The sequence below is a fragment of the Haliotis cracherodii genome, unplaced genomic scaffold (genome assembly GCF_022045235.1).
Source record: "Haliotis cracherodii isolate W230 unplaced genomic scaffold, xgHalCrac1.p SCAF_9, whole genome shotgun sequence".
Classification (NCBI taxonomy): Eukaryota; Metazoa; Mollusca; class Gastropoda; order Lepetellida; family Haliotidae; genus Haliotis; species Haliotis cracherodii.
Window position 1 is genome coordinate 40,246,776 of NW_027266343.1, and position 127,701 is coordinate 40,374,476.

The 127,701-nt window shown below is 41.6% G+C and overlaps 3 protein-coding genes across 4 annotated transcripts; 1 reads left to right on the top strand and 2 right to left on the bottom strand.

Annotated features, from left to right (window-relative positions):
- Window positions 1–6,501: 6,501 nt before the first annotated feature.
- On the bottom strand, window positions 6,502–12,348 carry LOC139452463 (uncharacterized). The gene is made up of 5 exons (XM_071233953.1): window positions 12,278–12,348; window positions 10,564–10,894; window positions 9,637–9,766; window positions 8,836–8,981; window positions 6,502–7,540 (listed from the first exon to the last, which is right to left on the bottom strand). The coding sequence occupies exons 1-5, from the start codon at window positions 12,346–12,348 to the stop codon at window positions 7,235–7,237; spliced, it is 984 nt and encodes a 327-aa protein (XP_071090054.1). The 3' UTR covers window positions 6,502–7,234.
- Window positions 12,349–15,264: 2,916 nt separating this feature from the next.
- LOC139452817 (3'-5' exoribonuclease 1-like) lies at window positions 15,265–33,205 on the top strand. The gene is made up of 7 exons (XM_071234441.1): window positions 15,265–15,399; window positions 20,248–20,423; window positions 21,421–21,631; window positions 22,273–22,356; window positions 29,174–29,283; window positions 30,645–30,746; window positions 32,373–33,205. The coding sequence occupies exons 1-7, from the start codon at window positions 15,280–15,282 to the stop codon at window positions 32,800–32,802; spliced, it is 1,233 nt and encodes a 410-aa protein (XP_071090542.1). The 5' UTR covers window positions 15,265–15,279; the 3' UTR covers window positions 32,803–33,205.
- An 8,704-nt stretch (window positions 33,206–41,909) lies between these two features.
- On the bottom strand, window positions 41,910–119,715 carry LOC139452183 (probable E3 ubiquitin-protein ligase HECTD2). 2 transcript variants are annotated; one of them, XM_071233544.1, is made up of 21 exons: window positions 119,416–119,715; window positions 102,270–102,592; window positions 92,476–92,578; window positions 75,798–75,887; window positions 73,597–73,658; window positions 71,324–71,344; window positions 69,491–69,536; window positions 67,593–67,702; window positions 66,396–66,544; window positions 65,844–65,967; window positions 61,964–62,060; window positions 59,581–59,688; window positions 59,170–59,302; window positions 58,286–58,374; window positions 56,657–56,818; window positions 55,291–55,365; window positions 54,661–54,748; window positions 53,641–53,747; window positions 53,010–53,125; window positions 51,123–51,263; window positions 41,910–50,217 (listed from the first exon to the last, which is right to left on the bottom strand). In XM_071233544.1, the coding sequence occupies exons 1-21, from the start codon at window positions 119,623–119,625 to the stop codon at window positions 50,097–50,099; spliced, it is 2,475 nt and encodes an 824-aa protein (XP_071089645.1). In that variant the 5' UTR covers window positions 119,626–119,715; the 3' UTR covers window positions 41,910–50,096. The 2 variants fall into 2 exon arrangements, with proteins under 2 accessions (XP_071089645.1, XP_071089646.1); XM_071233545.1 differs by lacking the exon at window positions 71,324–71,344.
- Between the last annotated feature and the right edge of the window lie 7,986 nt (window positions 119,716–127,701).

Consider the following 127,701-nt stretch of genomic DNA (forward strand, 5'->3'; position numbering starts at 1 on the left):
ACCCCCATGCCATATAGACCATTCATACAAGTTGACAAACAATGATAAAAGCATGCAACGAACCCTCATGTTATAAAATTGCATGGACACAAAATAGTCATAAAAGGGGAAAATAGAGTCCCACATTCACTGATATTGCTTTTCCTATTGAGTATTATATGAAACAAGTAACAAATGTACAGAGAATCATTTCCTTCAACACCACATGGGAAGGACATCTATTGCACAAAATACACACCATGGACACAACAACAAACAAGGTTGAACACACTGGCAAAAAGATGAAACATAACACTATTTACAGCTACATATATATTTACACAATGAGGCTGACATTTCTTGGAATATCTGGTATCAATACATACAGTGAGTAGGTTTTTCGCCGCTTTTAATAATATTCCAGCAATATCACGGACAGTCTAAAAATAGGTTAAGACCTTTACCCGTGTGGGGAATCGAACCCAGGTTTTTGGCGTGATACGCAATCGCCACATTAATATAATGACTAAACAATATTATGATACATTGATTATTCATATAATCGAGAAATTTAGAAGCAGTATTTGAAAGTACAACATATAACAGTCTTGCTGAGCTGTAATAAATCATTGTAATACGCTATCTTTGCTGTCTCTCAATCAAAAGCTAGTAGTACTTCTGTTGCCAAAGTACTGACTATACTACTCAAAATAAGTTGAGGACCACCTGATTCTTTCATATTACAATCGTATTATGTCATGACAGGGTCCTTTACTTATTTCGAGTAGTATACATGAAAGAAGGTAATGTTTTCAAGGTCTACAATCATACACTGATCTACCATATCAACCTTTTGATATATCCAATTTAAATGACAGCCCTATCATATAATCATGATAATTGATTACTGGTATATACTGTACAAACAGGTAGAGATTTCAAGATATATATACATTTAAACAGACTTGTAAAAACCCCTCACACAGGTATAAACTCAAAACACTTTCTCACACTAAAACAACAACTCCTTTTTCATTCACTCAGTTATGTTTCCAGTTTTGTCAGCATACCGGTATTCGCGGGTTTCAAAGTGGTAAACATCTGACACCCGCAAGGCTTCATGTTTTCCTCCCACATTAAGCTGACAATCTGTGATATAACTGGAATACTGTTCAAAGTGGTGTTAAACTCAACTGACTCCCTCACTCACTCACCCACTCACTCACTCGATCAAATTTGGTCGCACAGACAGAAATCCCAACAATTCAATGTCACAGGGATGGAAGAACCCTTGATTGTGGGTTCGAATCCCAGTTCGCCCCGATTATGTTTCTAGGTTTGTCAGCACCATACCCGTGCTCGTGGGTTTCACCGAAGTGGTAAACGTCTGAGACCTGCATCACTTCGGGCTTTCCTCCCACATTAAGCTGACACGCCGCTATATAACTGTAATACTGTTAAAAGCGGCCTTAAACCCAACTCACTCACTCACTCACTCACTCACTCACAGGGATGGAAATTTACTCATAAACAAAACAAGCCCACAGGGTTTCTGTGGCATGCAAAGGTTACTAGTTTTATAAAGTAAGAAGACTTTCAAATATCAAATTTAAAGTCTTATGAAAATTATCAGCTTCAAATGACTGAAAAGTAGACTTATTTTCTTTCTTACACCTGCAATTTCGTACTTCATCAAATATACAACTATGGATAAAATGATTGAAAAAAACCAACAGATTTTCTATGTATGAGCAAACCTGTGATCCAAATGAATATTTAAATACATGTTTGCATTGATCTTATCTAGAACTCCTAATAGATTCAAACTTCCTGTTCGAGTATTAGTAAAATACTTCCTGAATACCAGGAACACAACATACTCAGCCTTACATATGCATTTAGTGGGTCAAAGTCACAAACATGCAATTTTAACGAGAACAAAGTCTGCTTCTCAAATAAACGCATACTGTAAAGATTTTCTTCATTTCTAAAATGATCCATATTGTATGGGTCAAACTGGGCTCATGAACTAGATAATCAACTCCTGCTCAGATGAACAAATACACATTAGTAACTATGGTAACACAAAATACAACAGAAAGAAAACTATACACCTTGCATGTTTTGTCAAAAAGAATGGTTGGAATTTTCGACATAATCGCATCTCCTGAATATTGTCATCACAAACAATGTCAGCTTTACATCCCTCTATTAAATCTGAACCAGACATCCCCTGGATCAAAGCATCCACAGTCAGAAATAAATAGCAATCTCTTTCAAGGTAAACATAGAAAACTAACACAAAATAGAAATGAAACAATAAAGGCACAGTTTCACTAGTTGGTCTATAGGTGCAGGGTGTCGTGGCAATATCTGAAAGTTTCTTAAGTCTTGCCTGGAACGAAGTGCAACGGACGGAACCCATTCAATACTCCAAGCTTGATATCTTGATGTGAAAAGGTATGCGATCAACATGACCTTTTTTCTTTAGAAATAATATCACTTCCTTATCCAAAAATATCATTTGCAAAACATGAGCATATTTTTATGTTTGAACTGAGAACAATACTTACAACGGCAAAGCCAGTTGTAGAGTTTGAGCATGGCATGCTACCTATGTTACTTGACACAGCAAATACAGGCTATATTTGCAGGTTTAATACTCATTTCATACCCTGTCATTTTGCATCCATACATTTTCTTATGAACATACACTTTGTTTATTCGTAGGTATGTCTCTGTCAACTCTGCAAAGTTGGAAAGCAGAAGAGCTCTGAGTAAATATTATGAAGTTATTGATGTTTAAAAAAACATGACAGCTTCAGGGGAGGGGCATAAAAAAACATGACAGCTTCAGGGGAGGGGCATAAAAACATGACAGCTTCAGAGGAGAGACATAAAAAAACGTGACGGCTTTAGGGGAGGGGCATAAAAAACATGACAGCTTCAGGGGAGGGACATAAAAAAACATGACGGCTTCAGGGAAGGGGCACCCAAAAACATGACAGTGTCAAGGGAGGGGCTAAAAAGAAATGACAGCTTCAGGGGAGGGGCTAAAAAACATGACAGCTTCAGGGGAGGGGCATAAAAAACATGACAGCTTCAGGGGAGGGGCACCCCAAAACATGACAGCTTCAGGGGAGGGGCATAAAAACATGACAGCTTCAGGGGAAGGGCATAAAATCCATGACAGCTTCAAGAAGGGACATAAAAAACATGACAGCTTCAGGGGAAGGGCATTAAAAAAAACATGACAGCTTCAAGAAGGGACATAAAAAACTTGACAGCTTCAGGGGAGGGACATCCAAAAACATGACAGCTTCAGGGGAGGGACATAAAAACATGACAGCTTCAGGGGAGGGACATCCAAAAACATGACAGCTTCAGGGGAGGGACATAAAAAAACATGACAGCTTCAAGAAGGGACATAAAAAACTTGACAGCTTCAGGGGAGGGGCATTAAAAACATGACAGCTTCAGGGGAGGGGCATAAAAAAACATGACAGCTTCAAGAAGGGACATAAAAAACTTGACAGCTTCAGGGGAGGGACATAAAAACATGACAGCTTCAGGGGAGGGGCATAAAAAAACATGACAGCTTCAGGGGAGGGACATAAAAACATGACAGCTTCAGGGGAGGGGCATTAAAAACATGACAGCTTCAGGGGAGGGGCAGCCAAGAACAATCTTAAGATAGCACCAAATTCTATGCAATGAACCTGATCTCTATTTTGAACTTGTACTTCTCTTATATCATGTATGCTGCAAAATAGAGAAGAACTTGAGGTGGGTTGAAATAAAAATGGGATTGTAATGTTTTGTACACGTCAATCTCATTAAAATCAGATCTCAGTTCTCGCTACCGCTAAACAAAGATCTGAGGACATCCCAATAGGGGTCACGTCAGAACGACCTTTCATCCGACCAATCAGGGCGTCTCTTACCAGATCATGAAAGTGACAGTCGGAATGTGATTTCTAAAAACAGGGTATTCCGAACGATAGGTGCGGGCTTAATGACTGAATCCATACAATCTACACCATCTATAAGCCATTCCAGAATGTTCTTTTCTTCAGTTTTCAAATTTGTAAGCGAGAATTTGTCGAAATATGTTTCGAAGCGTAGTCGCCAGTTTGAAATTAGTGCCACAAAGAACAAGAAAGCTGTCTTCTGATTGGCTAATGTAGACTTCTTGTCAGTAATTCCATTGGTCGGTCAGAGTTCACGAAAGGTCGGTCTGACGTGACCTGTAATGGGATGTCCTCAGATCTTTGTTTAGCGGCAGCAAGAACTTAGATCTAATTTTAATGACATTGTGTACACGTTTGTTAGTTATGGAGCCACAAACATAAATATCACACTAAAGTGTATTTGAGTATTGGACAACTGTGACATGAAAACATCATCATGCAAAAACGTAACAATGAGAATGAAAGTGAAGTTACATGATCAGATATGTCTTCCTGCCTATTCGTCATTCAGCTGACACACATTAAACACAATACACACACATAAATAACACAGGGTCAATGAACACACCTACTTGTAAGGAAATGAGCTTATTGGACGGATTATCTCATGTGAAGCTAGATGATGTGTGATATGATTTCCTGCCTCTACACCTACACCTACATCTACATCTACATCTACATCTACATCAGCCTTCTGTACACCATGGCAACGTGCCGGACATTATCAAGAGAGGAACACTGATGTATACTACTCAAAAGATGTTAAAGCACACAATGGCAAACAATGGCAAACAATAGCCAAAAAACACACCCTGGCCTACTTGGCTCCACTCACCTCATACCGAAAGAACTTTTTCTCCATTGACCCAAATGCTGGATAAGTAAGGATAAGATATATACTTCTTTATTACAATTAGGACCGACGTTTCGGTGTAGGTTCTAACACCTTTATTACTTGCCTGATAGCAGTGTTAGAACCAACACCGAAACGTCACTCTTGTAATAAAAATGTTGTTCATCCATATATCTTATCCTTACTTAGTACTCCAACTTCTAAATGCCTCTCAAAGAAGTCACAAGACTGGAGTAGGCTCAGTAGCAGGTCAGGATTACCCTGCCTTCTTTCTTCAACGTGATCGGCTTCACACGACAGAGGCATTTATAGGCTTTGATAAGCACTGGCTTCTAATCCAGTCAAGCTGACAATTCCAATTTTGCAACTCATCCGTAGGAAAAACACACAAGCTTTCTCTTCAATTTGCCTCCAACATAAAAACATGATCGAAGCCAGTTATTCTGCGCAGCTCTTGGGTTGTCGGCTTTGCTGTGCGGAGCTCTATTATTTCGGTTCGAGAATTGAATCATGCATGAACCAAAGGTGTGAGGTCACACACAGAAATAATTTCATGCATGATTTAAATACACCCAGAACTGTATTGTCCTGGTCCTTTATGGACCTCCATGCCATGCCTCTATAGCAATATGAAAAAATCAGGGGGTGCTTAACTTCTTTTGAGTAGCATAATTATATTGATAGAAATACAATAAAATCTGCAATGCTGCCATGTGTATTTCATAGCAGAGGGAGAAATATCTGTGTGTACACAGATCATAATTATGTGTACTTTGTTTAATATTTCAAAACACACATTGGATGGTGCACATAAATGAACACACGTTCACATAAACCACACAATGTTTGCCTATATTTGTATATCATCTTTCATAGCAGTGGCAAAAAAGTAAGCACAATATTTACTGCTAATCCTAATTAATAACACAATTCTAACTGTCTTGCATCTACTGTAAATCTTGAAATTAATGCGTCTCTAAAATAATACGACTGCAGACCCCAAGCCAAAAATACGACTCCAAATCAATGCAACTTCCCCAACTCCATCCCCAGTGGAATGATACATATCCTTACCTTTATCCAATCAAACAGCAAATAGCACTACTTATTGCACTGAGTTGTTGGAAAGTGCACGTTAAATTCCCAATTTAAGCAAGTAAGTAAGTAACTGCTGTACAAAGTACGCAGTGAGGCCCTCTTATTGTTCATAGTCATTTTTTAGACATAGATGCAAAGTTCCATGAATGCGAACAAGGACCACTCACATCTTTTGCATTTAATTCACGCTAGCATTAATTTCAAGATCGACAGTATTTACTACACAGTCACAGGGTGCATCCTGTCATCTATACCCTACGTACTGACCACTACAAACAATATAGATGGCTTCATGTTAGTGACAATAGTCACATATCATAACGGCATGTTTACTTCATCAAACATATGACAACACAGTAAAAGTATGAATACCTACTCTACACATGGCTAGGGTGTACGAAGCACCAAGTTCGGGACTACAACTAGTGCAAGTACTCAGTAGTTAACGCCATGCTAACTGTCCTGTTAACAAACATACAGCTACCACAGTAAAAGTATAAATACCTACTCTACACACGGCTAGGGTGTACGAAGCACCAAGTTCGGGACTACAACTAGTGCAAGTACTCGGTAGTTAACGCCAAGCTAACTGTCCTGTTAACAAACATACAGCTACCACAGTAAAAGTATGAATACCTACTCTACACATGGCTAGGGTGTACGAAGCACCAAGTTCGGGACTACAACTAGTGCAAGTACTCGGTAGTTAACGCCATGTTAACTGTCCTGTTAACAAACATACAGCTACCACAGTAAAAGTATAAATACCTACTCTACACACGGCTAGGGTGTAGGAAACACCAAGTTCAGGGCTACGACTAGTGCAAGTTTATCTAGCAAGTTAACGCCATGTTAACTGTACAGTTAACAAACATACAGCTACCACAGTAAAAAAATGAATACACATGGCTAGTTTGTACGAAGCATGTTTCAATATATACAGTGGTAGCACTAAGATACCTTTGTTGAACAGGTCAAAGTCATCTACGGGTGCCAAGCCAACCTATATCTGACGGTAATATAACTCTCATTTTCTCAAAATAAAATAAAATAAAATATATTCTTGTCCTGATAGGAAGATCAATAAAGGAATCAACATTGCAGTTGCAATAAGGTGTAATGGATACTTTTGGCATCCAAAAGAAATATTTTAGAGACAACAAGAGTTGATCGATATGGCCCGTCTAAGGTATCACATTAGGGCCACATCTACAGGATAACAAAATTAAGGCAACTGCTTTCAAATTAAATTTGGTGATTTTGAAACAACAACATTATGCTGTTGTAGTTATGGTGTCAAGCAACAGGTTTGTGTTATCCCGCAGATCCTGACCTATGTTATTAGCACATCTTCATCTCCTTGCCTGTCACACTCCCCAATCCTCCGATACATCAGGGCCACATGATTATCTCCCCTTGCATTCTTCCGATGCTGCATGAGAGCCAGTAGAATACCAGCACCAACTCCGAAGCAGAACGTGAGAGTGATGACAGTTCCTGCAATGATCCACTGCTTGTTGCTGCTGTTGTTGGACGATCGCTGCTTGCTCTGCTGTTTGACTGGCCATGATGGGATGTAACACTTGTTCCGGCTACAGCAGCACATCTCCTCCGTCCTGTTGGTCGTACCCATGGGTACCTGAGTAGTGATGACAACAGTCAGCAGTGAATATGGTTTTATGACAATTTTTTTCAATATTCTAGGCTTAAAAAAAAATTGGTTCTCAGGCAATAACTTTAAAAAATATAATACAGGTGGGCGGTGTTTGGGTTTTTTTTGTTGCTCGTTCAAACTAGTATTTAACCAAATAAACAGTTGTGTACCATCAACATGGGAAAGGGCCTCCCTACATGCATACGAACAGGCATACAAACTGCCGCCCTGAGATGCATGTAAAGGGAAGTAACTTCATTAGGCTTCACATTTTGGTGTCTATGTGGGGAACCATCCCTCGGTATTTGAAGCAAACACTTCACCCACTTGGCTATCCCACTGCCCAGTTATGACAACACCAGTGAAGATCCGAGTTAGAATAGGTCTTCAACAACCCATGCTTGCTAGTTTCTAACATTGACAACAAATGGATTATTACAAGCTGGGCTTACTGGATCAGGAGGGATTTTATGAGACCAGTTGCCAAAGTCACAAACAATAAACTTAATAGTTTTCAAGAACTTATATCACTAAACTGAAATTCATTTCAAAGGTTTATTTTGTGAAACTCAATCTCATATTCATGTTTATGACGTTTTAACAAAGGAAATAGCTTTGTTTGTATCATTATATACAAAACATTATGCCAAGCTTCCTTGGAAACTGCTGACGTACCAAACATTATGCCAAGCCTCCCTGCAAACTGCTGACGTACCAAACATTATGCCAAGCCTCCCAGGAAACAGCTGATGTACCAAACATTATACCAAGCTTCCCTGGAAACATCTGACGTACCAAACATTATACCAAGCTTCCTTGGAAACAGCTGATGTACCAAACATTATACAAAGCCTCCCTGGAAACATCTGATGTACCAAACATTATGCCAAGCCTCCCTGGAAACAGCTGATGTACCAAACATTATGCCAAGCCTCCCTGGAAACAGCTGATGTACCAAACATTATGCCAAGCCTCCCTGGAAACATCTGATGCCAAGCCTCCCTGGAAACAGCTGATGTACCAAACATTATGCCAAGCCTGCCTGACACAGCTGATGTACCAAACATTATGCCAAGCCTCCCTGGTAACAGGTGATGTACCAAACATTATTCCAAGCTTCCCAGGAAACAGCTGATGTACCAAACATTATGCCAAGCCAGCCTGACACAGCTGATGTACCAAACATTATGCCAAGCCTGCCTGGAAACAGCTGATGTACCAAACATTATTCCAGGTTTCCCAACTAACAGCTGATACAACAAACACTGTGGATGACCTACCTGCTTGCAGTTGCTGTTATTAGCAACTGTGATGCCATTTTGTTGGCAGTAAGAGAAGTTATCACAGAAATACTGAGTCACTCTCTTCCCATCCTGCTTCCAAGTGGCCCGACCACAAACAGGAACTTTACAGACTTCAAGACTGGCTGTTGAAAAAAAAGAAATTCAACTACAAAAAGAACAAAGAGGTAGAATTAATGTTTAACGAGCCAAACTATTTTTCCGATCAACAAATTATAGAAATGTGTCAGTATTCGGTTGAGTGAGTAGAGTTTTACACCAGTTCACCAATATTACATAGGGCTGGGACGGGTAACTCGGGTACCTGGTTCGGGTGGGTCCTAAGTAGTAGCAAATGCAAGTGAAATGAGAAGTGGAATCTGATTGGTCATTTGGAAGGACATAGAAGGGACATAACTTGTAACAATCAAGCCCAGAAATTCCCGTCATGTTTGTCAAGGGTGGAAACTGGATTTTTGTAGTCAGTTAACTCCCTTGCCTCGGGAAGATGTGTGGTGACACACACCAACTGGGCGTTAGAGACTTTCCTCTGGTTCTGGGACATAATAACCACGTGTCAGTGTGTATAACTACAGTCTCAGTGCTCGATGCATCAGTGTCAGTGTGTATAACTACAGTCTCAGTGCTCGATGCATCAGTGTCAGTGTGTATAACTACAGTCTCAGTGCTCGATGCATCAGTGTCAGTGTGTATAACTACAGTCTCAGTGCTCGATGCATCAGTGTCAGTGTGTATAACTACAGTCTCAGTGCTCGATGCATCATGTCCTGCTGTCCTCACCTGTGGGTCTGAGAGTGATGTTGCTCCCAGAGTAGCAGATTTGTTGCTGCGGAGGAATGCCCTGAATGTGGATGTTGCACTGGCTGGTGTTGCAACAGTAAACATCTCCATGGAGACCTTTGTATGTCACCTGCAACACAACAACCCCTCCTCATCAGCAACTTAGCATGCTTATATTTTTAAAGCATTTTTACATTTTTTGTGAACATGTTAAAGATTGCATAAAGATTTTTAAAAGATATTTCATTTAAAGATGTTTTAAGATTTTACATTTTATGTAGTCAGCTGTATTCAGGCCATCTCATAACATCATACCATATTTCATTAAATAAACGCCAGTTAAACGGTAGTTAATTTATCATGGATCCTAATGGTGCATGCTTACTAGCCTATTATAAATATGTCATACCGAAAACGTTTCTTGTTCTTTGTTCTACTTTTATGACACATCAGTTAGGACTGATTGATGCTGATATTCCGAGTTCGATAAAACAAAGTACCCGTCATTAGCGACTCAAGGGCAGGCAACTCTATATTATCGTGGTATGGCTATTTTGTGGTATGATACGTGTGGAATATGTGCTTTACATCACTTCCTGTTTTGGATTATGCATAATCAGTATGCATAGGGCATAAGTTTGGTCAAGCGACTTTGTCCAAACATTTAGGTTCTTTTCTAATTAATTTTGAATGGAGGTAGGGGTAATTCCACTTCAAAATCATTCCAGAAACTATCATAAAGAAGTTAATGTGTATACTTACGAGTAGCTGTGAAATAGTGCAACAAGTCCTGTATTTGATCAAGTGGTGAAATATTGTGCCTAGATTTGCATTTAAGTAAACAGTCAACAGGGTGTGTGGATTACGAGATTGACCAATGCCATGATAAAATAGAGTCATACTATACTTCATGCTGTCCATACTCACATTGAACAACCATCCACTTTTCATGCCTTTACACAACCCAGGATGGTCACAAGAGTAGTTGGCGTACATGCTGATTTCATATGTCTTCTGTCTTGCCACAATCTCGGTGTGCTTCATGTACCTGAAGATCATGCAGTGTGCAACTTTACTGATGGACACAGCTGCCCCCGCCGTTGAGTGAGTCAAGTTCTGTGGTGGTTGTAGCGTTGTAGCGGCACCATTCTCTCGGGACACAATGTTAGCCAAGCTCACTTTTCCTGATGCACATGTTTCATTCATCAGTGATGCATGAGATTCAATATCACCATACCAACAGTAGGATACAGATGCACTGTAAAACAAACAACTAATTCAAAATTTATGACACTACATTAACATTAAGGCTGGGATGAGTCCAAATTTACTACCTGGGTACCCACCCCCATATTACCCGACTCTACCCGGGTACCCGCTGTAGGTCTCAAGGTCCAAATGTCTGATTGGGAATAGTTTCACCGTAGCCCTGGCAAAATTTATTTACACTCGTATAAACAGATTTGGTCATACACACACTGAAGTTGACTGAAGTTATCTTTATTCAAACATACAATGTTAGAAGGAATGTTTGCATAAAGAGAGAAAGAAATGCAAAAATTAGTCATAACCATAGAAATCTAGATATCACATGACCATGATAGCAATCAAACATTGTTTGCTTGTTGTTTTACACCACACCCAGCAGTATTCCAGGTACAAGACATAATAACAATACTGCTGATGATATCCTGCAATGAATATGTTACACATGCTGTTATAATTCTTCATGACATTATTACCCTGAGAATTCAATTTACTCTCTGACTGAATAGAGATGTACATGATGTACTCCATACTAAGCAACAGATATTGTTTTATGACGAACATTTTTTTTATGAAATGCAGTTGCAGCCCAACTCTCACATGTTCCAGCAACTAGTGTGTATGGTTTTACGCCGCTTTTAGCAATATTCCAGCAATATCACAGTGGGGGACACCAGAAATGGGCTTCACACATTGTACCCATGTGGGGAATCGAACCCGGGTCTTCGGCTTAACGAGAGAACGCTTTAACCACTAGGCTACCAGACTGCCCCGTTCCAGCAACTAAAGAACATGCTGAACTGTATGACCTCAAATACCAAAAACAGCAGAAAAGTTCACTGTAGCCTACATATTATGACATACATTAACATGTTAAAGTGGCATTTTAAAAGCTGTTGTAACATTGAAGTAATTTAAGCTGACTTTCAATGAGACGTTTCAGTAAAGATGCTTGTACCTTTATCAGGCAAGTGACATACATGCAAAATATAATTAAGTATGTTAAATTGCTCAAAGCATTCGGTGGAATAAGAATGAATAACTTAAGGTAGTAAACAGGTAAAGGTAACAAAAACTAAATTAACGTTATGAGATTAGATCGTAAATGAAAACGATGTCACTGAACCAATTAGTGTGCCGTCGGTAACCTGCGGTCTACGTATTTCCGAGTCTGACTGCATTCCTGATGTTAGCTTATGTCCAGCCTCCAGGCAGTCAAGGTATCGAAACCTAATTTTTAGGCCTATATGCTTTCAGAATGTTCAGTGTGGGATTTTCTGGAGCAGTCGTACCGCAATCATTACAATCAAAACACGATGTTAAAATGATCTGCGCTTCATTCATATTATTTAAAATGGTAAATATCGAAACTTGCCTTGTGAAGGCGAATGCAAAGATCCAAATTCCAAATGTCAAAAACGTAAACAGGTTCCATTGACCTGCCATTTTGACCGCTTACTACATAAATAAAATTGATCGTGGAGTTAACTCCCTTTGAATTATTGACCCATCCACAGCTGTAATCAACTCATAAAATGAATACTGTTCTGAAAACCAAGTAATTTACAGGAATATCAATGCATACGTTTCTGCTTTGACGACTCTCTTATTAAAACACAATTCGCCATAGTGTGGTATTTTTTTAATATTGTATGTGGCATAGTACCTGGATCAATTTAACCGACAACGTCCAAAATACGTTTTCACTGTTATTTGTTTTCATCGATGCTTAAGCACCATATCAATCGCTGGATTATCTGGTCCAGACTCGATTATTTACAAAATAAACCACAGTCATAGAGCTGGAATATTGCTGAGTGCGGTGTTAAACAAAAACAATTCAGATGACAGAAGACAACATCTCTATAGGTTTGTCAATATCCACACGCATCTGAACCATTTACATTCTATTGATGTGAGCGGAGAAAGAACTAAGTACTGTAAGAGTCTTCCAAAAAGATTCTCTTGGAGATGGAATTACAATAAATCACTGACATCACTTGTTTGGGAGGCATTTAGAAGTTTGAGTAATAAGTAAGGATAAGACATCTTAAATTTTTTATTACAATTTAGGAGCGACGTTTCGATGTAGGCTCTAACACTGTTATCAAGCAGAGTATGGGTTGACAAGTGGATCGGGTTGTCAGACTCGTAGATGCATGTCAATGTATCCTGATTGCGTTGATCGATGCTGATGATGTCAATCCCTGGATCGTCTGGCCCAGACTCGATCATTTACATGCTGTCGTCATATAGCTGGAAAATTGCTGAGTGCGGTGTTAAACAACACACAAAATATAATATTATTATAAAAGTTATTTTCTACCAAAAAGTAGGTGCTTAACTTTTACGAGCGCTTCCAGGATTGTAGATTTCCAGCTTTCGGCAATATTATAACAGTAAACATTTCTGAGCAGTGTTCCAAATAAGTTCCTGCCCATAGGCCCGTGGCTGGTAGATCTTGTGTCGGGCCCGTAGTTTGAAATTTGCACGGGTCCTCATGGCCTGCAGTAAATTTACGTGTCGATTTATTTGTCACAGCAGAGACCATATATAATCTATTATATGGTCTCTGGTCACAGTAAGCTGCAGTTGTTGTTGTTTTCTAATTGAGGGCCTGAAGAGTTTGGTCAGGACCTGCAGGTTCTAAAGTAAGTGGGTCCTGGTGGCAGTCAGACACAAGTGTTTGTTTTTTTGTTAAAGATAGATTTTTGGTTGTGGCGGTTGTATCTTTGGCTAATGCAGCCTTTTTCGTTATTCTTTATCAACATGCCCGTTGCAATAGCGTCTCTATTTTGGCAGGAATTGTTTTGGCAGGTTCTTAATACTAGACAAGAGGTTGCCCTTTTATCATGCCCCATACTGTTTTGATGTCCCGTAACGAATATCCCGACCTGTCCACTGTGTTGGCATGAACAGAGTAAATGTTGACAGATGGCGGCCTCGAGACCCGTGAAGGTCCGGGGTAGAATAGGTCTTCAGCACTTCATGCTTGCCGTGAAACGCGACTGTGCTTGTCATAAGAGGCGACTAACGGGATCAGGTGGTCAGGCTCGCTAACTTGGTTTATGTATGTCATCGATCCCAGTGTAAACATGTAACATGTTTTGTCATGTAAAATATAAGAATCATCAACGGTGGAATCAAACGAGACTATGTGTTATCATTACATGTTTACACTGGCGGTGGGGTAGCCTAGTGGTTAAAGCGTTCGCTCGTCACGCCGAAGACCCGGGTTCGATTCCCCACATGGGTACAATGTGTGACGCCCATTTCTGGTGTCCCCCGCCGTGATATTGCTGGGATATTACTAAAAGCGGCGTAAAACCACATTCACTCACATGCTTACAAAGTACGATCGGAACATCAGAATGTTTGCACGATCCCAGATAACTTGTCCTGTTACCATAAAAGTACACTTATCTAATGATGACTTTTCACAAGAATTACGGACTTAATATGTAGCACTAACGACCAATATAATCTAGTTTAGAGTTTAGGTTCTACACCCATAAACCACATCCCATGCGCACTACGGCGGCCAGGTTTGGAAAAGGAAGCGTTCATACAGCGTCCACAAGAAGCAAGAAGCGCTCCTTAACTCTCCAACGTCAGCAAAATATCGCAGTGTCACGGCATAGGAAATGCACACATAGGAAATGCACCCACATCTTATAGGGCACACAGTGTTCATACAAAAATATAATCCTGGCGACACCGCGTGAAGCTAGAATTAGTTGTTTTGACAGCATTCCAGGGTCAGGAATCTTTGTGTCAAAATCAGTCAATATGTACATTCAGGAAATGTTCATTTAATCTACATATTGCCTGGAAAAGGATATTACGCAGATTGACTGAAGATAAAAGACCCCTTAATGTAATCTCCTCATTTTAATTTGGATCTTACTAAGATCAAAGTAACTTCTAATTAAGTAATTAAAACGTTTCCACAATGAATTGATTGGGCAATATGTACATTGTATGAGTGAATCAGTCAATATACATATTGTATTATATCTTAGAAAATCTAGAAAATCTTTGAAAATCGTATTCAGTTCATAAATACAAGTAGTGTGTACGTAGCAAGATATCGATATTTTTGGTCTTTGTAATATACCAATATGGCGGTATATGTCTCTGAAAGCAATAACGCCAATAAAGCCAGTACATTTAATGTTAACCATAATAACCAATATAGTGAATGGCCTTAGGTGCTGTAATATAATATAGTGACCAGTATTCTAAATAAACGATAACGTCACCACGACCATTTTAATGCTAAGGGTGTATGTATATAAATTGGAATTCCGTTTATTCGGTGAGTTTACTTTTCAATAATAATTTTTAAATTGTGTCCGTATTTTATCCGTTCAGCCGATGGAAGCTGAAATGGAGAGTAAACTTTCCTCTAAGAGTGATCAGCCGTTAAGAGAGCACAATGAGGAAGAAGAGGCGAAAACAAGTGGTTCTTTTACGATAACCAAGAAGGATATTGATGTAGGTTCATATATTTGCTTTGAAAAGTCTTAAACCTTTAATGATCATATGTCGTCCAGATTTCGATCACAACAACTTGAACAATTGCACAACACACATCGGCGCTTTCAGGAAGAGGTTGTTTACTGTTACGTGCATTCTATTTACAGAATAACGGCACGTTTCTAATTAAAGTACTCTGTTACCACTGGATGTTATGGGTTTAGAACAATTAAATGTTTACTAATGATATATTTTTCTTCCTCATTTGACTTTCGTCTGAAGACACCACTGCTATCAGGACGGTGCGCTATGTTATCGCTTTAGTTAATTTATCGTGACGTACCCTAATTTCGAACTGTTAAGATGGCATTGCTGATATTTTGACGGATGAGTGAATCAAAACTCGAATTCTGCTTCATACCATTAAGTGATGTCTTCAGTAAAATAGAATTTAGCAACAGTCCGAAAGAAAACCGATCCTTGCTGAAAGGCGTGACCTCCATTACCTCGGCTGTAAACTTCCAATTCACTCGAGTGACATCCCCTATCTTCAACACCTGATTGGTATCATACTTTAGCAGGGTTCCCATGAATGAACAGACATGTTTGGGCGCACATTTCTCAATTAGTAATTGAAAGTTTGAAACCTATTCACGAGATATCAATATTTTGTGTTGACAGTATTTTACTCTTCCTTTTATCATGACACGGACACCAATATTCTAAATGACGAGGGAATGTTTTGTCAGGTGTACAGTACTTCACACGAACCCAATGTTGATCGACAGGCCAAACTCGTGCACTCTCCAGGCGGCAGTTTTCATGACGTCACACCTCTCGTTGTAGCGACAAATAAATATCAAATATGGCTCTTCGAAAATAGGGTATTTGTCGATATAATTGATGGTAATGGCGCACACTTACTGACCTATTAAATATGTCACCAGCAAAATGTTTCTTGTTCAACTTTTGTGATGCTGATTTTGTGTACCGAATTTGGTAAACAAAGTACCTGTCATTAGCGACTCAAGGGTGGGCAACCCAATATTATTGTGGTATGGCAATATTCCTATGGTGTTATACACATTTATTATGTGGTCTACATTACTTGGATTATGCATACTCAGTATGCATACAACCTTGTAGGGGGTCAAGGGACTTCGTCTAAGCATGCTAAGGAAACAGGTTCTTTTCTAACCAATTTCGAATAGAGGAAGGGGTAATTCCACTTGAAAAACTTCTAGAAACTATCATAAAAATGTTAAAATGTATACCTACGAGTAGCCGCCGTGACATACTGCAACGAGTCCTGTATTCAATCAAGCGATGAAATATCATGGTTAGATTTTATAAGTAAACAGTCCACAGGGGGTGTGGATTACGAGGTTTAACGGTACTGCGATAATATAGAGCCCGCAATAACATTGAGTCATACTATATATAGGAATGTTTCTTAAGTGTCTGAGATGCTAGAATCACAAAACTGTACCTACACCACGTGAAGCGGCTCTAACAAAGCATGATGACGTCATAATGTTTATCAATTGGCACCAATGACGTCATATTGCAAGGGGCATAAGCCATGGTGTTTTTGTTATGGAAATAGAACACTTGGTAAATGTGAAAAATATAAATCGTTTTAGTGCAAAAAATATGTTAATTAAATATGATGTTTTCATATTTTTGTCTATGACACTTCTATGTTAACACTTTTAATGTGGAAAAAGTACAAGAAAAAATGGTTCATTTCCGTGTGAACTTGCCCTTTAAGTGTCTGAAAACCCATAACACTGGGATATAGGTGTCATCTACTTACCATGCAGTATGTAGCATCATTTCCTCTGTAGATACAAATCACAAACTCGCGTAATCATGTCATTCTACTTCATACATTAACCAGTCTCTATTAGTAAGTTCACGTAATACCGACGCGCTATACCGTTACCGTGGCTCATGCTAAAATGCACTCACACTCGTCTAAGGGGGCTGATACGCCTTGGCAATCCAACACCCCTTTTCAGTCTTTGGGTGCTGACATGCCTTTCAAATCCAACACCCCTATTTGATGCTAAGGGTTAGCCTGGTGAGGGCTAAAGTTAGCCATAAATTCTTACCTTTTCGCGGTGTTTCCCCAAATCCAATGAGGGTAATTCTATTACAGTAGCCTGTTATAATATGTTTTGATGGGCAATGACAGGCATGGCTTCCTCAAAAAGATGAATCGAGAGGGTGTAACATCAGTAACACGCATGTGCAATTCATTGTTTACTTAACTGCGTATTCGTGTAAATGAGGTGCTAATGACCCGTTAAACAAGCACTAATTACATGTGATGGTACTCTTGGTCCAGTGGTAGAGCGTTGATTAGTTAATTGACCATTAAGCCAAGTCAGTATGCCGACGAAGTGAGTCCAGCCCCCACAGTGTCAATTGGATCTGAAAAAGTGCATGGTAAAATGTACTACTCACTACACTACACTAAACATTATCATTCAACTGACAAGGCACTACTCAATATTGATACCGTTTTCGAAATGTTCATGAGTTTCCTTTGCATTGGTCACTCCAACCAAAGTTTGAGAATACTTGAATGTGATTGGTTGGTGAACATAAACAGATTCTATTTGCCACTTGCTATTTAAAAAAAATGTCTCTTTTCAATATAAGAGGTAAACATATGTTTCATCATAAGCAAAAATGTGCACTATTCTGATAGTGATGTAAACATGGTAAAATGTCATAAAATGTGAGATTGTAGAATTAGCATGAGGCTCTGGCACTACTTTGTATGATAGTTTGCATGGGGAAAATATAAACAATTCAGCCTCTTTGACGGCTTCTGGAAATAAGAATTGCTGCAGCGATATAGAGCGCAAGGAAACAGAGGGAATACCAAGCCAGTGTTTGAAATAATTTGAAAACACAACAAGACGGTCAGGCAGGTGACCCATGAGTGTTTTCAAAGTTGCCCGCATTCAGAAGTTATTAATGTTGAAAAATCTAAAAAAGTAAGAGAAAAATCGCATCTTGATTCCATTCTGTTGAAGTAATGCAAACAGTTACTTGAGAATCTACAAGGAGTTACTCAATACGTAAGCAAAGAGCTCCAGATAAGCTTTTGGTGTTGTGGGTATTTTACCCATGCATTTTAAAATCATTGGGTATCAGTAATTCTATCTGGGTATTCAAATTTCTGTTACCCACTAGTTTTTACACATGTGGGTATTTAAGTTAAATATTTAAAAACACTATTCATCTAGTCCCTGCAAACTGGTGTCGTGTGGGTACAAAAGCTTTATAGGACTCAAAAATACCACGATACTTCCTCAAGAAAGTGTGATAGCAAATGATGTAACTGTCATCGTGGTATTTGGCAAGGTTGACGGAATGCCCGTTTATAATTTCAAAATAAGTTGCTGATTTGCTAATCGAATACGCAGGGTTACTTAACACTATTTTGATGATACGCACAATTTTTTTTTTGTAGTGTATCTGTAATTTTCGTTGCGTATTTGATACACTTGGATTTTATTTTACTGCATATTTCTGCTTTTTTTGTGCGTATTTCACACAGATATGCAGCTTATCTGGAGCTCTGAAGCAGTTCTAAAAATATCTGCCAGACAGTCAGGCAGGTGGAGGAAATTTCATGAAGCCCTGACATAAATGTTACCAGTCACGGGCAGGTGGGCAGGCAGTTATTTCTGACACCAAGCTATTGCTAAAGATTTCTGATGAGATCTAGTCAATTCATTTATTTTGAGTCCTGTACACTCAATAAGTTGGCTTACCCTCATACAGAATTTGTCTGACTTCTAAAGTTGTATAACGTTTTGTGAATCTGTCCTTTCATCCATACAGGGCTGAATGATACACTATAAACATGATAAAGTCAACACAGCTATCACCGAGGCAACATGGTGAATGTTAGCATGGTTAGTTTGTTTGCTGTGTACATGTATTTTTGAGTATATGCGAAGATAAATGGTAAGTCATCACTTTCGGGATATATATAATGTTTTATGGATTGCTTCCCCTGTAAGTTAGCTTCAGGCAAGATTAGTGCTCATACTCAATGACCTAACTACCAATGTTATTTGAACGGGGGAGCATGGGTGCTGTGTGCAGAGGCACTCATGAAACATATGATCATGGGTTTGAATCCCGTTTCTACCTGATTATATTTCTAGGTTTGTCAGCACCATACCCGTGGGTTTCACCGAAGTGGTAAACACCTGAGACCTGCATACCTATGGGTTTTTCACCCATATTAAGCTGTCAAGCCATAACAGAATTGGAATACTGTTCAGTGTGGCGTTAAACCCAACTCATTCACATATTTGAACCACAGAGACTACTATATTAACTTATCAGATGAATATAAACATACAAATATATTATTTTGACCTGACTATTTTTAGATATGATGCTGATGGCAGTAATTATTATGGATGGGATGTGACACGTCACTATCAAAGTGAAGAATCTTACACATTGAAAATAGTTTTGATAATGCTCCGTTGTGGGACCTGTCTTCTTGTGAACAATATATTTCTTGTTACCACGGAAATTAAACGCAGAAGTCATTTTCTTATCGCCATTTTTATTCTCTCCAACCTTCACCTCTGCCCAGGGGCAGATAATCCCAAACAGTTTTCATTGCAAAACCACCAGAAATTAAATATAACACGCTTTTCCCTATGTAAAATTTACATTGAAATTTGCTACAAAATGTATTCCGTTTCGCTACGCTACAATTAAAGACTGATAATTGCCAATGGCTGATGACATCTTCTAGTAGTTATAACATATAGATTTCTTATGGAATTCCTTCTTGACACATGTGTGATAACCATGATACTTTAGTATCCAGTACTACAGAGGGCAACAACTGATCATTCTAAGTCCAGGAAGGATGTCGCAAGTGTGGGAGAGTTTTCGGATCCAGTGTACAAGAAGCTGGCTCGGCTGAATGGAGAGATTAACAAGATGACAAAAGACCAACTGAAAGCAAAACTGACAGCACTCAAACTAGACACCAAGTAAGTCGTGATTAGTTGCCTTTTCTTTGATACAATGTAGGGGCGGTCGGGTAGCCCAGTGTCACGCCGAAGACCCGGGTTCGATTCCCGACATGGGTACAATGTGTGAAGCCCATTTCTAGTGTCCCCCCCCGCTGTGATATTGCTGAAATATTGCTGGAATATTGCTAAAAGCGGCGTAAAACCATACCCACTCACTCACCCCCACTGATACTAAGTATGTCAGTATTGCGGAGGACAACTGGCGTGGTGGGGTATACGTAGTCTTGTAGTTAAAGTTTTCACTCATCACACCAATGGCCCTGGTTCTTTTGAGTGAGAGACAACAGTATTTCAATTATATCTCTGTGCATCAGCATAATGTGGATGGAAAGCCCAACACTCTCTAGAAGATGGCTTTCTTCAAAAACAACTTGAGGCTTGAACGAGGCTGGGATTATGGAGTTATATTGGCTGGACTAACAAGCCTATGCATTGTCCAATCAAAATTGTGTAGCAAAATTGACATCAGATTCATAACCATGATAACTGCCGTGTAGATTTCAGTCGATTGTAGGATTTGCTAAACATGTGTACCGCCAACTTGGCATTAACATTTCCTAAATCATTTCATGTTTTTAATCACGGTGCTAACCTGATTTAATGGACTTAAAAGTAAGACCCATTTTATCACGATATAGATTTTGATTATCGATCAGATCATCTTGGCTGGGTGCCACCATTTTGTTTGAAGCAAATGCAAGTGATATTAGAGGTGGAATCTGAATGATCAATAGGAGGGGCATAAAAGGGACATAACTCATAATAGCCACTGGTTGCGCTACGATCAAGTCCAGAAATTCCAGCCAAGTTTGGCAAGGATGGAAACTGGACTTTTATAGTCAGTTAACTCCCTTGCCTCAGGAAGATGGTCGTGAGGCAACTGGGTGATGGCGTATTGGAATATTGCGTCGTTAAACTTCAAACAATCAAAACTTATATGTTTGCTGTGTTGCAGCGGGGTGAAGGAAGTTCTGAAACGCCGATTAAAGAATTTCTACAAGAAGCAAAAGCTGATGAAGGCGCGCATCAAGACCCCAGGCAGCACCAAGTACGACTACCTTGTTGTCATTGACTTCGAGGCCACGTGTGAGAGGGAGGTGGACGACTACCAGCATGAGATCATCGAGTTCCCGGCCATACTGGTCGATGTAGCCGAGATGACCATTGTGAGTTGGGATAACCGATGGCTACCTGTTATTATAGAACAGGGTTACGTGGGGGGTTTCTGAGTGGATGAATGTCTGGGTTAAATATTAGGAATGAAAAGTTTTCTTGTTAAACTTGTTAAGATGTGAAAATGTTCTATTCAGATTTAGATATTGCATTATTAGGATATATGATGCGATTCACATTTTTCATAAAACCATAATTTTAGTTGACTGCATAGGCTGCTTTCTGTAAGAAATGGTGGTCATGCATTGATTAGATTTGATCCTTGTAATTTTAGAGTTTAAGCAAGACATTTCAACCTTGAACATGTTTCTGTTGTGGACTGTGAGACACTTTTTTGATAGATAATATTTGATATATGGTGAGCGAATCTTGTATCCGGGTTAGAATTCGTCATCAGCAACCCATGCTTGTCGTAAGAGGTGACTAACGGGATCGGGAAGTCAGGCTCGCTGACTTGGTTGATGCATGTCATCATGTCCCACTTGTGTAGATTGATGCTCATGATGTCAATCACTGGATTGTGTGGTCAAGATATGATTATTTACAGACCGCTGCTATACAGCTGGAATATTGCTGAGAGCAGCATTAAAAACAACAAACAAACAAACTTTATATGGGTGATATTTGTTGTCAGGCCGATGAGTTTCACTCCTACTGCAAGCCTGTGTTGAATCCCCGGCTGACGGACTTCTGTGTCCAGCTGACAGGCATCACACAGGTAACTTGTCCTACGTCCTACATTCACACAGGTAACTTGTCCTACTTCCTACATTCACACAGGTAACTTGTCCTACTTCCTACATTCACACAGGTAACTTGTCCTACTTCCTACATTCACACAGGTAACTTGTCCTACTTCCTACATTCACACAGGTAACTTGTCCTACTTCCTACATTCACACAGGTAACTTGTCCTACTTCCTACATTCACACAGGTAACTTGTCCTACTTCCTACATTCACACAGGTAACTTGTCCTACTTCCTACATTCGCACAGGTAACTTGTCCTACTTCCTACATTCGCACAGGTAACTTGTCCTACTTCCTACATTCGCACAGGTAACTTGTCCTACTTCCTACATTCACACAGGTAACTTGTCCTACTTCCCACATTCACACAGGTAACTTGTCCTACTTCCTACATTCACACAGGTAACTTGTCCTACTTCCTACATTCACACAGGTAATTTTTTAACTTATCCTGCATTACTCCGTATTGCATTTACTGCTGTCTTTGACAGAGTGACGAACTGTGTGAGATCCAGCTGCTGAAGAAAGTTGTCCCAACCAGCTCAGGAGGCAGCGCCCTCTCACAGTCGGCACGTGACCCGGAAGTCATGACGTCACACAAAAACACATAACTGCTTTGTCACCTCCACGGACGGACGTACTGTGTATCCCTTGTGGAAATTAAAGCTTATTATTTGTTTTTTATATTTTGCGTGTTTCTACATTCATTATATGCTGCTACATTGTTACCTGTTATGGGCCGTGACCTTAGGGTCTTCCCATTCGTAAATTGTAACGTTTATCGCTCGTCTGTGGCTCACGTCACAGTAATTTACGGGCGCAATGTTGTTCCCGCCATTTTGTTTTCTTTCCCGCCATTTTGGCCATTCACCACGTGGCCACGTAATGTCGTGTTCTGCGTTTTGAATTCTCTCTTTGGCTTGGGTAATACATTACATTTATGTATGTTGTTTTGGTGTGCTTAAAGCCTTGCCTTTTCGCTACCTCTCAGCGTAATTGTTTCTTCTCATAAACTTCAATATAATACGAAGTTTTTGAGTTTCATTATGTCTCCCGTACTCTGTGGTTTTGCCACATGGTTACGTGTCTGCACATGGTTATGTGTTTGCTTAAAGCTATGCTTTTTCGCTACCTTTTAGCGTCATTGTTTGATCTCATAAACTTCATTGAAATACAAAGTTTCTGAATCACATTATGCTTCCCATACTTTATGATTGGCCACATGGTTATGTGTTTGCTTAAAGCTATGCTTTTTCGCTACCTTTTAGCGTCATTGTTTGATCTCATAAACTTCATTGAAATACAAAGTTTCTGAATCACATTATGCTTCCCGCACTTTGTGGCTTTGCCACATAGTTATGTTTTGCTTAAATTCCAGATTTTCTGCCTCGCTGCACTTGTTGCCGCGGGAACAAATCTGGTCGGGGCCGCCCCTTTCTGCCGTGATTGTACGACGCCCTGTACTTTCACAAGGCAGTGCCGATGTTGCAGTCATTCGTCGCTGTGATCCTTCAGCTCATGCGAGTATCCAGGACACACCTCGCTCAACGTGCTCGTCGACCCCCACCTACGTTGACGGCAGCAGCGCTCAGCGGAGCTTCGCAGTGCTCCCAGCACCAACGGCGGCTCCCAACGTAGAGTCTGCCTCCCATGGCACGACATACGACCGTTCACGGTCTCCTACTCCACCGGCGGCTCCAGCGCTCCCAACGTAGAGTCTGCCTCCCCTGGCACGACATACGACCGTTCACGGTCTCCAACACCACCACATCAACGCTGATGTCTCCGGCGCCCCCGGCGCCTCCGGCGCCTCTGATGTCCCGGCGCTCCCGGCGCTCCCGGCGCTCCCGGCGCCTCCGATGTCTCGGCGCCTCGTGCGCTCCCGGCGCCTCCGGCGCTCCCGGCGCTCCCGGCGCCTCCGGCGCCTCTGATGTCTCGGCGCCTCGTGCGCTCCCGGCGCCTCCGGCGCTCCCGGCGCTCCCGGCGCCTCCGGCGCCTCCGGCGCCTCTGATGTCTCGGCGCCTCGTGCGCTCCCGGCGCCTCCGATGTCTCGGCGCTCCCGGCGCTCCCGGCGCCTCTGATGTCTCGGCGCCTCGTGCGCTCCCGGCGCCTCCGGCGCCTCTGATGTCTCGGCGCCTCCGGCGCCTCTGATGTCCCGGCGCTCCCGGCGCCTCGTGCGCTCCCGGCGCTCCCGGCGCCTCTGATGTCTCGGCGCCTCGTGCGCTCCCCGCGCCTCCGGCGCCTCCGATGTCTCGGCGCCTCCGGCGCCTCTGATGTCCCGGCGCTCCCGGCGCCTCCGGCGCCTCAGATGTCTCGGCGCCTCGTGCGCTCCCGGCGCCTCTGATGTCTCGGCGCCTCGTGCGCTCCCGGCGCCTCTGATGTCTCGGCGCCTCGTGAATTCCCGGCGCCTCTGATGTCTCCGCGCTCCGGCGCCTCCGCATCCTCTGATGTCTTCGGCGCTCCCGGCGCCTCTAAGGTCTTTGATCTCATGATCTTCGACGCCTCTAATGTCTCTGGCGCCTCTGACTACTCCGGCGCCTCAAGAGTTACGGAAGAAGCGCCTATGATATATCCGGCGCCTAAGATGACCTCCGGCGCCCAGATCAACAAGCTTTATCAAGCTCAGATCAACGAGCCGACTATCCGATCTTCTACTGCGGCTTAAGGGGCACCATCGGCAATCGCCTCCCCGGCGCCACTGCCCTCTTCTCTTGCTGCCCTCTTCTCTTGCTGCCGTCTCATAACTCGTCACACGGAGAAGCATGGTGAAACAACTGTCGCCGCTCCTGTCGCTACTCTCCCGTCGGTCTTCGGGATCGTGACTATCGTTCTACTTCCTGGGTGGAATCTTTTCAACCAATAAACAGTTGGTCTGATTCAACTTGCCCACTGAGACGTTATCCATAATCCCGTCGTTTAAAGCGCTATGATTCCGGAGAGATGACCTGCGGGTTTCCATCGAAACAGAGCGTCATGTGAACAGCGTCTGTATCAGATTCGACGACGACATCCACTTACAAAGAGTTTACTTCGTCGACATCGCCGACACCAACGCTGTTCTACCCTACCCTAGCGCCAGCGCTCCTGAAAGAGACTCTTCCTCGGCGCTCACCGGGTTTTCCACGACGCCCATGGGGTTCCGTGTTTTATCGCAAAACTCGGGTACACCACTTGATCGCCTCTCACGCAGTTCATTGAGGATTGTCTGTGTGTGGAGTTTGCACCTCAGTTCCGACTCCAAGGCGGTTTTCTCGGCTACTGCGCAGTGTGATTTACATGTCACGTGTCAAGTACTCGGACTGTCAACAACTCCGACCGGAATTAGGTCAACTTACCATGGCAAGGGGTGCCATGTATTTCTACAGATTGGTTTCCATGTCTAACTGTACGCTTGGTGCTACCACTCAACCAGGCGCCTGTCGCAGTCCATCCATGTACGGATGTTGGAAACAATAGACCTCCTCTACCAACACGGCTGTCACGAGGAACCTTGTTTCATCAACCCTTCGCTGTAAGAACGATAGCGCCTATAGGCGTTCAAGGGATGGAAAAGATCGCCTTCCTTCGTCCGGTTTGATCTTTTCGACTACGACACCTTCCTATCTTCCGCCTTGACTACCGGACACAGTGTCGATTTGATACTTAAAGTCCCTCGGCCGTCCCACTGACCCCTGTTGCATACCTGCCTCGTATCGTGTTGTCGTCCTCCATCGTCACCTCGATATAAGAACAGGAGTACTTATACGCCGCTTCAGGGATGAAAACGATCTCATTACTTCGTGCAATGGCCATATTGCCTCGACTTCCTACTACCCGGTTACGTCGATGCCCCGGCGGTCGATTGTGAAGCTGGTTTACTTCGTCTACTTGAGGTTGGCTCGCAGGCTATCACACCTTTTTCCGAATCGTACCGACGGTACGCAATCGCAGACCCCTGTTGCTGACTACCTCCCCTGCCACCTTGTCAGTGGCTAGTGGCCCACACCAGCCCACATTGTGACCACCTGTGATCCAGAGATCAACACCATTGGCACAGCAACAGCCTCGAGATAAAGGCTTATCCAGGACGTCGCTTGCTGACAGTGCTTTCTCGGTCACGCCCTGTTGATCGTGTCCACTGACGACGTCACCGTAGTGTGGTGTTTGCGGACCCAGAGTACTCGCCCCTCTCCCGGCGCTACAAACTCGACCGGCGCCCCCGAGAATCACCATCTTCGGCGTTCCAGGCGCCTCAAGCTCTCCGGCGCCTCGGGCCAGAATATGTCAAACGGTCGACACCCCAACCCTAGATCTGTTTGCCTCATATCTGAATGTGGCCAGCTGTCGTCTTCCATTCCACCTGTGCCGGATACGACCGCTGTGGAAGTCGAAGCCTTCCATCGTTCCTGAGAAGGATTACGCGTGTACGCTTTTCCGACTCCGGTTCTCCCTCCCATGGTTCTTCAGAGATCCAGGCCACTCGACCCCTGCCATTGACTTTGGTCTCGCCTTATTGGTCAGCCAGAAGTTGGGTTATCGACCTCCGAAACATACCCAGAGACAACCCCTGGAACTTCCGGTGTGGTCCAACCTTCTGCTCCATCCACACGGTCTGTTGCCACACCCTCATACCTGCATGTTATCGTCTGCACGCCTGACACACCTGCAGAAAGCCAAGGGCTATTCGGCTATAGCGACCAAGGCTATTGCTTCAGCCCACCGTCCATCTACAGGGGGACTGTATGCTGATAAATGATGCTTGTTCCAGGCATTTTGTTCTGACAAACACCAGGATCCGATGACAGCGTCACCGCAGATCCTGGATCAGTTCCTTCTGTACTTGCGTAGCACCCGTCGGTTGAAGGGCTTACCACCCCCACACACCTGGTCGCCATCTACTCCGTTCTGGCCATCTCGGACGATCGGAGAAAGACGAAAATTCCCGACCTACGGGCCTGGCTGCGCTCGTTCAGTCTTGAAGACCTGAAGGCCAAGTTCGGACCGCCTGCGTTGGATCTGAATGTGGTCTTCAACGCCCTTCGAACCACTCCCCTCGTCTTCCTTCTACGACCTTAAGTAGAAGACGGGTATTTCTACTGGTTTTGACTACTGCCGCTCGAGTCCATGTACAGCACGCCCTCGACGTCTCCCGTGCCCGGTTCGAATGCGGTACCCAGGGCGCCGTTCATCATGGACCGTACTGGGACGTCAGCGTAAAGACTCAACTCCCAGGACAGCCTGATAGATCATTCCTTGTCCCCTCCCCCCTCGTCCAGTGTGGGTGCCGAGGATGAGGATGAGCGTCATTATGCTCAGTAAGGGCACTGAAGGTTATTCTACGATCTAAAGACTGCCGCAAGTCTAGGAAACACCTTTTTCTGCCGGTCTCCCCTTCGTCGCAGTCGTTGGTCAGCCGGAATACTTTTCCCTGTGGCTCCGGACGGTCATCCTTAAAGCTTATGAGCCGCCGGATTGGACCCTCCCCCCAAAGGCTATCACCTGAAATAAAATGAGATCAGGGCGATCGTATTTACACTGGTTCTTCACGGTATACTGTTCCATCCAGTCGTTCAGGGAAGCCTGTTCGTGGCGATCGGACACCGCCTTCACCAACCACTACTTCCGTGATGTAGCCTTGAAAGTTGTCGCCGGCGTTCACAGTTTTGGTCCCTGGTTGTAGCCCAACAGGTCATCTATCTCCGACGCCACTGATTCTCCGATACCCTGAGCGGGGCCCGTCGACCTCTCTGGTGTTTATCACCCCAGACGAGACGGATCTCTTGCGTTCCGCATTCGCTCTTAGGTCAGTTTTAGTTTTGGGTTACCCGACTCATTCTATTGCTGTCACCTATCCGGGTTTTACTTTTTGCATCAACTCTCGTTTCCTGACGACAGGAATGGTAGTAGATGTGGACACCGGCGCCGACGCCAACGCTTCTCTGATACCTGAGCGGTGCCCGTCGACCTCACCGGTGTTCCTTGCCTCCAGCCTAGAGGGCTCTCCTGCGTTTCGCATTCGCTCTTGGGATTGGTCGTAAATTTTGCCGCCGACGCCGCTGATTCTTCGATTCCCCGAGCGGGGCCCGTCGAACTCTCTGGTGTTTATCGCCTCAGATTAGAGGGCTCTACTGCGTTTCGCTTTCGCTCTTCGGTAAGTTATATATTTTGGCAACACGCCTCATTGTATTTCGGTTACCTATTCGGGCGTTTCGTTTTTGCATCGACTCTTGTTTCCTGAAGACAGGAATGGTCGTAGATGTTCCGGTCATCACTTGTATGCGGTGCGGATTCATCGGACCTAGACGAGGGTTTAATATGGTTCACATCTGCAGGTATGCCCACCGGCCATGCCGTCTGATAAAGATGCAATACGGAGTAATGCAGGATAAGTTAAAAAATTTAGTAAAATCTAAATATTTTTTACATTTGTATACTTATCCTGCATTACGAAGTCTAAGTGCCCTCCCTTTCGCTACGCTACCTCCCCACGAAGTTTCAGATGTTATGTTTAAAGCAGTTATGTGTTTTTGTGTGACGTCATGACTTCCGGGTCACGTGCCGACTGTGAGAGGGCGCTGCCTCCTGAGCTGGTTGGGACAACTTTCTTCAGCAGCTGGATCTCACACAGTTCGTCACTCTGTCAAAGACAGCAGTAAATGCAATACGGAGTAATGCAGGATAAGTATACAAATGTAAAAAATATTTAGATTTTACTAAACTTGTCCTACTTCCTACATTCACACAGGTAACTTGTCCTACTTCCTACATTCACACAGGTAACTATGAACAGTTGTGTTGTACTTCAGACTAAAGTGGCTGCTGCACCAGAATTCCCACAGGTTCTGACATCTTTCTCAGAATGGATGCAGGCTCACCATCTAGGAGACGGACACTCATTCGCCATCGTCACAGACGGGTGGGTGTGATATCTACCTCTTCCAGTAACTTATTCTTGTTGATAGAGTCAACCGAACGCATTGGGTGGTCGGACTTTGTGACCATGGTGGCATTAACCAACATTCACTCACTCTCTGAGTTGACTTGACAGCTTAAGGTTATGCTCACACATCTGGGACTTTGGGGTAGCTTAGTGGTTAAAGCGTTCTCACATTATAGCGAATGCCTTGGTTTGTTCCTCACGGTGGAACAACGTGTGCCCATTTCTAGTATCCCTGTCGTGATATTCCTGGAATCTTGCTAAAATATACTCAATATGAACCACTCACTCACTCACTCACTCACTCACTCACTCACTCACTCACTCACTCACTCACTCACTCACTCACTCACTCACTCACTCACTCACTCACTCACTCGTGATTCAAGGTATAATAGTGATCAAGACTGAAATGATTACTCACAATTTTTATGGAGTTTGAATTGTCATTTGATGACCTCCAACTAAGATGAACTCTCAACTATGACCTTAATGTTTGTGTGACATCATCCCCTGTAAGATTTGTTTGTTTATTTCTTGTTCAATGCCACACTCAGCAATATTCCAGCTATATGATGGCAGTCTGTAAATAATAAATGATGCATAAAACCATGTGTCCCCCGAGTGATACTGCTACAACAAATTTCTCTTACCCACATCTTTTAATCTGCCATTGTAAAAGAATTACGACAAATTCACAACAGCTGTTCGATTGAGTGGAGGTTAACTTGTGCTATGTCAAGTAACTTACACTGACATTGAAAAAGTGTACAACATTGTGCTTCGAAGCAGGGTATAAGGGATTTATTCTGCCGCTCCAAAATCCATGTGAAGCCAGTCCTCTTCTTGGCGGGGTATAAGGGATTTATTCTCCCACTCAGGCAGGATACATATTATTTTATCAAATATCAAGTGAAACAATCAGGTCTCATCATTCTGACATGGAGATATGGTAATGATTTTTCTCACTAATAATGAGTATTAGTCTACAGAATAATGATTAAATAATTTTGAAACCCTGGTGTGTGGACTTAGATGATTTATTTGTGTATTGGGTCTTAAAATGGAGGCATTCAATAAGTGAAATTTGGTGTCAACCTTGCTAGTGGTTAAAGCATTAGGGCCCATTTCACAATGCATTCACAGTGCTATGATGATTGTACGTTATGGTAACTGTAACATAGGCTTACAATCATTGTAGTGCTAATTGCAGTCTGTGGAGTGGGGCCGTGTTTGGCATGCATAAGACCAGGTCTTCATTGCCCAAATTATTGCAGTGATATGGCTGATGTCATGTGTATGTTCCCGACTTTAAATCATGATGGTGACATTGATTGCAGTCCCTGGGACATGAGCCGGTTCCTCCACATGCAGTGTCAGTTCAGTGGCCTGGACTTCCCACGCTGGGCTCGCAAGTGGGTGAACATCAGGAAAGTCTACAGGTAACATAGATGGCCATGTGACATAGTCACCCAGAATAGTAGAATAGGGTAGAATAGGGTAGAATAGGTCTTCAGCAACCCATGCTTGCCGTAAAAGGCGACTATGCTTGTTGTAAGAGGCGACTAACGGGGTCGGGTGGTCTGGCTTGCTGACTTGGTTGATGCATGCCATCGTATCCCGTATTATTTACAGATTGCTGTCATATAGCTGGAATATTGCTGAGTGAGGCGTTAAAAAACACACATCATATCAGTGGTCAGTGTATTTGTTGTTCTTTTATTGTTTTTAGAGAGACGCATCTGTCACCTGTTACATAAAGCAGAAAGCCCATGACATAAAGCACAACTTATCAGTACATCTTACTTTGTTGTTGTTTTTACCGAAAATAATATACTTCTCACTCACACATTCACTCTTGTTTATATATCATATTGCAGTTTATGAAAGTACATGGTCTCAAACATTAAAATCTTAAGTACAAAACTAAAATTAAATTGAAAGCTGCTCCTCATTTTCGAAAAGTTGATGATACAGCATCCAAGGTCCATAGAATTTCTGTTGATTACCTGTCTTGAAAGCAATAATTTTCAATGTTGTATCGTGAAAAAGCTTCCTTTTTATAAACATGAAAATAAGGTTTTGTATTTTGGAATTTGCATCTATAAATATTGTATTTTGCAATTAGTAAAAGTAAATCAAACACTTTATCTGTTTTTATGTTCTCTTTAACTCCAAGAAGTATCAATTCTGCACAAAATGTCATATCATAAACATGAAAGCACTGGTCTGTCCACACTGACACTTCATCCCAAAATCGTTTTATTACATCACATTCCCAAAACAAGTGAGTAATTGTTTCCTTTTCATTGTGACAGAAGGAGCACAAATCATTCTGAGCATAATTGAGTAAATACAGAAAAGTATTAGTGGTGAGAATTCTGTGGGTAATTTTGTATTGAAACCATCGCAGTTTGACATCCTGTGTTGTACTGAAGATTTTATTACAAATATTGTTGCAATTTAAGTTTTCAAAAAGTAATTCCCACTTTTCCTGCCCTTTAGTTTTTACTTCTGTAGAAACCAATGAAAAATAAATATGCTTTGAACCGGTCTTGGGACTACAAATAGTTTTACCACACAGCGCTGATCCTCCACAGAATCTGTTGGAACTCTAGCTAAATTTAGAGCTCCAAGGTATTGTTTAACACTGCTAACAACACCATAAAACTCCAAATAGGACGAACAAATACCATACATATCATTAAATTCCTCATATGACAGAAACTCCTTATTGGCCTTGACCAAGTCTATAATTTGGGAGACGCCCTTCTCAAACCAGTATTTCAAGAAAAATGATTTCCTATTAATTTTAGTATCTCATGTAATTTAGTACTAAACCAAAAGATTGTGTCTGATGAAGACCTGGGCCCCGCTCAACAAAGCGATCTTAGCGCTAAGACAATCGTAAGTCTTATGTTAAAGTATGGGAGTTACGATTGTGTTTGTGCAACATTTGCTTTGTGGAAAGGGGCCCAGGAGGTTGGAAGATGGAGATTATGTATATTTATGTATTGTGTAGTTATGTGAAAATAATGAAATATGTGAGCAAGTGTTTCTTTTTCCAGCAACTTCTACCAGTGTCGTCGATGTGGTATTGAGGCCATGCTCATCAGCCTTGGTATGTCCTTCGAAGGTCAGCTTCATTGTGGGCGGGATGATGCCAGGAACATCGCACGCATCGCCATGCGACTTCTCAGTGATGGTGTCACTTTCAAAATTAATGAGTATCTAACACAGAGCACTAACCGTCGAAAAGACAGAACAGCCGAAGTGGAAAATGTGTCCCCATCAAACCCAATACCGTCAGATATCTGCTCAGAGGACGAGTTGGAAACAGGAGATGGTGCAAAGGTCACTGATGAGGTCAAGGCAAAGGTCAAGGCTAGTAAGTTGGATTCAGAATTATCGAGTGGTGTTAAGAAGCTGTCTCTGTGTGACGAACAAGATGAAGGTATTGAAGATTTGCTGGCTTACTACAAACTGCAGTCTTCGTAACGGGCACCAGCTTATGGCCATACAGTCCATCATGACCTTTGTAAGTGCATTATGGTACACACTTTCCACTGATTGGATGATCTCCATATTCCTTCTACTAAGCTGATTGGATGACGTCCTTATTGCTTCTACTGTGCTGATTGGCTGACGTCCTCACCACTTCTACTGAGCTGATTGGATGATGTCATCATTGCTTCTACTAACCTGATTGGATGATGTCATCATTGCTTCTACTAAGCTGATTGGATGATGTCGTCATTGCTTCTACTGTGCTGATTGGCTGACGTCCTCACCACTTCTACTGAGCTGATTGGATGATGTCGTCATTGCTTCTACTGAGCTGATTGGCTGACGTCCTCATAACTTCTGCTGAGCTGATTGGCTGACATTCTCATTTCTTCTACTGAGCTGATTGGATGATGTCCTTATTGCTTCTACTAAGCTGATTGGATGACGTCGTCATTGCTTCTACTAAGCTGACTGGATGATGTCATCATTGCTTCTACTAAGTTGATTGGATGATGTCATCATTGCTTCTACTAAGCTGATTGGATGATGTCGTCATTGCTTCTACTATGCTGATTGGCTGACGTCCTCACCACTTCTACTGAGCTGATTGGATGATGTCGTCATTGCTTCTACTGAGCTGATTGGCTGACGTCCTCATAACTTCTGCTGAGCTGATTGGCTGACGTTCTCATTTCTTCTACTGAGCTGATTGGATGATGTCCTTATTGCTTCTACTAAGCTGATTGGATGACGTCGTCATTGCTTCTACTAAGCTGATTGGATGATGTCATCATTGCTTCTACTGAGCTGATTGGATGATGTCATCATTGCTTCTACTGAGCTGATTGGCTGACGTCCTCATAACTTCTGCTGAGCTGATTGGCTGACGTTCTCATTTCTTCTACTGAGCTGATTGGATGATGTCCTTATTGCTTCTACTAAGCTGATTGGATGACGTCGTCATTGCTTCTACTGAGCTGATTGGGTGACGTCCTCGTTGCTTCTTCTCAGCTGATTGGATGACGTCCTCAACTACTTCTACTAAGGTGATTAGATGATGTCGTCATTGCTTCTACTGAGCTGATTAGATGATGTCGTCATTGCTTCTACTGAGCAGATTGGATGACATCCTCACCACTTCTACTGAGCTGATTGGGTGACGTCCTCATTGCTTCTTCTCAGCTGATTGGGTGACGTCCTCACTGCTTCTTCTCAGCTGATTAGATGATGTCGTCATTGCTTCTACTAAGCTGATTAGATGATGTCGTCATTGCTTCTACTAAGCTGATTAGATGATGCCCTCATTGCTTCTACTAAGCTGATTGGATGACGTCCTCAACTACTTCTACTAAGCTGATTGGATGACGTCCTCATTGCTTCTACTAAGCTGATTGGATGACGTCCTCATTGCTTCTACTAAGCTGATTGGATGACGTCCTCAACTACTTCTACTAAGCTGATTAGATGATGTCGTCATTGCTTCTACTAAGCTGATTAAATGATGTCATCATTGCTTCTACTTAGCTGATTGGATGACGTCCTCATTGCTTCTTCTCAGCTGATTGGATGACGTCCTCATTGCTTCTACTAAGCTGATTGGATGACGTCCTCATTGCTTCTCAGCTGATTGGATGACGTCCTCATTGCTTCTACTAAGCTGATTGGATGACGTCCTCATTGCTTCTACTAAGCTGATTGGATGATGTCATCATTGCTTCTACTGAGCTCTTTGGATGATGTCCTCATTGCTTCTACTAAGCTGATTGGATGACGTCCTCATTGCTTCTACTAAGCTGATTGGATGATGTCCTCATTGCTTCTACTAAGCTGATTGGATGACGTCCTCATTGCTTCTACTGAGCTCTTTGGATGATGTCCTCATTGCTTCTACTAAGCTGATTGGATGACGTCCTCATTGCTTCTACTAAGCTGATTGGATGACGTCCTCATTGCTTCTACTGAGCTCTTTGGATGATGTCCTCATTGCTTCTACTGAGCTGATTGGATGATGTCCTCATTGCTTCTACTAAGCTGATTGGATGACGTCCTCATTGCTTCTTCTCAGCTGATTGGATGACGTCCTCAACTACTTCTACTAAGCTGATTGGATGATGTCCTCATTGCTTCTACTTAGCTGATTGGATGACGTTCTCATTGCTTCTACTCAACTGATTGGATGACGTTCTCATTGCTTCTACTCAACTGATTGGATGATGTTGTCATTGCTTCTACTAACCTGATTGGATGACGACCTCACTACTTCTACTAACCTGATTGGATGATGTTGTCATTGCTTCTACTAACCTGATTGGATGACGACCTCACTTCTTCTACTAACCTGATTGGATGACGACCTCACTACTCCTACTAACCTGATTGGATGATGTCCTCACTACTCCTAGTAAGCTGATTGGATGACGACCTCACTACTTCTACTAACCTGATTGGATGATGTCCACACTACTCCTACTAAGCTGATTGGTTGACTTCCTCACTGCTTCTACTGAGCTGATTGGATGACATCCTCATTAATCCTATTAAGTTGATTGGATGACTTCCACACTACTCCTACTAAGCTGATTGGATGACTTCCTGACTACTCCTACTAAGCTGATTGGATGACTTTCTCATTGCTTCTGCTGAGCTGATTGGGTGACGTCCTCATTGCTTCTACTGAACTGATTGGATGACGTCCTCACTTCTGCTACTAAGCTGATTGGATGAAGTCCTCATTGATGCTGTTGAGCCGACTGGATGATTTTGTTTAGAAAAAGATAATAAAAATCAGTGTGATTGTGCAGGTGGCCACATGTCTGTTTGGATCATCAGTGTATGTGAGGTTTGTGTTCACTACCCAAGGACAGTTGTCGGGTAATTATTAGATTAGGAGATTAAATGCTTACCAGTTGGCAAGTATTATTCAGACTTAACAACTTACAGTCAATTTACAGAGTTTTAGTGTTAATAAATCAAGCACAGCACTCATATGAACGAATCAGCATTTTGCAGTCAGTCGTTTTTGTTGATCATTAGCATGATTAGAGCAGAATATGTATTTGTTTCCACTTCACAAAGGGCTCTTTTGATTTCCATGAATCAACATTTGGCCATGCTGAATACTCAATATTTAAGGCCTGTACCTAGTGTACTGTACATTAAGCTTTGAAGACACTTGCCATAGGTATGTTCTTGAGAAGTTACATTGAAGGGGTCGTTGTCAACAGGAGTAATACAGATATGTACCCCAGGTACGTTTCTGTATACAGAAATGTACCCAAGCCAAAATCAGAAGACAGAAAGGTACCTGGTACCCTAAACAGCGGATGAGTCTGTATTTCTCAACCCGAAACTGAAACCGGTTCATGTTATGGTCCTGGGCCCACTTGCACAAAGCGATCTTAGCGCTAAGATGATCGTAGCTCCCATACTTTAACATAGGCTTACAATAGTTGTAGCGCTAAGATCGCTTTGTGCAAGTGGGCCCTGGTTCGCCTGATGACAAGTGCATGCGGGATAATGGTGTGTATCGTGGAATATTAGAGTAATTTATACGTAGACGTCACTGTGTTTGTTTGTTATTTAACATAGTACACTGGATGTGTCGTATATGTAAGCGTTCAAGGAATCGGTTAAGTGCATTGCGCTATACGACCTGCAGCTGAATGGACTCATCCAGGTGTACCTTTCTGTTTTCTGACTTTGGCAAGGGTACATTTCTGTGTACCCGGGGTACATATCTGTAGTACCTGTGCCAACGACCCCTTCAGCAGAAGTTCCCTGTTACGTTTCCCTTGTTGGCTTAATAAAGGTCACCTGAATGAAAAAAATTAATGAATACAGCTACTACAACAACAGTGTTCCCGCTGGCTTTTGAAACTGCCAGTCCCCCTAATTTTTGCCAGTCCACCCTTTCAACAGATATAAAAATGTATGAAAATTATTTGATTTAATTCTTTCAACGTCATGTTCAGTGCAAAGATGTCATCTCTGAAGTAACTTTGATCTATACGTCAATCAGTCACAATTTTCTCTTTTTTTGAGGTTAATATTTCGAGACTGTTGGTAACAGACAAGCTGAAAAGTGTACTTACATGAATATCACCGATGTTTTGTTCACCAACAAAGATTTACTAGGTACTTTATTTGCCGATCCACAGGGACTGGCAGTCACATAAATTACCAGTCCAAGCCTAATTTTACCGGTAAAAAACTGGTTATTACTGGAAATGGGAACGCTGCAACAAGAAAATCACCTAATACACGTAGAATAATATGGAAGATTTATGTTGAGTGTGTTCATTTTCATTATCACATATATGTAAATGAGCTAGATATTAAGATTGATAACTGTAATTTATTGTTGATAAGTTTTTGAATTCACTTTGTTGACAAGCACAAATAAATATTTCAAAATTAAAATAGTTCTGTTATTTTGTGGATACCATCATGACAAGGAAAGGATATCTGATGGTTAACTCCAGTGCGGATTCCGGGTCAGAGTAAGCCCCCAGCTATGTATACTTATACAGATTCTACAGAAACGTCGTCAAAATAAACCCTCCACATTTCAAACACAGCCAGGGACACAAGTGGCCCAGTTGTGTAGGTGCTGTATTTTGCTGTGCAGAGTTGCATCCCTTATGTATGCCAGAATCCTATGATCGTTGGTTTGAATCACAAAATTACCCTGATTTATGTCTGTAGGCTTGTTAGCACCCAATCTCATTCAAATCAGATCTTAGTTTTCACTACCGCTTATCAAAGATCTGAGGATATCCCATTATTGGTCACATCAGAACGACCTTTTGTGAATTTTGACCGACCAATGAAATGACTGACAAGAAATCAACATTGGCCAATCAGAAGGCAGCTTTCTCGAGCTTTATGACAGTAGTTTCAAACGGGAGTACGCTTAGAAATATATTTTGACGTTATAATTTTAAAACTGATAAGAAGAACATTCTGGAATGGCTTATAGATGGCCTAGATTGTATGGATATAATCATAAAACCTGTAACTGTTGTTCGGAATACCCTGTGTTAAATATATCGTGGTTGCATGATTAGAAAACACATTCCGACTGTCACTTTCATGATCTGGTAAGCGACGCCCTGATTGGTTGGATGAAAAGTTGTTCTGACGTGACCCATTATGGGATGTCCTCAGATCTTGGTTTAGCGATAGCGAGAACTAAGATTTGATTTTAATGAGATTGGTTAGCACCATACCCATGCTCATGGGTTGCACCAACATGGTAAAAGACCAGCACCATTTTGGGCTTTCCTCCAACATCAAGTGGGCATGCCAAGAAAAATATTGCTGAAATACAGTTGAGGCGGTGTTCATTGGAAGTCAATTCACTCACTTAGATACACACAGTACCAGTCTTGTGTGTCTAGACGTGGTGAGGGGAGGTGAAAGGGGGTTTAACGTCGCGTCCAAGATTATTGCACTTATATAGCGACGTGCATGTACGTGTGTGTGTTTGTGTGGCTGCTTGTACTAGTCCGGACTGATGCCGATATATAGTGCATGCTCAATGAGATACCATGCCGCAGTTTAACATGAATACCCCGCTTAGACACAGTAAACTGACTCCGAGCCGACCAGTCCTTGTGTTAGCCCCTTAATGCCGTACGCCAGACAGGGTTACAAGAAGTACCATCTTCTAACGTCTTTTGGTAAGACGCGGTCGGGTATCGAACCTCGCACCTTCTCTTTCAGTTTTAAGTATCTCTGCACCATTAGACATTCATTACACTGTTTTAATCTCGAAAGCACCCGACATTCTTGACTGTTGGAAGGGTTTTAGTGAAATGCAACCGTATTATTATAGTGAATATTTTTAGCATTCAACTTAACATTGGGACTATGACACAGGTCATATTTTTATGTATATTTTGTACATGACAACAGAATAAAAAAATATACATATATCTGACTGTCAGCGGGATCGGGTGGTTAGGCTTGCTGACTTGGTTGATGCATGTCATCTTATCTCAATTGATACTCATGATGTCAATCATTGGATTGTCTGGTTGAGACTTGATTATTTACAGGCCGCAGTCATATAGGTCATCGGGGATAAATGAAAGACTCAAGAATGGAGTGAAGATTCGTTTATTTCACTGTAACTGTTCAGTAGTGAAAACATGACAACAATTATAAAGCTTGTAAACTTAACCTGAATACCTGAACACAATCATAGCAAAAGAAATGCATACCCTGACCCAGAGTGGCTAGAAATAGGCCAGTGAGAAATGATTTGTCAGATAAGTTGGACGGACATTTGAAATATATCAACCCTAAACCATGAATGTCTTGTGTTTCCTTTCACAGGACACCTCACCCTGCATCCACTATCAGCTTCCCCACACACCAGGATTTGCCACACCCCTTAACTTTGCTTCAACATACTGTCAACAGTCTTTTACATGTCACGTTTTGTTAACTCTCACCCCACCCACAGAATCCTGTATCCTCACTTGACCATCCCTGAGACCTCACTCAGAGCCCTAACTAGCCTAACTCTTACCCCCTTAATTCCCACCTCATCTAACCCAACCCTACCAACAGTAGCCAGATTCTCACTCAACCCTACCCATAGTAGCCAGATTCTAACCCCACCCTACCCACAGTAGTCTGATTCTCACCCCACCCTACCCACAGTAGTCTGATTCAACCCCACCCTACCCACAGTAGTCTGATTCTCCCCCACCCTACCCACAGTAGCCAGATTCTCACCCCACCCTACCCACAGTAGCCTGATCCCCCCCCCCCCACAGTAGCCAGATTCTCACCCCACCCTACCAACAGTAGCCTGATTCTCACCCCACCCTACCAACAGTAGCCTGATCCCCCCCCCACAGTAGCCAGATTCTCACCCCACCCTACCAACAGTAGCCAGATTCTCACCCCACCCTACCCACAGTAGCCTGATCCCCCCCCCCCCCCACAGTAGCCAGATTCTCACCCCACCCTACCAACAGTAGCCTGTTTCTCACCCCACCCTACCAACAGTAGCCTGATTCTCACCCCACCCTACCCACAGTAGCCTGATTCTCCCCTCCCCCACCCTACCCACAGTAGCCAGATTCTCACCCCACCCTACCCACAGTAGCCAGATTCTCACCCCACCCTACCAACAGTATCCTGATTCTCACCCCACCCTACCCACAGTAGCCTGATTCTCCCCCCCCCCCACCCTACCCACAGTAGCCAGATTCTCACCCCACCCTACCCACAGTAGCCAGATTCTAACCCCACCCTACCCACAGTAGTCTGATTCCCCCCACAGTAGCCTGATTCTCACTCCATCCTATCCACAGTAGCCAGATTCTAACCCCACCCTACCCACAGTAGTCTGATTCCCCTCTACCCTACCCACAGTAGCCTGATTCTCACCCAACCCTACCCACAGTAGCCTGATTCTCACCCCACCCTACCAACAGTAGCCTGATCCCCCCCCCCACAGTAGCCAGATTCTCACCCCACCCTACCAACAGTAGCCAGATTCTCACCCCACCCTACCCACAGTAGCCTGATCCCCCCCCCCCCCACAGTAGCCAGATTCTCACCCCACCCTACCAACAGTAGCCTGTTTCTCACCCCACCCTACCAACAGTAGCCTGATTCTCACCCCACCCTACCCACAGTAGCCTGATTCTCCCCTCCCCCACCCTACCCACAGTAGCCAGATTCTCACCCCACCCTACCCACAGTAGCCAGATTCTCACCCCACCCTACCAACAGTATCCTGATTCTCACCCCACCCTACCCACAGTAGCCTGATTCTCCCCCCCCCCACACCCTACCCACAGTAGCCAGATTCTCACCCCACCCTACCCACAGTAGCCAGATTCTAACCCCACCCTACCCACAGTAGTCTGATTCCCCCCACAGTAGCCTGATTCTCACTCCATCCTATCCACAGTAGCCAGATTCTAACCCCACCCTACCCACAGTAGTCTGATTCCCCTCTACCCTACCCACAGTAGCCTGATTCTCACCCAACCCTACCCACAGTAGCCTGATTCTCACCCCACCCTACCCACTGTAGCCTGATTCCACCCAATTCTACCCACAGTAGCCAGATTCTCACCCCACCCTACCCACAGTAGCCAGATTCTCACCCCACCCTACCCATAGAAGCCTGATTCTGACATAATCTAACCCCACCCTACCCACAGTAGTCTGATTCCACCCCATTCTACCCATAGTAGCCTGATTCTCACCCCATTCTACCCACAGTAGTCTGATTTTCACCCCACCCCTATCTCACCCAACCCTACCCACAGCAGCCTGATTCCACCCAATTCTACCCACAGTAGCCAGATTCTCACCCCAACCTACCCACAGTAGCCAGATTCTCACCCCACCCTACCCATAGAAGCCTGATTCTGACATAATCTAACCCCACCCTACCCACAGTAGTCTGATTCCACCCCATTCTACCCACAGTAGCCTGATTCTCACCCCATTCTACCCACAGTAGTCTGATTTTCACCCCACCCCTATCTCACCCAACCCTACCCACAGTAGCCTGATTCCACCCAATTCTACCCACAGTAGCCAGATTCTCACCCCACCCTACCCATAGAAGCCTGATTCTGACATAATCTAACCCCACCCTACCCACAGTAGTCTGATTCCACCCCATTCTACCCTCAGTAGCCTGATTCTCACCCCACCCTACCCACAGTAGCCAGATTCTCACCCCTTCCCATCTCAACCCACCCTACCCATACTAGCCTAATTCTCACCCCACCCTACTCACAGCAGCCTCATTCTGATCCCACCCTACTAACAGCAGCCTCATTCTCACCCCACCCTATCACAGCAGCCTAATTCTCACCCCACCCAACCCACATTACTCTGATTCTCACCCCACCCTACCCACAGCAGCCTAATTCTCACCCCACCCCCATCTCACCCCACCCTACCCACAGTAGCCTGATTCCACCCCACCACACTCTACCACAGCAGTATTATGCTCACCCTCCCTATGAACTCACTCAGACTCCCCCACTCCAGTTGCCCTTGCCTTCACCCCACCCAGCAGTAGCCTCACTCACATCCATCCAGAATGCCCACCCCCTCACACTTATTGCATATTGATAATCTTCTTCATTGTTTCCCATCAAAAGAAATAACAATAGAACATTAGGAAACTATGACTGTGCAAGTTCATCAAAGTTCACAAATGTTTGGTCCCATAAAATATGATAAAACCTTTTAAAAACGAGATGAACAAAATTATACTTTGACTGGATGCCATTCAGTGCCACTGAGCTTCCTTGATCACCTGACTGAACAATTCATAGAAATCATCTGAAAATTTAGTGGGAAAAAAGAAATTTCCAGAATGAGTTCGCTGTTTTGCTGAGAAGCGACCAGCTCTTGAGCTTTCCAAAAGTACTATACACAATACAGAGGTAGAGTAGGAGAAAGTTCCGAGCCAGTTTACAATAAGTGTAACATGTAAATTGTGTACATATATAGATGACTTCAACATAATACATGTGGGACTATGGATATCCTTGCTGCAGCCACAAGGCACAGCTTTCAACCAGCTATCAGCTTTCAACCAAACTGAGTACAGAGTTGGCCAGCCCGGTTAGTCGTGTGACAGCTACCACGCCTTGTCATCCTCAAACATGTCCGTCAAAGGCCCGGCTAGCTCAGTGCTTTGGAGAGGCGGATCCAGCACTGCCAAAAAGGTGGGTGTGCACCTTACACCCAAGTCATGAAATGGCTTGCCCGAGGGTACAGTTAATATGTAAGATGTCTGCAAGAAAGGGGTGTGTGCACAACCTGCACCCCTTCTCTGGATCTGCCAATGGCATCTCATGACACATACTTTAAACCTAATACATGCTCCCGTAACATACTCATTTCACAAGATATCTGTGTAACACGTCGCTGTTATTTTAGTCTTCAACATATTTCTATACTACTAATAAAATTAAGAACCACCTTATTCTTTCATATTACTAAAGCTGATCTCTAGCCATGACAGATTAACTATAGCAATATCAAAGAATGGTGGTCCTTAACTTTTTTTGAGTAGCATAATTTGAATCATTTGCTAGATTCCAAATAAGATTACCACGTAAGGTTTTAAACATACAGAAATGTAAAAACTTTGGAATGTCAAAAGTTCATTCCAATAGGCCGATATGTTATGAGAAAATCAGTAACGTAACAATTATATAATCAGAGGACCTTGTCACTTGAAAGAGGGTTGACACTGTTTGATCCAAGGGTTTCTAACAAAGATATCCCAGCCATGTATGCCTAAGATAAAGAGGCTGGTCCATATTTTATGCTGGTCATTGTGATGTTGAATTTCTACAATAGTCTTGTCATTCGACTGACAAATGATAAATATTGCAACGTTTAGTTGAAGTTTCCATATCTATAACGCTAAAAAAAATAATAGTCTTGGTTCGTTCTCAGGCACTGCCCGCATCATCATATAGGTTCGCCGCATGTTTCGTTTATATTTCCATTTTTAAAAAAAAAGAAGAAAAAAAGTCCAACACTAGTCAAATACTGTTTGCAAGTATTTTACTCATCCAGGCATACATTTATGAAGGAAGACCCATTCCCAGGTTGATGGTACACAACTGTTTATTTGGTTACAAACTAGTTGGAAGCAAAAAAAAAAGACACCGCCACCCGCATAATATTTTCAAAAACCATTGCCTGAGAACCAATTCTTTAATTTTTCTAAGCCTAAACCTATGCACCTAAAATCTGTACAGTGTCATGGTACCCGGAACTATTTCTCTGTGCCTAAACCTCTCTAATAAATGACAAGTTCCTCAGGAACCAATCACTGCAATGTCATCTTCAAACAGCTGCATCTCATGCCCGACGGTACAGAACACACAATAACACGGACTCAGGACACACACAAACACACATAAATATGTATATATATATATATAAATATTTATAGTCCTATGCAATAACCCACCAAAGGTGTGAGTCAACGCATTCATTTCACATGTAAGTATGGTTGATATACACAACAGAGTTTATTTGCCCAGACTGCTCTGAACAAGTTGGACGGCTTCATTTGAGAGTTATCTCCCCTACTGGACTCCATTTAAGACCAATGTAGGACACTTTACAACAAACTGTCTAAAATCTAACACTTGAATGTAGAGCTGCAACACTACATGATGTTGAGATCACATATTTAATAGCTGAATAATGGGACTAAGCCAAAGATAACTGTAAAAAATATACTCCTGAAAAAAAGTAAGGGACCACTTGATTCTTTTCATATTACCGTAGGCACCCTTAATTATGGGCAATTAAATTCTGAAAAAAAATATATCTGTCGTATATAAACATTTCAGGCTCTCAGCATAAACCACAAAATGCGACGACTTCAGGTCACATGATGTGGTCACGTGACTTGACCCAAGATGTCGGACAGTCAAAATACTTCGAACGAACTACGGTTATAACAAATAAAATTAGCGGTCCCTTAGAGTTCATTGTAACTAGATTACTGTCAGGTGGTGCTTTACTTCTTTCTAGTAGTATATGTTCACATCTACCTTTAATGTTTATAGTTTACATTGTACATAGGAACCCGGTAACTAGTTTCCATTCGTAATGATACATATTTCTTGTATATACCCTGGGTAATAGGTTATCACATCATTCCCATTGTATTGTATATTGTATACCGTATTCGACGTAATAAGCGCCCAGGGCGCTCTCAAAATAAGAAATAGGGGGCTCTTATTAGAATATTTCTTTGGTGAAGAAAAACAGAGTTGAAAGATAAATTTCATGGTTTATGCTGACAGTCTGAACTGTTTATATACGACAGATGCATTTTTCAAAATTTAATTTGCCCATTATTAAGGGTGCATATAACACACGAGTGCGTCTTGTGTACATTGATAAATCGGAAGGGGGGCTAATTGGGATTGTTCACAAGCCAATATATTAGCAAATATCACCGTGGGCGCTTATTAGAGTGGGGCGCTTATTACGTCGAATACGGTTTTGTATATCAGTCAAACCAGACCACCCCAGCTGAATATTCATTCTCAGTTGCAGGTCCAAAGCTTGGCACAAGATTTATAAAGATCTCAAAATATATCCAAATCGTTGAATCTTTCAGCAGTCAAAACATCTCTTAAAAAATACTATTAAACTTGACACATTATTTCCCCATGTCAAGCACTGAAAATAAGCTGTTCAAAATGGGTTAGAAGTTCAGCACTGTATAAATATATGTATTATTATTATTACTACTCTGATATTACTATTATTGCTGCTGTTAGGGACCAATGATTTCATATTCTTTGGAGGGAAGAGTGTGCCTGGGAACTAAACTGTTCCAGTGAGTGAGTGAGTGAAATTTAATGTCACATCAGCAATATTTCAGCCATATTGTGAATATAAAATGTTCCAAAAAATGCTTGAAAAATATCTTGATACTGTTGAAAAGAAATGAATTGTGCCACAAAAAAATATTGATGAAACATGTCGTTTTTTTATTCAAATATTTAGGATCATAGTTTTAATTAAAAATATACCTGTTTTTGCAGTTGTGGCTGAAAAAAATATCCAATCCTTTAGTCCAGACACTAGTTTCATCACACAGTGTCTGTCTGTCCCACAATTTTGAGCATATAGGATCAAATCTGCTACTGCAAGGGCTGCATGTGATCCTGACCCTTGTTCCTTTGTAATATATGCTGGGACTATGTTGTCAAATATCATAAACTACTACCAGTATGTATATATGTATAGAGACTGTACAATATGGTGACTGGTGTATTTTTCCTATATCCACTGTGATCACTATCTCCTGAAAGTTCACTGATTGGACGGACTGAGTCAAACAGACCTACAGGCCTTGAGATCTAGCTAGGTATATATACATTGTACATAGACAGTGGTAATGATGTACATTAACACTGTAGATATGAGCAAGTTACATCCAATATACATCAATACTGTTGGTGATAGTCTAGGAGAGCCTGTATTTACAACATCTGCACAATCAAAAGAAGTATGTACTACGAAGTGTCAAATAATGTGAGATTCAGTACCACTTACAACAAACAATACAAAAAGCATATGTAACATATATTATTTGTTTGTGTTCTTAATGTGGCATTTTAGACACAAAGATGGGCTTGCCTTTCACAATCTGACTTGGTCATCAGATTGAAAAAAAATAAATCTCAACAAAACTTTTATCATTTGGGACCATAAGGTGGAAATAGCTGTATCATCATTGATCCGATTGTTTGTTGTTTAACTCTCCATACAGCAATATTCCAGCTACATGACAGCAGTCTGTAAATAATCAAGTCTGGACCAGACAATCCAGTGATTGACATCATGAGCATCGAACTACGTAATTGGGATATGATGCATCAACCAATTCAACGAGCCTGTCCACCCGATGCCGTTAGTCGCCTCTTACGACAAGCATAGTCGCCTCTTACAACAAGCATGGGTTGCTGAAGACCATTTCTAACCTGGATTTTCACAGGTCAGTGAACAGGTCCACGGTATTTATCATAAAAGAATGGAGATATAAAAGGTAATGTGTAAAAGTGGTGTTAAAACCCAATTCAATCACCCTATTTCAATAGTCAAAGACAAGACAAGCCCATCGATGGAACATATCTCCTTATTCTCAATACATAATAAAGACTATAAAACAACACCTTTATGACTGGCCTCAATTACAATGTAACTACGGTTGGTAACTTCAAGCAAGTGCTGAAAGCCTGAACTTCCATTACCACGCAGCCAGGTACACAAGCTGATGACATTCGTGACCAACTCGCGTTATTCCGGGACAAGCCGAATAGCGACTCGTGCCCCTCTCATGGCCATTTTTGTGACCGTGTTCCATCGTAGCGCAAAGGGGCATGCCTAAAACAATTGTCAACTCGTTGCGTATATTTCTCCATATATTATATATTTTTCGGATGCATTGTAAAGCACATTGGGACATGCGGAATTAAACAGTTTGATTGAAAACATTTAACTGCGTCTTGGGTAAATTTTTAGATGCAAGACATAGGTAAAATCAAAAATTATTTCTGAGGGATCTTTGACGAAGAACTTGAAATCATACATGCATTCTGACTGGTTTGTCGTATTTTCAAACATAACTTTCATCGATAGGGGGACGAGTCTTCTTACAGGCTACAGAGAGGGGCGGGTTGTGATGAATGAAGCTGATGACTGACTGCCCTACATGATGTTACCCACATGACAAATCTTTGGTAGTGTGAGCCATGAGAGTTAAAAGGTGAGATGAAGATGCTCTACACTTAACCCAAAATTTCGGACTTCATAGACTTCGATTCAGGGATATATTTCCACAGCAACTTGAATATGAAAGACAGAAAAGAAAGAAACGTGTAAATAAATTTAGAAATTAGCTAAAAAAATTGAAGCTAGCTTTGCATGTATCAGTGAGACTTAGCTTAGCTCATGTCTTTTTTATGCCTCCTTTGTTTTCTCTGTCATTAATTTTTCCAAGATACTGTTATTGTTCAGCAGAGTTATTTTACATTGAATCTGACTTCAACTTGTGGGCATAACAAAATATGCAGTCTAAAAAAATATCCTTTTTTATGTACCGAGAATGATTCAAATAATTGTTTTTAAAGTCATCATTTCCACATATACCGGTAGTTGTTATTGCACTTTCTTTGATATTTCAAACTGATAAATCAGAAGTTTATATGTCTTAAATCGAAGTCCATCACAATCCGTCACTACTTGCTTATGACTGATTACATCAAACATGACATCGAAAACAATAATTCCTAATATGACACATGACAATTAACTGGTCACATGACCATTGCTATGGATCACATGACAACATGACCACAGTCAGGTCACATGACCATACTTACTGATCACATGACAATAGCTACAGGTCACATTACCATAGTATCAGATCACATGACAATATGTACAGATCACTTTCCCTTATGTACAGGTCATGAACATTTGTATTCTTTGATACAAATACTGCTTGACTTTTAAACAAAATATATCAACTGCCATACAGTACTGCCAAACACTCACAGGCAGATGCTATTACAGGACAACTGCTTCCAGTATCACACATTGTTATGTCTTTACTCTGGACTACAGTACTGACAGACTGCATGCTCAAAAATATTGCCTGTGTTTATTGTACACCTTGTAAACATCTGCCAAAAAAGTTTGCTTTCTCAAATCATCATGGCATAATCTGAAACAAAACTGGATCATTCTGATTAAGAATATGTTAAAGTGGATAAAGCCAGACAATAGACTCAATAACTATGGGTAGCCTACATATTAGGACATGCTGCCAAAATTGAGGAAACAATTGTGCGAAAATAATTGTAAATAACAGTAAACAGTGTCAGTAGATGAATCTCTGTGTTGAAGAATTATTTCTGTGAAAACATCAAGTTGCAATTACATCTTGTCACTTACAATACAGAAAACAACAGTCCATATATATTTTAAAAAACACAAAACATATCTGAGACCAGTGGTTGAATAATAATTTTAAAACCCAACAACACAGTCGGGCAGGTGAGCCATAAGAGTTGCCTGCCCATCTTTAGAGTTACCTGCCCACATTCAGACATTATAAATATTGTAAAATCGGAAAAAGTAAGAGACAGATTCAATTCAGTTGAAACAATGCAAACAATTGCTTGAGAATCTAGAAGGAGTTGTAATAAAACTCGAATACATAAGCAGTCCTAGAATTATCTGCCAGACAGTCGGGCAGGTGGAGTAAAATTTCAAGCAGCCCCGACAGACATGTTACCAGCCACGAGCAGGCTGAAGATGTATGATTAGTCACATAAAAATATATTTGCCAGCTGAATTGCACAATCTGATCGTAGCACTAAGACAATGAGAACCAATATCGTAGACTTGAACCTTAGCACTAAGATCGCCTTCTCAAAGTGGAGAAGACAAGATACGTTTCTATTGACCAGTGATTAATGCAGACAGTAATCGGATCCCAATATTTCCAATTCCAAAATGAAGATTTATGGCACAAGATTGAGATATAAACAATGATAAACAGGACAAGCATTCCATGCTCTGTTCCCCATAACTATCAGCCATGCATCATATACGGTTGTTCCCATGAAAGCTCAGATCCATCGAGCTTTTGGGAAAAGAAGGGGAGAATATGTGATTATTAACAGAAATTGAATGTAAATAGGCCACATGGCAGCAAGGCAGCATACTGTGTTTTCAATGTAGAGCTTGGCTATCTGTAGATTTAACTGTATTAAATTGAACTTGGAATTATTTAAATATGCCAACCGACAATGACTGAAAAAAAGTACTGTTTTATGAATATTAGCTACCATGGTGATGCGGCCATTAAATCGACTATATCAATCATAAGGGATTTATTGTGATTTGACAACCTCTGATTGACCAATCAATTACTCTGATTGAGTAATTTCCAAATTCATGTTAGAATTTGCATTTAGTAGTCCTGGTTGTACAATAGTTTTATTTTTGAGTAGAGTGTTGTGATCTGTACTTACAGTATACTCACTCACCAATTACATTTCCAAATGTATAAATGTGTAGTATACATAAATTGGACTCTCCTGTCTTGTAACATTCATTATGGCCTCTTAGATGTTGTATATATCATACTGGACTCCCCCAACTACAACCTAATGGACTCCCCCAGGTGTTGTATACATGATAGTGGATTTGTCCAAATACATCATAATGGACTCTCCAATGTGTTGTATACATCATAAAGGACTCTCCCAGGTGTTGTATACATCACAGTGGACTCTCCAATGTGTTGTATACATCATAATGGACTCTCCCAGGTTGTTGTATACATCATAGTGGACTCTCCCAGGTGTTGTATAGATCCTAATGGACTCTTCCAGGTTGTTGTATACATCATAGTGGGCTCTCCAAGGTGTTGTATAGATCCTAATGGAGTCTCCCAGGTGTTGTATACTGCTAAAGCTGCATGGTTAACTGTCCAAGGTGTTGATTACATCAATGCTCAGTGTACATCTAGCTGCCCTTCAGGAGCGTTAAGTATGTCCATAGTGAAACATTCAATTGTCTCATATTATCTTCAGCACTGCAACAGGCATTGAGATACAAACAGAAATATCAGTCTCACAAGAGTCCACCAGCCTGCTTGCGATTGTCAGAAGAACATCAACAAAACAAGCAGTCCTTTGGATGGTCACACACAGATCCATGAAACCACTGTCACATCATTCTAGTCCAAATCCTTCAGCATTCTGAATGGCAGCAATCAGCTTCTGCTTGAGGACCTTCCGGGACTTGTAAGGAGGCAGCACCAACTGGTTAAAACAGGTGTGAGCCATCGGCAGTCTGGCAACAGACACAAGGAGGTGAATGGGAAAATTATCTACGACAACACTGGACCTAGTCAGGCCATTCCTGTACTGCTACAGTCAGGATCACAGATCGGGTCACACGAAGATTACATGGCAGTGACGAATTAAGATGAATACATAAGTATACTGACACACTTTGGACTTCTTGTAATAAAAACCTATTGTAGCAATGGAATAAAAACAAGATGCATGTCTATGGTTCTAAACTAACCTCAATATTTTGAGGTGTCAATATCCTGACACACTTTGAAAACACATGTGATTTTTTTGTAATATCAAAATGAAAACATACATCAATTTAGAGCTGTGTATTCAGGCATGAGAGTGAGTGAGTGAGTATGGTTTTACGCCGCTTTTAGCAATATTCCAGCAATATCACGGCGGGGGGCACCAGAAATGGGCTTCACACATTGTACCCATGTCGGGAATCGAACCCGGGTCTTCAGTGTGACGTGCGAACGCTTTAACCACTAGGCTACCCGACCGCCAGTGTGTGTCAGTCTACAGTCAAGTCATATTAATCTTAAACTCTGGTGACTCATTAAACCGACAATCGGCTTTATCCGACACTAATGAGGGAAACCGATTAATTCAGTGCAATAAAACCGAATACTTGCAGTATAACGATGTATACAGAAATTGGTAAGGTACATCCAAAAATGACATTTTCATTATGGCTGCCGGGATATGGATCAGAATTCTGTGATCACTTTATTTAAGGGACCTGGGATCATTCACACAAAGTTTCAGCTCCATAGACGTTGCAGTTACAGAGGAGATGTAAAAAAGGCCAAGTTAACAATGAATGTACAGATGGACACAGGCCACAACATAACTTTGACTTTCAGCCAGGGTGTATAAAATGTAAGCAGCACTTACAGATCAGTTCCAGAGATCCTAGAGATCTTGAACTGCATCTCCTGGGTTCCACCAATGGGAATCCGGTCACTTCCTGTGGCAAACAGCAGCAGCTTCTTCTGCAGTTCCATGGGCATACCATTCACCATGTCCCAGAAGTACCTGCCAACACACAGTCAGCTGTAGTCAGGGAACAAACACATACCTGGATGGCAAACATCTACCTCAAGCTACCAAGTACTCTGTGTACACAGGTAAATGCAGCCTGACTGTCACATCCTGAGGAGTCCCCACAAGTCTAGAGAGGGTATACAGACCTGATTGTCTGATCCTGAGGAGTCTAGAGAGGGTACACAGACCTGATTGTCACAGCCTGAGGAGTCTAGAGAGGGTATAGAGACCTGATTGTCACATCCTGAGGAGTCTAGAGAGGGTATACAGACCTGATTGTCAGCTCCTGAGGAATCCTGAGAGTGTATACAGACCTGATTGTCAGCTCCTGAGGAGTCTAGAGAGGGTATACAGACCTGATTGTCTGATCCTGAGGAGTCTAGAGAGGGTATACAGACCTGATTGTCAGCTCCTGAGGAGTCTAGAGAGGGTATACAGACCTGATCATGAGAAGTCTAGAGAGGGTATACAGACCTGATTGTCAGCTCCTGAGGAGTCTAGAGAGGGTATACAGACCTGATTGTCAGCTCCTGAGGAGTCTACAGAGGGTATACAGACCTGATTGTCTGATCCTGAGGAGTCTAGAGAGGGTACAAAGACCTGATTGTCAGCTCCTGAGGAGTCTAGAGAGGGTATACAGACCTGATTGTCAGCTCCTGAGGAGTCTAGAGAGGGTATACAGACCTGATTGTCTGATCCTGAGGAGTCTAGAGAGGGTACAAAGACCTGATTGTCAGCTCCTGAGAAGTCTAGAGAGGGTATACAGACCTGATTGTCAGCTCCTGAGGAGTCTAGAGAGGGTATACAGACCTGATTGTCTGATCCTGAGGAGTCTAGAGAGGGTATACGGACCTGATTGTCTGATCCTGAGGAGTCTAGAGAGGGTATACAGACCTGATTGTCAGCTCCTGAGGAGTCTAGAGAGGGTATACAGACCTGATTGTCAGCTCCTGAGGAGTCTAGAGAGGGTATATAGACCTGATTGTCACATCCTGAGGAGTCTAGAGAGGGTATACAGACCTGATTGTCAGCTCCTGAGGAGTCTAGAGAGGGTATACAGACCTGATTGTCAGCTCCTGAGGAGTCTAGAGAGGGTATACAGACCTGATTGCCAGCTCATGAGGAGTCTAGAGAGGGTATACAGACCTGATTGTCAGCTCCTGAGGAGTCTACAGAGGGTATACAGACCTGATTGTCACATCCTGAGGAGTCTAGAGAGGGTATACAGACCTGATTGTCAGCTCCTGAGGAGTCTAGAGAGGGTATACAGACCTGATTGTCTGATCCTGGGGAGTCAAGAGAGGGTTACAATACAGACCTGATTGTCACATCCTGAGGAATCCTGAGAGGGTATACAGACATGATTGTCAGCTCCTGATGAATCCTGAGAGGGTATACAGACCTGATTGTCACATCCTGATGAATCCTGAGAGGGTATACAGACCTGATTGTCTGATCCTGAGAAGTCTAGAGAGGGTATACAGACCTGATTGTCAGCTCCTGAGGAGTCAAGAGAGGGTATACAGACCTGACTGTCGGCAGAGTGTCCACAGAGTGTATATTGACCTTATGGTTGTTCCCTGTTGACTCCACAAGTACACAGAGGTTTTGCTGACAAAAGCCCAGTTCTACAATAGCACTATCGCAAGGTTCTGGTTAGGTAAAATAGTTCAGCCTCTGAGACAGCTATGAGGAAAGGGGACCCTGATTGTTTGTTCAGAGTGTTACAGTACTGACCTAATTGTCTGATCCTGAGGACTGTAACCTTCATACATTGTCACCTTCTTGAGGTCATTGATGTTGATGGTCGGGCTGCCACACACCAACATTTCCACCTCTTCAGGCCGCAACATCTACAACAGCAGTGTGTGAGGTTACGGTGCAAACAATTCTTTTTTGTATTTTTGAACGCTAGGGCTGGGACTGGTAACTCGGGTTCTCAGGTCAGGTGGTTCCTGAGTAGGATCCAGGTACCCACAGGACTACCCGGACCCTTGGTATATTGTTTTATGAATACGACTCACTATAGCTCAGTGGTTACACTTCAAGACGCTAAAGTTTGCATTTCTTTCTGACGATGTACACATTCCTTTTGACTTGTATATGGGTGAATAGAGATAAAGCTTCAGTCAACTTCTGTGTACGCATGATCTGATCGTTTGATACATGTATCTAAGTTGTTTTTGCCAGTGCTGTGGTAAAACAATTGCCAATCAGACATTTCGTTCCAACTCTTGAGACCTTCAGTGGGTACCCAGGTAGGGTCGGGTATCCCAGTAATAAATTTGGACTCGTCCCAGCCCTATTGAACACGCCTTCGTGTAATCTCACTATAATATTTGACAGAGTGCAGATAGGGCGTACTTACAATTAGTGCATTTGATGCACACACACTGTGAAATCCATGGTAGAACGCTTGGAATTGTGGGTACACTGACTTGTTGAGAATGAACTCCACATAGAGTTGAACATACTCTGTAGAATACAAAATGTTGGTCAGACATTTCCTATTCAAACATATTCTGGTACTTTATACATATTACAAATATTCAGACACTAAATACGTTCAGATATATTCAGACAAGAAATAAGATACGCATTCACACTTTTACATACATTTTAACAGTTAAATCTTACAAAGGTTAACTATTTTAGAAATTGGTCAGAGGTGCATTCAATGAAATAAGGAAGAACTAAGAAATAAGTCCTCTGCTCTCCATTGGCCAGTTATCAGTGAAATACAAGTCATCTGTACAAAGCACAAACCGTATTCAACGTAATAAGTGCCCCACACTGATAAGGGCCCACGGCGATATTTGCTAAAATATTGGCTAGTGAACAATCCCAATTAGCACCCCTTCTGATTGATCAATGTACACAAGACTTATTTATTTGTGTATAACATGCACTCGTGTGTTATATGCACCCTTAATTATGGGCAATTCTGGAAAATATATCTGTCGTGTATGATACGCACATACTTTTTTCGTTTGTATCATTTCAGGCTGTCAGCATAAACTACGAAATTTACGATCTTTCAACTCTGTTTTTTCTCTCACCAAAATTATATTCTAATAAGAGACCCCTAATTCTAATTTTGAGAGCGCCCCGGGCGCTTATTACATCGAATACGGTATGTTAGTTATAACTATGATATAATATCATGCATTCTAAATTCCAATTTGTAAATTTTAACAAACAATTGCTTCAGATTTGGGGTTGAATATTGCCAAGTAATCTGTATGTATATAGATGTTGGTTAATGGGTGGAGGGGTTGAGAAGAATTGTCTTTGTTAAACTTTGTTGATCAAAAAGAATTGGTTGGATGAGTGGACCTGGGCACCTACTCCTACAGGCCTGACAACAGATGCTAACAGTGATACTGACCTTTCCTGTTCTCCTTGGTGACTGCGATGTTGTCTCCATTGGGTTTCAGCAGGACTGTCTTCATTGACCCATACTCACTGCTGGACACCTGTCACACACACAATCAGACCACATTTGGATATGTGACTACAAAAAATAGTGGCTCACCAGAAACTATATTCGTCACCACTCGCCCCTTTCCGTAACCTACAAGAAGACTCGTCCCCCTATCGATGAATGTTATGTGCGAAAATACAACAAACCGATCAGAATGCGCGTATGATTCTTCTTAAAAGAATCCCTTACGAATAATTTTTTATTTTACATATGTCTTGCATCTAAAGAGATACCGAAGATACAGTTAAATGTGTTCAATCATACTGTATCATTCCGCCTGTCCCGATGTGCTTTAAATTGCATCTGAAATATATATGATATATGGGGAAATATATGTGAACCATTACTGAACGAGTTGACAATTGTTTTAGGTATGCCCGTTTGCGCTAAGACGGAACCCGGTTGCAAAAATGGCCACGAGAGAGTAAACATCAGGTACATCAAAAAGATTTGAAGCTTCCTGATGAGACCATATCATATTTTATATATTTTTGAAAAGTTAAACCAAGATGGCTGCCAGTCACGTCTGCTCACCTCAAAGGTAAGACAGAAATCATCCTCCACATCTTCCTCATACTCCATTAAGTCCTTCAAGCCTTTCGCCACCTCCTGCACACAAGGCACAACAAAACCTGAGATTACAATTTACCAATTTATGTTGTTGTAATTTTTAGAATTCATACAGTCCATTTCATGTTTTCTCCAATCAGCTATGATATCACCAGAAATCAACTCTTCTCAAAGTCTACTGTAATATGATGTTATGTTTGCCTGTGTCTAAAGGGTGCACAGGTGACCAGTCGCCTGAGGTGCTGCAATTTTCTGCAAGGAAAACTATGATTGTGGTCTTGCCTAGATTATGTCAGTACCATACCCCTGCTTGTGGGTTTCATCAAGGCGGTAAATAACCTAGAAACATAATCGGGGCGAACCGGAATTCGAACCCAAAATCATAGGTTTCTGGCGTACGTGCCCAAGGGACGCAACTCTGCACAGCGAATCGCGGCGCCTTAGACGACTTGGCCACCTGTGCCCCCCGACCACCTAGTATCATCACTGTCTGATAGTGATTCATAAAGAAATGCTCCTGATACAGTCAGCAGAAATTCTTATGATCAATGAAATATTTTTTGTTGCTTTTATTTTCTATTGTGAATCTTTTTTATCACTGGAAAGAAAATTCAAATATACTGCTTCATACACATGTCTTTGTTTAATAGCGGCTGGATTATGTAAGATCTGATTCTTTCATCTTATTTTACTCACCGCCAAAAGAAACGAGCACCATAGAAACATATATAGAAGTATGTACGTTGAGAAGGGATGTTTCAAATGTGTACCACTTAATGTTAAAACTAACAATCAAGTTAGTCAAGTGTTACCACAATGTCCTTATTCTTAACACGATATGCTGCACATGATTTTCAAACTTAGTTGCTAATCCTGCACGAGACAAACGGTGCATCTCAAGTCATGGATCTATGACATCACATGTAACTTCTTTGAGAGGCATTTAGAAGTTGGAGTATTAAGTAAGGATAAGAATTTATGGATGAACAACATTTTTATTACAATTAGGAGCAACATTTCGGTGTAGGTTCTAACACCGTTATCAAGCAAATGATGACATCACATGTGAGGCGTTCATGAACAGTGGTTCACACAACATAACAGAATCTTCGTTTGTGCATCAAACCAATCTAATATCTCTTGAATATGATTAATTCTTCATATATTGACCAACATGTTAAGGTGAGTGTGTATTTAATCTGTAATGTCAAGAATCATGTATTCCTTAACTTCTTTTGAGTAGTATACAAAACACATGCCTGTCAATGTGCCGTCAACTAAGGGAAGAGAACTGTGGATGTATCTATGGAATCTGGTGATGTGTACTTACGGGTTTGACATGCATGAGGTCATCGACTGTGACTGAGGTGACGCCAACCGTGGCACGAGGATTGGAGAAGGGGACGACAGCGGGACTGAGCAGCTTCTTGTAGCAGCAGGGCGGGAAGCGGATGTCTAGGTTGATGGAGTTGTACACAGCCAGACCCATCAGCTTCACACGCTCAGGAAAATAGCAACACTCACTGATATTCTTAGACTTCTAGTTATAAAACATGATGTGGGTACAGCATTACGTACAGCATTATCCATGTAATGTTCAAGGTGCGACTTATATTTATATATTTGTCACCTCTAGATGTATTAAGACAAAGTAGGCACTTGATAAATTCTGATGAATCTAATTTTAGCTGATAGTCACGTTGGGATATAATACGGAAAAATTGCAACACCCTGAATCTGTATAGTTTAAACATGTATGTGTGGAAGGATCTCTATAATAACTGTGTAAGGATCTCCATGACAACTGTATGTGTGTATGGATCTCTATGACGACTGTGTGTAAAGATCTCCATGACCACTGTATATGTGTAAGGATCTTTGACAACTGTATGTAAGGATCTCCATGACAATTGTATATGTGTAAGGATCTCCATGACAACTGCATGTGTGTAAGGATCTCCATGACAACTGTATGTGTGTAAGGATCTGCATGTCAACTGTATGTGTGTAAGGATCTCCATGACAACTGTATGTGTGTATGGATCTCCATGACAACTGTATGCAAGGATCTCCATGACAACTGTATATGTGTAAGGATCTCCATGACAACTGTATGCAAGGATCTCCATGACAACTGTATGTGTGTAAGGATCTCCATGACAACTGTATGTGTGTAAGGATCTCCATGACAACTGTATGTGTGTAAGGATCTCCATGACAACTGTATGTGTGTATGGATCTCCATGATGACTGTGTGTAAGGATCTCCATGACAACTGTATGTGTGTATGGATCTCCATGATGACTGTGTGTAAGGATCTCCATGACAACTGTATGTGTGTATGGATCTCCATGATGACTGTGTGTATGGATCTCAATGACAACTGTATGTGTGTATGGATCTCCATGACAACTGTGTGTAAGGATCTCCATGACAATTGTATATGTGTAAGGATCTCCATGACAACTGTATGTGTGTATGGATCTACATGATGACTGTGTGTAAGGATCTCCATGACAACTGTATGTGTGTATGGATCTCCATGATGACTGTGTGTAAGGATCTCCATGACAACTGTATGTGTGTATGGATCTCCATGATGACTGTGTGTATGGATCTCTATGATCAATGTCTGGAGGGATCTCCACGACAACAGCATGTGTGTATGGATCTCCATGACAACTGTCTGTGTGTTGGGATCTCCATGACAACTGTATGTGTGTATGGATCTCCATGACGACTGTATGTGTGTATGGATCTCCATGATGACTGTATGTGTGTATGGATCTCCATGACAACTGTATGTGTGTATGGATCTCCATGACAACTGTATGTGTGTATGGATCTCCATGACGACTGTATGTGTGTATGGATCTCCATGACGACTGTATGTGTGTATGGATCTCCATGACAACTGTATGTGTGTATGGATCTCCATGACGACTGTGTGTAAGGATACAACTCCTACAAGGTTAAACTCCTGGTAGTTCTCACAGGGCATGGCACTGAACCAGTAGCAACCCGCCATCTTGTCGTAGTTGAACATCCCTGGAAAACAACATCAGTTAAGTCACACCGACTGACACCCATACTCGTTGGGATACCCTTGATACAGGGATACATTAGATCTCCACACAACATTAACATACTTTCAAGATAAATCAACCCTGACATACCCCATGCTTGTCGTAAGAGCAGAGCAAACTGTGGATTGGGAGGTCGACGACACCGTTGATTACGTGTCATCATATCTTGATGGTGATCATTGCTCATAACTTTGTTTTTGACCACTTACAGGAGATAATATCTCTGGAATATTGCTGACTGAGGTTCTTAACAACACTCACTCACTTGCCAATGATCTGTGATAGTCAGTGAATGCTTATTTTATGCTACTGTTAGCAGTTCTATAGCTAAATCAGGCCATGACATTTGAAATGGAGTAAAATCTGACATATAAATGATTTATAGCATTAAGTATATTTCCTTATGTGATTCAAACCAAATTCTACCATGAATTTGGAAAATACTCGATTGCAAATGGTCAATCAGAGGTATCAAACCACAATAAACTCGCTCTGATTGAAATAGCCCATTTAAAGGTTGCATCACCAATGGTGATTCAACCCACCCTGACCCCCCTTCCCTGGCTCCACCCTCCAACCCATCCTGACCCCACCCCCCGACTCCACCCACTTTGACTAGACCCACCCTGACTTCACCCATGTAGAACGCCAACTGTCATTCCACTCACCCTGACATAGTAACTCACCCTGAACCAACCCATCATGACCCCACCCACCCTGACATCACACTCAATCCACCCATCCTGACTCCACCTACCATACTCAGGCTGGAATATCTGTCTGATGAGCAGCAAGAACCACTCCTTGGTCAAGCCGCCCATGTCCAGGCCTGGCTCCCCGGCGAAGGTCACCTTCAGCTTCTTCTTCAGGTCATGATGCTTCCTGGCAATCTGGAACATGTCAGACGGTATTACACGATCGGAGCTTCGGTCGCAGAACTGGATCATCCTACAGGGATGGGCCATTATGACTTCAGATCATGCTCTGAAGCAGAGCCAGGATTTTTTAAAAGGGAGTGGAGTGCATATTTCCAAATTATCGAAGTGAACAAAAAACAATGAGAGGAGGACTGACACTGGTCAACAGAAAAAGGTGTCAGAAAAAGGGGTGTCATCCTGGAACTGAATGACAGCATCTGATTCTCACCTGGCCAGGTGCTCTGTCTTACCTCGTTGAGAGAATCGGACACCAGGTGAGACCTCCGCACCGTCAGGTTCAGAAACAACATCCCAATGTCAGGCAGTTGTCGACGTTGCACTTTGGCCACCAAACTTTTCTGTAAGGAGAATGCAGAATGTTAATATTCTTCAATATGTGATGTGGCCACACCCATTTTGATCACTACCACCTACCCCCTCCCTTCTATCACACCTGTAGACCTACCCCTCCCTCCTATATCACACTCTGCACTTACCCCTCCCTCCTATCACATCTCTGCACCGACCCCTCCCTCCTATCACATCTCTACACCTACCCCTCCCTCCTATCACATCTCTACACCTACCCCTCCCTCCTATCACATCTCTGCACCTACCCCTCCCTCCTATCACATCTCTACACCTACCCCTCCCTCCTATCACATCTCTACACCTACCCCTCCCTCCTATCACATCTCTGCACCTACCCCTCCCTCCTATCACACTCTAAACCTACCCCTCCCTCCCATCACATCTCTACACCTCCACCTCCCTCCTATCACATCTCTACACCTACCCCTCCCTCCTATCACATCTCTACACCTACCCCTCCCTCCTATCACATCTCTACACCTACCCCTCTCTCCTATCACACTCTACACCTACCCCTCCCTCCTATCACATCTCTACACCTACCCCTCCCTCCTATCACAACTCTACACCTACCCCTCCCTCCTATCACATCTCTACACCTACCCCTCCCTCCTATCACACTCTACACCTACCCCTACTACCCCTTCCTCCTATCACATCTCTGCACCTACCCCTCCCTCCTATCACATCTCTGCACCTACCCCTCCCTCCTATCACATCTCTACACCTACCCCTCCCTCCTATCACACTCTGCCCCTACCCCTCCCTCCTATCACATCTCTACACCTACCCCTCCCTCCTATCACATCTCTACACCTACCCCTCCCTCCTATCACATCTCTACACCTACCCCTCCCTCCTATCACATCTCTACACCTACCCCTCCCTCCTATCACACTCTGCCCCTACCCCTCCCTCCTATCACATCTCTACACCTACCCCTCCCTCCTATCACATCTCTACACCTACCCCTCCCTCCTATCACATCTCTACACCTACCCCTCCCTCCTATCACACTCTACACCTACCCCTACTACCCCTCCCTCCTATCACATCTCTACCCCTCCCTCCTATCACATCTTTATACCTACTCCTCCCTCCTATCACATCTCTACACCTACCCCTCCCTCCTATCACATCTCTACACCTACCCCTCCCTCCTATCACATCTCTACACCTACCCCTACTACCCCTCCATCCTATCACATCTCTACACCTACCCCTCCCTCCTATCACATCTCTACACCTACCCCTTCCTCCTATCACATCTCTACACCTACCCCTTCCTCCTATCACATCTCTACACCTACCCCTCCCTCCTATCACATCTCTACACCTACCCCTCCCTCCTATCACATCTCTACACCTACCCCTCCCTCCTATCACACTCTACACCTACCCCTCCCTCCTATCACACTCTACACCTACCCCTCCCTCCTATCACATCTCTACACCTACCCCTCCCTCCTATCACATCTCTACACCTACCCCTCCCTCCTATCACACTCTACACCTACCCCTCCCTCCTATCACATCTCTACACCTACCCCTCCCTCCTATCACATCTCTACACCTACCCCTCCCTCCTATCAAGTCTCAATGTACACCTACCCCTCTCTCCTATCACATCTCTACACCTACCCCTACTACCCCTCCCTCCTATCACATCTCTACACCTACCCCTCCCTCCTATCAAGTCTCAATGTACACATACCCCTCTCTCCTATCACATCTCTACACCTACCCCTACTACCCCTCCCTCCTATCACATCTCTACACCTACCCCTACTACCCCTTCCTCCTATCACATCTCTACACCTACCCCTACTACCCCTTCCTCCTATCACATCTCTGCACCTACCCCTCCCTCCTATCACATCTTTATACCTACTCCTCCCTCCTATCACATCTCTACACCTACCCCTCCCTCCTATCACATCTCTACACCTACCCCTCCCTCCTATCACATCTCTGCACCTACCCCTCCCTCCTATCAAGTCTCAATGTACACCTACCCCTCTCTCCTATCACATCTCTACACCTACCCCTCCCTCCTATCACATCTCTGCACCTACCCCTCCCTCCTATCAAGTCTCAATGTACACCTACCCCTCCCTCCTATCACATCTCTACACCTACCCCTCTCTCCTATCACATCTCTGCACCTACCCCTCCCTCCTATCAAGTCTCAATGTACACCTACCCCTCCCTCCTATCACATCTCTACACCTACCCCTCTCTCCTATCACACACTGCACCTACCCTGGCCATGATAATCATCTGCTGCTCCGAGTCCTTCTGCAGGATTGTTCGTTTTGCTGCAATGCTCAGGATGAAAGGATACTGGCAGAATGAAAACCTGCAACATTGGAAAACATATGACATTAACCAGAGTAGCTACACAATAAGGTTATTGACACCATCAATATCGCCCATGCTGGAAACTCTGAGATTTACTGCCTGAAAACAGCTACAAGATGGCTTCACTGGCCTGTCAAAGAAAGAAAGTGTACACTGGTACATCTACCGTATTGAAGAGACATCATTACTGTTTGTATCATTGGAAATTTTTCAATCTGCATAACTGAAGTCTTAAATGATGGGAAGGGACCGGTCATTTATTTTAGGGGTGAGTGGGTCATATTTTTGGATGACCCTCCCCATGTCCTTGTACATTTTGTCATGACCCTCCCTGAAAAGACAAAATGCAAAAGCACTAATACCTTGCAAAAGTCTGTCCATTTTTCCATGACCTCCCTCAATATGCGTATTATTTTTTATGACCCTCCACTACAGACTGTCATATTGTGTGACCCTCCCCTGTTTCCCCCATCCCCACCCCTAATAAATGTCCGGTCCCAAATGATACTGATGACATGAGCATATGTACTAATTTATTGATGTATCTTAATATAGTCAAAGATAAATTGGGTTGTACTTCAAAGATATTGTGCATATAATGAATAATCACTGGGAATATATCTGCCACTTCAAACGTTTATTGATGGGGAAAAAGAAGAAGTTTCATTTGATTTTTGAATGATTTTATTAATCATGTTGTTATATGAACATAAAAATATTTATTTATATGAGTATGTGTCACACAAAATATTTACAGTACAGAAATTACTATATTTATATTTTTGTTTGTCAAATATGAATATTATGAGCTATTAAGTATCAGAGGATGCATTTACTTAATGAATATATATAGGAAGTTAGGAACACCATTAGTTACAGTGACAAGCGTGCCAGAGAACACTGAGAGATGGCCCACTATAAAGCCAGGCTATGGAGGAGGAGGAGGAGGGGGGGGGGGGGGGGAGAGGGGGGGGAGAGGGGTGATGGAGGGGGGTAGGGGGCTGATGCAGGGGGGGTAGGGCTGATGCAGGGGGGTAGGGCTGATGGAGAGAGGTAGGGGTGATAGAGGGGGTAGGGCTGATGGAGTGAGGTAGGGCTGATGGAGTGAGGTAGGGCGGATGGAGGGGGTAGGGCTGATAGAGGGGGTAGGGCTGATGGAGGGGTTAGGGCTAATGGAGGGGGGTAGGGCTAATGGAGGGGGGTAGGGCTGATGGAGGGGGTAGGGCTGATGGAGGGGTTAGGGCTAATGGAAGGGGTAGGGCTAATGGAGGGGGGTAGAGCTGATGGAGTGGGTAGGGCTGATGGAAGGGGGTAGGGCTAATGGAGGGGGGTAGAGCTGATGGAGGGGGTAGGGCTGATGGAAGGGGGTAGGGCTAATGGAGGGGGGTAGAGCTGATGGAGTGGGTAGGGCTGATGGAGGGAGATACAGCTGATGGAGGTAGTTGGACAAGTGGAAGGGGAAGGACAGATGGAAGGAGGAGAGCATAGCAGCTTCTTCTGCAGGCAGAATGAGGTCCAGAAGAGATATACTGACTATGATGACCGAACTAAGACAAAAAACCTATTACAGTACCTAGCGGAAAAAAAACAAACATGAAAAAATGAAAAAAAGATGACTGCCAAATAGTGACACAGATTTTGTCAGAAGGGGAAAGAGAGGATGGGAGGCTACCGACCTGAGCTGGCGCAGTTCGCTGGGGACCCCCTCCTCCTCACCCCCAGGGACAAGCTTTGTGTTCATGTACTGAGCCATGCCCATAATGTACAAACACCTAGCAGGGGTGAGCAGGGGTGAGCAGGGGAAAAGCAAAAACAGTGTTCTCAAATTACTTAAAGTCAAACAAAGTCAAATATTGTAAAATAAGCTTAAAATTTACTACGAAACTGGCTAGACCTACAGTCAACTGAGGAACTAACAAAGTGTACACGGTGTATGGGACAATCTGACAATGCTACATATCTGAACACTGATTATGGCTACACAATATCTATTCAGTAGGAGAGAAAAACACCTGATTCTTTCCTCTTACTATAGTTAATCTATCATGCCATGACAGGTGCCCTTTAACAGCCACTCTTTTTGTTTGGAGTTGTACATAATGGCTGGGTCTGAAAACATTCCTAAGAAAATTGAACCAAGTTTTTAATTTTAAGAATTTAATATTCATCAGCACATTTAAACTGTATGATATAATTCAATCAACAATAAATGATCCAATTTAACACAGTGCACTTCTTTAGGCTTTTTAATTACTTGATTTACTGATTTACCATCAGAATTCCACATATATGTATATTGAAAAAAATTTAAATTTTGAGGAGACTTCTTTGTTTTACAAGGTTTGTCAACTTATTTAAGTCATGAAATAAAACAAAAAAAATGTAACCTTTTGATAATGATTTTTGCTTTTATTAAAAGGATCACTTAAGAGAGAAATGCATGAACAAAATCATTTTTATTCTTATTTCAAGTACCAGTGCATTAGAAGCATAGACTGTAACATTGACGGTAGTCCATTGACGTTATAGATCCCATGTTGACTGTATTTGGAAACTATGTAAATTCAGTAACCAATAACAAGACATACTAGAGTATTACATACTCAAATGAATGCTGAACCAGGCAAACAAAGCACAAGCTGGTGAAGAATAGCTAAAGGATATGTGTAACATTCTACAACGTGACAATCTCATCTACTCCAGAAGGTGACACTTAAAAACACTTCGGTTCTCCAGCACAGTGTCAAATCAGCAAAGAAACTCAAAATTATATTTTTTCCTGTTTAACATAAAACAATACCAGAGGTACTGGTGCTCACCTTTCCATTATCTTAAACCACTAGGCAAAGAACCCATTTGAAATATTTTCTCAATTTCTCAAATTGGTTTAATTTCTGATGGCATCTATATTTGAATATTTCAACTGAAAGCTCCAATGTCTTGTAGAGCAGGATCATGTAGATATCTTCAAATTTGTTTGTAACAATCTGTCAAAGGGTAAAAGGGGAGGGGAGTTTAAAAGATGCTGTACTTCAAACTGTTATTAATTCCCTTGGTGGCCATTTTGAATTAACAAAATGAAACACTACCTTGCTGTTGTCAAAAATATTGAGGACATGTAGATTTCATTACCCTTAGGGTAAAAGGGGAGCCAAAAATGAGCATGTGTGTCACACTGATTTTACAAAACTTGTGTAAGAATTCATGCATTACCCTCAGTCCTCCTCTGGAAATAAACTCATTCTGACACTCATTTCTCACAATCAGTATGACACACATGCTTGTATAATAATCTCTATGCATTGTTAATATCTGTAGTGCAGTGCTGACAGACAGACAATTGGACGAATTTTGTCATTATGAATGGGAATCAATAAATAAAGTCTCCATAAAGTAACTCGTGAAGGTCAGGGTAAGAATAAATCTACAGTAACCTATGCTTGTCTATCCTGTGAAGATCCGGGTAAGAATAAATCTTCAGTAAGCCATGCTTGTCATAAGAAGCGACTAACAGGATTGGGTTGTCAGGCTCACTGACTTGGTTGACCCATGTCATCGTATTTCAATCGCAAAGATGGATGCTCATGATGTCAATCACTGGATTGTGTGGTCCAGATTTGATTATTTACAGACCGCTGTCATATAGGTGGAGTATTTCCGAGTGCAGTTTTAAACAAAAAACAAACAAACTCCATAAAGTCTTATTTGAGAAGTCAGATGAGGAAAGCAAGTGGAAGGCCTGTAGACGCTACATGAAAGCAGACAGTGCAGCTGGACATACCCTGCATGTGAGCTGGGGTTCTGCCAGGCGTAGTACTCCGCCATCAAGTCCAGGTGGTCTAGGGAGCTGTTGTAGAAGTCCGAGTACGGCACAATGGATGGCAGCGACAGGTTGTTGGCAGCATCTGAAGACAGCAAACATGTACAAGTCTTTGTAAAGAAGTTTCAGGTTCTTTGTTGCTCCTGCATCAGGTGAATACAGTTTTCATTATACCTTTATTTCATTGGTTAATCTATACCATGTGACGAAACAATTGATTTCACTGACCTCGAATACTGACTCGTCACATGATCAGTATTGACCTGTCATGTGATGAATATTGACTTTAGTCTGCTAGAAAACAAAATGGCGTCTGGTAGTAACATATTACTGTAGCTGGTTACTGTAATGAAACAGAGGACGGTTTAAAGGCTTCATCAACTTCAAAGTGAATTTCGGCACAAAAAAATGAATGAATACTATTGGCGAGGTCAACATGCGAAAGCAAGGACCCTCGGACCCGACCCCTTCTTTGTCGAGAGTAATCTTTAGTATACTGCAAGTGTAACTCACTGAATAAAGCCATGACTTTTGTAGCACTCGGTATCCACCATGTGCATTTGGACAGGGGAGGTAAGTCTTGTGGCTTTGGTGGAAACAGGCGACAGGAGATGAAGTTATGAAGACGACCGACTATCGACTTGAACTGATCCGAAGGAATTCTGGAAAGAACACAAAGAGGTGGTTGGTTGGTTGGTTGGTTTGTTGTTTAACGCCGCACTCAGCAATATTCCAGCTATATGACGGCAGTCTGTAAATAATCGAGTCTGGACAAGACAATCCAGTGATTAAAATCATGAGCATCGATCCACGCAACTTGGATCGATGACATGCATCAACCACCCGATCCCGATAGTCGCCTTTTACGCCAAGCATAGTCGCCTTTTACGGCAAGCGGGGGTTGCTGAAGACCTATTCCACCCCGGATCTTCAAATGGCAATTCAGCTCAAAATATTGTCAACTCATGTAACATATTTTCCACTTGTGTCAACTTGCGTCAACTTGCGTCAACTTGCGTCAACTAATGTCACCTACTGTCAAGGCATGTGAACTGCTGTTAACTTCATCAACCAATGGCACTACCATCAGCAACTGGCACCTATTGGCACCTATCAGCAATCAATTGCACAATGTTTTGTGGTTTTTTTGCTTGTTCAAACAAGTATGTAACCAAAAAAACAGTTGTGTACCATCAACCTGGGAAATTCCTCCCTACATACACAAGCATACAAACTCCTATTGCCGCCATGACCTTAACACAAGATGCGCAGTAAAGCAGTGCACATGTAAAGGGAAGTAACAGTATGCCATATTGGATCACATTGTTTTTAAGTATAAGGATGTTTGGGGTTTTTTGAAAATGGAAATGAAAACAAAATGTGCTGCAAACTTTATGACTTTATGATGATGCGAGGGGTGCCTGAGAACCAAGCCTATTATTTTCTTTTAGCCCAAACTATGTGTCACTTATTGTCATCTTCTGTTTTTCCTCATAGTTTTTTTCATTTGTTTCAAACTTATTTGGGGCGGTCGGGTAGCCTAGTGGTTAAAGCGTTTGCTCGTCACACCGAAGACCCGGGTTCGATTCCCGACATGGGTACAATGTGTGAAGCCCATTTCTGGTGTCCCCCGCCGTGATATTGCTGAAATATTGCTAAAATCGGCGTAAAACCATACTCACTCACTCACTCAAACTTATGTCAACTTACCTGCGGAGCCAGTGCACCAGAAAGTGATGGTCGTGGTCAGACAGTGCCGCTATCTGACGCAGCAGGTGTGCAAATATCACATAGGTTGTCAGATTGCTGAACTGTGGATTCTGCACACACAAAAACAGTTTCAATAAAAAATATTTGGGGCATAAACATTCACATCAATTCATAAAAAGGTATACAGAAAGACTCTGGCAAAGTTGATCACCATGGTGACTGAGCAACATTGTGACTGCATGACCATAAACAAGTCAGGTAAACTAGTGACTGAGAGCATGAGCAACAATCCACATTATATGGATACAATTAGGGCTGGGACAGGTAGCTCAGGTACTCGGGTCGGATCGGATGGGTACTGAGTAGGACCCGAGTACCCACAGGACTACCCAGACCCGTGGTTAGTCACATGATATATTGTTTAATGAGAAAAAATCACAACAATAACTCCACAACAAATCGTTCCGAATCTTTCTGACAATATGCATATTCCTTCGGACTCTTATATGTTTTGAGTAAAGATACAGCTTCAGTCAACTTCAGTGTATGCAGATGACCAGATCGTTTTATACATGTATCTGAATACTTTTTTCCAGGGGTATGTTAAAAACATTTCCAAATCGGACATTCTGTACCCTACTCTTGAGGCCTACAGTTGGTGTCCGGGTAAGGTCGGGTAATAGGTTGTCCATCTTCCCGAGGCAAGAGAGTTAACTGACTTTAAAAGTCCAGTTTCCACCCTTGCCGAACTTGGCTGGAATTACTGGGCTCGATCGTAGCGCCACCAGTGGCTTTTACGAGTTATGTCCTTTCTATGCCTCTCCTACTGACCAATCAGATTCAACCTCTTGTATCACTTGCATTGGCTTCAAACAAAACGATGGCGCCCTGTCAGGACGATCTGATCGATAATCAAGATCTATATTGTGATAAAACGAGTCTTACATCGCGAAGTGCATCAAATCACGTCAGCACCTTGATTAAAAACATGAAAAGATTTAGAAAATATCTGTTGACAACGAGTTAGCGGTGCACATGCTTTGCAAATCCTGCACTCGACCCAAATCTACATGACACTTTACGAACCGGATTTCGATTTCGGTACGCGATTTTGATTGGACTATGCATAGACTCGTTAGTCCAGCCAAAATCTAACTCCATAATACCAGCCTAGTTCAGCAAGGGTGGAAACTGAACTTTTATATTCAGTAACTCAAATGCCTCGGGAAGATGTAGGTAGTCGGGTAGCCCTAGATACAATGACATGCAATTAAAGTGGCAAAGCTTGACCACTAGATCCCATTTCAGTTGGTACCTGTGAAAAGTATGTTTGTTTGCTTGTTTGTTGTTTAGCGCCTCACTCACCAATATTTCAGCAATATGAAGGCAGCCTGTAAATAATCTAGTCCAGACAATCCAGTGATCGATATTGTGAACAACAATCTACACTATCGGGATACGATGACATGCTATCAACCATATCACTTAGCCTGACCACCAGATCCATCTGGTCGCCTCTTACAACCAGCATAGGTTGCTGGGGACCAATTCTAACTCAGAATCCCCAAGATTTGTTTGTTTGTTGTATAACTCTGCACTCAGCAGTATTCCAGCTGTATGATGGTGGTCTGTAAATTATCAAGTCTAGACCAAACAATCCAGTGATTGACATCATGAGCATCGATCCATGCAATTGGGATATAATGACATGCATCAACCAAGTCAGCAAGCCTGATCACCTGATCCCATTAGTCACCTCTTACGAGGAGCATAGTCGCCTTTTACGGCAAGCATGGGTTGCTGAAGAGCTATTCTAACCTGGATCTTCACAGGTCTACAGGCATGCGGTAATAAGGACTGATTCTGATAGGGAATACCCACAGGGTCACAACACTTACATGAATCAGGATAAGATAGGCCCGCAGATCGTCCTTTGTGTTCGGCCTGAAATAAGAGAAACAAAATATTGACACCTTGTGAGGGTTTGTCACAGCCACAGAAACCATTAGACATGTCGGCCTTCTAATGATAAAGTATTCTTTTGTTTCACGAATATCTAAAATGTATAAAGACTGACTGAAACAGAAAAGATTTTGTACTACATGCCAAAACAGAAGCCTTAGCTAAATGTCCCTTATTCATAATATACCACATCTCAAACTTACTTAATTAAAAACTGATATGCACTTGATATGTTCAATACCAACCCCCAGCAGTAACCTCAGACAAGCCTCAATTTATTGTGTGGTCAACATTCGGGAAAAAGTAGGTTGTCAGACATAATTGGATGAGTGAGTTGGGTTTAATGCCGTTTAAAAAGTATTTCAGTCATACAAGGGTTGATTGAGGTTAAGTTCTGAGCTTGCAGAAAAAGAGCTTAACATCATCCACATAAGGAAAGCCATCCACAAAGATACAAATACAACGCTGGGAAGGATGCCCCTTCCTATACTATTCTGAAGAGGAGGGCAGCAGAGTTTAAGCAGGACAGGGAGAGCTTTGAAGACAACAGCCTTGTTTGGCTGGAAGTGGTGAACCAAGGTTTCATCCATAGTCACAAATGGTTGCAATAACCTTTGTGGATCAGCTTCAAACAGCTAGATTATCACGAGACATGTGCCTGGTGCACTTTTTATGAGATGTCAGAAGCTTTGCAACCCAAAGAGCTGATACTTTCTTCATTGCCAAAGTTTCTGTGATAGTGGAATGTACTCTCTCCTGGGAACTGCCTACTGAACAAGCGCTATGATGCTCCATCATTCGCCGGTCAGACATAACCATATCATGGCTTCTCTGCATCATTTCTGATGCTGCTAACGTAACAGGCCTAAAGGGATGTCTGGTCAGGTGTTGTCTTCAAGACTCTGTCCTTCGTAAACCCTGCTGCCAACTCTTTGAGCTTGCAAAGGAAGGGTCATCCTTCCCTTGTGTGAGATGTGTGACAATTCATAAATTACTAAACGACAACAGTCATTTTGCAATGTGGGAGAAACCCCTGTTTGACAAAGGTATACACAGATCACGCAAGGTGCAGCATGCACACGTCCTTGAAGCATACTAAATGTTAAAACATTTACAAGTTCTGTGGATGATAGGGTATTCAAGTGTCAAGACATTATGACACTAGCTCATTTGGTTTTATTTTATATTTCCCTTTTTTTGTTTATTGTTTAACGCCACACTCAGCAATAGTCTGGACCAGACAGGCTAGTGATTGACATCATGAGCATCAATCTACACAATTGGGTCATGATGATGACATGCATCAACCAAGTCAGCGAGTCTGACCACCCGATCATATTAGTCTCCACTTACGACAAGCAAAGTCGCCTCTTATGATAAGCATGGGTGTCTGAAGACCTATTCTAAATCGATCTTCACGGGTCAACAAAGTTGGTAATATCATTTCAAGAAAAATAACATGACTACAAATGCATATTGGTTCCATGATAATTTACATCCATATAGCACATGCATGTCCAATTTTGACAACAAATGCAATAACCTTTCTCCAGAAAGTTACATCAGTGAGATACTCATCTCTGGCAGTTGATCAGTGAGCTCGTCTCTGATTGGTTGAGCTACTAGCTTTGTTCAGTGAGTTACTTGTTTTTGATTGGTTGATATAACTAAGTAAACAGACAGGTGCAAAATACAATGGTCTGATGAAAACAGCAGCTACTGGGCCAACATATGCCCTGACTACAAGTTGAACAACACACAGTCCTTACCAAACTCTGTGGTCTCTACTCCTGGCAGCCACAGAACATACAAACACATATTAGATACTTCGACATGACAGATTCATTCAGCATTTTACATATACCGTATATCGCTGTGTATAATGTGGGTTTTTCGTACCCAGAAATAGGTACACTTCGTCTGACGTTCAAACCAACATTATTCACACACACAGACCATACATACATATATCAGAGAACACAGGACTCACAGCCGACTGACATTTAGTCCAAGAAATAAAGTTATCTTATTTAAAAATATATATCTGCAAAATAAAAACAATTAAATCCAAATGTAGCCCAGAACAATCCTTAATTTCAGGATAGAGCTGAGGCAAATATAGACTTGCCAAAACATTCTAGACTTGAGTTGGACTCCTTTTTTAATTTTTTTCTCTGGGGTCTGGGAGAAAGACTACACTCTCAGACTACATGAAAGTTACATAGCCAAACAGTCATATAGTAATCACCCCATTAAAAGCTCTTACTATATTCTATATTGGTGTTTATTTATTTCAGTACAAAATTGAAATTTTTTTCTTGTGGTTTGATAAAACATAAATATATTTATAATTCTGAAATAAGCTGAGGAACAGAAGGGTAGATTTGGAGAACAACAAGAATGTTAACACATCCTTGTGTGCACTATTTCATTCCTTAGAAAAGTCTCCTCTTAAAACTTGGTTCACGAATTGAAATGTGAAAAACTGAAATGTGAAAGAAAGTTAAAAGGAAAAGCACTACTTTATACATTTTGCCAAGAAATAAATGAAAGAAAAAATACAAACTCATTTACTGTTGCAGTCAATATAAATAATCATTTTAAAAACTACAATTAAAACCTCTGGGGAATTTATAATAAAAACTACGAATTATGACGAAATGCGACAGATTTGAGTCTATGACGGAAGAGAGGTATCTGTAAACCTGTTTCTTTCCCTATTCCGCAAGCCCCTACTTTTTTTCTACTTTTGTGCCTACCTAATTAACATTTTGAAGAAATCAATCAAACACATAAAAATTAGAATTTTTATATTTTTTTACCTACTGACCAGAATTTTATTGGCCAAAAAAAGTCTTGACTGCATAAGCCATCTGTGTATACTAACTGTTATACATGAAGCAGTGAGTGAGTGAGTTGGGTTTAACGCTGCTTTTAATAGTATTCCAGTTATATCATGGCGTGTCACCTTAATGTGGGAGGAAAGCCAGAAGTGATGCAGGTCTCGGACGTTTACCACTTCGGTGAAACCCACGAGCACTGGTATGGTGCTGACAAACCTAAAACATAATCGGGGCGAACCGGGATTCAAACCCACAATCATAGGTTTCTGGCGTGCCCAAGGGACGCAACTCTGCACAACAAATCGCGGTGCCTTAGACGACTGGGCCACCCGTGCCCCCTATACATGATGCAAGAATGTTTGGCTGGACCATATGTACGGTGTATTTCATTGGGTAACGAAAGTAGGAACATATATTACAGCGAGTAATAACCCAGCAATATTACGGCAGGGACACCAGAAATGGGCTTACTATATTGTAACTATGTGTGGAATCAAACCCAGACCTTCAGCATGACGAGTGAATGCTTTAATTACAAGATTACCCTGCCATCCCGGAACACAGTGATTTTCCTCGTATGTGGCAAGGCTGGGTGTTTGGTAAAGGGGCAGCAGGAATGAAAATCTAACAATTACATGTACATTATCTCAAGGTAACGTTTTATACAGTAAACTATGTTTATAACGAACACGCTTATAAAAATTGACATATATAACCAAATGTTTTTGATCCCCATGCATTTGCTGTATATTTTTTGTATATATCCTGTATATATGCTTACAACGAACTACAGTCAACTACGGTTATAACGAACTCAAAGGGACCTCTAATTTTAGTTTGTTATAACCGTAGTTCATTATAAGCGTGTTCGTTATTATAAACATACTTTACTGTACGGTCATAGCGAACTAAAATTAGTGGTCCCTTTGAGTTCGTTATAACCATAGTTTACTGTACTACTCAAAAGATGTTAAAGAACACCTGATTCTTTCTTACAGTAAAACATCTGCCATGACAGATAAACTAGAGCAATATGAAAAATGGGTGCTTCTTTTGAGTGACATATTTAGTGCAGTCAAAAAATGGTAATTGTGATTTTTTTTTAAAATGAGAAATTGTCCAAATCATGACTACTGCCAGTGACTGTGCCAGTTATCTTTCCAGTCAGTACATCTTGGTTTGCCTGGAGCTGCATCTACCTTTTGTCCTTGAGGAGGCTATTGATGATGGCCTTGAGGACTTCCTTCTGGAGATCTTGGGGCTGCAACACGACATTGTGCAGAGTGAGTGAGTAGGGTTTTATGCCTATTTTAGCAATATTCCAGCAATATCACAGCAGGGGACACCAGAAATGGGCTTCACACATTGTACCCATGTTTGGAATCGAACCCGTGCGACGAGCAAACGCTTTAACCACTACGCTACCCGACCGCCTTAGTGCCCCTTTGAGCAGAGAGAGTCTTTCAGGTTTAATGCTGCTTTGTTTGTTGTTTAACACCACCCTCAGCAATATTCCAGCTGTATGACGGCCGTCTCTAAAGAATCAAGTCTTGACAGACAATCCTGTGATTGACATCATGAACATTGACCTCCGCGCTTGGGATACAATGACATGTTGGTTGGTTGGTTGATTGGTTTGTTGTTTAACGCCATACTCATCAATATTCCAGCTATATGAAGGCGGTATGTAAATAATCGAGTCTGGACCAGACAATCCAGTGATTGATATCATGAGCATTGATCTACGCAATTGGGATCGATGACATGCATCAACCAAGTCAGCGAGTCTGACCATCCGATTCCGTTAGTCGCCTTTTACGAGAAGCATAGTCACCTTTAACGGCAAGCATGGGTTGCTGAAGACCTATTCTACCCCGGAATCTTCACGGGGACAATAACATGTAATCAAGCAAGTCACTAGAACCCACATAGCACTGTGTGTGTGTGATGTCATAGCACTGAGTGTGTGATGTCATAGCAGTGTGTGTGATGTCATAGATGTCAGGCAAAGACTTTTGAAAATATAGTGCGGGCAGGCGGTGGTTTTATTTTTGTTGCATGTTCAAACAAGTATTTAACCAAATAAACAGGTGTGTACAATCAACATGGGAAAGGTCTGCCCCTACATAAACAAGCATACAAATTGCTATTGCTGCCATAACAATGGCATAAGATGCGCAGTAAAGCAGTGCGCATGTAAAGGGAAGTAACTGAGTGCCATATTGGACCGCATTGTTTTTAAGTACATGTAGTTGGATTTTGTATGATTTTTAAATTTTTTGAAAATGGAAAAAAAACATGAAACGTGTGACAGACTTTATAATGATGCGGGCAGTGCCTGAGAACCAAGACTATTATTATTTTTACCCTAAGGTGAGTGAGTGAGTTAAATTTTACATCGCATCAGCAATATTTCAGCCATTTACCCTAAGGCATGTATGTGTCAGGGAAAGAACAATCTAGTCCCATTGTGGACTCACAATGTATGCTCAAAGTGCTACATTATTATCACCAAGTCATATGGATCAGTGTGCACTTGATCTTTTCATTCTCAGCTCCCTGGGGAAAGTACAACCCATGCTGCCTGTGAGGCACTACCGGGTACCCATCCACTGCTGGGTGAACAGAGGCATATTTTAAACAATGAGTGAGTGAGTATGGGTTTACGCCGCTTTTAGCAATATACCAGCAATATCGCGACGGGGGACACTATTTCAAACAAAGTCAACTGCCCAAGGAGACATCACATGTGCTGCATGTGCTACATGTCCTACATGTGCTACAAGTGCTTCAGTAGGACCGAAGCCCTCGAACACTCAGGAGTCAAGCTGCCAACACAGTCACCCATCCATGAATTTCATCTGATTTGTGACCTGTGCGCAGTACACAGGACCTCATGCCAGACACGTGTGTCATGGTATAAAGCACATGTAAAAGGAATATGTGTGAAGTAGGGCTGGGATGGGAAACTCGGGTACTCAGGTTGGGTGGGTACTGAGAAGGACCCGGGTACCCACAGGACTACCTGGACCTGTGGTTAGTCATGTGATATATTGTCTAATGACGAAAATGATCTACAACTATATGGTTACACTACAAGTCACTTATGTTTGCATTTCTTTCTGACTACGCAATCATTCCTTCTGACTTTATATGTTTGAATAAAGAAAAAACTACTTCAACTTCAGTGTACGCATGATCAGATTGTTTTATACGTGTATCTAAATACATTTTGCAAGGTCAAACTATTCCCAATCGGACATATTATACCTATCTCTTGAGACCTACAGCGGGTACACGGGTAGGATCGGGTAATAGGGAGTTGGGTACCCAGGTAGTAAATTTGGACTCATCCTAGTGTGAAGGTATAAGACACGTGTGATACCATTACAGCTCTTACCAGAGTAAGCAGGGTGCTGAACACACTGGTGAGAAGATCAAACTTGAGACCTGGGTCGTCAGTTGTCTTGTACTCCTTCTGTGGATCTCTCTGTAAGTCAAACACAGTACATGAGTGAGTGAGTGAGTGAGTGAGTGAGTGAATGAGTGAGTGAGTGAGTGAGTGAGTGAGTGAGTGAGTGAGTGAGTGAGTGAGTGAGTGAGTGAGTGAGTGAGTGAGTGAGTGAGTGAGTGAGTGAGTGAGTGAGTGAGTGAGTGAGTGAGTGAGTGAGTGAGTGAGGCTGGTTAACACAGCTGTAACTACTACAGTGTTCCTTCGCTATTGCGCCCTTCAATATAGCGCTAATTCGATTATAGCGCGGTAATGCATGGCTCCCAAAATATATTTTTAACTCAAGTTTTACACTAAAACAATGTTTTTCTCCATCTCAAAAAATGGTATCAGCTGCTCGCTGCAAGTACATAACACTGGAAATACCAGTCAACTAAACCAAAATGAAGTACGCAATTTAATCCAATTATTATACAATTTGGTTATAAAAACGTGTTCATTGTATATCTGGACTTATGTTTGTCATAAATTTTCTATAATTTATTCAAAATTTCATTCAATATCTTTTGCATCATTTTGGCGAAATCGCGTGTGATTGGTAATCGTGTATATCATATGACTAAAAAATCGCCAAGTGACGCATATCTCAATCTCATTGAAATATAAGATCCTAGTTCTTGCTACTGCAAAACAAAGATCTGAGGACATCTCAATATTCCTGTGCCGATGCATCAACTTAGGTCTTGAATATGTGCAGTCGAAAGGGCATAACGGCATCAATCACATAAAACATATATAACCATAAAAGGTCATAGGTACAGTAGTATAATAACATAAAATCAACCATATTATTCATCAACAAGAAGCTTAAAGTGAACATTGATTGTAAATGTTGCATGAGTGAATGAGTTGTGGTTAAGGTTGCTTTGAACAGTACTTCAGTCATATGACTGATCTGGGAGGAACGCCTAAAGGACTCAGGTTGTAGAATTTAATCCTTGTAGTTAAACCAAAGGACATGGTAATCAACCAAGGCCACGAACAGCTCAGATGTGGAATTCAAACCATCTTACAGCAGACCAATGTTCCACCCTTGCTTTAATCGTGTCATCACTTGGGAGATCATTGGAGCAATGTTCCACTCTTGCTCCAATCGTGTCATCACTTGGAAGATCATTGGACCAATGTTCCACTCTTGCTCCAATGGTGTCATCACTTGGGAGCTCATTGGACCAATGTTCCACTCTTGCTCCAATGGTGTCATCACTTGGGAGCTCATTGGACCAATGTTCCACTCTTGCTCCAATGGTGTCATCACTTGGGAGCTCATTGGACCAATGTTCCACTCTTGCTCCAATCATGTCATCACTTGGGAGATCATTGGACAAATGTTCCACTCTTGCTCCAATCGTGTCATCACTTGGGAGATCATTGGACCAATGTTCTACCCTTGCTTCAATCATGTCATCACTTTGGAGATCATTAAACCAATGTTCAACCCATGTTCCTATCATGTAATCACTTCGGAGATCATTGGACTAATGTTCCACCCTTGCTCAAATCATGTCATCACTCAGATCATTAAACCGATGGTCCACCCTTGCTTCAATCATGTCATCACTTGGGAGATCATTGGACCAATGGTATGCCATAGCCCCAATCATGTTTCACCTTTGTCCCAATCATGTCATCCCTCAGGAGATCATTGAACCAATGGTCATATCATCACTCAGATCATTAAACCAATGTCATACCCTAATGCCCCAATCATGTCATCACTTGGGAGATCATTGAACCAATGATCCACTCTTGCTCCAATCATGTCATCCCCGGGGAGATCATTGGGCCGATGGTCCACCCTTGCTCTAATCATGTCATTCAGGAAATCACTGAACCAATGTTCCACCCTTGCCCCAATCATGTCATTCAGGAGATCATTGAACCAATGATCCACTTTTGCCCCAATCACGTCATCACCCGGGAGATCATTGGGCCGATGGTCCATCCTTGCTCTAATCATGTCATTCAGGAGATCACTGAACCAATAATCCACTCTTGCTCCAATCATGTCATTCAGGAGATCACTGAACCAATGTTCCACTCTTGCTCCAATCATGTCATTCAGGAGATCACTGAACCAATGATCCACTCTTGCTCTAATCATGTCATTCAGGAGATCACTGAACCAATGATCCACTCTTGCTCCAATCATGTCATTCAGGAGATCATTGGACCAATGTTCCACTCTTGCTCCAATCATGTCATTCAGGAGATCATTGGACCAATGTTCCACTCTTGCTCTAATCGTGTCATCAAGCCCCCATGTCACCACACACAACCATGTCACCACAAGCTCATAAATAATTACTAGTCAAAATATTATCCAAATCTATTATCTACCAAAATACACTGACATATTCAGGATGTCACAGCACAATTGGAAGGTTGTCAATCAAACCATGTTTGTACCCTGGATACATGTACACAAACATCCAAACTATCTGAACAATTATATTGATTTCAAGGGTTGATTTTTTTCTACACATTGACGTCACAACAACGTTGAGATTGAGGTGGTGAAGTGAAATGGATTTTAACAACGCGTTCAAGATTATTGCACTTATATAGCAATGTGCATGCACACATGTGTGTGTGTGGTTGCTTGAAGTTGTCCGGACTGATGCCTGATTTAAAGTTCTAGGCCACTGAGATACCATGCCACAGTTTAACATGGATACCCCATTCCAACACAGTATACAGATTCTGAATCAACCAGTCCTTGTTTTACCCCCTTAAAGCAGAGTGCAAGGCAGGGTAACAACAAGCACTCTCTTTTAACGTCATTTGGTATGATGCGGCTGGTGATCGAATCAGCGACTTTCCTGATTCATTATACATGCAGTTACCAAGAGGTCATCCGATGGGTCCAATGACATAAGAAAAGTAAAAACAGACACCTCTACCTTGCTGACCTTCAATGAGAAAAAAATAAATCAATTATTAGATTTTAATCTCCGCCTGCCTTTCACATCATCTTAGAGTCCCCAAGTATCACTCAATAGATTGCAAATGATTCCGTGGTGTGGTGAACCAAAGCATTCTCTTTCCATTTATATTTCCATAAACCGAACAGAAATTATTGATTATTGATTGTTTGTTGTTCAACGCCGCACTCAACAATATTCCAGCAGTGATGGTGGTCTTTAAATAATCGAGTCAACTAGACAATTCAGTGATTGACATCATGAGCATCGATCCACGCAATACGATGACATGCATCAAACAAGTCAGCGACCCTGACCACCCCATCCCGTTAGTCGCTTCTTACGACAAGCCTAGTCTCTTTTTACAGCAAGCATAGGTTGCTGAAGGTCTATTCTACCCCGCATCTTCACGGGTGTGAACAGAAATTAAGCCACGCCCACCAATGGACTACTCTTTCCTGGTTGGTTGATAATTGAATGGGTGGGCTTATGCTGTAATATTGTGCTGAACGATGTGATTGATTTCGTCTAAAGCTGTGTTACTTTGGGCAATCTGTGAACTTCATGGTTATTAATAAGAAGTGACTTCAATATGTTTTTTGCATTTATTGGGTTATGAAAATAACAACCTTTGTGATCACTTTGCATTAATAAGCATAACACAGTGGTTCTTACATTCATAATACATTAAACATAATATATATTGAAGTCAATTCTTTAACATAAAAAGAAAATCTCCATGTGTGTTGGTTTGTTTCCCTGTTTTATGCCTGTACCACATATATACGTTTCTGGGATTTGTTTGATTGTTTGTCTGTTGTTTAACGCTGCACTCAGCAATATTCCAGCTACATGACAGAGGTCTGTAAATAATCTAATCTGGACCAGACAGTCCAGTGATTGACATCATGTCAGCGTCAATCCACAAAATTGGGCTACGATGACATTCATCAACCAAGTCAGAGAGCCTGACCACCCAATCCAATTAGTCTTAATCTTGGCTCAAGGCTGTACATAATACATGATCCAACTATGTGTACTGAGAGTGTTTCGGTAGTGTTAATCTAGACTTAAGGCTCTACATAATACATGCTCCAACTGTGTGTACTGAGAGTGTTTCGGTAGTGTTAAAATAGGCTCAAGGCTCTACATAATACATGATCCAACTGTGTGTACTGAGAGTGTTTCAGTAGTGTTAATCTAGACTTAAGGCTCTACATAATACATGATCCAACTGTGTGTACTGAGAGTGTATCAGTAGTGTTAATCTAGACTTAAGGCTCTACATAATACATGATCCAACTGTGTGTACTGAGAGTGTTTAGGTAGTGTTAAACTAGACTTAAGGCTGTACATAATACATAATCCAACTGTGTGTACTGAGAGTGTTTCAGTAGTGTTAAACTAGACTCAAGGCTCTACATAATACATGCTCCAACTGTGTGTACTGAGAGTGTATCAGTAGTGTTAAAATAGGCTCAAGGCTCTACATAATACATGATCCAACTGTGTGTACTGAGAATGTTTCAGTAGTGTTAATCTTGGCTCAAGGCTGTACATAATACATGATCCAACTGTGTGTACTGAGAGTGTTTCAGTAGTGTTAAACTAGACTCAAGGCTCTACATAATACATGCTCCAACTGTGTGTACTGAGAGTGTATCAGTAGTGTTAAAATAGGCTCAAGGCTCTACATAATACATGATCCAACTGTGTGTACTGAGAGTGTTTCAGTAGTGTTAATCTAGACTTAAGGCTCTACATAATACATGATCCAACTGTGTGTACTGAGAGTGTTTCGGTAGTGTTAAACTAGACTTAAGGCTGTACATAATACATAATCCAACTGTGTGTACTGAGAGTGTATCAGTAGTGTTAAACTAGACTCAAGGCTCTACATAATACATGCTCCAACTGTGTGTACTGAGAGTGTATCAGTAGTGTTAAACTAGACTCAAGGCTCTACATAATACATGCTCCAACTGTGTGTACTGAGAATGTTTCAGTAGTGTTAATCTTGGCTCAAGGCTGTACATAATACATGATCCAACTGTGTGTACTGAGAGTGTTTCGGTAGTGTTAATCTAGGCTCAAGGCTCTACATAATACATGCTCCAACTGTGTGTACTGAGAGTGTTTCAGTAGTGTTAAAATAGGCTCAAGGCTATACATAATACATGCTCCAACTGTGTGTACTGAGAGTGTTTCAGTAGTGTTAAAATAGGCTCAAGGCTCTACATAATACATGATCCAACTGTGAGTACTGAGAGTGTTTCGGTAGTGTTAATCTAGGCTCAAGGCTCTACATAATACATGATCCAACTGTGTGTACTGAGAGTGTTTCAGTAGTGTTAAAATAGGCTCAAGGCTATACATAATACATGCTCCAACTGTGTGTACTGAGAGTGTTTCAGTAGTGTTAAAATAGGCTCAAGGCTCTACATAATACATGATCCAACTGTGAGTACTGAGAGTGTTTCGGTAGTGTTAATCTAGGCTCAAGGCTCTACATAATACATGATCCAACTGTGTGTACTGAGAGTGTTTCGGTAGTGTTAAAATAGGCTCAAGGCTCTACATAATACATGATCCAACTGTGAGTACTGAGAGTGTTTCGGTAGTGTTAAACTAGACTCAAGGCTCTACATAATACATGATCCAACTGTGTGTCGGGCTTTCCTCCCACATTAAGCTGACATGCCGCGATATAACTGGAATACTGTTAAAAGCGGCATTAAACCCGACTCACTCACTGACGCTCAGTCACTTTCAGGCCTCAATGTCAGGCCTGACATTGACAGAACCAAGATGTGCATGAGGTGAAGTCATTGACAATACCAAAGCTAATAGGGCCTTAGCATCATGACAGTTCATATTCATTACACCATGTAGTGCAGTGACTCAGCAAAAGAGCCCTATGAAATATATATAAACCAATGCATAAAAGACGTAGGTGAGGTAGGGAAAAGTAGTTTCTTATCGTGGCAAGATTATCAACAAAATGGCATCGAGGCTGTCAGCTCTTAAGGATAATCATTCATGGTGCAACAGTAGAGTTACATTGGGAATATCTTTTACCATGGCAGAATAGTAGTTGTAGCAGGATCAGGAGGGATACATGGGGTTTTAATGTGTCCCATGTTAGGTTTTATAGGTTTTTATATAAAACCTAACGAGGGACGCATAAAACCCCATGTATTCTGAGAAATTCTGCCATAAAGAATTTATCTTACCGACTTGTTTTTAACATGACATTGAAAAGAATTCAAACAATATAAAATTGATAGAAAACAGCTGTTCGATTGAGCTGAGGTTAGCTTGCGTTATGTCAAGTAATTTTCATTGACTTGGAAAAAGCTTGTGGCTTTTTGCTTGGAAGCAGGGATTTATTCTGTCTCTCAGAAATCCATGTGCATCCTGATTTGCTAGTGGAGGGGTATAAGAGATTTGTTCACTCGCTGAGAAATTTATTACCCTCCAAGGTGGATAACACTGTATTTATCAAGATCACACGGGCCAATCAGATCTCATCATTCTGACACTGAAGTATGAAAGTATTTTTACACGATCAGTTTCTTTTTAATATAACAATAATGCTTGTACATCATAAGTACTGTGCCTGCCTTTTAGACATCACATTACATTTTAGGTGCCAGTGTTTTTCTCCAAGTTCCTCATAGTTTCTAGGTTATTCTCTAAAAATGCACTTGTAGGCTACTTTGCTAAAATACATGCACATTTTCACAATTTAACAGAAGATCTCATATCAAACAGAAATTCATCTTTAACCAAGTCGCATCTATAAACTAATCCTATCACTAAGAAAGATATCATTATCTTGTTCAGTTTGTTTGTTTGTTGTTTATCACCGCACTCAGCAATATTCCAGCTATATGACGGCGGTTTGTAAATAATCGTGTCTGGACCAGACAATCCAGTGATTGACATCATCATCATGAATCCACACATTTGGGATACGATGACATGCATCAACCAAGTCAGTGAGCCTGACCACCCGATCCCATTAGTCACCACTTACGACAAGTCAGTCGCCTTTTACGACAAGCATGGGTTACTGAAGACCTACTCTACCCGGATCTTCACAGGTATCTTGTTTAGTGAAACCCAGGTTTTAACATAACAGTAATTAGATACAAAGAACAAAAACTGAATTATCTCCCCTTCATGCAACCTTGGATCACTGACTCTTTGTCAAAGGATGTTCTTGCTTGTTTTGACAAGACTAAAAAGCTTTGAAAATGGAGACATAATTCAAAATTTATTTTCTCTGCAACTGTTTGCATGACTGTGATCAATAAAATCAATGGAGATTATTTTCCAGTCCTTTTTGCCTGTCACAAGTGAGGAACAGCACTTTTAACGGCCGGACATTGGGTCAGTTGACACAATAGTCTCAGAGTTGCCCTGTTTTCCTAGATACCATCGAACAGCTGCAGATCAATATTGCAGAGCCACATTAGCAGACAATAAGTTGACAGGAGCTACGAGACAGGCCTTTATAGGCAATGCTGATGGAAACATTTCACTTATAATGCCTATTGGTTTACTGAAGAGATACGACCCATAGAAGAAAAGATCCATTATAACCAGTCGACAATGTGAAGAAAACACTCTAGCGGCTCACATAATTATACCCACAAAAAGAATAGGTTGTTATAGGAAATTTGCTACAAATTTTTTATTTTAAAACAATATGACCCAGAATCCAGAATTTCATGGTTTATGCTGACAGCCTGAAATGTTTATACACAACAGATATATTTTCCAGAATTTAATTGCCCATAATAATAAATATGTCTTGTGTACATTGATCAATCGAAAGGGGTGTTAATTAGGATTGCTCATCAGCCAATATATTAGCAAATATTGCTGTGGGCGCTTATTAGAGCGGGGCACTAATTACGTCGAATACAGTATCTATTTTGGGGGTCCAGTTAGACTAACATGTAGCCTATGAAATCTTATATTGCACAATAACCTTCAATTAAAACAAATAATTTTCCTGTTGCTAAATAGAGCTAGCTAGAGCTGGCTAAATTTGCTTTTGTATAAATATGTAGATTGGTTTTGTCTTCATAAAATAAAAAATTCCACAGTCATGGTGCAGGACTAGGGTCAAGGGGACTCCTAGTCTTTAGATATAATTGTAGGAGTCCCAGGTTAACAATGGGAGTCCAAGAGGAATGTTACATACTGAATACAACCATGTTGATTCAAACAAAACAGCTAAATTCCTTGCTTGTGTTTATCTTACGATATACCATATTCGACATAATAAGCGCCCCACTCTAATAAGCGCCCACGGGGATATTTCCTAATATATTGGCTTGTGAAAAATCCCAATTAGCACCCATTCCAGTTGATCAATGTACAAAAGACTTATTTATTCGCGTATAATACGCACACATGTGTTAAATGCACCCTTAATTATGGGCAATTAAATCCTGGAAAAATATATCTGTCTGCATAAACATTTCAGGCTGTCAGCATAAACCACAAAATTTCTTCAATTTCAAAACAATCTTTCAACTGTTTTTTTTCACAAAAATAATATTCTAATAAGAGCCCCTATTTCCAAATTTGAGAGCGCCCAGGCTTATTACATCAAATACGGTAATATGTTATATGATATATACAGTTTACACATGTTTGTTTGCACTTGTTTACACACACTCAACCTTTCTCCCCCGAAAAACATTCCCAAGTCATGTTGTTCTGCCCTACCAATCGATACAGAGACAACATTCTATCACCTTGACAAGAAAATTGTGCATGTCCAGAGGCCATTACCGGTAGTTAAATATAGAATTCCTCAACTGAAACAACAAGCCAGTTATGAAATAGCAGCATTCAATACTAAACATGCATACAAATTTTCTGTGTCCCAGTGGATGCACCTTGTTTTTTGGCATCCATTTTCAATATTCAGGATTACCGAATTGAATTGCCACCCCTCCATTTAGACAGTGAAAACTTCTAAAACTGCCAATCAAACAGTCTATAGGATGCAGGACTTCAGATCCAGTAGATTATTCAGATTTCTGGCTCATGGAAAGATCGCTTAAATTACTAGAAGAGGCCCTGGACCTGATTTCACAAAGCGAAAGTAGCGCTGTGATTGTCGTTTCTCCCATAATATTAGATACTATACAGCCTACACTCTGAGCAGGGCATTCCCCATTTTCCCGCGTTTTCAGGGCCTCGCCCAATCGCATTCAAATCACATCTTGGTTCTCGCTACCCCTGAACAAAGATCTGAGGACATCCCATTAGGGGTCATGTCAGAACGACCTTTCATCCAACCAATCAGAGCTTCACTTACCAGATCATGAAAGTCGGAATGTGATTTCTAATCATGCAGCCTCGAAAACTTTACAACGGTGTATTCCGAACGATGGTTACGGGCTTAACGACTGAATCTATTCAATCTAGACCATATATTAGCCATTCGGAATATTCTTTTGTTCAGGTTTCAAATTTTTAAGCGAGAATTTGTCAAAATATGTTTCGAAGCGTAGTCGCCAATTTGAAATTAGTGCCGTAGAGCACGAGAAAGCTGCCTTCTGATTGGCTAATGTCGACTTCTTGTCAGTAATTCCATTGGTCAGTCAGAGTTCACGAAAGGTCGGTCTGACGTGACCCATAATGGGATGTCCCCAGATCTTTGTTTTGCGGCAGTGTGAAATAAGATCTGATTTCAATGAGATTGGGGCCTCGCCTTGAGAATGGCAAATGTGATGTCTGAAACTGGCCGATTAGAGAGATAAGCACTCTCGTCAATGAAATATAGCTCAACTGCCCCAGGAAGGCAGAGAATAACACACAAACATAGTGTCCTGCTATGTTTGCTTAATTATTTACATGTTAGTTCATTCGTCAAAGAATAACCCAAAAAGAATATGCTTCAATATCTTTTAAATGTAATTATCACATTTAGAATGAAATGTTATGTTAAGGATAACAGATTGTCAGGAAAATCATAATGTTTATGCTACATTTCTTTATTTATACTTTAAAATACACAAGGATACCATGAATGAACAACAATATGATAAAACTTTTACAAACTGTAAATATACCAGATATTGTTTTCATGCATTTACAAAGATGCTCTTATGTTACAGTCCCATTGGGGCGGTCGGGTTAAAGCGTTCGCTCGTCACGCTGGGTCTTTTTTCAACAGACATATATCAGTGATTAAAGAGGTGAGGTGAAATGGGGTTTAACATCGTGTCCAAGATTATTGCACTTATATAGCAACGTGCATGTACGTGTGTGTGTGTGTGTTTGTGTGTCTGCTTGTACTAGTCCGGACTGATGCCGATTTATAGTGCTAGCTCACTGAGATACCATGCTGCAGTTTAACATGAATACCCCACTCAGACACAGTATACTGACTCCGAGCCGACCAGGCCTTGTTTTAGCCCCTTAATGCCGAGAGCCAGACAGGGTAACAACAAGTACCATCTTTAAACGTCTTTTGGTATAACGCGGTCGGGGATCGAACCCCAGACCTTCCGCTCTCCGGGCGGACGCTCTACCACTAGACCACGGAGGGGGTCCAGTGATTAAAGAGCAACTAGAGGTTATTAACAGTGGATCATTATCATGTTGAAGCATTTGTCATTTCATGATTAAAAGATCAGGATATTATTGAGCCCCATATTCAATTTAAGCAGAAAAATGTCATTGAAATATGCATTTGTCAAAAGAATACAGGTTATATCTTTTGTTGCATCAACATATTCAACATGTATATATTCCACACATGCACGAACCTCCACCAGAGTAAAAAATCCATTTGTTTTCAAAGTTCCTCTCCACTCCACCACCAACAGTTGGTACATCATTCTTAATCCAATTATGAAACAAATAAAGTATCTTCCTGTGTATTACTTTGCAATATAAGTCTAAAAATGTACAGCAATTTGGAGCAGACGACAGTTTTACATTTCCAACCAATCAGGTGTCTCGGTTTGGTCACGTGACCTAAACACTCCGTTTTGAGGGCAGAATCAACTGGTGGCTTCTGAATGTTTTTCTTCATTTCACAGGAAACAAGTGTCAGTACAATTTAATAAATTGTTTATTTAATTATCCCACAAGGGTATAGCAATGACAGTATGTTTCTAACTCTTGTGAGATAGAAAGATCCTGGATTCAAAGTGTGTGACCCTCTAGTCACATCATTTACCCCTATTGAAGAACTGTCCATTTGAATTGAGGACATCATGATATTTAAACATAACAAAGGCGTTATATGTGCCCTAGAGTGACAGGTCTTTCAACAAGATCACAGATATAAGCGATAAAACTTAAACGTTTGACACTAACAGAATTCCAGAACCAGCTACTGTAAAACGTGAAATTAATGCATCTCCAAAAGCCCCTAGCCAAAAATGCGACTCAATATGAATGTGACACCCCCACCTCTCAAGCATCAGTGGATTTATATCTAAATTTATATTTACATATTTATATCTGTGTGGACTTGCAGGTGTGATCAGTGATGACAAGAGTGAGTAGAACGCTTGTCTTGACCCCAGCAGTGACAATTCACAGGATGTAATTAGTGTTTGAATGTCATTGTTTATATACTTGTTACAAGTGCTGCTCAATAAACATTGATGTTGAATACATAGTTGTTTGTTTTCAGCGTATGTCTAAGGAGGTATTTCTGCTATCCAAAATGTCTTATTGTTGATATAAATGCGATGTTTAATAATGCGAGCAAAGACCACTCGCATTTTTCGCATTTAATTCACGCTCGCGTTAATTTCACGTTTTACAGTATTTCTGAATGAAATGGCTCAGAAAGGGTGATGCTCTTTAACCAACCAGATTGCTACACTATACTAAAGCTCCACCTTTTTCTGTGATTGACTGTTTTCCAAATACACCAGCAACCAATACAAAATGTAGAATAATGCCTTATATGGCTTGAGATAGAAAGATCCCGGTATGGAACTTGAAATATAGAGCAAAACTTCACAACCGGAAGTGTATACACATTACTTTTGGACCGTTTACTGCATCCAGGCCGTATCATTATGTCTTGATAATTACATGTAATTGCATGTGAATCTATGCTGAATTCATATGTATAACAGTCGGTGCTCTTTTTATTATAACTTTTAATCAATTGAGATATTTCTAATGACAACACTTTCTTGTTGATCAGCGGAATTGCAGCCAAGTATCAAATTACATTCTCGATAGACGCTGTAGAACCAGAACGAGGCGGGATTCCCTTGCTATAAGCAGGCATGCCCACTAAAAGTGTTAGCTTATAGTTGTAGCAACAGTTATGATAGTTGTTGTGTGTAAATTGCTTCGTAGAAATGTGCCCTGGTCATAATAGGGACATCTTCCTGAGGCAAAAGAGTAAACTGACTTTAAAAGTCCAGTTTCCACCCTTGCCGAACTACACTGGAATTCCTGGGCTTGATCATAGCGCCACCAGTGGCTATTACGAGTTATGTCCCTTCTATGCCTCTCCTATGGGCCAATCAGATTCCACCCCTCGTATCACTTGGATTGGGTTAAAACAAAGTGGCGGCGCCCAGTCAAGATGACCAGATCGATAATCAAGATTTATATTGTGATAAAACGGATCTTACATCGCGAAAATATTGCTAAATGTGACATTAAACAAGAAACAAATAAACAGAAGCTTCCCAATAACTTCAAATTGTGTAAACCAAACAGGTGAGGCTATTCATTAAACACAACAAAGGCCAATCATTAAATAGTTCATTTTAGGTTATTACATGTATTTCCATTTTTTTGTTCTCGAAATGACAAGTTAACAAATATCATATTGCTTAGTAATTTTTGGCAGAGATTAATATCCCACCATCAGATTGAATATCAATGATTAATAACAAATCAATTTGTTGTAGAATGACCAAGCTGATAGAAACAATGAAACACTGAACAAGGATAAGTAGTACAAGTAAAGACTATTGACCACGATGACCCTCATGGGAGACTCAAAATAGCCCAGTCTTCTCATACCATACAATTATTTAACACGACATACGTCTCGTCTCTACTCATTGTTCAGTGGACCGTGTGATGTGTAGTACGAACTGTGATGGATCCATACAACATGTACAATGCTTGCTGCGAATAGTTCACTATACCACCTGGTCTTCAGAGACTAGCTTCGTGCATTGTCTTAAACATCTATAGCAACTTGCAACACACATTGACAACACTGCAACTCTGACCAACAACTAAAGAATTTATCGCCTTGTGAATATGCTTCATCTTTTTACAGAACATATACCGAATTCGACATAATAAGCGCCCAGGGCTCTCTCAAAATTAGAAATAGGGGGCTCTTAATAGAATATTATTTTGGTGAAACAACAGAGTTGAAAGATTGTAATTTCGTGGTTTATGCCAACAGCCTGAAATGTTTATATACGACATATATTTTCCAGAATTTAATTTCCCATAATTAAGGATGCATATAACACACGTATTATACACAAATGAATAAGTCTTGTGTACGTTGAACAATCGGAAGGGGTGCTAATTGGGATTGTTCACTTGCCAATATATTACCAAATTTCGCCATGGGCGCTTATTAGAGCGGGGCGATTATTACATTGAATATGGTATATATGTGGTTTTATTAGTCCCCAGAGGCGAGTGGTATAACATCTAACAAGGTCAATTAAAACCACATGTACACCCTGCGTGATACTGCTACAACTTATAGTATTTAGTTCCCAAGGAACGAAAAAACATTTTACGAACTGCCCTGGTCGTGTGAGTCCTGTTGGTCCAGAAATCCTATTAGTCAGAACCCCCTTAGTCAATATATATTAAATGTCAATACCAGAGGATAACAAGTCTCAATTATGTGCACAAAAATTTAAAGGCACAAAACGTAAAATTGTGGTGAAAATTATATGCATCAGCCATTGAAAATAAGTAATGACACCAGGAGTTTGCAAAAAGGGTAAGTCTGTCCTGCTCTAATGGTTGCACCTGCCACTCATACAATCCGCATAAAAAAAAAGTTGTTCTTGCGTAACACTGCACATCAGTACTCCTGCCATACAATAGTGCCTTGTAAACAAGAGGACAAAGTCATTGATTTCTCAATAGTCAATACTTGTCATGAATATGTCAACTAGTTACATATATATATTTTGTTGCCATTAAAACTCGAAAAATATTTTTTTTTTAAATCCAATCTATCAAAAGGCACCAGTTCACCGCTAGACCTATCTGTGAGCCAAGTTTGGTGAAGAAATGTTGTACGTTTTTCAAGATCAGCTCCGGAAACGAGCGCTTCCCAAATGTCCAGTCCAAGTCAAAGTTGTTGCCATGGAAACTCTAAAAATATTTTTGTCGATAATCCCAGACTATCGAAAGACCCCAGTTCACCACTAGACCTATCTATGTGCCAAGCTCAGTGATGAAATACTGTACAGTTTCCAAGATCTGCGCTGGAAATGACATCTTGCACAGACAGACGTAAGTACTGACGGTGTCCATTTCAAAAGCCCCAAGAAAACGTATTGTGTGGGACAACAATCAAGTCTCACAATCCAGGAACCCTGTCAGTCAGGACCCATTTTAAGGGTTCAGAACCCTACTAGTCTTAACTGAACCTTGTTAGTCCAGAAACCCTGTTAGTCAGGATCCAGTTTCAGGGTTCAGAACCCTACTAGTCTTAACTGAACCTTGTTAGTCCAGAAACCCTGTTAGTCAGGATCCAGTTTCAGGGTTCAGAACCCTACTAGTCTTAACTGAACCTTGTTAGTCCAGAAACCCTGTTAGTCAGTATCCAGTTTCAGGGTTCAGAACCCTCCTAGTCTTAACTGAACCTTGTTAGTCCAGAAACCCTGTTAGTCAGGATCCAGTTTCAGGGTTCAGAACCCTCCTAGTCTTAACTGAACCTTGTTAGTCCAGAAACCCTGTTAGTCAGGATCCAGTTTCAGGGTTCAGAACCCTCCTAGTCTTAACTGAACCTTGTTAGTCCAGAAATCCTGTTAGTCAGGATCCGGTTTCAGGGTTCAAAATCCTACTAGTCTTAACTGAACCTTGTTAGTCCAGAAACCCTGTTAGTCAGGATCCAGCTTCAGGGTTCAGAATCCTACTAGTCTTAACTGAACCTTGTTAGTCCAAAAACCCTGTTAGTCAGGATCCAGCTTCAGGGTTCAGAATCCTACTAGTCTTAACTGAACCTTGTTAGTCCAGAAACCCTGTTAGTCAGGATCCAGTTTCAGGGTTCAGAACCCTCCTAGTCTTAACTGAACCTTGTTAGTCCAGAAACCCTGTTAGTCAGGACCCAGTTTCAGGGTTCAGAACCCTACTAGTCTTAACTGAACCTTGTTAGTCCAGAAAGCCTGTTAGTCAGGATCCAGTTTCAGGGTTCAGAATCCTACTAGTCTTAACTGAACCTTGTTAGTCCAGAAACCCTGTTAGTCAGAACCCATTTTAAGGGTTCAGAATCCTACTAGTCTTAAGTGAACCTTGTAAGTCAGGACCCTTTTAGTCAAAGAGCTCTGTTTGTCTGGACCGCATTAGTTACGTTTTGCATCTTGTATTTCATTGAAGACAGGTCCAATAAAGAGAAGTGTTGCAGTAAACGCAATGTATACCTCTGGATTTAAGAACAAAATAACTTGTGACAACTGTGGACGAAATAATACTTTTTCCTCCAAGTTTGCCACAAGTCACTGTTTGAAATCCAAGAAAAACGTCATAACGATATTCTGATCATTCCACAATACACAAAACTGAAACTTGATATACCAGTACTTATTTTGGATATATGTATCTGAGATATACTTCATATCTTTGCATGCCTATAAAATATGTATCAGGTTAAATGATATATACACAAACGTTTCACCTTTTTGGCCACACATCGTATGTTCTGGGATATCTCCATTATAAGACACCATAAAGATATGCAACCTTGGGAAAGACATCTTGTTTTCTTGGTATTGCATAACAATTATCTCATTATGGTGAGCTGACTTGCAGCATTAAACCAATGATTTTTACATGACCTGCAACTCCTGCGTATATGACACAATTCTTTCCGGAAATACTCAGCAAAAGTTTTTGATAAGTCATAACTGACATGATAAATTCGCTAAATATTTAAAATAGTTTGAAAATACTGATTGCTACCCCGATATTTGTTCAACATAAACAAATCTACAAACTTTCAGAATCAAATGAGACTAAATTAACTTTCATGAGAAAGAAACTTGGATTTCCACTGTCTATTCATGGATCACTGTCGCAATGCGTAACTGGATTGACCACACACCAGCCAATCAGCTGCTAGTATTTCCCCAAGCGCTTACAGCAGTCACGGTATATCGGACCACAAACAAACATGGCAGGGCCTGTCAAAACAGAACCAGGTCTTGATTCATTTTTTGCGTAAAGAAAATCATGACCCCCAATTAAGGAAATGACCCCCATCCCAGATACGCGGTCATCGTGACGTCCATTTTCACAAGGATGTGTAAAACCCTGCTAATGATAAATCAATGAGAGATCAATGGGAAATCAATCATGAACATTTGCTGGCTCTTATCTGTTGATGGTGAAACAGTGTCGATGTGGATGAACTACAACAATACCTTGAAAGCTGCATTGAGTTCGATGAAGGACTCAAACAATGTTGCATAGAAGTCCTGCACTGAATGCCAGTCTCCCGAGCTGCGACATAACGACACATCCTCCCTGAAAACAAACAATGTATTACAGAACTCTAACATGTTTGTTGGTTTGTTATTGTCAACGTCCTTTCGTGCTCACTAACGTTCTTTCGTACACATTGTTTTTTCTTTTCTTATGTCGTCTTTTCGTAACCTTTGACTATTAATATTGCATACTTTTGACATTTATTTCAACTTTTTATGTTTAACCCTCATCTGTTTGTTTTGTATTTTGACCTTCAGTTGTAACATTTAGTTATTTATTCGTAATATTTGATCTTAATTGCATACTTTTGTCCTTTTTTCAACTTTGTATTTTTTGACCAAATGGCCTCCCATAGCACTCGGCAATATTCTAGCTATATGATGGCAGTCTGTAAATAATCGAGTCTGGACCAGACTATCAAGTGATTGACATTATGAGCATAGATCCACACAATTGGGATCGATGACATGGGGTTTAACATCGCGTCCAAGATTATTTGCACTTATATAGCGACATGCATGTACATGTGTGTGTTTGTGTGGCTGCTTGTACTAGTCCGGACTGATGCCGATTTATAGTGCTAGCTCATTGAGATACCATGCCGCAGTTTAACATGAATACCCCACTCAGACACAGTATACTGACTCCGAGCCGACCTTTTTCAGCCCCTTAATGCCGAGCGCCAGACAGGGTAACAACAAGGACCTTCCGCTCTCCGGACGGACACTCTACCACTAGACCACGGAGGCGGTCAGAAATATATGAAAAGAGACTAAGATAAGAATGTTACTGTCAAGTTGAAGGTGCACGTATCATGTCATGTTCTGAAGGAAAACCAAATGTTTTACTACTCATATTACAGATACATTGGCTTTACCTTAGCTTTCCAAAAATAGTTCTTCACAATTTCAATTCAATCTAGTTAATATCAAATTTTAGTAATCATTACTGCTACACAAAGATCTGAGGACATCCCATTACAGGTCACACAAGAATGACCATTGATCAACCAATGAAATGACTAACAAGAAGTCAACATTAATCAATGAGAGAGCAGCTTTTGTAAGTAATACGGCACCAGTTTCAAACTGGCAACTTCCATACCAGACCAGGTTTTGGAAAATATTTGACAAAGTTCTTGATTCTAGACCTTTCTAGAATGTCTAATAGATGTCCGAGGTTGTATGGTAGTACTTCGTGTGGGCAATACAAAGTATCTTCCATTCAAATATTTATCCCACTGACGCTAGAAAACAGACGATGATTTTGACGAAATCAGTTGTAGAGCCAGTAACTATTTTTTCTGACTAACCTGTGTTAACTTTAATGAGGTTGCATGATTAGAAACACACTGTCACTTTCCTGATCTAGTAAGTGATGCTCTGATTGGTCGAATGAGGTTGCATGATTAGAAACACACTGTCACTTTCCTGATCTAGTAAGTGATGCTCTGATTGGTTGAATGAAAGGTCTTTCTGATATATCCTGTAATTGGATGTCATCAGACCTTTGTATAGCAGTAGCAAGAACTAAGATTTGATTCTAATGAGATTAAATTTCAATTCTTAATGCATTTTTATCAAAACAAAATAGATAACATACATTTGAAACAAATATTCATACAAATTAAAGTGATTGCAGCATCATAATTTGTGTTTTCTTCAAATGAAGGCTTTCATAAATCTTGTAATACACACAAATGTTCAAATATATATTTCTCTCTCTGAAGATTGTGCTTTTTAATAATAATGATCTTAAACCATCACAAATCCAACTGAAGCTTGTTAAACTGCTGTCTTTGTTTCATATTCATAAGAAGGTCAACTGGACCTTCATGAGCCAAAATAATCACACAACTAATACATTGTTTTTTAATTGACATGTATTATTCCTGTATCCCTGTTACATATATATCTGCGACCAGAGATGAGAAAAACACTGGAAAACATCAAATTACGATATCTTTTTTTTTAATAAACAATACAAAGACAGCATTCACTCGCCATTCCCACAAGTAGATAAGGGCTAAGTTATAAGATATAAGTGTAAGAGATCATAACAACTTCTCTAATAATCATGCCTTCATGTTCAAATAATTTAATTTGAAGTTATCACGATATAAGGCTTTTCCATTGGACGAGAGGTCGGTCACATGACCGCGAAATTGACGTTCATAAGTGTATGAACGACACAATTTGACGTTCATACGTTTTTTCACGAGACCGTGTTCTTGAATTGACGTAAACACTGACGGACTACTTCCACATTCCTGGGGAAACCCCTGGGAATTCCCTAGCACGAAAACATGCATAAGCGTTCTTTCTGATCATTTAGAACCTTTATTCTTGGTCTCAGCATTTCAGTATACATTGAGAAATGTCAGAGAGCGTGACTGCATGATTGTTCACGAATATCCTCGCTACAGCCCATCCTAATGAACAAACGAAGAAATGCACATCTAAACTATCGTAGTATCGACTCGATCCGTGCCTAGGCTGACATTGACCGTCTCCATCAATCTATGAATTTACCTTTGTGTCTGTTTGACGCATCTTTATTCACCTTTCAATGATCGGCCAGTTGATCAATGATGACTTACACATGTAACCGCCAAAGGTTCATCAACAACTTCGGAAATCTCTCCAGTCACGTTTATCGTGTCGGCCATTTTGACGTCTTGTACTTGATGTAAATGGATTACGACGCGCTGTCATTGTGACTGACTTACTGAGGTAGTTCTTTACAGACCTTTCTCATCTAATGAGGATATGATTTGAACACATGTGCTGCGTAAGATGTTTCTGGAGAGCAAGTTGTGCATCCATACGCCCATGTCACCTCTCTTTTGAGGAACTATTTTACTCCGCGATATAGCTGGTTGTTGTATGGCTGTCAGTGTAAAAATGAAGTCACAAATACTAAATAAAATTGTGCTTAGATCTAGGCCTACATCTTTTGAGGTAAGAAATTGTGATAAAAAAATTATAAGAATTGACCTTCACTCTGTGTGAGTTCATTGGAGTATGAACCTTCATAGAGTGAGGGCCAAACATTGTATGAACGTCGTCGCAAGCTCCGACGTTCATACAGTTTGGCCCTCACTCTATGAAGGTTCATACTCCAATGAACTCACACAGAGTGAAGGTCAATTCTTAAATAAAAATGCCACCCTAGCCCTCCCTTGCCACCCTAAACTATCCTAGCCCCCATAGCTGACCCTTGCCACCCTAAACCTCCCTTGCCACCCTAAACCAGCACCCTAGCCCTCCTGTGACACCCTAGTTATCCCTTGCCATCCTAAACTACCCTAGCCCCGTAGCTGACAGTAGCCACCCTAGCACTCCCAAACCGACCATCCTAGCCCTTCCTTGCCATCTTAGCCCTCCCAAGCCGACCTTGCCACCCTAGCACTCTATCGCCCTCCCCAACCACCCTAGTCCTCCCTTGCCACCCTAGCACTCTATCGCCCTCCCCAACCACCGCAGTCCTCCCTTGCCACCCTAGCACTCTATCGCCCTCCCCCAACCACCGTAGTCCTCCCTTGCCACCCTAGCACTCTATCGCCCACCCCAACCGGCCTTGCCTTCCTAGCCCTTCCTTGCCATCTTAGCCTCCTAAGCCGACCTTGCCACCCTAGCACTATATTGCCCTCCCCGACCACCTTGCCTTCCCTTGCCAAACTACCACACTGTAGCCCACCCCAACCACCCTTGCCACCCGAGCACTCTGTAGCTTTCCCCAACTGCCCTTGCCTACCCTTGCCACCCTAGCACTCTATTGCCCTCCCCAACTGCCCTTGCCTTCCCTTGCCACCCTAGCACTCTATTGCCCTCCCCAACTGCCCTTGCCTTCCCTTGCCACCCTAGCACTCTATTGCCCTCCCCAACTGCCCTTGCCTACCCTTGCCACCCTAGCACTCTATTGCCCTCCCCAACTGCCCTTGCCTTCCCTTGCCACCCTAGCACTCTATTGCCCTCCCCAACTGCCCTTGCCTTCCCTTGCCACCCTAGCACACTGTAGCCCTCCCCAACCACCCTTGCCTTCCCTTGCCACCCTAGCCCTCTATTGCCCTCCCCAACTGCCCTTGCTTCCCTTGCCACCCTAGCACTCTATAGCCCTCCCCAACTGCCCTTGCCACCCTAGCCCTCTATTGCCCTCCCCAACTGCCCTTGCTTCCCTTGCCACCCTAGCACTCTATTGCCCTCCCCAACTGCCCTTGCCTTCCCTTGCCACCCTAGCCCTCTATTGCCCTCCCCAACTGCCCTTGCTTCCCTTGCCACCCTAGCACTCTATAGCCCTCCCCAACTGCCCTTGCCTTCCCTTGCCACCCTAGCCCTCTATTGCCCTCCCCAACCACCCTTGCCTTCCCTTGCCACCCTAGCACTCTATTGCCCTCTCCAACTGCCCTTGCCTTCCCTTGCCACCCTAGCACTCTATTGCCCTCCCCAACCACCTTGCCTTCCCTTGCCACCCTAGCACTCCATAGCCCACCCCAACCACCCTTGCCACCCTAGCACTCTATTGCCCTCCCCAACTGCCCTTACCTTCCCTTGCCACCCTAGCACTCTATTGCCCTCCCCAACCACCTTGCCTTCCCTTGCCACCCGAGCACTCCATGGCCCACCCCCACCACCCTTGCCTTCCCTTGCCACCCTAGCACTCTATTGCCCTCCTCAACCACCTTGCCTTCCCTTGCCACCCTAGCACTCTATTGCCCTCCCCAACTGCCCTTGCCTTCCCTTGCCACCCTAACACTCTATTGCCCTCCCCAACTGCCCTTGCCACCCTAGCACTCCATAGCCCACCCCAACTGCCCTTGCTTCCCTTGCCACCCTAGCACACTGTAGCCCTCCCCAACTGCCCTTGCCTTCCCTTGCCACCCTAACACTCTATTGCCCTCCCCAACCACCTTGCCTTCCCTTGCCACCCTAGCACTCTATTGCCCTCCCCAACTGCCCTTGCCTTCCCTTGCCACCCTAGCACTCTATTGCCCTCCCCAACCACCCTTGCCTTCCCTTGCCACCCTAGCACACTGTAGCCCTCCCCAACTGCCCTTGCCTTCCCTTGCCACCCTAGCACTCTATTGCCCTCCCCAACCACCTTGCCTTCCCTTGCCACCCTAGCACACTGTAGCCCTCCCCAACTGCCCTTGCCTTCCCTTGCCACCCTAGCACTCTATTGCCCTCCCCATCTGCCCTTGCCTTCCCTTGCCACCCTAGCACACTGTAGCCCTCCCCAACCACCTTGCCTTCCCTTGCCAACCTAGCACTCTATTGCCCTCCCAAACCACCTTGCCTTCCCTTGCCACCCTAGCACACTGTAGCCCACCCCCATAACTCTGCGTGCCATGACTATCTCAGAGTTTATATTTATGACAGTCATCATCCCAACCTTAGTAAACACACTATCAGCATGCATGAAAGAGCAATGCATACCCATCTTGTTTGCAGTTCCGATATAGCCATGGAAAATCAATCCTGACATTTGTTCCTACACAGAGGCAGCATTTCTAAATGCATCTCATTGTCTATGGATGTAAGCTAATAGGTCCTTCAAACATTTCCTCCAACATCCTGATCACAGTTGGACTGGAGTATCACCTGAGACTCCAAACCAAGGTTATCTTGATCAGCTTGAACATTTTTCCTACATAATATCTATTGGCATTAGTTACATAACAATTCAACTGATCGCATCTTGTTTATGTCACAATACAGTCCATCTCCCCATGACAACAATTATTGTTCTCCATAGTTGTACTTGTCGGTAATATTGATTACTCAATCACAATTATCCACAACAAAAAATATTGTTTGTGAAGTTTCATGCATAAAACAGATAAAGCCTAAGCTGGGCATTATCTAACACCAGATGATCGATCTCTCCTCAACATAAGAAACGGAGACAATCCAAATAAATGACAGAATATACATGTCTTCACGTCTACATGGGTACATGGCTTTACTCTAAGTCCTGTAGTCCTTGTCAGACTGCCAGTAGATTGTATCCTTGATTTACTCCAAGCAACTTTTATACCTTTACTCTAAGATTGTATCCTTGTTTTACTCCAAGCAACTTTTATTCCTTTACTCTAAGATTGTATCCTTGATTTACTCAAGGCGACTTTGATACCTTTACTCTAAGATTGTATCCTCGATTTAGTCCAAGCAACTTTTATACCTTTACTCAAAGACTGTATCCTTGATTTAGTCCAAGCAACTTTTATACCTTTACTCAAAGACTGTATCCTTGTTTTACTCCAGGCGACTTTGATACCTTTACTCTAAGATTGTATCCTCGATATACTCCAAACAACTTTAATACCTTTACTCTAAGATTGTATCCTCGATCTACTCCAAACAACTTTGATACCTTTACTCTAAGATTGTATCCTTGATTTACTCCCGGCGACTTTGATACCTTTACTCAAAGACTGTATCTTTGATTTACTCCAGGCGACTTTGATACCTTTACTCTAAGATTGTATCCTCGATATACTCCAAACAACTTTTATACCTTTACTCTAAGATTGTATCCTCGATATACTCCAAGCAACTTTTATACCTTTACTCTAAGATTGTATCCTCGATATACTCCAAACAACTTTTATACCTTTACTCTAAGATTGTATCCTCGATATACTCCAAACAACTTTGATACCTTTACTCTAAGATTGTATCCTCGATATACTCCAAGCAACTTTTATACCTTTACTCTAAGATTGTATCCTCGATATACTCCAAGCAACTTTTATACCTTTACTCTAAGATTGTATCCTCGATATACTCCAAACAACTTTGATACCTTTACTCTAAGATTGTATCCTCGATATACTCCAAGCAACTTTTATACCTTTACTCTAAGATTGTATCCTCGATATACTCCAAACAACTTGGATACCTTTACTCTAAGATTGTATCCTTGATTTACTCCAAGCAACTTTTATACCTTTACACTAAGATTGTATCCTCGATATACTCCAAGCAACTTTTATACCTTTACTCTAAGACTGTATCCTTGATTTACTCCAAGTGACTTTTATACCTTTACTCAAAGATTGTATCCTTGATTTACTCCAGGTGACTTTATACAAAGGCCATTCAATATATACCAGCCTAAGCTATTTATCAGATCTTAATGGTTGCATGCTTGTCCCATGCTGTGCACCAATCTATGTCACGTGCATAGACAAAGTTTCACTGAGGAAATTGTATTTGAAGTCACACACGTGATCTATAAAGATGGCAAGGGTAGATTCTGCCAAATTTTCGTCAATGTTGAATACAGGGCTGTTATTAGGTACCTCTATTTAAAAGGGAAACCGGGAAAGGGGATACACGATGAATTGTCAGATGTTTATGGTGACAGTGCATCAAATTCTAGCTTGCAGAATTGAAGAGGGGTCGGGTGAACCTTGAAGATGAGCCACGCCCTGGCAGGCCTGTAGAGGTGACCAATGACCAAACCAGTGAAGCTGTGAGACAACTGGTTGTCAAAGACAGGCGAATGAAGATGTCAGAAATGGCCAAGGCCTTGGACATTTCAGAGGGAAGTGTCCATACCATTTTGCATGATCGTTTGGGTATGAGGAAGCTGTCTTAGTGATGATCAGAAGGCTGTACATGCGTCAATGTGTCAGGCACTTTTGACACAATGCAGTCGGGATGCAGACAACTTTATGGAGAGAATTGTTACTGGTGATGAAACCTTGGTACACCACTATGACCCAGAAACCAAAGAACAGAGTAAGCAGTGGACTGGCTTTGCTTCACCCCGTCCCAAAAAGTTTAAGACTCAACCATCGGCTGACAAAGTCATGGCAACCATCTTTTGGGATACCAAAGGGGTCTTGCTCATTGACTACTTGCCACGGGGCCAGACTATTACTGGAGAGTACTTCTCCGATCTCCTGGACCGTTTGCGGACTGCTATTCTTGCCAAACGTCGTGGAAAGATCACAAAAGGTGTGCTGCTCCAACATGATAATGCCAGAGTGCACACCTGTCGACTTGCGGTTGCGGTAGTGAAGCGGAACGGGTTCAAAGTATTGCCTCATCCACCTTACTCACCAGACCTGGCACCAAGCGACTACTTTCTCTTCCCAAACTTGAAGAAAGAACTGCGTGGACGTCATTTCCGGTCCGATGATGAACTCACGACAGCAGTGGAGGGTGGTTACATGAACAACCCCATGGTTTCTATCACAACGGGCTTTTAGCTCTCACGCATCGCTGGACAAAGTGCATAGACCTCAATGGTGATTATGTGGAAAAAGAAGAATTGAGGAGCAGTAGCAAATAGGTTAGGCTGGTTATATATTGAATGGCCCTCGTACTAGGGGTCCGGAAAATTTAAAATCCCAATCGGACATTTGCATTTAGCCATGCCCCTTTCCAATAGCGTATTTTCAAACAACTTTTCACAAACATTACAAGTTGTTACATACAGTGTTCCCTCATTATTGAGTGCTTCGGTTATAGCGCGGTAAAGCATGGCTCCCAAAATTTACTAACATTTTTAGTAAACTCAAGTTTTCCAATGACACAATGTTTTCCCCCATCTCAGAAAACATTATCAGCTGATCACCGCAATCACGTAACACCGGAAATACAAGTCAACAAATCCGAACTGAAGAACTCAATTTAATCCTATCATTATATAATATCTGGTAATAAAAAAAATTGTTCACTGTTTATCTGGACTAGAGTTTGGAATATATTTGATTAATATTATTCAATATTTCATTCAATAATTATAATAATGTTTACAATAATTTTGGCGAAATCATATGCGAAGTGATCAGTGGATCGCACAACTCACTGTTATTTACAGCAACCACGGTCAGATTACCGCTATTGACGTCTTGAAACGAACTTTAGTTGCAAGAAAATTTATACATATATCATAAATGCAGTACCATGACTCGCTAAAAGTCATATTTGAGGCAGTTTGACTATTAAATGTCAACATAACGTAGCGCGAGAAGTCCCTACAGTGACTGGACAAAATCGTTTCATACATAAAAAAATATCCTGCATACCATCTGTACCAAAGTGCTACACTTATGGTTCTTATAATTTTAAGTATATATGGTGGAAGCTGCAACTAAAATAACACGATATTGGAATATATTCTTCCTGATAAAATAATTTCAGATACAATTTCTTCCCACCATTGCATCAAAATTCTTTAAAGTGGTATCACTGGGTACGTTTTAACTGAATAACCGGTAGATTGGGAGGAAACGCTTGCACAGCTGATTGGTATTTCCGGCTTAGTTTACGAGAAAATAGACATGGTAATCTTAATCTCTGCACATAAAACAATGCCTTTGAGAGCAGGAAATACATTTTAAATGGTAAAATCATCATGTCTTGAGATGTTTTATATCCAATTTCATACTTTTATTGACCAAGTTTGTTATGCCTGTTAATTCACCAAGTCGTTGAAGGGATACGATAACGCTCATCAATTATTTGGACCCTGAAGGTAGCATTGTTTGTTTTTTAAAATGTCCAGACAGAAAAATTTAAATGTCTGGTAAGCAGTATTTGAAATCAGACATTTGAGATTCCCATTCGGACATGTCCGACACATATGACCGTTTCCGGACCCCTGCTATATATACCTTTACTCTAAGATTGTATCCTTGATTTACTCCTGGCGACTTTTATACCTTTACTCTAAGATTGTATCCTAAGTGTGGTCCAGGCTGATTATCTCCACTTACTTAAGCTGTTCCGCTGTCTTTGTACGGACGGGATAGTTGACCTTGGAGGGGTTGGGTGAGGGACTCTTTGGGGATCTGTCGGGGTTTGGGCTGGATCTCGGGGAACGTGTTGTCCTTGATGCGCCAGTTGAAAGATACGTGGGTCGGTTCTGGTTCTGTGGTCCAGTCAGATGACCACTGCCTCCTTCTATGCGAGGGAGCTCTGTTGATTTGGACGTTCCATGCTCAGATGATGTGGATCCACGATCTCGACGTTTCTCATCAGGAGAAGACCGAAACAGACTTGTGATGACATTGAGGGGACCAGACTTGCCTTTGTCATTCTGCAACAAAATTAGTACATTGTAAACATGTCGCATACAAGACTGGAGATAAGATAAGTTGGTTGGTTGGTTGGTTGTTTTTTTAACGCCACACTCAGCAATATTCCAGCTATATGACGGCAGTCTGTAAATAATCCAGTCTGGACCAGACAATCCAGTGATTAATATCATGAGCATCGATCCTCTCAATTGGGAACGATGACATGCATCAACCAAGTCAGCGAGTCTGACCACCCGATCCCGTTAGTCGCCTCTTACGACAAGCATAGTCGCCTTTTACGGCAAGCATGGGTTGCTTAAGACCTATTCTAACCCGGATCTTCACGGGTAGGAATAAAATAAGACAAGAGTGAGTGAATACAGTTTAACACAACTGTCAGCACACAATTAGTTGCCACACACGCTTGGCAGAGGTAGTTGCACAATACGCTAGTGAGACTTGGCAGAGGTAGTTGCACAATACGCTAGTAAGACTTGGTAGAGTTAGTTGCACAATACGCTAGTGAGACTTGGCAGAGGTAGTTGCACAATACGCTAGTAGGACTTGGTAGAGGTAGTTGCACAATACGCTAGTAGGACTTGGCAGAGGTAGGTGCACAATACGCTAGTAGGACTTGGCAGAGGTAGTTGCACAATACGCTAGTAGGACTTGGCAGAGGTAGTTGCACAATACGCTAGTAGGACTTGGCAGAGGTAGTTGCACAATACGCTAGTAGGACTTGGCAGAGGTAGTTGCAAAATACGCTAGTAGGACTTGGCAGAGGTAGTTGCACAATACGCTAGTAGGACTTGGCAGAGGTAGTTGCACAATATGCTAGTAGGACTTGGTAGAGGTAGTTGCACAATATGCTAGTAGGACTTGGTAGAGGTAATTGCACAATACGCTAGTAGGACTTGGTAGAGGTAGTTGCACAATACGCTAGTAGGACTTGGTAGAGGTAGTTGCACAATACGCTAGTAGGACTTGGCAGAGTTAGTTGCACAATACGTTAGTAGGACTTGGTAGAGGTAGTTCCACAATACGCTAGTAGGACTTGGTAGAGGTAGTTGCACAATACGCTAGTAGGACTTGGCAGAGGTAGTTGCACAATACGCTAGTAGGACTTGGCAGAGGTAGTTGCACAATACGCCAGTAGGACTTGGCAGAGGTAGTTACAAAATGAGCTTGTATTTCAGATCGGTGAAGAAAAGATAAGACAAGATAAAACTTTGTTATCCCAAAGGAAATACATATGGGGCCAGAGCTTATTGCAGCAAGGTGCTTATTAAGGAAAATATGGTAGGTCATTCTAATTTTTGCCATCATCAAGAATAAATGTACAGAACTATTCCATCTTCTGACTTTATGATGCTTAGTCATGTTTTATCCCCCAGTGTTTCACAACATGGTTCAACAAATAGGCCAGTCAAGCTGAAAGAAGCTATCAAACATTAATGAGAAGCTGTAACACACATATGTCTGACAGGTCAACACAATAGAACCCCATCTCCAACCATCCCATCCTGCTAGAGCACATTACGCCATCAGTGTAATAGTGGAAACAGACATGCATTTTCTTTTAGCATGTAACTTTGATCAAGAGTGTGTGAGTGAGGTTTTACACTGCATTTAGCAATATTCCAGCAATATCATGGCTGGGGACACCAGAAATGGGCTTCACACACTGTACTTTCATCAAGATATGAGATACAATTTTTTGCACCAGAGATCAGCCAAACCCCTATTACTAAATTGCTTATGCAGTAGAAAACATGTACTTTAGACCTCAACTGTTTCTACCATTGTTTCTTACCAATCTTCTTACTATGTATATAAAAATATTATTTGTCCAATGTTATAATAATGTCTCATAAATTATCTATCGAGACTGGCTAGTGGTAATTGAGAAATGTCAGTCACAACTGAATTTGGAATAAAACATGACAAATCTGTAGAAAAAATGTAAAACAACAGTATATATTCTGTGTGACCAGTGACATCTTCCCCAGGCAAGAGTTAACTGACATTAAAAGTCCAGTTTCCACCCTTGCTGAATTTGGCTGGAATTTGTGGGCTCGATTGTAGCGCCACCAGTGGTTATTACAAGTTATGTCCCTTCTAAGCTTCTCCTATGGACCAATCAGATTCCATCACTTGCATTTGTTTCAAACAAAACGGTGGCGCCCAGTCAAGACAATCTGGTCAATAATCAAGATCTATGTTTGATAAAAAGAGGCTTACATCGCTAAGTGCATCAAATCACGCGAGCACCTTTATTAAAAACATTAAAAGGTTTGGAAAATATCTGTTGACGACGAGTTGGCGATGCACATGCTTTGCAAAGCGAGCAATCGACCAAAATCTGCGCGACAGTTTACGAACCTGATTTCGATTTCGTTGCGAGATTTTGATTTGACTTGTTAGTCCAGCCAAAATGTAACTCCATTATACCAGCCTAGTTTGGCAAAGGTGTAAACTCGACTTTTATAGCCAGTTAACTCTCTTGCCTCGGGAAGATGGACCAGTGATTGGTCTTGTGAGGTTTCAAAATTACATAAGTAGTACCTGAATTCATGGCATGATATGATCTAATATCAAACTCCAAGTACAGACACAAGTGAAATCTTGTCACTAATCGTCACTGAGCATTATCATGTTTACTTCATGCTGATTGGCTTGGTCGTACCAGTTATTCTGTTGTTTTCTTTGTGTGTGAAGAGACACCTCACTAGGCACTATGTTGTCATATCAATGAACTGTCGTAAATAATTGAGGATCATATCATGCTTTATTCATGACATAACAAATGATGCTATGTGACATTGTTCCAACAAAAGGCACACTCCAGCGCAGTGGTGACTTAGCATAACACCATTGCCACAGGCTAATTTGCATATCACGTGACTTTTCTCTTGTTTGTAAACAACCCGCTTTTTGTTTGTAAACAAACACGCTTAATCTAAAATCAGAACAAATTGGCCTAATGCAAGCCTTTTGGGGCCGATATTAAATTGTAAAATATTGTGTACCAACACCAATTATATCAACATGCTACTACTCCTGTGACAGTGAGGTGCATGAAAATATATATTTATGGCTAAAAAAATTAAAAGAATTGGTTCTCAGGCAATGGTTTTTGAAAATAAAGTCGGGTGGGCAGTGTCTTATTCTATTTTTTGATTGTTCAAACTAGTATGTAACCAATAAACAGTTGTGTAATCAATAAACAATCGTGTACAATCAACCTGGGAAAGGGCTTCCCTACATAAATGTATTCCTTAATGAGTAAAATACTGGAATACAGTATTTGACTACCGTTGGACTTGGAATATTTAAATATTTTTTTAAATATTTTTTAAAATATTTTTTAAAAATGGAAATAAAAATGAAACATGCGGCAAACTTATGATGATGCGGGCAGTGCCTGAGAACCAAGAATATTTTTTTTTTAGCCTATACATCAAAGCGGTGCAAAGTTGCCAGTCCAGAGTTTTCTAAACTAACGGATAACCGCTTCCGTGGCCCAGTGGTAGAGTGTCCCCCCAGAGAGCGGAATGTCCAGGGTTCCATATCACTGACTGCATCATACCAATAGATGTTAAAAGATGGTACTTCTTGTTACCCTGCAGCACTTGGCATAATGGGGCGAAAACAAGGACTGGTCGTCTTGGAGTCAGTATACTGTGTCTGAGTGTGGTATTCATGTTACAATCGACACTAGTCCGGACTAGTATAAGCAGCAACACACACCCATGTGCATGCACATTGCTATGTAAGTGCAATAATCTTGGATGCGAAGTAACACCCCATCTTGACTAAAAAACATTGGTTGGTTGGTTTTTTGTTTAACGCCGCACTCAGCAATATTCCAGCTATATGACAGCGGTCTGTAAATAATCCAGTCTGGACCAGACAATCCAGTGATTGATATCATGAACATCGATCCACGCAATTGGGATCTGATGACATGTATCAACCAAGTCAGCGAGCCTGACCACCTGATCCCGTTAGTCGCCTTTTACGACAAAGCATAGTCACCTTTAATGGCAAGTATGGGTTGCTGAAGACCTATTCTAACCCGGAATCTTCACGGGTCTGACTAACAAACAAAAGTAAGAAAAGGGTAAACATAAGAAGAGTACTGTTTAATGTTAGTTCTCAGAAAATAACAATAAACCAGTGGATTGTCAACTTAGTAACTTTAACTCACGACCATCAGGCGTGCAACTTTCCAAAATTGACCGTCTGCCGGCAAAACTGACTGTCACAGACTGTCGGACATGTGAGTATTTTAAATGCTGGTAATATATAGAATAACCTACTCACTTGTTAATTACAGATTGTCTTTCCCACATGAAATAATAATTAATTTACAATATCAAATAACTATGAACTGATTGTTCACTGGAAACTTTTAGTAAATATATCCTGGAGATAAGGAATAAATATGGGAATTATTAATGGTTTTATAACAGAACATTTTTCAGCAAATGTCAAAGAGACATGAGATATGATATTGCAAGAAATTGTCAATATCCATACATTATCCAAATCCAAACCTGCGTGACACTGGCTCAAAAACTACAGAGAAAAACTACAAGCAAACTATCAAAAAGGTCAAGAGATAAGGGTTTTTATTTTGTTGTTTTTTTGTTTTTTGGGGTGGGTTTTTGGTTTTTTTGGGGGGGGTTGGGGGGGGGATCTGCATGAAATTAGCAGTTGTCACTCTTCTCTGCATTTAGCAAATATATCAGTCACTAAAAAGAGCACCATAGGGTTGAAATGATACAAGAAGGTCATGATACAATACGTGCCACGATACATAGGTCACATAGGTCACATGATCATATTTACGTCAAATCGCATGGAAACGTCTTGAAGTATTTCAGAGCAGGTACGAAAGGAAATGCTTAAAAGTAGACACGTGTTCATAGCAGCGATTTTTAGTTGTGAACTTAAAACGATAATTACAACACATGTTGCAATATTTGACTAACAAAAATGCTGGAGGATCTTTAAACCAGTAGTAAGTATTATATTTTAAGAAGTGTATCGTCTTGTATCGATACAGTAAAAGACGTATCATGTATTGTATCATTGCATGAAAACTCATGATGCACCGGTGCACCAATGTATGGTGAGGTGAGGTGGAATGGGGTTTAACATCACGTCCAAGTTTATTGCACATATATGGCGACGTGCGTGTACGTGTGTGTGTTTGCTTGTTCTAGTCCGGACTGATGCCGATTTATAGTGCTAGCACACTGAGATACCATGCCGCAGTTTAACATGAATACCCCACTCAGACACAGTATACTGACTCTGAGCCGACCAGTCCTTGTTTTAGCCCCTTAATGCCGAGCGCCAGACAGGGTAACAACAAGTACCATCTTTTAACGTCTTTAGGTAAGATGCCGCCGGGGATCAAACCCCGGACCATCCGCTCTCTATTTTTTCACTTATCTATTCATCACTCTATTGGGTTTTTCCCAAATTAGTAAAGATTTTGAGATTTAAAAAAGTACGAAATTATGTTCTGGATGTATATAAAAGTTTTAAATTTTGAGTGGACTCGGAAAGTAAATTAGCTCGTACTTGTGTTTGGAAATTAGCTCCGTTTCACGCATGTTGTAAAAGCTTCATTGGGTATTTACGCATGCGGTTTTCATACAATTGAGTTTTCCATTTAATGCATGCTTTTCTGTACGCAAGTTAATTGAAAGTAATTGGGTTTTAAATAGTTTTGGGGGGTATCAAATACGCAGCTTATTTGTAGCTCTGGTGATATAACATCTGAGGGGTGAGGTTGACAAAAACTAGTTCCTGCTACCTTCCAGCATGATGCCAGACCAAAGAACAGAGACAGGACTGTGTCAAGACATTCAACAGTGACAAAATTCTTGGGAAGTCAGAATTCACCAATTTATCATAGCATCGACAATATTCTCAGACGATATGATACGTAATACCCACCTACCTGTATCCATTCATATCTTAATCCTGTATTGAATTATGTTTTAATCCAGTATCATTTCACTCATGGGCCCTTTCATTCATATCTAATATATTTTGGGGCGCACATCTTGGGTATTTCCTGAATAGGGACATTGCTATTATTTTCATAATTTATAATTTCTTGCCTTTTTAATAGTGTTTATGAAACACAAAAATTCATGCAAAATTGCTGCAAATTAAGTATCACAATATTAATCATATTGTGAACAAAGTCTCGCAACATGTTTCATATCGGGAAACAGGTGCAGTGGGAAATGCCTACAAAATTATTTGATATGCTCTGATACTTATTGCCACTGCGATGCACACAATGCAGTATTGCGATACGTATCACGATATATTGCATAATTCTAAGTTTTGAATTCAGAAGCAATCTGATACATTAAGATATGAATTGAAGTTCATAAAAGGAACAAAACAAGATGCTGGTACAACATGATGTTTCCTCAGTCAATAAATATGCAGCCATCTTGGGGCCCCTGATGTAATCTCCTGGGCAGTGAAGGCATTTGACAAGTACCATATTTTCTTGAGTATAGTGCACACTATATTCAGTAAAAGCTGCAACTAAATTAACAACATATTTGAATATATTATTCCTGATATAAAAAATAGTTTCAGATACAATTTTTGCCGATCCTTGGATTAAATTCCTGTAAAGTTATATCATTGGGTGTGTCTTGACCGAATCACCAGTAGATTCCAAGAAAACATGTGCACAGCTGATTGCTGTTTCCAGCTTAGTTTACGAGAAAATACACAACATGATCTTAATCCCTGGATGTAAAACAATGCCTAGCAGAACAAAAAATACAATTTAAACAGTAAATCAACATGTCTGGTGATTTTTTATCTCAAATTTCGAATTTGTACTGACCAAGTTTCTCATCACCCATTCGTTTACTGGAATTCGCTGAAGGGGTAGATCTACGGTATAATTTTTTCTGCACTTGATATTCAATTTTTTTTTCCAAAATACTGAATACGCTAGAGGGGGGTGCGCATTATACATGCGTGTGCACTATACTCAAGAAAATATGGTATGTAACAATAAACACATGATAAAAATAGCTATTTGAAATCACCCGATATATCAAGCAAGAAAAAATGATATTGTGATACGTATCGTGGAAAGAATAAACCTCAATTTACCGATATACCGGTAATACAGCACAACCTTAGTAACCATGGAGTTTAATTGATTTTTTTTGTCATTAAACAAAATATCACAAGACTAGCCATGGGTCCGGGTAGTCCTGTGAGAACCTAGGGCCAACTCAGTACACACCCAATGCAAGTTCCAGCCCATGTGTGAGTAGCATTAAAGCTCTTTGTGGTTATAACACCCACATAAAATGAGTAAACAATCGTTTCTCCTCTTAGAATATGCAAAAGATATGCCGGTCACAGAATCTTTTCACATTTTGCTGTTTGTGACACCAGTCCCAGTAACCATGGTGACCATATATACATAGACAATAAAGTATAATAAAAGCCATCTTTTATGCATAAAGAAGTATAGATAGGAACATAAGACCCAGGCTCAAAGAAATATGGAATAAACAATGCGTGGCATATATTTCTTTAACTTCTAAAACACAACTGAGAATCATGAAACAAGCCTGCACACTGGTATTCACGTATATATGATGGAACAGAAACATGATACAAACTACATCCTGGATTTAACAATTGAAACCTCATGCTGCATATTCGGTTCCAAATTCAATTTAGCGCAGTTAAATACACAGGTAACCTAGCTCTACATTGAAAAAACAGTATGTTTATCTCCTAATTAACAACATATTTTTCCATAATTAAATTAAATATTTTTCAAATTGCCTCTTTTAATGAATGATGAGCATCGACAACATCTTAGATTACATGTAATTCAAATGCTCAATTCCACGTAGTACACATTTTCTGCTATGATGTCACAACATGGCAGAGAGGCAGTGTTTGAAATAGACATCGGCCCCTAAGCCGACAGAATTGTTCTCCGTCTGATAGTTTTAAATTTCAGCAGGCCTGCAGTTTAATTTAGACTGTAAACATGGTAAATAAATCATAACACTGATATTGCTTAGTGAAACAAGGTCCAGCTGCAAATTACTCCGCTCGTAAACTCTTTCAACACCGCTGGCCGGTGTACCGACCATACCATGGCCACGTAAAAATAATATATAGTTTCATGAACCTACCTGTCACATCATTCATTTATCAAATCACTTTTCACAAAGTAAGAAAATATGTATTTCATTTCCATTTAGCATATTTAATAAATAGATTTAAAATTATGAACTATTTCCTTCAATATTATTGAAAAATATAATAATCTGAGACACATGCTTCGACAACGCGTCCATATCGAACATGTCAAAGAACAATATAAAGATGTTTCAAGCAAATCGTAAATAAATTGAATAAAGTAACAAATAAAATCAACAAACAAACATCTAAAAATTTCAAACTTACATCTAAGTTATTATTTCCAAGTTTTCATGCGGTTTTGTGATGTCAAATGACATCTCAGATTTTGTCGCCTTGATTTTTAGGCTCGGACATGATGTTTAATGCCAAAATATGAGCATGAGAAATCTTTGTCACAGGTCATCACATAGCACAATATGTCAATATTATTCGCGATTTCCTTCTTAAAACGTTCAAAATATAGACTTCTGTCTAAATCTGAAATATATCATACATGAGGAAGGTACCCATTCCTGTAATTTAATTGGCTGCCTCAGGTCATGTGCTCGATTTTGGCCAATCACGATCCTTATATTAGATTACAACAAAAGTGCATTAGAAACCAATTTCTATCCAATAAAATTGCAAATATACTCCCAGCGAGGATACTGTAATACCTTTGACCTTCAGAGCTTTCCAATGAATCCAAACATCGAACGAATCTCTGCATGTGTTATTTATACAGAGCATAGAAAACAAGAGGTACCCGTTTGTCCTGGTGTTTTCTCATGTCAATGTTATCAGGAAATATGTGACGATAGATCGTACTTAAAGTTCTTTTGATCATCATTTTCAGATTACTTTAACAATGAAAATAAAAACAAAATAAGTAAGTGGATAGCTCTATATTAAGATCTTATTATTGCCTAAAATGGCCATAAATTTTCGCTTTCTTTGGCTTAATCTAGACGTCAAGAATGTATTAGCTTAATTTTTTACAAAGAAAACGGGGCATAACTCCACTATTCTTAATTGTAAGCCATTATAACTCCGTATCCGTCGTGTCGTGGTGAGAATTTGTTGTGGCTTACGACAATACATTGTAGCATTTGTTCGTTCATGTGTAACTGAAATGTTCCCCCACAGCTATGGAGTGAGTGAGTGAGTTGGGTTTAACGCTGCTTTTAACAGTATTCCAGTTATATCACGGCATGTCAACTTAATGTGGGAGGAAAGCCCGAAGTGATGCAGGTCTCAGACATTTACCACTTTGGTGAAACCTACGAGCACAGGTATGGTGCTGACAAACCTAGAAACATAATCGGGGCGAACCGGGATTCGAACCCACAATCATAGGTTTCTGGCGTGCCCAAGGGACGCAACTCTGCACAGCGAATCGCGGCACCTTAGACAACTGGGCCACCCGTGCCTCCCACACAGCTATGGATATTGATACCCAGGGTTTCACATTGATTTGATTTCTAGGCGATGACTGATGGTCATCCAAAATGTCCTGAAGACATATTTCAAATTTAGTAATAATATTGAAGAATGTCCTATATCAATCATGAAAATGTCCTGTGGCTAGTTCTCTTGCAAAATCACTGAAACCAGATATTTCTAATAATAGAGAGAGTATATAATTATATTTCCCCAAATAATTGTTCAAAGTATAAATATAAATAACATACAGTAAGGCTTTATCAATAGAACATCACGCCCACACACCCTAACCCAAACAGACACCTGCCTCTACCCATGAATATCAAATGTTTAAACGTGCACCTTGTGCAACCTTTAGACATCAATGTTCCGTCAATCATACAATAAAATACGAACATAAAACAAATCATTTTGTCCACACTTGTGTATATTTATCAAATTTTAATACCTTACCTCATTAGCATCATAATTATATATTTCCTAGGCATCACATATGGAGAGGAACTTTGAGCCTCTGGATCAACGTTTTCGTGTCACTAAATCAGCCTACAGTGTGAGCATCTGACTACAATTTGACTTCAACTGTGTGTAACAAGTATGTACAAGGTTAACTGAACACACACTGTGTCCCTTACACATAAAAACTGAAAATGGATGCAATAAGTTTCATGATGTACCGTTTTCAACGTAATAAGCGCTCAGGGCGCTCTCAAAATTAGAAATAGGGGGCTCTTATTAGAATATTATTTTGGTGTAGAATATTATTTTGGTGAGAAAAAAAAACAGAGTTAAAAGAAATATTTTGTGGTTTATGCTGACGGCCTGAAATGTTTATATACGAGAGATACATTTTTCCAGAATTTAATTGCGCATAATTAAGGGTGCATATAACACACGAATGCGTATAATACGCGAATAAATAATTGTTGTGTACATTGATCAATCGGAAGGGGTGCTAATAGGTATTGTTCACTAGCCAATATATTAGCAAATATCGCCGTGGGCGCTTATTAGAGCAGGGCGCTTGTTACGTCAAATATGGTATATCATATTGTAGGCACACCTGAAAAATGGGTGATTCATATGTTGGATCCATGTCATTCGTAATTATGTTGTCTTTGTCATCAGTTGCGGAACACAAAAACAAAATCTGAGCACATTCATCAACAAAAATTTTGGAAATCAGTGAATGCCAGAGGACACCAACCTGGGACCCCATGTTCATACTTACCGTATTTCCTCTATTAGACGCCGGGCATCTAATAGAAGCCGGGTCAATTGTTCAGAGCAAAAAATAGAAGCCGGGCCTCTAGTAGGTACCGGGTCGATCAATTGATACAATTTATGATCCCTTTTTGGGACCTAAATTACAAAATGAGGACTCAAAATATTTCCATTTTGTGATGATTCGGGACATTCATGGTCATAGTGAAATGGGGGTATTAATAGAAGCCGGGCCTCCAATAGACGCCGCGCCTCTAATTGACAACGGGTCAAAGGCTTGTCTGAAATAAATAGAAGCCCGGGCGTCTAATAGAGGAAATACGGTAGCTCATTAAGATGGGGGTTAGAATTGGTCTTTAGCAACCCCTGCTTGTCGTAAGAGCCTACTAGCGGATCAGGTGATCAGGCTCGTTGATTAGTTTATTAGGAATGTCATCATATCCCAATTGCATATATCGATGCTCATGATGTCAATCACTGGATTGTCTGGTCGAGACCCGATTATTTACAGACCGCCATTATATAACTGGAATATTGCTGAGTGCAAAATTAAACAATAAATAAAACAAACCCAGCTTGGACCCCAAAATATATTACTGAGAGTCAAATGGACTCAAAAATAGATATGCTGAGGTAAATCCACCATGCGATGTATAGTTTATACCATGAATGTATCAGACAACAACTGACTTTATCTGTTTCTAACATGCCATTTAAATATCAGACCACCATGACTCTAAATGATATGTTGATTGAATATTGATTTGGGTGTTGTTTTTGTATCCGAAAGAGAAACAGGTCTTAAACTTTTTCCACTGTGGTAAACAAACCAAGGCTTACAGCCAAACATTTTAATATTTCATGGTTTAGACAATCCACAATCATAGGTTTCTGGTGTGCCTAAGGGGCGCAACTCTGCACAGCAAATCGGGGCGCCTTAGATGACTGGGCCACCCGTGCCCCCCATCATCACCATACATTATGTATCCTTGCATTACCAAATCTTACCACCGGTACCAAGCAACATATGGATACCTCCCAGAAGCCTTCCAGACACACTCCAGATCCATTCTCCAAACTCCTAGTTTCTTGGTAATTTTCAGATTATATTTTCTGTGTTTCACAGTTACTTGAACAAAATTAACTACCAATTTGTTACCAATTTTTAGAAAGGTACTTGGAAGGTGTTCAGCCAAGAAGCCTTCTGAATCCAAACGGGAATGTTTCTGAAAGGTTTCCAGAGGGTTTCCAAAACACGGAAACCTGACATTTCATGCTAAGGTGAGAGATGGGAAAAGGCCATGATTAAATAATGGCTTCTTCATATTGTGATGGGAGCTGCTTTGTTGCTGCAACGGATTCCCCATAATTGGTCGTCTAAACATCATCAATAATGTCCTCAAACTGACAACTTGATAATCAGAAAACAGGGCCATCACACTTGGCCTTTGTTAGCAGGTATAATGTGTTGAGACTGTTAAATTTTTTTGCTGCAATCATCAGTTCCACAGCAGGTATTCATCTTGGATCTCAAACTAATTGCCGAAGGCATCATATTGCAACATAATCAATATTAAGTTCAAATTCTGCTATTAGTTTATATTACCGTATTTGATGTAATAAGTGCCCCGCTCTAATAAGCGCCCATGGCGATAATTACTAACATATTAGCTAGTGAACAATCCCAATTAGCACCCCTTCCGATTGATCAATGTACACAAGACTTATTTATTCGCGTATAATACGCAATCGTGTGTTATATGCAGTGCACCCTTAATTATGGGCAATTAAATTCTGGAAAAATATATCTGTCGTACATAAACATTTCAGGCTGTCATCATAAACCACGAAATTTATTTTTCAACTCTGTTTTTTCCACCAAAATAATATTCTAATAAGAGCCCCCTATATGTAATTTTGAGAGCGCCCTGGGCGCTTATTACGTCGAATACGGTATATTTAATATTATAGACTTGCAAGGGCTCTATTGGATATATTTGTTTCAATGGCTGTATGACAGACTAAACATTGCCTTCTATGCAATAATGCTAAACTATACATTGAACATGATAAACATTCTAAAGCCTTTTTTACCTTATCAATAAAAGTCACATCTACAGGGCCATAACATTAGTTATAACTCACGACTTTACCTGTACAATGACTGACCTGTCATTGATTAGACTTTACCTGTTCAATGATTGATTAGACACAAGCACTAACTTACCTGTTCAATGATTGACCACACACAGGTTTGACCTTATCTGTACAATGACTGATAAGATACAAGTATGACCTTACCTTTAGTGTTCACAAACACAAGTATGGCCTTACCTTTAATGTTCACAAACACAAGTATGAGCTTACCTTTAATGTTCACAAACACAAGTATGACTTTACCTTTAGTGTTCACAAACACAAGTATTACCTTTAGTGTTCACAACACAAGTATGACCTTACCTTTAGTGTTCACAAACACAAGTATGACCTTAACTTTAGTGTTCACAACACAAGTATGACCTTACCTTTAGTGTTCACAAACACAAGTATGACCTTACCTTTAATGTTCACAAACACAAGTATGAGCTTACCTTTAATGTTCACAATCAAGTATGACTTTACTTTTAGTGTTCACAAACACAAGTATTACCTTACCTTTAGTGTTCACAACACAAGTATGACCTTACCTTTAGTGTTCACAAACACAAGTATGACCTTACCTTTAGTGTTCACAAACAAAAGTATGACCTTAACTTTAGTGTTCACAACACAAGTATGACCTTACCTTTAGTGTTCACAAACACAAGTATGACCTTACCTTTAATGTTCACAAACACAAGTATGACTTTACCTTAAGTGTTCACAAACACAAGTATGACCTTAACTTTAGTGTTCACAAACACAAGTATGACCTTAACTTTAGTGTTCACAACACAAGTATGACCTTAACTTTAGTGTTCACAACACAAGTATGACCTTGCCTTTAGTGTTCACAAACACAAGTATGACCTTACCTTTAATGTTCACAAACACAAGTATGACCTTACCTTTAGTGTTCACAAACACAAGGTGGCCAGACACACATTTGATGATGCCTTTTGGATTATTGATAAAGTATGACCATACTCATATAATGATTATACACGTCTGACCATACCTACTCGTTGATTGATCAGACATGTACGACCTTAACGATATATGGATTGATCAGACATAAGTATGGCCTTAGTTGTAAAGTGATTGATAATTAACACACAGGTAGCACCCTACCTGTATGGTGATTGATCAGGCACACATATGACCTTACCTGTACATCGATTCATAACTAAGACACATGCATGGCTGTTTCTCTACAGCATGTACAGTGTTCAGTTGCCATACCTATTCGGTCACGGATCAGGCAATTTTGACCTTACCTGTACTGTGATTGATAACTGAGACACAGGCATGACCTTAACTATACTGTGATTAATAGCTGAGACACAGGTATGACCTTAACTATACTGTGATTAATAACTGAGACACAGGTATGACCTTAACTATACTGTGATTGATAATTGAGACACAGGTATGACCTTAACTATACTGTGATTGATAATTGAAACACAGGTATGACCTTAACTATACTGTGATTGATAATTGAGACACAGGTATGACCTTAACTATACTGTGATTGATAACTGAGACACAGGTATGACCTTAACTATACTCTGATTAATAACCGAGACACAGGTATGACCTTAACTATACTGTGATTGATAACTGAGACACAGGTATGACCTTAACTATACTGTGATTGATAACTGAGACACAGGTATGACCTTAACTATACTGTGATTAATAGCTGAGACACGGGTATGACCTTAACTATACTGTGATTAATAACTGAGACACGGATTTGACCTTAACTATACTGTGATTGATAATTGAGACACAGGTATGACCTTAACTATACTGTGATTAATAACTGAGACACAGGTATGACCTTAACTATACTGTGATTGATAATTGAGACACAGGCATGACCTTAACTATACTGTGATTAATAACTGAGACACAGGTATGACCTTAACTATACTGTGATTGATAACTGAGACACAGGTATGACCTTAACTATACTGTGATTAATAACTGAGACACAGGTATGACCTCAACTATACTGTGATTGATAACTGAGACACAGGTATGACCTTAACTATACTCTGATTAATAACTGAGACACAGGTATGACCTTAACTATACTGTGATTAATAACTGAGACACAGGTTTGGCCTTACCTGTACAGTGATTGATCATTAAAACATAGGTATGACTTTACCTTACTGTGATTGATAATTAAAACACAGGTATGACCTTACCTGTTCTGTGATTGACAATTGAGACACAGGCACGACGTTTCTTATATAATGATCAGACATATTTGACCATACTTGTTCATTCATTGTTCAGACAGGTGTGAGCTTACCTGTACAGTGATTGATCATTAAAACTATGGTATGACTTTACCTGTACAGTGATTGATAATTAAAACACAGGTATGACCTTACCTGTTCTGTGATTGATAATTGAGACACAGGCACGACCTTTCTTATATAATGATCAGACATATTTGACCATACTTGTTCATTCATTGATCAGACAGGTGTGAGCTTACCTGTACAGTGATTGATAATTAAGACAGGTTTGGCCTTACCTGTACAGTGATTGATAATTAAAACATAGGTATGACCTTACCTGTTCTGTGATTGACATTGAGACACAGGCACAGCCTTTCTTATATAATGATCAGACATATTTGACCATGCTTGTTCATTCATTGATCAGACAGGTGTGAGCTTACCTGTAGTGATTGATCATTAAGACAGGTTTGGCCTTACCTGTACAGTGATTAATAACTAAAACACAGGTATGACCTTACCTGTTCTGTGATTGATAATTGAGACACAGGCACGACCTTTCTTATATAATGATCAGACATATTTGACCATACTTGTTCATTCATTGATCAGACAGGTGTGAGCTTACCTGTACAGTGATTGATAATTAAGACAGGTTTGGCCTTACCTGTACAGTGATTGATTATTAAAACACAGGTATGACCTTACCTGTACTGTGATTGATAATTGAGTCACAGGCACAGCCTTTCTTATATAATGATCAGACATATTTGACCATGCTTGTTCATTCATTGATCAGACAGGTGTGAGCTTACCTGTACAGTGATTGATAATTAAGACAGGTTTGGCCTTACCTGTACAGTGATTAATAATCAAAACACAGGTATGACCTTACCTGTTCTGTGATTGATAATTGAGACACAGGCACGACCTTTCTTATATAATGATCGGACATATTTGACCATACTTGTTCATTCATTGATCAGACAGGTGTGAGCTTACCTGTACAGTGATTGATAATTAAGACAGGTTTGGCCTTACCTGTAAAGTGATTGATCATTAAAACACAGGTATGACCTTACCTGTACTGTGATTGATAATTGAGACACAGGTATGACCTTACTCGTATAATGATCAGACATTCATTATCTGACAGGTGTGAGCTTACCTGTACAGTGATTGATAATTAAAACACAGGTATGACTTTACCTGTACTGTGATTGACAATCAAAACACAGGTATGACCTTGACTCAACAGTGATTGATAATTAAGACACAGGTTAAGTCTTACCTGTACCGTGGTTGATAATTAAGACACAGGTTTGGCCTTACCTGTACAGTGATTGACAACTAGGACACAGACCTACAGAAGGTACCCAGGTAGTGTCGCTTATGGGGTGGGTGGGTGTCTGGGTAGTATATTTGGACTTGTCCCTAATAAATACAATACATAGAACGTAGCTTATTCTCAAATATCATATTTATCACCAATCCTCATTTGTCATGATATAACACGCACTGCATGACAACATTTGGAAAAGCGTTAATGTGACAGGTGTTTCAGGTGTACATACCTGGTCCCCCTTGCCCCTCCCCCTCTTCTCTCTCGATCGGTGATATGAGGGGGGTCTCTCCGCAGACGCCCGCTCGTAGAAATTCCCACATCGCGGACAGATCGTCCGCTTGGACCCGGGCGGTTGTAGGACGGTCTCGCTACAGGTGGGGCAGGTAATTGACACCACACCTCCACTCCCAGGTGAAGCAGCCATGGACAGACTGCACATGGGGGTTAATGTCGTTTATTCCTCATGTTTACATCCACGAATCCAGGACACGTTGGTATATGTACACAATATCACCGTTTGACAGCTTAGTCCGCCATCTTGTTTGCAGGTGCCCGTGACGTCATCACATCAATAGATAATGAAGGAATCGATGGGTATACATAATTGCCATGGCAACGTTGCACCTTCCGTTGCTTTAGTCGAACGTGTAAGTTGTCTTATAAGAATCTGTAACTGATTGGAGGTCTTGAATACTACTGAAAGTTAAATGGCGATATGATATATACATATATTCTATATTCGACTTCCCATCAATAGCTCTGAAGCCAGATATACCGTGAGATACTGCAAGACGACAGGCCGACCTTTTATATATATTATTTATCAGCTACGCCTAAAATACATTCTATACATACTGGAGGCATTGTTATAAATGATTATATTAATCAAAACAGCCTGCTGCGATTGTCCATCAAACTTCTTACAGACTGATCGATAATACTTTCCAATCAGATTATCTTTGCCTGTGTTCGATCGATGTCAATATCGATCTTGCGCTAAAACTGAAGCAGATTGTATCGATAGCCACACGACCATGAAGTCAAAACATATCAGAATCGGTTTAAGATTACACACACACAGTAAACGCGAAACCGCTTCCATTGAGGGAGATTGTCATCTGGTTTATTAATTCATATACACATTTTGTGTTTATCCATTTTATAATTGCCAGAATAAACATTACTGAATTGACAACAGTGCAGACTCTTATTTTTTAAATGGACACGTAGTCATTAACACGTTTGTATAGAGCACTACTATATGAACACCGCTTTATCAACTATTATAACGACTTTATTCAGTAGAACATATGTATCAGATCCATCCTCTTTCGCATATATCAATAACTCGTTTGACCTTACCTTACATAAGATATTTGAAATATCAAGTATCAGTATTTCGGTTTAATGAAATAAATAATGAAATACATATCATCAGTTAGATATTATATTCCGCACATCGAAAAATATGGATTTTAAATACAAGTTTTAGAGTAATCTGTGATGTCGGTGGTGATTTATTCACGGTACTCGATATTTAAGAAGCTCTTCTCAAATCGAGGCTTGAAAGTGTACAGTTAGAACCAAAAGAGTTTCACGAACGTTCTGAGAGTATTTCAGTTATATCATGGCGTGTCAGTTTCACGATGGAGGAGAGGTCGAAATCATGCATGTACAGTAAACTACGTTTATAACGAACACGCTTATAACGAACTTACCGATATAATAAACTTATTTTTTAGTCCCGGCCATTTGTTGTATATATGCTGTACATATGCTTAAAACGAACTACGATTATCACGAACTAAAATTAGTGGCCCCTGTGAGTTCGTTATAACCGTAGTTTACTGTATTAGACGATTACCACTTTGGTGAAACCGACAAACACGGGTATGGTGCTGACAAAACCAGAAATATAATCACAGCAACTGTGTGAATCGAGGCAACAATTAAATGTCCTTGGCACGTCTAAAGAATGCATCTCTACAACTTTCGGCTCCCTAGACGACTGGGACGGTAGGGTAGCCTAGTGGATAAAGCGTTCGCTCGTCACACCGAAGACCCGGGATCGATTCCAGACATGGGTACAATGAGTGAAGCCGTGATATTGCTGCAATATTGCTTAAAGCGCCGTAAGACCACACTCACTCACTCCCCTTAGACGACTGGGCCATCAAGCGAATACAGAGACACATGCACTTATTGTGTCTGCGATAAGCTAACTGCAGTTCGCAAAAAGGTAATGCGTTTGCGGAAATATCAGAATAGAAGAATAGAAAACAACAAAAAATCAAACTGTTTTTCTTCTACAAGCCATGTTTTGTTTGTTATTTATTTGCCAAGTCATTCGGGTCTCGCTGCCGGAACTGCCTCGTATTGTCAACACAGTTTATCTATATATACGCACTAGTTTCAACCGTCGTGGCAGTTTCCATGTATTGTTAATACTAACAAAAGCCCAGATGTTGTCGCCATAGAAACTTGTCAACAGCTTCAGCACATAAGATTTCTGTGTGAAAAACACTCTTTAATCAATTGTAGAACTTAAGACAAGAATATTGGATATGCTATAGCAGAGGATTACAGGTATTCGTCGCGTGGTAAAATATTGACAAGCGGGCGCAGAAACCGACGGATATCTTAAGAGCTTCAGTGACTGAACATACTGAAACTATCTCGCTGCTGAAGTGACAACAGTGACACCACTCACTGAACTACCTCACCGACACCTGAACACACCACTCACTGAACTACCTCAACGACAACTAAACACACCATCTACTGAACTATGAACACACAACCTACTTAACTATGAACACACAACCTACTGAACTATGAACACACAACCTACTGAACTACCTCAGCGACACCTGAACACACCATCTACTGAACTATGAACACACAACCTACTGAACTATGAACACACAACCTACTGAACTACCTCATCGACACCTGAACACACCATCTACTGAACTATGAACACACAACCTACTGAACTATGAACACACAACCTACTGAACTACCCCATCGACACCTGAACACACCACCTACTGAACTACCTCATCGACGCCTGAACACACCACCTACTGAACTACCTCACTGACACCTGAACACACCACCCACTGAACTACCTCACCGACACCTGAACACACCACCCACTGAACTACCCCACCGACACCTGAACACACCACTCACTGAACTACCTCACTGACACCTGAACACACCACCCACTGAACTACCTCACCGACACCTGAACACACCACTCACTGAACTACCTCATTGATACCTGAACACACCACTCACTGGACTACCTCACCGACACCTGAACACACCACCCACTGAACTATCTCACCGACACCTGAACACACCACCACTGGACTACCTCACCGACACCTGAACACACCACTCACTGAACTATCCCACCGACACCTGAACACACCACCTACTGAACTACCTCACCGACACCTGAACACACCACTCACTGAACTATCCCACTGACACCTGAACACACCACCTACTGAACTATCTCACCGACACCTGAACACACCACCCACTTGACTACCTCACCGACACCTGAACACACCACTCACTTAACTACCTCACCGACACCTGAACACACCACTCACTGAACTACCTCACCGACACCTGAACACACCACCCACTGAACTACCTAAGCGACACCTGAACACACCACCCACTGAACTACCTCACTGACACCTGAACACACCACTCACTGAACTACCTCACTGACACCTGAACACACCACTCACTGGACTACCTCACCGACACCTGAACACACCACCCACTGAACTACCTCACTGACACCTGAACACACCACTCACTGAACTACCTCACTGACAACTGAACACACCACTCACTGAACTATCTCACCGACACCTGAACACACCACCTACTGAACTACCTCACCGACACCTGAACACACCACCCACTGAACTACCTCACCGACACCTGAACACACCACCCACTGAACTACCTCACCGACACCTGAACACACCACCTACTGAACTACTTCATCGACACCTGAACACACCACTCACTGAACCATCTCACCGACACCTGAACACACCACCCACTGGACTACCTCACCGACACCTGAACACACCACCCACTGAACTATCCCACCGACACCTGAACACACCACTAACTGAACTACCTCACCGACACCTGAACACACCACCCACTGAACTATCCGACACCTGAACACACCACCCACTCACTGGACTACCTCACCGACACCTGAACACACCACCCACTGAACTACCTCACTGACACCTGAACACACCACCCACTGAACTATCCCACCGACACCTGAACACACCACTCACTGAACTACCTCACCGACACCTGAACACACCACCCACTGAACTACCTCACCGACACCTGAACACACCACCCACTGGACTACCTCACCGACACCTGAACACACCACCCACTCACTGGACTACCTCACCGACACCTGAACACACCACCCACTGAACTACCTCACCGACAACTGAACACACCACCCACTGAACTACCTCACCGACACCTGAACACACCACCCACTGGACTACCTCACCGACACCTGAACACACCACCCACTGAACTATCCCACCGACACCTGAACACACCACCCACTGGACTACCACACCGACACCTGAACACACCACTCACTGAACCATCTCACCGACACCTGAACACACCACCCACTGGACTACCTCACCGACACCTGAACACACCACCCACTGAACTATCCCACCGACACCTGAACACACCACCCACTGGACTATCCCACAGACATCTGAACACACCACCCACTGAACTACCTCACCGACAAGTGAACACACCACCTACTGAACTACCTCACCGACACCTGAACACACCTCACTGAACCATCTCACCGACACCTGAACACACCAGCCACTGGACTACCTCACCGACACCTGAACACACCACCTACTGAACTACCTCACCGACACCTGAACACACCACCTACTGAACTACCTCATCGACACCTGAACACACCACTCACTGAACTACCTCACCGACACCTGAACACACCACCCACTGAACTACCTCACCGACACCTGAACACACCACCCACTGAACTACCTCACTGACACCTGAACACACCACCCACTGGACTACCTCACTGACACCTGAACATACCACTCACTGAACTACCTCACTGACACCTGAACACACCACCCACTGAACTACCTCACCGACACCTGAACACACCACCCACTGGACTACCTCACCGACACCTGAACACACCACCTACTGAACTACTTCATCGACACCTGAACACACCACTCACTGAACCATCTCACCGACACCTGAACACACCACCCACTGGACTACCTCACCGACACCTGAACACACCACCTACTGAACTATCCCACCGACACCTGAACACACCACCCACTGAACTACCTCACCGACACCTGAACACACCACCCACTGAACTATCCCACCGACACCTGAACACACCACCCACTCACTGGACTACCTCACCGACACCTGAACACACCACTCACTGAACTACCTCACCGACACCTGAACACACCACCCACTGAACTACCTCACCAACACCTGAACACACCACCTACTGAACTACTTCATCGACACCTGAACACACAACTCACTGAACCATCTCACCGACACCTGAACACACCACCCACTGGACTACCTCACCGACACCTGAACACACCACCCACTGAACTATCCCACCGACACCTGAACACACCACCCACTGAACTACCTCACCGACACCTGAACACACCACCCACTGAACTATCCCACCGACACCTGAACACACCACCCACTCACTGGACTACCTCACCGACACCTGAACACACCACTCACTGAACTATCTCACCGACACCTGAACACACCACCCACTGAACTACCTCACCGACACCTGAACACACCACCCACTGGACTACCTCACCGACACCTGAACACACCACCCACTGAACTATCCCACCGACACCTGAACACACCACCCACTCACTGGACTACCTCACCGACACCTGAACACACCACCCACTGAACTACCTCACCGACAACTGAACACACCACCCACTGAACTATCTCACCGACACCTGAACACACCACCCACTGGACTACCTCACCGACACCTGAACACACCACCCACTGAACTATCCCACCGACACCTGAACACACCACCCACTGGACTACCACACCGACACCTGAACACACCACTCACTGAACCATCTCACCGACACCTGAACACACCACCCACTGGACTACCTCACCGACACCTGAACACACCACCCACTGAACTATCCCACCGACACCTGAACACACCACCCACTGGACTATCCCACAGACATCTGAACACACCACCCACTGAACTACCTCACCGACAAGTGAACACACCACTCACTGAACTACCTCACCGACACCTGAACACACCTCACTGAACCATCTCACCGACACCTGAACACACTAGCCACTGGACTACCTCACCGACACCTGAACACACCACCTACTGAACTACCTCACCGACACCTGAACACACCACCTACTGAACTACCTCACCGACACCTGAACACACCACTCACTGAACTACCTCACTGACACCTGAACACACCACCCACTGGACTACCTCACTGACACCTGAACACACCACTCACTGAACTACCTCACTGACACCTGAACACACCACCCACTGAACTGCCTCACCGACACCTGAACACACCACCCCCTGGACTACCTCACCGACACCTGAACACACCACCTACTGAACTACTTCATCGACACCTGAACACACCACTAACTGAACCATCTCACCGACACCTGAACACACCACCCACTGGACTACCTCACCGACACCTGAACACACCACCTACTGAACTATCCCACCGACACCTGAACACACCACCCACTGAACTACCTCATCGACACCTGAACACACCACCCACTGAACTATCCCACCGACACCTGAACACACCACCCACTCACTGGACTACCTCACCGACACCTGAACACACCACTCACTGAACTACCTCACCGACACCTGAACACACCACCCACTGAACTACCTCACCGACACCTGAACACACCACCCACTGAACTACCTCACCGACACCTGAACACACCACCCACTGAACTATCCCACCGACACCTGAACACACCACCCACTCACTGGACTACCTCACCGACACCTGAACACACCACTCACTGAACTACCTCACCGACACCTGAACACACCACTCACTGAACTACCTCACCGACACCTGAACACACCACCCACTGGACTACCTCACCGACACCTGAACACACCACCCACTGAACTACCTCACCGACACCTGAACACACAACTGCTGCACTGACAACAGTAAAGAACACTAACCACAGAACACCACCTATAGGTACAAAATGGGAGCACTTCAGAAAGCTTACCCTGATAAGTTCGATTTTGCTATAGTTACTAAATTGTGGATTTGTACCTCGACCCACACAGACTGTTTACCCCTGAAGGTAGAGTAACCTAGCAAAGCTTGCATGGAAACATCTGATGATCCAGACATTCTCCTGGGAACACAACTTTCAATGTCACTGTGCACTTTCTTCCATCATCACTCTGTTTAAACGATATCGATTATGAGGGTGACATGGACATACATACAAGGGATGAGTGAGTGAGTGAGTATGGTTTTACGCCGCTTTAGCAATATTCCAGCAATATCACGGCGGGGGACACCAGAAATGGGCTTCACACATTGTACCCATGTTGGGAATCGAACCCAGGTCTTCGGCGTGACGAGCGAACGCTTTAACCACTAGGCTACCCGACCGCCCCCTACAAGGGATGATCCACGTGCGTGAAATGAACTCCCCACAATTGAAGTAACGTCAGATACAAAGTCGACAAATCATTCGCTGACCAAAGAACTCGGGACGGAATCACCGCACAATGGGTGAAATCAAATGTTTTTGACACCAACGAAACAAAACCTGGTTTCAAGAATATTTACGGATAATTTGACATTCTGGGGGTTGGGGTTTGGGGGACTGGGTGAGGGTTGGATTAGATATTTATTCTGCTCCAGCTACAAAACCAGATATTTTATTATCAAAAACTATGAGCCTCGGTTTTTTTAAAGAAAAACACCTTGAAACAATTAATTTTTTTGGCAGGCAATTTCTTTTAGACAATAGTCTAATGCATAATTATTCTTTTCAAAACTTTTCTTGGACAATATATTATTTTGATAAGAGGTGTTTCTGGTGGACGGATGTCACTCGTCTACACCACGAGCAGTTGGTGCCTGGAAGGTCTTCATGGTGGACGGATGTCACCCGTCTACACCACGAGCAGTTGATGCTAGGAGGGCCTTAATGGTGGGCGGATGTCACTCGTCTACACCACTAGCAGTTGATGCCTGGAAGGTCTTCATGGTGGACGGATGTCATTCGTCCACACCACCAGCTGTTGATACGTGGAAGGTCTTCATGGTGCATCGATGTCACTCGTCTACATCAC

Bases quoted from the DNA above. Each gene is read 5' to 3' on its own strand.
- LOC139452463 (XM_071233953.1), bottom strand. From the start codon at position 12,348: ATGGCAGGTCAATGGAACCTGTTTACGTTTTTGACATTTGGAATTTGG. The intron at 8,982-9,636 runs GTGAGGACAGCA...TTTTTTCAACAG, and splicing joins CATCACTCTCAGACCCACAG to CCAGTCTTGAAGTCTGTAAA. The intron at 7,541-8,835 runs GTAGGTCATCCA...ATCACTACTCAG, and splicing joins ATAACAGCAACTGCAAGCAG to GTACCCATGGGTACGACCAA.
- LOC139452817 (XM_071234441.1), top strand. From the start codon at position 15,280: ATGGAAGCTGAAATGGAGAGTAAACTTTCCTCTAAGAGTGATCAGCCG. The intron at 20,424-21,420 runs GTAAGTCGTGAT...GCTGTGTTGCAG, and splicing joins GCACTCAAACTAGACACCAA to CGGGGTGAAGGAAGTTCTGA. The intron at 30,747-32,372 runs GTAACATAGATG...TTCTTTTTCCAG, and splicing joins AACATCAGGAAAGTCTACAG to CAACTTCTACCAGTGTCGTC.
- LOC139452183 (XM_071233544.1), bottom strand. From the start codon at position 119,625: ATGTGCAGTCTGTCCATGGCTGCTTCACCTGGGAGTGGAGGTGTGGTG. The intron at 73,659-75,797 runs GTAAGAGCTGTA...GTCGTGTTGCAG, and splicing joins TCAGCACCCTGCTTACTCTG to CCCCAAGATCTCCAGAAGGA. The intron at 53,126-53,640 runs GTAAGTACGCCC...CTGCTGTTGTAG, and splicing joins GTGCATCAAATGCACTAATT to ATGTTGCGGCCTGAAGAGGT.